General features: G+C 41.8%; 57 non-coding genes and 2 pseudogenes across 57 annotated transcripts; 27 read left to right on the top strand and 32 right to left on the bottom strand.

The window, feature by feature from the left end:
* The first annotated feature begins 18,106 nt into the window (after nucleotides 1–18,106).
* LOC135035223 (U1 spliceosomal RNA) lies at nucleotides 18,107–18,269 on the top strand. The gene has a single exon (XR_010230294.1). It is a non-coding gene; the product is annotated as a U1 spliceosomal RNA (small nuclear RNA).
* A 674-nt stretch (nucleotides 18,270–18,943) lies between these two features.
* On the top strand, nucleotides 18,944–19,107 carry LOC135035309 (U1 spliceosomal RNA). The gene has a single exon (XR_010230370.1). It is a non-coding gene; the product is annotated as a U1 spliceosomal RNA (small nuclear RNA).
* Nucleotides 19,108–24,177: 5,070 nt separating this feature from the next.
* Nucleotides 24,178–24,293, bottom strand: LOC135035279 (U5 spliceosomal RNA). Its single transcript, XR_010230341.1, has one exon. It is a non-coding gene; the product is annotated as a U5 spliceosomal RNA (small nuclear RNA).
* A 275-nt stretch (nucleotides 24,294–24,568) lies between these two features.
* LOC135035268 (U5 spliceosomal RNA) lies at nucleotides 24,569–24,684 on the bottom strand. The gene has a single exon (XR_010230331.1). It is a non-coding gene; the product is annotated as a U5 spliceosomal RNA (small nuclear RNA).
* Nucleotides 24,685–24,954: 270 nt separating this feature from the next.
* LOC135035274 (U5 spliceosomal RNA) lies at nucleotides 24,955–25,070 on the bottom strand. Its single transcript, XR_010230337.1, has one exon. It is a non-coding gene; the product is annotated as a U5 spliceosomal RNA (small nuclear RNA).
* A 286-nt stretch (nucleotides 25,071–25,356) lies between these two features.
* On the bottom strand, nucleotides 25,357–25,472 carry LOC135035276 (U5 spliceosomal RNA). The gene has a single exon (XR_010230338.1). It is a non-coding gene; the product is annotated as a U5 spliceosomal RNA (small nuclear RNA).
* A 270-nt stretch (nucleotides 25,473–25,742) lies between these two features.
* On the bottom strand, nucleotides 25,743–25,858 carry LOC135035273 (U5 spliceosomal RNA). The gene has a single exon (XR_010230336.1). It is a non-coding gene; the product is annotated as a U5 spliceosomal RNA (small nuclear RNA).
* Nucleotides 25,859–26,002: 144 nt separating this feature from the next.
* On the top strand, nucleotides 26,003–26,166 carry LOC135035250 (U1 spliceosomal RNA). Its single transcript, XR_010230318.1, has one exon. It is a non-coding gene; the product is annotated as a U1 spliceosomal RNA (small nuclear RNA).
* A 4,818-nt stretch (nucleotides 26,167–30,984) lies between these two features.
* On the bottom strand, nucleotides 30,985–31,097 carry LOC135035280 (U5 spliceosomal RNA). Its single transcript, XR_010230342.1, has one exon. It is a non-coding gene; the product is annotated as a U5 spliceosomal RNA (small nuclear RNA).
* Nucleotides 31,098–31,383: 286 nt separating this feature from the next.
* Nucleotides 31,384–31,500, bottom strand: LOC135035282 (U5 spliceosomal RNA). The gene has a single exon (XR_010230344.1). It is a non-coding gene; the product is annotated as a U5 spliceosomal RNA (small nuclear RNA).
* A 270-nt stretch (nucleotides 31,501–31,770) lies between these two features.
* LOC135035270 (U5 spliceosomal RNA) lies at nucleotides 31,771–31,886 on the bottom strand. Its single transcript, XR_010230333.1, has one exon. It is a non-coding gene; the product is annotated as a U5 spliceosomal RNA (small nuclear RNA).
* A 144-nt stretch (nucleotides 31,887–32,030) lies between these two features.
* LOC135035297 (U1 spliceosomal RNA) lies at nucleotides 32,031–32,194 on the top strand. Its single transcript, XR_010230359.1, has one exon. It is a non-coding gene; the product is annotated as a U1 spliceosomal RNA (small nuclear RNA).
* Nucleotides 32,195–32,346: 152 nt separating this feature from the next.
* LOC135035244 (U1 spliceosomal RNA) lies at nucleotides 32,347–32,509 on the top strand. The gene has a single exon (XR_010230313.1). It is a non-coding gene; the product is annotated as a U1 spliceosomal RNA (small nuclear RNA).
* Nucleotides 32,510–33,183: 674 nt separating this feature from the next.
* Nucleotides 33,184–33,347, top strand: LOC135035238 (U1 spliceosomal RNA). The gene has a single exon (XR_010230308.1). It is a non-coding gene; the product is annotated as a U1 spliceosomal RNA (small nuclear RNA).
* Nucleotides 33,348–33,499: 152 nt separating this feature from the next.
* LOC135035325 (U1 spliceosomal RNA) lies at nucleotides 33,500–33,662 on the top strand. The gene has a single exon (XR_010230386.1). It is a non-coding gene; the product is annotated as a U1 spliceosomal RNA (small nuclear RNA).
* A 671-nt stretch (nucleotides 33,663–34,333) lies between these two features.
* On the top strand, nucleotides 34,334–34,497 carry LOC135035290 (U1 spliceosomal RNA). The gene has a single exon (XR_010230352.1). It is a non-coding gene; the product is annotated as a U1 spliceosomal RNA (small nuclear RNA).
* A 152-nt stretch (nucleotides 34,498–34,649) lies between these two features.
* LOC135035251 (U1 spliceosomal RNA) lies at nucleotides 34,650–34,812 on the top strand. The gene has a single exon (XR_010230319.1). It is a non-coding gene; the product is annotated as a U1 spliceosomal RNA (small nuclear RNA).
* A 674-nt stretch (nucleotides 34,813–35,486) lies between these two features.
* On the top strand, nucleotides 35,487–35,649 carry LOC135035302 (U1 spliceosomal RNA). Its single transcript, XR_010230363.1, has one exon. It is a non-coding gene; the product is annotated as a U1 spliceosomal RNA (small nuclear RNA).
* Nucleotides 35,650–35,801: 152 nt separating this feature from the next.
* LOC135035324 (U1 spliceosomal RNA) lies at nucleotides 35,802–35,964 on the top strand. The gene has a single exon (XR_010230385.1). It is a non-coding gene; the product is annotated as a U1 spliceosomal RNA (small nuclear RNA).
* Nucleotides 35,965–36,634: 670 nt separating this feature from the next.
* On the top strand, nucleotides 36,635–36,799 carry LOC135035227 (U1 spliceosomal RNA). The gene has a single exon (XR_010230298.1). It is a non-coding gene; the product is annotated as a U1 spliceosomal RNA (small nuclear RNA).
* A 149-nt stretch (nucleotides 36,800–36,948) lies between these two features.
* Nucleotides 36,949–37,111, top strand: LOC135035222 (U1 spliceosomal RNA). The gene has a single exon (XR_010230293.1). It is a non-coding gene; the product is annotated as a U1 spliceosomal RNA (small nuclear RNA).
* A 673-nt stretch (nucleotides 37,112–37,784) lies between these two features.
* LOC135035308 (U1 spliceosomal RNA) lies at nucleotides 37,785–37,948 on the top strand. The gene has a single exon (XR_010230369.1). It is a non-coding gene; the product is annotated as a U1 spliceosomal RNA (small nuclear RNA).
* A 152-nt stretch (nucleotides 37,949–38,100) lies between these two features.
* Nucleotides 38,101–38,263, top strand: LOC135035224 (U1 spliceosomal RNA). The gene has a single exon (XR_010230295.1). It is a non-coding gene; the product is annotated as a U1 spliceosomal RNA (small nuclear RNA).
* Nucleotides 38,264–38,937: 674 nt separating this feature from the next.
* On the top strand, nucleotides 38,938–39,101 carry LOC135035307 (U1 spliceosomal RNA). The gene has a single exon (XR_010230368.1). It is a non-coding gene; the product is annotated as a U1 spliceosomal RNA (small nuclear RNA).
* A 152-nt stretch (nucleotides 39,102–39,253) lies between these two features.
* LOC135035209 (U1 spliceosomal RNA) lies at nucleotides 39,254–39,416 on the top strand. The gene has a single exon (XR_010230281.1). It is a non-coding gene; the product is annotated as a U1 spliceosomal RNA (small nuclear RNA).
* A 674-nt stretch (nucleotides 39,417–40,090) lies between these two features.
* Nucleotides 40,091–40,254, top strand: LOC135035321 (U1 spliceosomal RNA). Its single transcript, XR_010230382.1, has one exon. It is a non-coding gene; the product is annotated as a U1 spliceosomal RNA (small nuclear RNA).
* Nucleotides 40,255–40,406: 152 nt separating this feature from the next.
* On the top strand, nucleotides 40,407–40,569 carry LOC135035246 (U1 spliceosomal RNA). The gene has a single exon (XR_010230315.1). It is a non-coding gene; the product is annotated as a U1 spliceosomal RNA (small nuclear RNA).
* Nucleotides 40,570–88,422: 47,853 nt separating this feature from the next.
* LOC135035298 (U1 spliceosomal RNA) lies at nucleotides 88,423–88,586 on the top strand. The gene has a single exon (XR_010230360.1). It is a non-coding gene; the product is annotated as a U1 spliceosomal RNA (small nuclear RNA).
* A 152-nt stretch (nucleotides 88,587–88,738) lies between these two features.
* Nucleotides 88,739–88,901, top strand: LOC135035239 (U1 spliceosomal RNA). Its single transcript, XR_010230309.1, has one exon. It is a non-coding gene; the product is annotated as a U1 spliceosomal RNA (small nuclear RNA).
* A 655-nt stretch (nucleotides 88,902–89,556) lies between these two features.
* On the top strand, nucleotides 89,557–89,719 carry LOC135035312 (U1 spliceosomal RNA). The gene has a single exon (XR_010230373.1). It is a non-coding gene; the product is annotated as a U1 spliceosomal RNA (small nuclear RNA).
* A 9,473-nt stretch (nucleotides 89,720–99,192) lies between these two features.
* On the bottom strand, nucleotides 99,193–99,355 carry LOC135035220 (U1 spliceosomal RNA). The gene has a single exon (XR_010230291.1). It is a non-coding gene; the product is annotated as a U1 spliceosomal RNA (small nuclear RNA).
* Nucleotides 99,356–99,507: 152 nt separating this feature from the next.
* Nucleotides 99,508–99,671, bottom strand: LOC135035310 (U1 spliceosomal RNA). Its single transcript, XR_010230371.1, has one exon. It is a non-coding gene; the product is annotated as a U1 spliceosomal RNA (small nuclear RNA).
* A 674-nt stretch (nucleotides 99,672–100,345) lies between these two features.
* On the bottom strand, nucleotides 100,346–100,508 carry LOC135035219 (U1 spliceosomal RNA). Its single transcript, XR_010230290.1, has one exon. It is a non-coding gene; the product is annotated as a U1 spliceosomal RNA (small nuclear RNA).
* A 152-nt stretch (nucleotides 100,509–100,660) lies between these two features.
* Nucleotides 100,661–100,824, bottom strand: LOC135035306 (U1 spliceosomal RNA). Its single transcript, XR_010230367.1, has one exon. It is a non-coding gene; the product is annotated as a U1 spliceosomal RNA (small nuclear RNA).
* A 694-nt stretch (nucleotides 100,825–101,518) lies between these two features.
* Nucleotides 101,519–101,660, bottom strand: LOC135035252 (U1 spliceosomal RNA; annotated as a pseudogene).
* A 152-nt stretch (nucleotides 101,661–101,812) lies between these two features.
* On the bottom strand, nucleotides 101,813–101,976 carry LOC135035300 (U1 spliceosomal RNA). Its single transcript, XR_010230362.1, has one exon. It is a non-coding gene; the product is annotated as a U1 spliceosomal RNA (small nuclear RNA).
* Nucleotides 101,977–102,650: 674 nt separating this feature from the next.
* Nucleotides 102,651–102,813, bottom strand: LOC135035218 (U1 spliceosomal RNA). The gene has a single exon (XR_010230289.1). It is a non-coding gene; the product is annotated as a U1 spliceosomal RNA (small nuclear RNA).
* A 152-nt stretch (nucleotides 102,814–102,965) lies between these two features.
* On the bottom strand, nucleotides 102,966–103,129 carry LOC135035319 (U1 spliceosomal RNA). The gene has a single exon (XR_010230380.1). It is a non-coding gene; the product is annotated as a U1 spliceosomal RNA (small nuclear RNA).
* A 674-nt stretch (nucleotides 103,130–103,803) lies between these two features.
* Nucleotides 103,804–103,966, bottom strand: LOC135035216 (U1 spliceosomal RNA). Its single transcript, XR_010230288.1, has one exon. It is a non-coding gene; the product is annotated as a U1 spliceosomal RNA (small nuclear RNA).
* A 152-nt stretch (nucleotides 103,967–104,118) lies between these two features.
* On the bottom strand, nucleotides 104,119–104,282 carry LOC135035323 (U1 spliceosomal RNA). The gene has a single exon (XR_010230384.1). It is a non-coding gene; the product is annotated as a U1 spliceosomal RNA (small nuclear RNA).
* A 670-nt stretch (nucleotides 104,283–104,952) lies between these two features.
* Nucleotides 104,953–105,115, bottom strand: LOC135035260 (U1 spliceosomal RNA). Its single transcript, XR_010230323.1, has one exon. It is a non-coding gene; the product is annotated as a U1 spliceosomal RNA (small nuclear RNA).
* Nucleotides 105,116–105,267: 152 nt separating this feature from the next.
* On the bottom strand, nucleotides 105,268–105,431 carry LOC135035284 (U1 spliceosomal RNA). The gene has a single exon (XR_010230346.1). It is a non-coding gene; the product is annotated as a U1 spliceosomal RNA (small nuclear RNA).
* Nucleotides 105,432–106,102: 671 nt separating this feature from the next.
* On the bottom strand, nucleotides 106,103–106,266 carry LOC135035237 (U1 spliceosomal RNA). The gene has a single exon (XR_010230307.1). It is a non-coding gene; the product is annotated as a U1 spliceosomal RNA (small nuclear RNA).
* A 152-nt stretch (nucleotides 106,267–106,418) lies between these two features.
* LOC135035226 (U1 spliceosomal RNA) lies at nucleotides 106,419–106,582 on the bottom strand. Its single transcript, XR_010230297.1, has one exon. It is a non-coding gene; the product is annotated as a U1 spliceosomal RNA (small nuclear RNA).
* Nucleotides 106,583–107,276: 694 nt separating this feature from the next.
* LOC135035243 (U1 spliceosomal RNA) lies at nucleotides 107,277–107,418 on the bottom strand (annotated as a pseudogene).
* Nucleotides 107,419–107,570: 152 nt separating this feature from the next.
* Nucleotides 107,571–107,734, bottom strand: LOC135035261 (U1 spliceosomal RNA). The gene has a single exon (XR_010230324.1). It is a non-coding gene; the product is annotated as a U1 spliceosomal RNA (small nuclear RNA).
* A 671-nt stretch (nucleotides 107,735–108,405) lies between these two features.
* On the bottom strand, nucleotides 108,406–108,569 carry LOC135035236 (U1 spliceosomal RNA). The gene has a single exon (XR_010230306.1). It is a non-coding gene; the product is annotated as a U1 spliceosomal RNA (small nuclear RNA).
* Nucleotides 108,570–108,721: 152 nt separating this feature from the next.
* LOC135035214 (U1 spliceosomal RNA) lies at nucleotides 108,722–108,885 on the bottom strand. Its single transcript, XR_010230286.1, has one exon. It is a non-coding gene; the product is annotated as a U1 spliceosomal RNA (small nuclear RNA).
* Nucleotides 108,886–109,555: 670 nt separating this feature from the next.
* Nucleotides 109,556–109,718, bottom strand: LOC135035248 (U1 spliceosomal RNA). Its single transcript, XR_010230317.1, has one exon. It is a non-coding gene; the product is annotated as a U1 spliceosomal RNA (small nuclear RNA).
* A 152-nt stretch (nucleotides 109,719–109,870) lies between these two features.
* Nucleotides 109,871–110,034, bottom strand: LOC135035272 (U1 spliceosomal RNA). The gene has a single exon (XR_010230335.1). It is a non-coding gene; the product is annotated as a U1 spliceosomal RNA (small nuclear RNA).
* A 671-nt stretch (nucleotides 110,035–110,705) lies between these two features.
* Nucleotides 110,706–110,868, bottom strand: LOC135035242 (U1 spliceosomal RNA). Its single transcript, XR_010230312.1, has one exon. It is a non-coding gene; the product is annotated as a U1 spliceosomal RNA (small nuclear RNA).
* Nucleotides 110,869–111,020: 152 nt separating this feature from the next.
* Nucleotides 111,021–111,184, bottom strand: LOC135035296 (U1 spliceosomal RNA). Its single transcript, XR_010230358.1, has one exon. It is a non-coding gene; the product is annotated as a U1 spliceosomal RNA (small nuclear RNA).
* A 671-nt stretch (nucleotides 111,185–111,855) lies between these two features.
* Nucleotides 111,856–112,018, bottom strand: LOC135035247 (U1 spliceosomal RNA). The gene has a single exon (XR_010230316.1). It is a non-coding gene; the product is annotated as a U1 spliceosomal RNA (small nuclear RNA).
* Nucleotides 112,019–112,162: 144 nt separating this feature from the next.
* Nucleotides 112,163–112,278, top strand: LOC135035265 (U5 spliceosomal RNA). Its single transcript, XR_010230328.1, has one exon. It is a non-coding gene; the product is annotated as a U5 spliceosomal RNA (small nuclear RNA).
* A 270-nt stretch (nucleotides 112,279–112,548) lies between these two features.
* On the top strand, nucleotides 112,549–112,664 carry LOC135035264 (U5 spliceosomal RNA). The gene has a single exon (XR_010230327.1). It is a non-coding gene; the product is annotated as a U5 spliceosomal RNA (small nuclear RNA).
* A 286-nt stretch (nucleotides 112,665–112,950) lies between these two features.
* Nucleotides 112,951–113,066, top strand: LOC135035266 (U5 spliceosomal RNA). The gene has a single exon (XR_010230329.1). It is a non-coding gene; the product is annotated as a U5 spliceosomal RNA (small nuclear RNA).
* Nucleotides 113,067–113,344: 278 nt separating this feature from the next.
* On the top strand, nucleotides 113,345–113,460 carry LOC135035269 (U5 spliceosomal RNA). Its single transcript, XR_010230332.1, has one exon. It is a non-coding gene; the product is annotated as a U5 spliceosomal RNA (small nuclear RNA).
* Nucleotides 113,461–113,735: 275 nt separating this feature from the next.
* On the top strand, nucleotides 113,736–113,851 carry LOC135035278 (U5 spliceosomal RNA). Its single transcript, XR_010230340.1, has one exon. It is a non-coding gene; the product is annotated as a U5 spliceosomal RNA (small nuclear RNA).
* A 5,365-nt stretch (nucleotides 113,852–119,216) lies between these two features.
* On the bottom strand, nucleotides 119,217–119,290 carry TRNAN-AUU (transfer RNA asparagine (anticodon AUU)). The gene has a single exon. It is a non-coding gene; the product is annotated as a tRNA-Asn (tRNA).
* Between the last annotated feature and the right edge of the window lie 18,809 nt (nucleotides 119,291–138,099).

The raw sequence follows: 138,099 nt of genomic DNA, 5'->3' as shown, positions 1-138,099 counted from the left end.
AACAGGAGGCTTTAAAATTTTCTTTCTAGTGTCCTTCGTTTGGGAGAAAAATGCAAAGGTACAAGACAGCTTTTCCTTGCCAATATCTCTCTTTTGCAAAGAGCTACGCATTGGAAAATTCAGGGCTATGTCGTGTAGATGATGGCCTAACTGGAGGCTTTAAAATTTTCTTTCTAGTGTCCTTCGTTTGGGAGAAAAATGCAATGGTACAAGACAGCTTTTCCTTGCCAATATCTCTCTTTTGCAAAGAGCTGCGCATTGGAAAATTCAGGGCTATGTCGTGTAGATGATGGCCTAACAGGAGGCTTTAAAATTTTCTTTCTAGTGTCCTTCGTTTGGGAGAAAAATGCAAAGGTACAAGACAGCTTTTCCTTGCCAATATCTCTCTTTTGCAAAGAGCTACGCATTGGAAAATTCAGGGCTATGTCGTGTAGATGATGGCCTAACAGGAGGCTTTAAAATTTTCATTCTAGTGTCTTTCGTTTGGGAGAAAAATGCAAAGGTACAAGACAGCTTTTCCTTGCCAATATCTCTCTTTTGCAAAGAGCTAGGCATTGGAAAATGCAGGGCTATAACGTGTAGATGAAGCACTAACAGGAGGCTTTACAATTTTCATTCTAGTGTCTTTCGTTCGGGAGAAAAATGCCAAGATACAATGCTGCTTTTCCTTGCCGATATCTCTCTTTTGCAAAGAGATAGGCATTGGAAAATGCAGGGCTATAACGTGTAGATGAAGCACTAACAGGAGGCTTTAAAATTTTTATTCTAGTGTCTTTCGTTTGGGAGAAAAATGCAAAGGTACAATACAGCTTTTCCTTGCCGATATCTCTCTTTTGCAAAGAGATAGGCATTGGAAAATTCAGGGCTATAACGTGTAGATGAAGCACTAACAGGAGGCTTAAAAATTTTCATTCTAGTGTCCTTCGTTTGGGAGAAAAATGCAAAGGTACAATACAGCTTTTCCTTGCCAATATCTCTCTTTTGCAAAGAGATAGGCATTGAAAAATTCAGGGCTATAACGTGTAGATGAAGCACTAACAGGAGGCTTTAAAATTTTCATTCTAGTGTCTTTCGTTTGGGAGAAAAATGCAAAGGTACAATACAGCTTTTCCTTGCCGATATCTCTCTTTTGCAAAGAGATAGGCATTGGAAAATTCTGGGCTATAACGTGTAGATGAAGCACTAACAGGAGGCTTTAAAATTTTCATTCTAGTGTCCTTCGTTTGGGAGAAAAATGCAAAGGTACAATACAGCTTTTCCTTGCCGATATCTCTCTTTTGCAAAGAGATAGGCATTGGAAAATTCAGGGCTATAACGTGTAGATGAAGCACTAATAGGAGGCTTTAAAATTTTCTTTCTAGTGTCCTTCTTTTGGGAGAAAAATGCAAAGGTACAATACAGCTTTTCCTTGCCGATATCTCTCTTTTGCAAAGAGCTAGGCATTGGAAAATTTAGGGCATTAACGTGTAGATGAAGCACTAACAGTAGGCTTTAAAATTTTCATTCTAGTGTCTTTCGTTTGGGAGAAAAATGCAAAGGTACAATACAGCTTTTCCTTGCCAATATCTCTCTTTTGCAAAGAGCTAGGCATTGGAAAATTCAGGGCTATAACGTGTAGATGAAGCACTAACAGGAGGCTTTAAAATTTTCATTCTAGTGTCTTTCGTTTGGGAGAAAAATGCAAAGGTACAATACAGTTTTTCCTTGCCGATATCTCTCTTTTGCAAAGAGCTGCGCATTGGAAAATTTAGGGCTATGTCGTGTAGATGATGGCCTAACAGGAGGCTTTAAAATTTTCTTTCTAGTGTCCTTCGTTTGGGAGAAAAATGCAATGGTACAAGACAGCTTTTCCTTGCCAATATCTCTCTTTTGCAAAGAGCTGCGCATTGGAAAATTCAGGGCTATGTCGTGTAGATGATGGCCTAACAGGAGGCTTTAAAATTTTCTTTCTAGTGACCTTCGTTTGGGAGAAAAATGCAAAGGTACAAGACAGCTTTTCCTTGCCAATATCTCTCTTTTGCAAAGAGCTGCGCATTGGAAAATTCAGGGCTATGTCGTGTAGATGATGGCCTAACAGGAGGCTTTAAAATTTTCTTTCTAGTGACCTTCGTTTGGGAGAAAAATGCAAAGGTACAAGACAGCTTTTCCTTGCCAATATCTCTCTTTTGCAAAGAGCTGCGCATTGGAAAATTCAGGGCTATGTCGTGTAGATGATGGCCTAACAGGAGGCTTTAAAATTTTCTTTCTAGTGCCCTTCGTTTGGGAGAAAAATGCAATGGTACAAGACAGCTTTTCCTTGCCAATATCTCTCTTTTGCAAAGAGCTGCGCATTGGAAAATTCAGGGCTATGTCGTGTAGATGATGGCCTAACAGGAGGCTTTAAAATTTTCTTTCTAGTGTCCTTCGTTTGGGAGAAAAATGCAAAGGTACAAGACAGCTTTTCCTTGCCAATATCTCTCTTTTGCAAAGAGCTACGCATTGGAAAATTCAGGGCTATGTCGTGTAGATGATGGCCTAACAGGAGGCTTTAAAATTTTCTTTCTAGTGACCTTCGTTTGGTAGAAAAATGCAAAGGTACAAGACAGCTTTTCCTTGCCAATATCTCTCTTTTGCAAAGAGCTGCGCATTGGAAAATTCAGGGCTATGTCGTGTAGATGATGGCATAACAGGAGGCTTTAAAATTTTCTTTCTAGTGTCCTTCGTTTGGGAGAAAAATGCAATGGTACAAGACAGCTTTTCCTTGCCAATATCTCTCTTTTGCAAAGAGCTGCGCATTGGAAAATTCAGGGCTATGTCGTGTAGATGATGGCCTAACAGGAGGCTTTAAAATTTTCTTTCTAGTGACCTTCGTTTGGGAGAAAAATGCAAAGGTACAAGACAGCTTTTCCTTGCCAATATCTCTCTTTTGCAAAGAGCTGCGCATTGGAAAATTCAGGGCTATGTCGTGTAGATGATGGCCTAACAGGAGGCTTTAAAATTTTCGTTCTAGTGCCCTTCGTTTGGGAGAAAAATGCAATGGTACAAGACAGCTTTTCCTTGCCAATATCTCTCTTTTGCAAAGAGCTGCACATTGGAAAATTCAGGGCTATGTCGTGTAGATGATGGCCTAACAGGAGGCTTTAAAATTTTCTTTCTAGTGACCTTCGTTTGGGAGAAAAATGCAAAGGTACAAGACAGCTTTTCCTTGCCAATATCTCTCTTTTGCAAAGAGCTGCGCATTGGAAAATTCAGGGCTATGTCGTGTAGATGATGGCCTAACAGGAGGCTTTAAAATTTTCTTTCTAGTGCCCTTCGTTTGGGAGAAAAATGCAATGGTACAAGACAGCTTTTCCTTGCCAATATCTCTCTTTTGCAAAGAGCTGCGCATTGGAAAATTCAGGGCTATGTCGTGTAGATGATGGCCTAACAGGAGGCTTTAAAATTTTCTTTCTAGTGTCCTTCGTTTGGGAGAAAAATGCAAAGGTACAAGACAGCTTTTCCTTGCCAATATCTCTCTTTTGCAAAGAGCTACGCATTGGAAAATTCAGGGCTATGTCGTGTAGATGATGGCCTAACAGGAGGCTTTAAAATTTTCTTTCTAGTGACCTTCGTTTGGTAGAAAAATGCAAAGGTACAAGACAGCTTTTCCTTGCCAATATCTCTCTTTTGCAAAGAGCTGCGCATTGGAAAATTCAGGGCTATGTCGTGTAGATGATGGCCTAACAGGAGGCTTTAAAATTTTCTTTCTAGTGTCCTTCGTTTGGGAGAAAAATGCAATGGTACAAGACAGCTTTTCCTTGCCAATATCTCTCTTTTGCAAAGAGCTGCGCATTGGAAAATTCAGGGCTATGTCGTGTAGATGATGGCCTAACAGGAGGCTTTAAAATTTTCTTTCTAGTGACCTTCGTTTGGGAGAAAAATGCAATGGTACAAGACAGCTTTTCCTTGCCAATAGCTCTCTTTTGCAAAGAGCTGCGCATTGGAAAATTCAGGGCTATGTCGTGTAGATGATGGCCTAACAGGAGGCTTTAAAATGTTCTTTCTAGTGTCCTTCGTTTGGGAGAAAAATGCAATGGAACAAGACAGCTTTTCCTTGCCAATATCTCTCTTTTGCAAAGAGCTGCGCATTGGAAAATTCAGGGTTATGTCGTGTAGATGATGGCCTAACAGGAGGCTTTAAAATTTTCTTTCTAGTGTCCTTCGTTTGGGAGAAAAATGCAAAGGTACAAGACAGCTTTTCCTTGCCAATATCTCTCTTTTGCAAAGAGCTGCGCATTGGAAAATTCAGGGCTATGTCGTGTAGATGATGGCCTAACAGGAGGCTTTAAAATTTTCTTTCTAGTGACCTTCGTTTGGGAGAAAAATGCAAAGGTACAAGACAGCTTTTCCTTGCCAATATCTCTCTTTTGCAAAGAGCTGCGCATTGGAAAATTCAGGGCTATGTCGTGTAGATGATGGCCTAACAGGAGGCTTTAAAATGTTCTTTCTAGTGTACTTCGTTTGGGAGAAAAATGCAATGGTACAAGACAACTTTTCCTTGCCAATATCTCTCTTTTGCAAAGAGCTGCGCATTGGAAAATTCAGGGCTATGTCGTGTAGATGATGGCCTAACAGGAGGCTTTAAAATTTTCGTTCTAGTGCCCTTCGTTTGGGAGAAAAATGCAATGGTACAAGACAGCTTTTCCTTGCCAATATCTCTCTTTTGCAAAGAGCTGCGCATTGGAAAATTCAGGGCTATGTCGTGTAGATGATGGCCTAACAGGAGGCTTTAAAATTTTCTTTCTAGTGACCTTCGTTTGGGAGAAAAATGCAAAGGTACAAGACAGCTTTTCCTTGCCAATATCTCTCTTTTGCAAAGAGCTGCGCATTGGAAAATTCAGGGCTATGTCGTGTAGATGATGGCCTAACAGGAGGCTTTAACATTTTCTTTCTAGTGCCCTTCGTTTGGGAGAAAAATGCAATGGTACAAGACAGCTTTTCCTTGCCAATATCTCTCTTTTGCAAAGAGCTGCGCATTGGAAAATTCAGGGCTATGTCGTGTAGATGATGGCCTAACAGGAGGCTTTAAAATTTTCGTTCTAGTGCCCTTCGTTTGGGAGAAAAATGCAATGGTACAAGACAGCTTTTCCTTGCCAATATCTCTCTTTTGCAAAGAGCTGCACATTGGAAAATTCAGGGCTATGTCGTGTAGATGATGGCCTAACAGGAGGCTTTAAAATTTTCTTTCTAGTGACCTTCGTTTGGGAGAAAAATGCAAAGGTACAAGACAGCTTTTCCTTGCCAATATCTCTCTTTTGCAAAGAGCTGCGCATTGGAAAATTCAGGGCTATGTCGTGTAGATGATGGCCTAACAGGAGGCTTTAAAATTTTCTTTCTAGTGCCCTTCGTCTGGGAGAAAAATGCAATGGTACAAGACAGCTTTTCCTTGCCAATATCTCTCTTTTGCAAAGAGCTGCGCATTGGAAAATTCAGGGCTATGTCGTGTAGATGATGGCCTAACAGGAGGCTTTAAAATTTTCTTTCTAGTGTCCTTCGTTTGGGAGAAAAATGCAAAGGTACAAGACAGCTTTTCCTTGCCAATATCTCTCTTTTGCAAAGAGCTACGCATTGGAAAATTCAGGGCTATGTCGTGTAGATGATGGCCTAACAGGAGGCTTTAAAATTTTCTTTCTAGTGACCTTCGTTTGGTAGAAAAATGCAAAGGTACAAGACAGCTTTTCCTTGCCAATATCTCTCTTTTGCAAAGAGCTGCGCATTGGAAAATTCAGGGCTATGTCGTGTAGATGATGGCCTAACAGGAGGCTTTAAAATTTTCTTTCTAGTGTCCTTCGTTTGGGAGAAAAATGCAATGGTACAAGACAGCTTTTCCTTGCCAATATCTCTCTTTTGCAAAGAGCTGCGCATTGGAAAATTCAGGGCTATGTCGTGTAGATGATGGCCTAACAGGAGGCTTTAAAATTTTCTTTCTAGTGACCTTCGTTTGGGAGAAAAATGCAAAGGTACAAGACAGCTTTTCCTTGCCAATAGCTCTTTTTTGCAAAGAGCTGCGCATTGGAAAATTCAGGGCTATGTCGTGTAGATGATGGCCTAACAGGAGGCTTTAAAATGTTCTTTCTAGTGTCCTTCGTTTGGGAGAAAAATGCAATGGAACAAGACAGCTTTTCCTTGCCAATATCTCTCTTTTGCAAAGAGCTGCGCATTGGAAAATTCAGGGTTATGTCGTGTAGATGATGGCCTAACAGGAGGCTTTAAAATTTTCTTTCTAGTGTCCTTCGTTTGGGAGAAAAATGCAAAGGTACAAGACAGCTTTTCCTTGCCAATATCTCTCTTTTGCAAAGAGCTGCGCATTGGAAAATTCAGGGCTATGTCGTGTAGATGATGGCCTAACAGGAGGCTTTAAAATTTTCTTTCTAGTGACCTTCGTTTGGGAGAAAAATGCAAAGGTACAAGACAGCTTTTCCTTGCCAATATCTCTCTTTTGCAAAGAGCTGCGCATTGGAAAATTCAGGGCTATGTCGTGTAGATGATGGCCTAACAGGAGGCTTTAAAATGTTCTTTCTAGTGTCCTTCGTTTGGGAGAAAAATGCAATGGTACAAGACAGCTTTTCCTTGCCAATATCTCTCTTTTGCAAAGAGCTGCGCATTGGAAAATTCAGGGCTATGTCGTGTAGATGATGGCCTAACAGGAGGCTTTAAAATTTTCGTTCTAGTGCCCTTCGTTTGGGAGAAAAATGCAATGGTACAAGACAGCTTTTCCTTGCCAATATCTCTCTTTTGCAAAGAGCTGCGCATTGGAAAATTCAGGGCTATGTCGTGTAGATGATGGCCTAACAGGAGGCTTTAAAATTTTCTTTCTAGTGACCTTCGTTTGGGAGAAAAATGCAAAGGTACAAGACAGCTTTTCCTTGCCAATATCTCTCTTTTGCAAAGAGCTGCGCATTGGAAAATTCAGGGCTATGTCGTGTAGATGATGGCCTAACAGGAGGCTTTAAAATTTTCTTTCTAGTGCCCTTCGTTTGGGAGAAAAATGCAATGGTACAAGACAGCTTTTCCTTGCCAATATCTCTCTTTTGCAAAGAGCTGCGCATTGGAAAATTCAGGGCTATGTCGTGTAGATGATGGCCTAACAGGAGGCTTTAAAATTTTCTTTCTAGTGTCCTTCGTTTGGGAGAAAAATGCAAAGGTACAAGACAGCTTTTCCTTGCCAATATCTCTCTTTTGCAAAGAGCTACGCATTGGAAAATTCAGGGCTATGTCGTGTAGATGATGGCCTAACAGGAGGCTTTAAAATTTTCTTTCTAGTGACCTTCGTTTGGTAGAAAAATGCAAAGGTACAAGACAGCTTTTCCTTGCCAATATCTCTCTTTTGCAAAGAGCTGCGCATTGGAAAATTCAGGGCTATGTCGTGTAGATGATGGCCTAACAGGAGGCTTTAAAATTTTCTTTCTAGTGTCCTTCGTTTGGGAGAAAAATGCAATGGTACAAGACAGCTTTTCCTTGCCAATATCTCTCTTTTGCAAAGAGCTGCGCATTGGAAAATTCAGGGCTATGTCGTGTAGATGATGGCCTAACAGGAGGCTTTAAAATTTTCTTTCTAGTGACCTTCGTTTGGGAGAAAAATGCAAAGGTACAAGACAGCTTTTCCTTGCCAATATCTCTCTTTTGCAAAGAGCTGCGCATTGGAAAATTCAGGGCTATGTCGTGTAGATGATGGCCTAACAGGAGGCTTTAAAATGTTCTTTCTAGTGTCCTTCGTTTGGGAGAAAAATGCAATGGAACAAGACAGCTTTTCCTTGCCAATATCTCTCTTTTGCAAAGAGCTGCGCATTGGAAAATTCAGGGTTATGTCGTGTAGATGATGGCCTAACAGGAGGCTTTAAAATTTTCTTTCTAGTGTCCTTCGTTTGGGAGAAAAATGCAAAGGTACAAGACAGCTTTTCCTTGCCAATATCTCTCTTTTGCAAAGAGCTGCGCATTGGAAAATTCAGGGCTATGTCGTGTAGATGATGGCCTAACAGGAGGCTTTAAAATTTTCTTTCTAGTGACCTTCGTTTGGGAGAAAAATGCAATGGAACAAGACAGCTTTTCCTTGCCAATATCTCTCTTTTGCAAAGAGCTGCGCATTGGAAAATTCAGGGTTATGTCGTGTAGATGATGGCCTAACAGGAGGCTTTAAAATTTTCTTTCTAGTGTCCTTCGTTTGGGAGAAAAATGCAAAGGTACAAGACAGCTTTTCCTTGCCAATATCTCTCTTTTGCAAAGAGCTGCGCATTGGAAAATTCAGGGCTATGTCGTGTAGATGATGGCCTAACAGGAGGCTTTAAAATGTTCTTTCTAGTGTCCTTCGTTTGGGAGAAAAATGCAATGGTACAAGACAGCTTTTCCTTGCCAATATCTCTCTTTTGCAAAGAGCTGCGCATTGGAAAATTCAGGGCTATGTCGTGTAGATGATGGCCTAACAGGAGGCTTTAAAATTTTCTTTCTAGTGTCCTTCGTTTGGGAGAAAAATGCAAAGGTACAAGACAGCTTTTCCTTGCCAATATCTATCTTTTGCAAAGAGCTACGCATTGGAAAATTAAGGGCTATGTCGTGTAGATGATGGCCTAACAGGAGGCTTTAAAATTTTCTTTCTAGTGTCCTTCGTTTGGGAGAAAAATGCAATGGTACAAGACAGCTTTTCCTTGCCAAGAGCTGCGCATTGGAAAATTCAGGGCTATGTCGTGTAGATGATGGCCTAACAGGAGGCTTTAAAATTTTCTTTCTAGTGTCCTTCGTTTGGGAGAAAAATGCAAAGGTACAAGACAGCTTTTCCTTGCCAATATCTCTCTTTTGCAAAGAGCTACGGATTGGAAAATTCAGGGCTATGTCGTGCAGATGATGTCCTAACAGGAGGCTTTAAAATTTTCTTTCTAGTGTCCTTCGTTTGGGAGAAAAATGCAAAGGTACAAGACAGCTTTTCCTTGCCAATATCTCTCTTTTGCAAAGAGCTACGCATTGGAAAATTCAGGGCTATGTCGTGTAGATGATGGCCTAACTGGAGGCTTTAAAATTTTCTTTCTAGTGTCCTTCGTTTGGGAGAAAAATGCAATGGTACAAGACAGCTTTTCCTTGCCAATATCTCTCTTTTGCAAAGAGCTGCGCATTGGAAAATTCAGGGCTATGTCGTGTAGATGATGGCCTAACAGGAGGCTTTAAAATTTTCTTTCTAGTGTCCTTCGTTTGGGAGAAAAATGCAAAGGTACAAGACAGCTTTTCCTTGCCAATATCTCTCTTTTGCAAAGAGCTACGCATTGGAAAATTCAGGGCTATGTCGTGTAGATGATGGCCTAACAGGAGGCTTTAAAATTTTCATTCTAGTGTCTTTCGTTTGGGAGAAAAATGCAAAGGTACAAGACAGCTTTTCCTTGCCAATATCTCTCTTTTGCAAAGAGCTACGCATTGGAAAATTCAGGGCTATAACGTGTAGATGAAGCACTAACAGGAGGCTTTAAAATTTTCATTCTAGTGTCTTTCGTTTGGGAGAAAAATGCAAAGGTACAATACAGCTTTTCCTTGCCAATATCTCTCTTTTGCAAAGAGCTAGGCATTGGAAAATGCAGGGCTATAACGTGTAGATGAAGCACTAACAGGAGGCTTTACAATTTTCATTCTAGTGTCTTTCGTTCGGGAGAAAAATGCCAAGATACAATGCTGCTTTTCCTTGCCGATATCTCTCTTTTGCAAAGAGATAGGCATTGGAAAATGCAGGGCTATAACGTGTAGATGAAGCACTAACAGGAGGCTTTAAAATTTTTATTCTAGTGTCTTTCGTTTGGGAGAAAAATGCAAAGGTACAATACAGCTTTTCCTTGCCGATATCTCTCTTTTGCAAAGAGATAGGCATTGGAAAATTCAGGGCTATAACGTGTAGATGAAGCACTAACAGGAGGCTTAAAAATTTTCATTCTAGTGTCCTTCGTTTGGGAGAAAAATGCAAAGGTACAATACAGCTTTTCCTTGCCAATATCTCTCTTTTGCAAAGAGATAGGCATTGAAAAATTCAGGGCTATAACGTGTAGATGAAGCACTAACAGGAGGCTTTAAAATTTTCATTCTAGTGTCTTTCGTTTGGGAGAAAAATGCAAAGGTACAATACAGCTTTTCCTTGCCGATATCTCTCTTTTGCAAAGAGATAGGCATTGGAAAATTCTGGGCTATAACGTGTAGATGAAGCACTAACAGGAGGCTTTAAAATTGTCATTCTAGTGTCCTTCGTTTGGGAGAAAAATGCAAAGGTACAATACAGCTTTTCCTTGCCGATATCTCTCTTTTGCAAAGAGATAGGCATTGGAAAATTCAGGGCTATAACGTGTAGATGAAGCACTAATAGGAGGCTTTAAAATTTTCTTTCTAGTGTCCTTCTTTTGGGAGAAAAATGCAAAGGTACAATACAGCTTTTCCTTGCCGATATCTCTCTTTTGCAAAGAGCTAGGCATTGGAAAATTTAGGGCATTAACGTGTAGATGAAGCACTAACAGTAGGCTTTAAAATTTTCATTCTAGTGTCTTTCGTTTGGGAGAAAAATGCAAAGGTACAATACAGCTTTTCCTTGCCAATATCTCTCTTTTGCAAAGAGCTAGGCATTGGAAAATTCAGGGCTATAACGTGTAGATGAAGCACTAACAGGAGGCTTTAAAATTTTCATTCTAGTGTCTTTCGTTTGGGAGAAAAATGCAAAGGTACAATACAGTTTTTCCTTGCCGATATCTCTCTTTTGCAAAGAGATAGGCATTGGAAAATTCAGGGCTATAACGTGTAGATGAAGCACTAACAGGAGGCTTTAAAATTTTCATTCTAGTGTCCTTCGTTTGGGAGAAAAATGCAAAGGTACAATACAGCTTTTCCTTGCCAATATCTCTCTTTTGCAAAGAGCTAGGCATTGGAAAATGCAGGGCTATAACGTGTAGATGAAGCACTAACAGGAGGCTTTACAATTTTCATTCTAGTGTCTTTCGTTTGGGAGAAAAATGCAAAGGTACAATGCTGCTTTTCCTTGCCGATATCTCTCTTTTGCAAAGAGATAGGCATTGGAAAATGCAGGGCTATAACGTGTAGATGAAGCACTAACAGGAGGCTTTAAAATTTTCATTCTAGTGTCTTTCGTTTGGGAGAAAAATGCAAAGGTACAATACAGTTTTTCCTTGCCGATATCTCTCTTTTGCAAAGAGATAGGCATTGGAAAATTCAGGGCTATAACGTGTAGATGAAGCACTAACAGGAGGCTTTAAAATTTTCATTCTAGTGTCCTTCGTTTGGGAGAAAAATGCAAAGGTACAATACAGCTTTTCCTTGCCAATATCTCTCTTTTGCAAAGAGCTAGGCATTGGAAAATTCAGGGCTATACCGTGTAGATGAAGCACTAACAGGAGGCTTTTAAATTTTCATTCTAGTGTCCTTCGTTTGGTAGAAAAATGCAAAGGTACAATAATGCTTTTCCTTGCCGATATCTCTCTTTTGCAAAGAGATAGGCATTGGAAAATTCTGGGCTAAAACGTGTAGATGAAGCACTAACAGGAGGCTTTAAAATTTTCATTCTAGTGTCCTTCGTTTGGGAGAAAAATGCAAAGGTAAAATACAGCTTTTCCTTGCCGATATCTCTCTTTTGCAAAGAGATAGGCATTGGAAAATTCAGGGCTATAACGTGTAGATGAAGCACTAATAGGAGGCTTTAAAATTTTAATTCTAGTGTCCTTCATTTGGGAGAAAAATGCAAAGGTACAATAAAGCTTTTCCTTGCCGATATCTCTCTTTTGCAAAGAGATAGGCATTGGAAAATTCAGGGCTATAACGTGTAGATGAAGCACTAACAGGAGGCTTTAAAATTTTCATTCTAGTGTCTTTCGTTTGGGAGAAAAATGCAAAGGTACAATACAGCTTTTCCTTGCCGATATCTCTCTTTTGCAAAGAGCTAGGCATTGGAAAATTCAGGGCTATAACGTGTAGATGAAGCACTAACAGGAGGCTTTAAAATTTTCATTCTAGTGTCCTTCGTTTGGGAGAAAAATGCAAAGGTACAATACAGCTTTTCCTTGCCAATATCTCTCTTTTGCAAAGAGCTAGGCATTGGAAAATGCAGGGCTATAACGTGTAGATGAAGCACTAACAGGAGGCTTTACAATTTTCATTCTAGTGTCTTTCGTTTGGGAGAAAAATGCAAAGGTACAATGCTGCTTTTCCTTGCCGATATCTCTCTTTTGCAAAGAGATAGGCATTGGAAAATGCAGGGCTATAACGTGTAGATGAAGCACTAACAGGAGGCTTTAAAATTTTCATTCTAGTGTCTTTCGTTTGGGAGAAAAATGCAAAGGTACAATACAGTTTTTCCTTGCCGATATCTCTCTTTTGCAAAGAGATAGGCATTGGAAAATTCAGGGCTATAACGTGTAGATGAAGCACTAACAGGAGGCTTTAAAATTTTCATTCTAGTGTCCTTCGTTTGGGAGAAAAATGCAAAGGTACAATACAGCTTTTCCTTGCCAATATCTCTCTTTTGCAAAGAGCTAGGCATTGGAAAATTCAGGGCTATACCGTGTAGATGAAGCACTAACAGGAGGCTTTTAAATTTTCATTCTAGTGTCCTTCGTTTGGTAGAAAAATGCAAAGGTACAATACTGCTTTTCCTTGCCGATATCTCTCTTTTGCAAAGAGATAGGCATTGGAAAATTCTGGGCTATAACGTGTAGATGAAGCACTAACAGGAGGCTTTAAAATTTTCATTCTAGTGTCCTTCGTTTGGGAGAAAAATGCAAAGGTAAAATACAGCTTTTCCTTGCCGATATCTCTCTTTTGCAAAGAGATAGGCATTGGAAAATTCAGGGCTATAACGTGTAGATGAAGCACTAATAGGAGGCTTTAAAATTTTAATTCTAGTGTCCTTCATTTGGGAGAAAAATGCAAAGGTACAATAAAGCTTTTCCTTGCCGATATCTCTCTTTTGCAAAGAGATAGGCATTGGAAAATTCAGGGCTATAACGTGTAGATGAAGCACTAACAGGAGGCTTTAAAATTTTCATTCTAGTGTCTTTCGTTTGGGAGAAAAATGCAAAGGTACAATACAGCTTTTCCTTGCCGATATCTCTCTTTTGCAAAGAGCTAGGCATTGGAAAATTCAGGGCTATAACGTGTAGATGAAGCACTAACAGAAGGCTTTAAAATTTTCATTCTAGTGTCTTTAGTTTGGGAGAAAAATGCAAAGGTACAATACAGCTTTTCCTTGCCGATATCTCTCTTTTGCAAAGAGATAGGCATTGGAAAATTCAGGGCTATAACGTGTAGATGAAGCACTAACAGGAGGCTTTAAAATTTTCATTCTAGTGTCCTTCGTTTGGGAGAAAAATGCAAAGGTACAATACAGCTTTTCCTTGCCAATATCTCTCTTTTGCAAAGAGCTAGGCATTGGAAAATGCAGGGCTATAACGTGTAGATGAAGCACTGACAGGAGGCTTTACAATTTTCATTCTAGTGTCTTTCGTTTGGGAGAAAAATGCAAAGGTACAATGCTGCTTTTCCTTGCCGATATCTCTCTTTTGCAAAGAGATAGGCATTGGAAAATGCAGGGCTATAACGTGTAGATGAAGCACTAACAGGAGGCTTTAAAATTTTCATTCTAGTGTCTTTCGTTTGGGAGAAAAATGCAAAGGTACAATACAGTTTTTCCTTGCCGATATCTCTCTTTTGCAAAGAGATAGGCATTGGAAAATTCAGGGCTATAACGTGTAGATGAAGCACTAACAGGAGGCTTTAAAATTTTCATTCTAGTGTCCTTCGTTTGGGAGAAAAATGCAAAGGTACAATACAGCTTTTCCTTGCCAATATCTCTCTTTTGCAAAGAGCTAGGCATTGGAAAATTCAGGGCTATACCGTGTAGATGAAGCACTAACAGGAGGCTTTTAAATTTTCATTCTAGTGTCCTTCGTTTGGTAGAAAAATGCAAAGGTACAATACTGCTTTTCCTTGCCGATATCTCTCTTTTGCAAAGAGATAGGCATTGGAAAATTCTGGGCTATAACGTGTAGATGAAGCACTAACAGGAGGCTTTAAAATTTTCATTCTAGTGTCCTTCGTTTGGGAGAAAAATGCAAAGGTAAAATACAGCTTTTCCTTGCCGATATCTCTCTTTTGCAAAGAGATAGGCATTGGAAAATTCAGGGCTATAACGTGTAGATGAAGCACTAATAGGAGGCTTTAAAATTTTAATTCTAGTGTCCTTCATTTGGGAGAAAAATGCAAAGGTACAATAAAGCTTTTCCTTGCCGATATCTCTCTTTTGCAAAGAGATAGGCATTGGAAAATTCAGGGCTATAACGTGTAGATGAAGCACTAACAGTAGGCTTTAAAATTTTCATTCTAGTGTCTTTAGTTTGGGAGAAAAATGCAAAGGTACAATACAGCTTTTCCTTGCCGATATCTCTCTTTTGCAAAGAGATAGGCATTGGAAAATTCAGGGCTATAACGTGTAGATGAAGCACTAACAGGAGGCTTTAAAATTTTCATTCTAGTGTCTTCGTTTGGGAGAAAAATGCAAAGGTACAATACAGCTTTTCCTTGCCAATATCTCTCTTTTGCAAAGAGCTAGGCATTGGAAAATTCAGGGCTATAACGTGTAGATGAAGCACTAACAGGAGGCTTTAAAATTTTCATTCTAGTGTCTTTCGTTTGGGAGAAAAATGCAAAAGTACAATGCAGCTTTTCCTTGCCGATATCTCTCTTTTGCAAAGAGATAGGCATTGGAAAATGCAGGGCTATAACGTGTAGATGAAGCACTAACAGTAGGCTTTAAAATTTTCATTCTAGTGTCTTTCGTTTGGGAGAAAAATGCAAAGGTACAATACAGCATTTCCTTGCCGATATCTCTCTTTTGCAAAGAGATAGGCATTGGAAAATTCAGGGCTATTACGTGTAGATGAAGCACTAAAAGGAGGCTTTAAAATTTTCATTCTAGTGTCTTTCGTTTGGGAGAAAAATGCAAAAGTACAATGCAGCTTTTCCTTGCCGATATCTCTCTTTTGCAAAGAGATAGGCATTGGAAAATTCAGGGCTATAACGTGTAGATGAAGCACTAACAGTAGGCTTTAAAATTTTCATTCTAGTGTCTTTAGTTTGGGAGAAAAATACAAAGGTACAATACAGCTTTTCCTTGCCAATATCTCTCTTTTGCAAAGAGCTAGGCATTGGAAAATTCAGGGCTATAACGTGTAGATGAAGCACTAACAGGAGGCTTTAAAATTTTCATTCTAGTGTCTTTCGTTTGGGAGAAAAATGCAAAGGTACAATACAGTTTTTCCTTGCCGATATCTCTCTTTTGCAAAGAGATAGGCATTGGAAAATTCAGGGCTATAACGTGTAGATGAAGCACTAACAGGAGGCTTTAAAATTTTCATTCTAGTGTCTTTCGTTTGGGAGAAAAATGCAAAGGTACAATACAGCATTTCGTTGCCGATATCTCTCTTTTGCAAAGAGATAGGCATTGGAAAATTCAGGGCTATAACGTGTAGATGAAGCACTAACAGTAGGCTTTAAAATTTTCATTCTAGTGTCTTTAGTTTGGGAGAAAAATGCAAAGGTACAATACAGCTTTTCCTTGCCAATATCTCTCTTTTGCAAAGAGCTAGGCATTGGAAAATTCAGGGCTATAACGTGTAGATGAAGCACTAACAGGAGGCTTTAAAATTTTCATTCTAGTGTCTTTCGTTTGGGAGAAAAATGCAAAGGTACAATACAGTTTTTCCTTGCCGATATCTCTCTTTTGCAAAGAGATAGGCATTGGAAAATTCAGGGCTATAACGTGTAGATGAAGCACTAACAGGAGGCTTTAAAATTTTCATTCTAGTGTCCTTCGTTTGGGAGAAAAATGCAAAGGTACAATACAGTTTTTCCTTGCCAATATCTCTCTTTTGCAAAGAGCTAGGCATTGGAAAATTCAGGGCTATACCGTGTAGATGAAGCACTAAACAGGAGGCTTTTAAATTTTCATTCTAGTGTCCTTCGTTTGGGAGAAAAATGCAAAGGTACAATACAGCTTTTCCTTGCCGATATCTCTCTTTTGCAAAGAGATAGGCATTGGAAAATTCAGGGCTATAACGTGTAGTTGAAGCACTAACAGGAGGCTTTAAAATTTTCATTCTAGTGTCTTTCGTTTGGGAGAAAAATGCAAAGGTACAATACAGTTTTTCCTTGCCGATATCTCTCTTTTGCAAAGAGATAGGCATTGGAAAATTCAGGGCTATAACATGTAGATGAAGCACTAACAGGAGGCTTTAAAATTTTCATTCTAGTGTCTTTCGTTTGGGAGAAAAATGCAAAAGTACAATGCAGCTTTTCCTTGCCGATATCTCTCTTTTGCAAAGAGATAGGCATAGGAAAATTCAGGGCTATTACGTGTAGATGAAGCACTAAAAGGAGGCTTTAAAATTTTCATTCTAGTGTCTTTCATTTGGGAGAAAAATGCAAAAGTACAATGCAGCTTTTCCTTGCCGATATCTCTCCTTTGCAAAGAGCTACGCATTGGAAAATTCAGGGCTATGTCGTGTAGATGATGGCCTAACAGGAGGCTTTAAAATTTTCTTTCTAGTGTCCTTCGTTTGGGAGAAAAATGCAATGGTACAAGACAGCTTTTCCTTGCCAATATCTCTCTTTTGCAAAGAGCTGCGCATTGGAAAATTCAGGGCTATGTCGTGTAGATGATGGCCTAACAGGAGGCTTTAAAATTTTCTTTCTAGTGTCCTTCGTTTGGGAGAAAAATGCAAAGGTACAAGACAGCTTTTCCTTGCCAATATCTCTCTTTTGCAAAGAGCTACGCATTGGAAAATTCAGGGCTATGTCGTGTAGATGATGGCCTAACAGGAGGCTTTAAAATTTTCTTTCTAGTGTCCTTCGTTTGGGAGAAAAATGCAAAGGTACAAGACAGCTTTTCCTTGCCAATATCTCTCTTTTGCAAAGAGCTGCGCATTGGAAAATTCAGGGCTATGTCGTGTAGATGATGGCCTAACAGGAGGCTTTAAAATTTTCTTTCTAGTGTCCTTCGTTTGGGAGAAAAATGCAAAGGTACAAGACAGCTTTTCCTTGCCAATATCTCTATTTTGCAAAGAGCTACGCATTGGAAAATTCAGGGCTATGTCGTGTAGATGATGGCCTAACAGGAGGCTTTAAAATTTTCTTTCTAGTGACGTTCGTTTGGGAGAAAAATGCAAAGGTACAAGACAGCTTTTCCTTGCCAATATCTCTCTTTTGCAAAGAGCTGCGCATTGGAAAATGCAGGGCTATAACGTGTAGATGAAGCACTAACAGGAGGCTTTAAAATTTTCATTCTAGTGTCTTTCGTTTGGGAGAAAAATGCAAAGGTACAATACAGTTTTTCCTTGCCGATATCTCTCTTTTGCAAAGAGATAGGCATTGGAAAATTCAGGGCTATAACGTGTAGATGAAGCACTAACAGGAGGCTTTAAAATTTTCATTCTAGTGTCCTTCGTTTGGGAGAAAAATGCAAAGGTACAATACAGCTTTTCCTTGCCAATATCTCTCTTTTGCAAAGAGCTAGGCATTGGAAAATTCAGGGCTATACCGTGTAGATGAAGCACTAACAGGAGGCTTTTAAATTTTCATTCTAGTGTCCTTCGTTTGGTAGAAAAATGCAAAGGTACAATACAGCTTTTCCTTGCTGATATCTCTCTTTTGCAAAGAGATAGGCATTGGAAAATTCAGGGCTATAACGTGTAGATGAAGCACTAACAGGAGGCTTTAAAATTTTCATTCTAGTGTCTTTCGTTTGGGAGAAAAATGCAAAAGTACAATACAGCTTTTCCTTGCCGATATCTCTCTTTTGCAGGGTGAGGTTCATTCATTGCATTCTGGGTATGCTGACCCCTGTGATTTCCCCAAATGTGGGAAACGTGACTGCTTTATTTGTTGGTAGTGGGGGACTGTGTTTGTGTTTTCCTCTGATCTCTGGTAAAAGTCAGATTTCTTTGTTTCAGATCTTCCTCTAGCCTTGTTCTTCTTTCGAGAGTTTCCTTGTGCTGCCTCAGTTGGATCTCCTTCACTTGACAGGGGGGTGCCCGAGCAGCGACCCTCCCCAGCTCTAGCCCAACTCCTACTTACCTGCCAGGTGAGATACTATGATCATGAAGGTGCTTCTCCCAGGGCAAGGCTCACCCATTGCACTCTGGGTGTGCTGCCCCTGCGATTTCCCCAAATGTGGGAAACTTGACTGCATAATTTGTGTTTCCCCTGGTCAGGTCTCGTATAATTCAGATCTCTTTGTCTCAGGTCTCTCTCCTGCCTAGTTTGCTGTCTGTTTCCACTTCTCTTTTCTTGAGCCGCTCCCTTCTATGCCCTTGCGCACTATCCTGACTTCTCCTCCTTTCTGCTTACTTTGTGCCTTCCAACGCACAATGCGAACTACAGGTAGTGCTGCAGGGCCCACACCCTTTTACTTGCCTTACAGAGCAGCTCTGGGGCTGTTACAGTGCCCAGCTGCTGCAAGAAATCAGCTTGAATGCTTCAGGGGCTGGGGCATAGCCAACATGAGCCCCACACCGAAGGAGGGTGGAGGTGTTTAATGCAAACTAGGGGTCAGCCAAGTGCTGCAAAAGGCCACCATGCCCTGCACGCCCCTTTTCTCTTTTCATATGCAGACGAGGGTTGAAGCCAACTTTGACCCACTGCTTGGATGACATCACCATATGCAAATCTATCTGCAGCAGGCCTTCCCCCAGGAATGCTTGCACTAGTTGTTGCATTTGGTTTGTTGTTTGGGGGTGCTTCAGTATTAGGCAGCCTTCTGCCCTCCCATGTTCATCTGAAAATATGTGTTCTCCCTGCAGTTGTTGTCCCCAGATGAGAGTTCCCTTGTGCTGCCTCAGTTGAATCTCCTTTACTTGACAGAGATGTGCCTGAGCAGCGGCCCTCCGCAGCCATATCCCAAATCATACTTATTTTGCATAGGAGATACCATTGTTATGAAGATTGTTCTCCCAGGGTGCGGTTCATTCATTGCACTCTGGGTATGCTGACCCCTGTGATTTCCCCAAATGTGGGAAACTCGACTGCATTATTTGTGGTAGTGGTGGACTGTGTTTGTGCTTTCCTCTGGTCAGCTCTGGTAAAAGTCAGATTTCTTTGTCTCAGATCTTCCTCTAGCCTTGTTCTTCTTTCGAGAGTTCCTTTGTGCTGCCTCAGTTGGATCTCCTTCACTTGACAGGGGGGTGCCCGAGCAGCGACCCTCCCCAGCTCTAGCCCAACTCCTACTTACCTGCCAGGTGAGATACTATGATCATGAAGGTGCTTCTCCAAGGGCAAGGCTCACCCATTGCATTGTGATTGCATTCCAACCTGAATCAGGCCCTATTACCTATCACAATGCGCTGCGGGCAGTACAAAATTGGGTTAATATAGGAGTAAAACTCCCAGACCTGTGCTCCTTAACTGTACCTGGTGGCTAGTGGAGCGGCTGCCCAGTAATCAGTTTCCACGCCAGTGCGCACACGGTCCACCCCCTACGGCCACGCTCCCCTTCATCAGCGGCCTCGTGATCCGGAAGGGCGGTGTGTGTGTGACTGACCTTAGGAAGAAACTGGAGCCTCCGCTGCAGTGACCCAGCAACCAGGGCACGGGAGTATACAGCGCCGCTGGGAGTGATGAAGCTGCAGTAAAGATGTCTATTAGACCTAGCCTGCTGCAGCCCTTGTAGATTCTCATAAAACAAGTTCTTCTTTTCTTGTCAAAATTAATAGCTAAGAATAGGCTGCCTGAGGCAGGCCCCTGTTAAGTGGCCTGCTACTGAAGGCACCAACTACAAACTGAGCTCCCTGTTCATGGAAGCGGGGTTATAGAGGAGGATGCGCTGAGCATCTTGGGAACAGTCAAAAGCTTTGAGCCGGTTGGTGCCTCAGATCAAGATCCTACTCTACACCCCAATGTGAATCCTTGTGGAGTCCAGTGTACCCCACAGAAGAAATTAATGTGTCACACCCATTGGCAGCAACCTTAGAATAGCTGCTGACAGGCACAATTGAGAAAGGAAGGGGGGGGGGGACATTTGAATCCAGCACATAGATGCAATTCAAATATGTAATTTGTACCTTCCTATTTTAAAATATAATGGATGAACCTCACCCTGTGAGAACAATCTTCATGATCAAGAGATCTCATATGCAAAATAAGTATGAGTTGGGATAGGGCTGGGGAGGGTGGCTGCTCGGGCAGCCCCTCCCCCGTCAAGTTAAGGAGATTCAACTGAGGACGCACAAGGGAACTCTCGTCTGGGGACACCAACTGCAGGGAGACCACATCTGTTCAGATGAACATGGGAGGGTGGAAGGCTGCCTAATATTGAAGCACCATCAAATATCAAACCATATGCAACAACTAGTACAAGCATTCCTGGGGGAAGGTCTGCAGAAGACGGATTTGCATACGGTGATGTCATCCAAGATGTGGGCCAAAGTTGGCTGGAACCCTCATCTGCATATGAAAAGAGAAAAGGGGCATGCAGGGCATGGCGGCCTTTTGCGGTGCTTGGATGACCCCTAGTTCGCATTATACACCCCCACCCTCCTTTGGTGTGGGGCTCATGTTGGCCATGCCCCATCCCCTGAAGCATTCAAGCTGATTTCTTGCAGCAGCTGGGCACTGTAACAGCTCCAGAGCTGTTCTGTAAGGCAAGTAAAAGGGTGTGGGCCCTGCAGCACCACCTGTAGTTCGCATTGTGCGTTGGAAGGCACAAAGTAAGCAGACGGGAGGAGAAGTCAGGATAGTGCGCAAGGGCATCCTTTTCTCTTAGTCCGTAGAGGATGCTGGGGTCACATTAAGAACCATGGGGTATAGACGGGATCCGCAAGAGACATGGGCACTTTAAGACTTTCAAAGGGTGTGAACTGGCTCCTCCCTCTATGCCCCTCCTCCAGACTCCAGTTATAGGAACTGTGCCCAGGGAGACGGACATTTTGAGGAAAGGATTTATTGTTAAACTAAGGTGAGCATCTTACCAGCTCACACCTTAAGCATGCCGCAGAACGTGGCATTCAACAGAACACAAGCCAACGGCATGAACAATTGCAGCAAAAAGCTGACCAGAACCATAACATAACATGTGTATAACCACAAGTAATAACTGCAGACACAGTATGGACTGGGACGGGTGCCCAGCATCCTCTACGGACTAAGAGAAAAGGATTTACCAGTAGGTATTAAAATCCTATTTTCTCATACGACCTAGAGGATGCTGGGGTCACATTAAGAACCATGGGGTTATACCAAAGCTCTTGAACGGGTGGGAGAGTGCGTACGACTCTGCAGCACCGAATGACCCAACTTGAGGTTATCATCAGCCAAGGTATCAAACTTGTAAAACTTAGCAAAAGTGTTTACTAAATAGCTGCTCGGCAAAGTTGCAATGCCGAGACTCCCCGACCAGCTGCCCTTGATGAACCCACCTTTCTAGTAGAATGGGTCTTCACCTAATTCAGTAATGGCAATCCTGCCATGGAATGAGCATGCTGAATCTTACCACAGATCCAGCGCATAATGGTCTACATGGAAGCAGGACACCCAATCCTGTTGGGAGCATACAGGACAAACAGAGCCTCTGTTTTCCTAATCTGAACCGTTCTGGTGACATAAATTTTCAAAGTTCTGACCACAGCCAGAGACTTTGACTCAACGAAGGTGTCAGTGGCCAAAGGCACCATGTGGAAAGATGAACCACCTTCGGCAGAAATTGTTGACGTGTCCTCAATTCTGCTCTATCTTCATGAAAGATCAAATAAAGGCTCTTGTGATACTGCATGGTTTGTACTGTTTTCCATGTGCTCCCAGATCTTTCAAGCAAGTAGCATGGTCAAGAAAGTTCTGTTTGAAAAGAAACAACATTTACTGTCATTGTTATAGAATTTGGGAGAAAAAACAAGAAGAAATCTGCACTGTTGACGCACTGGACAGAATGAATGAATCATAAAATATAACCTTTATTAAGTATGTATTAAAATTGGATAAATATTAATATTATTATCCCAAACTGCAGTGAAACATAAATGTTAAAATCACAGAACTAACATACATGTGCATAAGAAGAATAAAGAGATGTGAAAAAAAGGTTTAAAAAGCGTGTCCGTGTGTGATTATTTTTGAAGGCACAACCCTGGCGGGGTTGTTTATATAGATATATATGTTGCTAATAATCACTTTCTAGCGTAATGTTATTAAATAGCTGTTAGTATCTATGTCGTCAGGTACCACTGGGTCGTATCCTATATACTCCCTTCACTCAATAGGGGTTACCTCCCGGGAAGCCATCCCCATTGGCGAATTTGTGGGGGTGATTGAGTATAACCGGTAAGCTAACCTCCAATTTGTGGGGTGCTTAGGTAGATGGGGATCACTTATTTCTCTGTGTCCCCTAAGACTATATTCCTAAATTCAATACCACAGGGGGATAGCTTTCTATATCGGATAAGGAATCACTTGATAGGGAAATCTCTATGGATCATGGAAAGATCATATTTATTAATATCCAAACTAAAAAAATGATGAATAGCTTTAATTTAGCTGTTTAGATATAGTTAATTGGCGAGATATACCAACAGGTGCGGTTGCCTTAAGGAATATGGCAATTCCAATATAAATAGCAGCCCTCCTTCATATAATCAGCCAGATCTTATTAAATCTGGTCCAGATATAGCCGTTCAGATATACTTAATTGACAACATATATCAATCGGTGGGGTTGCCTTAAGGAATATAGCAATTCCAATTCTCATATAAATAGCAACCTTCCTTCATATATTCAGCCAGATCTTATTTAATCTGATCTAGGCGTAGGCAATAATGCTTTCCTTAGAGGTATAGCCACCTCAATTCTTATTAAGAAGCAAAGTGTCTGTCATAATGGTTTATCCAATTCATCTAAGAAATAATATATTCCATGTGTCAGAGATTCATTACTCTCTATTTACACTGTTAAAGAGTTAATTCTTATTATGTTACAGTGTAATGAAATTATCATATAGGGAGATGTGGCAATTCCATGTGCTATATATATAATAACCCTTAGTGGTCCAGATTCCACAATGAGGAATTTTCTTATAAACCGCTGAAACACACAGCTGTTTGACTGACTTCCAAATATATCTATCTCACTTTGTAACAGTCTTATGATAGAGAAACTGTTACATATTCGGTCACTTAGTTATCTAAAGGTAAACAGACTCAGTGTGAGGGTAATATAATATATCAAATGCGCTGTCAATAATCGTGGTAACTGGTGTAATAATGTGGTATATTGAGTATGCTAGTAAGGCATATAACTGCTCTCCAGCCTTTAAGTGTTACCAATCAATTTGTTACACTGTAAAGGATTTATGGTGTCCTGTTAGGACATGCAGCTGCTAGGCTGACTCAAAGATTTATCCATTTGTAACAATTATGTAACAGTTATATACATGTTACTGGTATTACATAGAAATAGTATGACACAGGCCAGCAGTCCCATGTGTCTAGATTCCACAATAGGAGATTTTCTTTGTCTTATAAACTGCTGGAACACACAGCTGCTAGACTGACTTCAAATATATATATTACTTTGTAACAGTCTTATAGTAAAGAGACTGTTACACACTGTCATTTAGTTATCTCAAGGTTAGCAGATTCTGTGTGAGGATAGTGTTCTGTTAGAACATGCAGCTGCTAGGCTGACTCATAGAAAATGTATCCATTTGTAACAAATGACACATACAGCATTAAATTAATATCTATAGCAGCCCATGTGACATCTCTACTCTTATCATAATTGTCTGGTTATTGCCAATCTGGACAGCAGGAGTGATATATATTCACTAGTCCCAATATCCCATCATATAAATATACCCACACTGATATACTTTCTTATCAAGAGTTATTAGTAGCTATCTGTATGCACTTTAGACATTGTAATTGCTAAGTGACATCATATCTAGTGTATTCCTTTCTTATAGCTCAGCTTCTATTCCCTATTAGTGGAGACTAACAGCTAACATCATAATCATATATTTTTGTTTTATAACATTTCACATGAGTCAAATACACGCGGACACGCCGTGCCCTACACATGTGTTTCACTGCATCTATGGCAACTTACATTAAAGCTAACAAGAAAGCACACTCGTTCTGTCTTTAAACTGATAAAAGAAACCCCAATAATATGGGGCATGCAAAAATTGAGATAAAACTCAGTTTTGCTCCTCTCCACGGAAATCTTTAATAAAAGGCGAAATATTTGTTAGTTCTGAAGAGAAACCAGAGCATGACCAAGATTCCACCTGTCGCCTGAGTGCCATGCCAGCAGTTCTCATTGAGCTCAAAGTGAGCACCCAATTTGAAAGAAAGAAAGCAGATTTCTCACCAGGCTTCCCCTAGCTATAAACATGGTTTGTACTCTTTTCCATGTGTTCCCAGATCTTTCAAGCAATTAGTATAGTCAAGAAAGTTCTGTTTGAAAAGAAACAAACATTTACTGTCATTTCTATGCAAATGAGCTTACATTAAAGCACACTCGTTCTATCTTTAAACAGATAAAATAAAACCCCAATAAGATGGGGCATGCAAAATTTGAGATAAAACTCAGTTTTGCTCCTCTCCACGGAAATCTTTAGTAAAAGGCGAAAGATTTGTTCGTTCTGAAGAGAAACCAGAGCATGACCAAGATTCCACCTGTCGCCTGAGTGCCATGCCAGCAGTCCTCATTCAGATCAAAGTGAGCGCCCAATTTGAAAGAAAGCAGATTTCTCACCTGGCTTCTCCTTGCTATAAGCATGGTTTGTACTGTATTCCATGTGCTCCCAGATCTTTCAAGCAAGTAGCATGGTCAAGAAAGTTCTGTTTGAAAAGAAACAAACATTTACTGTAATTTCTATGCAAATGAGCTTTCATTAAAGCACACTCATTCTATCTTTAAACCGATAAAAGAAAATCCAAAAAGATGGGGCATGCAAAAATTGAGGTAAAACTCAGTTTTGCTCCTCTCCACGGAAATCTTTAGTAAAAGGCGAAAGATTTGTTCGTTCTGAAGAGAAACCAGAGCATGACCAAGATTCCACCTGTCGCCTGAGTGCCATGCCAGCAGTCCTCATTCAGCTCAAAGTAAGCACCCAATTTGAAAGAAAGAAAGCAGATTTCTCACCAGGCTTCCCCTTGCTATAAGCATGGTTTGTACTCTTTTCCATGTGCTCCCAGATCTTTCAAGCAAGTAGCATGGTCAAGAAAGTTCTGTTTGAAAAGAAACAGACATTTACTATCATTGTTATACAAATAAACTTACATTAAAGCCAACAAGAAAGCACACTCGTTCTGTCTTTAAACTGATAAAAGAAACCCCAATAATATGGGGCATGCAAAAATTGAGATAAAACTCAGTTTTGCTCCTCTCCACGGAAATCTTTAATAAAAGGCGAAAGATTTGTTCATTCTGAAGAGAAACCAGAGCATGACCAAGATTCCACCTGTCGCCTGAGTGCCATGCCAGCAGTCCTCATTCAGATCAAAGTGAGCGCCCAATTTGAAAGAAAGCAGATTTCTCACCTGGCTTCTCCTTGCTATAAGCATGGTTTGTACTGTATTCCATGTGCTCCCAGATCTTTCAAGCAAGTAGCATGGTCAAGAAAGTTCTGTTTGAAAAGAAACAAACATTTACTGTAATTTCTATGCAAATGAGCTTTCATTAAAGCACACTCATTCTATCTTTAAACCGATAAAAGAAAATCCAAAAAGATGGGGCATGCAAAAATTGAGGTAAAACTCAGTTTTGCTCCTCTCCACGGAAATCTTTAGTAAAAGGCGAAAGATTTGTTCGTTCTGAAGAGAAACCAGAGCATGACCAAGATTTTCATCTGAAAATATGTGTTCTCCCTGCAGTTGTTGTCCCCAGATGAGAGTTCCCTTGTGCTGCCTCAGTTGAATCTCCTTTACTTGACAGAGATGTGCCTGAGCAGCGGCCCTCCCCAGCCCTATCCCAAATCATACTTATTTTGCATAGGAGATACCATGGTCATGAAGATTGTTCTCCCAGGGTGAGGTTCATTCATTGCATTCTGGGTATGCTGACCCCTGTGATTTCCCCAAATGTGGGAAACTCGACTGCATTATTTGTGGTAGTGGGGGACTGTGTTTGTGCTTTCCTCTGGTCAGCTCTGGTAAAAGTCAGATTTCTTTGTCTCAGATCTTCCTCTAGCCTTGTTCTTCTTTCGAGAGTTCCCTTGTGCTGCCTCAGTTGGATCTCCTTCACTTGACAGGGGGTGCCCGAGCAGCAATCCTCCACAGCTCTAGCCCAACTCCTACTTACCTGCCAGGTGAGATACTATGATCTTCACTGTTAGGGCAATCAGGATGTGGAATTCCCTGCCAGGGAAGGTGGTAATGGCGGACTCTGTAATTGGATTTAAAAAAGGAATGGATACATTTCTGAATGAAAAAGCTATCTAAGGTTATAATACTTAAAATATCAACATGGTTAATCCGGGGGTAACATGAGTTATAGTAGCTAACTAGTCATAAAACATTATTCAGCAAGTATGTAGAATCATCACAACTTAAAACAGGTTGAACACGATGGGCAATTTGCCTCTATTCAACCTCAAAAACTATGTTACTATATGTTACTATATTACTATGTTACTGTAGTATACAGAAAACCAAAATGCAATGAACAGTGATAGTGAGCACTGATGAGGATACTAGAACTGACACTGAGCAGCAAGATGCAGCACTGGACTATTAGTAATGTACTGTAGTATGCTGAGCACCACAATGCAGCACAAGACAATGAGCAGTGATACTGAGCACTGATGAGGATACTACTGAGAACTGACACTGAGCAGGAGAGACACACTACTAGTATTACTGAGCAGCAATAAGTAACCACTGATACTGAGCACTGATATTGAGATTTCCACTGAGAGAACATAGCCACGTCCATTCCGCTCTCTCTTCAAAGCACGAGTAAAAATGGCGGCAACAAGCAGCTCTTTATATGGAATCCGAATCTCGAGAGAATCCGACAGCGGGATGATGACATTTTCCCTTGTTCAGGTTTTCCGAGTCAGGCGGGAACAACCGAGCCTGCCTCGGACCAGTGTAAACAACGTGGAGTTCATGGGGAATTCGGTTCTCGGAGAACCGAACCCGCTCCTCTCTACCTTATACCCATCAATTTTTTTATTTTCAATCTAAGCCCCTGCAGTTTTCTGTAAGCATCTGCTTCGCTATGATGATCAACAAGTCACAAGGGCAAACACTCAGGGCTTGAGGCGTAGATCTTAGGACCAGCTGCTACAAGCATGGCAGAGGTGTCACTATCACTGGTGACACCCAGAGAGGTGGCGAGGGAGATTGTAATGCAGTGCGCGCAGATAAGCAGCGCAATGGTAAAAAGGAGGCATGGTTTCATAGGTAGGGGCGTGGCCTGGTGGCCTGAATCTACATTTTGTTGCTCCGGGTGTCCCGGGGGTTGGGGGCTGCACCCGGGGACTAGTGTGTGAGCAGTGCTGGCTCCTGCACAGTGAAAGGGCATGGCCACCCAGCATGACGCCTCCCTTCTTGACCATGCTGTAATTGCAGTCGCACTGCAGTTCAGCATGATCATAAAAAATGGTGTAGCCTCCTGCTGGTGCAGACTGTATGTGCGCGCAGGAAGCCGCCACCATTTTTGTGATCACAGCGGCTGAATGTGATGTCATACAGCCGCTGTGACCACGCCCCCTGTGTCTCCTCCGTTGCAGACCCCATTTTGAAGCCTTGCCCCCGCACCGCTCCATCCCTGACTTGGAAATGGAGTGTTGCTGACCCACCTATCCCCCCCCCGCCCCGATTGACAGGCAGAGGCGATCGCATTCTCTGCGGGGTGCCGCAGAAAATGCAGGCACATGCGTATGCTCTTAGCAATTTTTGCAGTTGGATCGCTTATTGTGATTGCAATCCAACCTGAATCAGGCCCTATTACCTATCACAATGCGCTGCGGGCAGTACAAAATTGGGTTAATATAGGAGAAAAACCCCCAGACCTGTGCTCCTTAACTGTACCTGGTGGCTAGTGGAGCGGCTGCCCAGTAATCAGTGTCCACGCCAGTGCGCATACGGTCCACCCCCTACGGCCACGCTCCCCTTCATCAGCGGCCTCGTGATCCGGAAGGGTGGTGTGTGTGTGACTGACCTTAGGATGAAACCGGACCCTCCGCTGCAGTGACCCAGCAACCAGGGCACGGGAGTATACAGCGCCGCTGGGAGTGATGAAGCTGCAGTAAAGATGTCTATTAGACCTAGCCTGCTGCAGCCCTTGTAGATTCTCATAAAACAAGTTCTTCTTTTCTTGTCAAAATTTATAGCTAAGAATAGGCTGCCTGAGGCAGGCCCCTGTTAAGTGGCCTGCTACTGAAGGCACCAACTACAAACTGAGCTCCCTGTTCATGGAAGCGGGGTTATAGAGGAGAATGCACTGAGCATCTTGGGAACAGTCAAAAGCTTTGAGCCGGTTGGTGCCTCAGATCAAGATCCTACTCTACACCCCAATGTGAATCCTTGTGGAGTCCAGTGTACCCCACAGAAGAAATTAATGTGTCACACCCATTGGCAGCAACCTTAGAATAGCTGCTGACGGGCACAATTGAGAAAGGAAGGGGGGGGGGACATTTGAATCCAGCACATAAATGCAATTCAAATATGTAATTTGTACCTTCCTATTTTAAAATATAATGGATGAACCTCACCCTGTGATAACAATCTTCATGATCAAGAGATCTCATATGCAAAATAAGTATGAGTTGGGATAGGGCTGGGGAGGGTGGCTGCTCGGGCAGCCCCTCCCCCGTCAAGTTAAGGAGATTCAACTGAGGAAGCACAAGGGAACTCTCGTCTGGGGACAACAACTGCAGGGAGACCACATCTTTTCAGATGAACATGGGAGGGCGGAAGGCTGCCTAATACTGAAGCACCATCAAATATCAAACCATATGCAACATCTAGTACAAGCCTTCCTGGGGGAAGGTCTGCAGCAGACGGATTTGCATACAGTGATGTTATTCAAGCAGTGGGCCAAAGTTGGCTGGAACCCTCATCTGCATATGAAAAGAGAAAAGGGGTGTGCAGGGCATGGCGGCCTTTTGCAGTGCTTGGATGACCCCTAGTTCTCATTAAACACCCCCACCCTCCTTTGGTGTGGGGCTCATGTTGGCCATGCCCCATCCCCTGAAGCATTCAAGCTGATTTCTTGCAGCAGCTGGGCACTGTAACAGCTCCAGAGCTGTTCTGTAAGGCAAGTAAAAGGGTGTGGGCCCTGCAGCACCACCTGTAGTTTGCATTGTGCGTTGGAAGGCACAAAGTAAGCAGACGGGAGGAGAAGTCAGGATAGTGCGCAAGGGCATCCTTTTCTCTTAGTCCGTAGAGGATGCTGGGGTCACATTAAGAACCATGGGGTATAGACGGGATCCGCAAGAGACATGGGCACTTTAAGACTATCAAAGGGTGTGAACTGGCTCCTCCCTCTATGCCCCTCCTCCAGACTCCAGTTATAGGAACTGTGCCCATGGAGACGGACATTTCGAGGAAAGGATTTATTGTTAAACTAAGGTGAGCATCTTACCAGCTCACACCTTAAGCATGCCGCAGAACGTGGCATTCAACAGAACACAAGCCAACGGCATGAACAATTGCAGCAAAAAGCTGACCAGAACCATAACACAACATGTGTATAACCACAAGTAATAACTGCAGACACAGTATGGACTGGGACGGGTGCCCAGCATCCTCTACAGACTAAGAGAAAAGGATTTACCAGTAGGTATTAAAATCCTATTTTCTCATACGACCTAGAGGATGCTGGGGTCACATTAAGAACCATGGGGTTATACCAAAGCTCTTGAACGGGTGGAAGAGTGCGTACGACTCTGCAGCACCGAATGACCCAACTTGAAGTTATCATCGGCCAAGGTATCAAACTTGTAAAACTTAGCAAAAGTGTTTACTAAATAGCTGCTCGGCAAAGTTGCAATGCCGAGACTCCCCGACCAGCTGCCCAGGATGAACCCACCTTTCTAGTAGAATGGGTCTTCACCTAATTCAGTAACGGCAATCCTGCCATGGAATGAGCATGCTGAATCTTACCACAGATCCAGCGCATAATGGTCTACATGGAAGCAGGACACCCAATCCTGTTGGGAGCATACAGGACAAACAGAGCCTCTGTTTTCCTAATCTGAACCGTTCTGGTGACATAAATTTTCAAAGTTCTGACCACAGCCAGAGACTTTGACTCAACGAAGGTGTCAGTGGCCAAAGGCACCATGTGGAAAGATGAACCACCTTCGGCAGAAATTGTTGACGTGTCCTCAATTCTGCTCTATCTTCATGAAAGATCAAATAAAGGCTCTTGTGATACTGCATGGTTTGTACTGTTTTCCATGTGCTCCCAGATCTTTCAAGCAAGTAGCATGGTCAAGAAAGTTCTGTTTGAAAAGAAACAAACATTTACTGTCATTGTTATGCAAATAAACTTACATTAAAGCTAACAAGAAAGCAAACTCGTTCTGTCTTTAAACTGATAAAAGAAACCCCAATAATATGGGCATACCTCCCAACTTTGTCGGCTCGCAAAGAGGGACACACGCGCGGCGAAGTCGCGCGCGCTCCCAAAAAGGGTGTGGCCTAAGTAAAAGGGGGCGTGGCTTCGCGGGAGGACCCGCGATCGCGAGTCACGCCCCCGTTTTCGGCACTGAGCGGGCATGCCCAGCGCTCTGTGAGCCGCTGGCATACCACCTCTCCCTCTGACTTCAGTGAATAGACGCTGTGCGCATGCGCACAGCGTCTATTCACCGCTGCTCTGCTAAGCAGGGCAGCGACAGACAGAGCCTCCCAATTGTCCTCCCCACCGCGGGACACTGCGGCCCGCAGGTGGGACAGCGGGACAGTCCCCAAAAAACGGGACTGTCCCGCGAAAATCGGGACAGTTGGGAGGTATGATATGGGGCATGCAAAAATTGAGATAAAACTCAGTTTTGCTCCTCTCCACGGAAATCTTTAGTAAAAGGCGAAAGATTTGTTCGTTCTGAAGAGAAACCAGAGCATGACCAAGATTCCACCTGTCGCCTGAGTGCCATGCCAGCAGTCCTCATTCAGCTCAAAGTGAGCACCCAATTTGAAAGAAAGAAAGCAGATTTCTCACCAGGCTTCCCCTTGCTATAAACATGGTTTGTACTCTTTTCCATGTGCTCCCAGATCTTTCAAGCAATTAGTATGGTCAAGAAAGTTCTGCTTGAAAAGAAACAGACATTTATTGTCATTGTTATGCAAATAAACTTACATTAAAGCTAACAAGAAAGCACACTCGTTCTGTCTTTAAACTGATAAAAGAAACCCCAATAATATGGGGCATGCAAAAATTGAGATAAAATTCAGTTTTGCTCCTCTCCACGGATAATCTATAATAAAAGGCGAAAGATTTGTTCGTTCTGAAGAGAAACCAGAGCATGACCAAGATTCCACCTGTCGCCTGAGTGCTGTGCCAGCAGTCCTCATTCAGATCAAAGTGAGCGCCCAATTTGAAAGAAAGCAGATTTCTCACCTGGCTTCTCCTTGCTATAAGCATGGTTTGTACTGTATTCCATGTGCTCCCAGATCTTTAAAGCAAGTAGCATGGTCAAGAAAGTTCTGTTTGAACATAAATAAACATTTACTGTCATTTCTATGCAAATGAGCTTACATTAAAGCACACTCATTCTATCTTTAAACCGGTAAAAGAAACCCCAAAAAGATGGGGCATGCAAAAATTGAGATAAAACTCGGTTTTGCTCCTCTCCACGGAAATCTTTAGTAAGAGGCGAAAGATTTGTTCGTTCTGAAGAGAAACCAGAGCATGACCAAGATTTTTATATGAAAATATGTGTTCTCCCTGCAGTTGTTGTCCCCAGATGAGAGTTCCCTTGTGCTGCCTCAGCTGAATCTCCTTTACTTGACAGAGATGTGCCTGAGCAGCGGCCCTCCCCAGCCCTATCCCAAATCATACTTATTTTGCATAGGCGATACCATGGTCATGAAGATTGTTCTCCCAGGGTGAGGTTCATTCATTGCATTCTGGGTATGCTGACCCCTGTGATTTCCCCAAATGTGGGAAACTCGACTGCATTATTTGTGGTAGTGGGGGACTGTGTTTGTGCTTTCCTCTGGTCAGCTCTGGTAAAAGTCAGATTTATTTGTCTCAGATCTTCCTCTAGCCTTGTTCTTCTTTCGAGAGTTCCCTTGTGCTGCCTCAGTTGGATCTCTTTCACTTGACAGGGGGGTGCCCGAGTAGCGACCCTCCCCAGCTCTAGCCCAACTCCTACTTACCTGCCAGGTGAGATACTATGATCATGAAGGTGCTTCTCCCAGGGCAAGGCTCACCCATTGCACTCTGGGTGTGGTGCCCCTGCGATTTCCCCAAATGTGGGAAACTTGACTGCATAATTTGTGTTTCCCCTGGTCGGCTCTCGTATAATTCAGATCTCTTTGTCTCAGGTCTCTCTCCAGCCTAGTTTGCTGTCTGTTTCCACTTCTTTTTTCATGAGCCCCTCCCTTTTATACCCTTGTGCACTATCCTGACTTCTCCTCTTGTCTGCTTACTTTGTGCCTTCCAATGCACAATGCAAACTACTGGTAGTGCTGCAGGGCCCACACCCTTTTACTTGCCGTACAGAGCAGCTCTGGAGCTGTTACAGTGCCCAGCTGCTGCAAGAAATCAGCTTGAATGCTTCAGGGGCTGGGGCATAGCCAACATGAGCCCCACACCGAAGGAGGGTGGAGGTGTTTAATGCGAACTAGGGGTCATCCAAGCGCCGCAAAAGGCCGCTATGCCCTGCACGCCCCTTTTCTCTTTTCATATGCAGACGAGGGTTGAAGCCAACTTTGACCCACTGCTTGGATGACATCACCGTATGCAAATCCATCTGCTGCAGGCCTTCCCCCAGGAATGCTTGCACTAGTTGTTGCATTTGGTTTGTTGTTTGGGGGTGCTTCATTATTAGGCAGCCTTCTGCCCTCCCATGTTCATCTGAAAATATGTGTTCTCCCTGCAGTTGTTGTCCCCAGATGAGAGTTCCCTTGTGCTGCCTCAGTTGAATCTCCTTTACTTGACAGAGATGTGCCTGAGCAGCGGCCCTCCCCAGCCCTATCCCAAATCATACTTATTTTGCATAGGAGATACCATGGTCATGAAGATTGTTCTCCCAGGGTGAGGTTCATTCATTGCATTCTGGGTATGCTGACCCCTGTGATTTCCCCAAATGTGGGAAACTCGACTGCATTATTTGTGGTAGTGGGGGACTGTGTTTGTGCTTTCCTCTGGTCAGCTCTGGTAAAAGTCAGATTTATTTGTCTCAGATCTTCCTCTAGCCTTGTTCTTCTTTCGAGAGTTCCCTTGTGCTGCCTCAGTTGAATCTCCTTCACTTGACAGGGGGGTACCCGAGCAGCGACCCTCCCCAGCTCTAGCCCAACTTCTACTTACCTGGCAGGTGAGATACTATGATCATGTAGGTGCTTCTCCCAGGGCAAGGCTCACCCATTGCACTCTGGGTGTGCTGCTCCTGCGATTTCCCCAAATGTGGGAAACTTGACTGCATAATTTGTGTTTCCCCTGGTCGGCTCTCGTATAATTCAGATCTCTTTGTCTCAGGTCTCTCTCCAGCCTAGTTTGCTGTCTGTTTCAACTTCTCTTTTCTTGAGCCGCTCCCTTCTATGCCCTTGCGCACTATCCTGACTTCTCCCGTCTGCTTACTTTGTGCCTTCCAATGCACAATGCAAACTACAGGTAGTGCTGCAGGGCCCACACCCTTTTACTTGCCGTTCAGAGCAGCTCTGGAGCTGTTACAGTGCCCAGCTGCTGCAAGAAATCAGCTTGAATGCTTCAGGGGCTGGGGCATAGCCAACATGAGCCCCACACCGAAGGAGGGTGGAGGTGTTTAATGCGAACTAGGGGTCATCCAAGCGCCGCAAAAGGCCGCCATGCCCTGCACGCCCCTTTTCTCTTTTCATATGCAGACGAGGGTTGAAGCCAACTTTGACCCACTGCTTGGATGACATCACCATATGCAAATCCATCTGCTGCAGGCCTTCCCCCAGGAATGCTTGTACTAGTTGTTGCATTTGGTTTGTTGTTTGGGGGTGCTTCAGTATTAGGCTGCCTTCTGCCCTCCCATGTTTATCTGAAAATATGTGTTCTCCCTGCAGTTGTTGTCCCCAGATGAGAGTTCCCTTGTGCTGCCTCAGTTGAATCTCCTTTACTTGACAGAGATGTGCCTGAGCAGCGGCCCTCCCCAGCCCTATCCCAAATCATACTTATTTTGCATAGGCGATACCATGGTCATGAAGATTGTTCTCCCAGGGTGAGGTTCATTCATTGCATTCTGGGTATGCTGACCCCTGTGATTTCCCCAAATGTGGGAAACTCAACTGCATTATTTGTGGTAGTGGGGGACTGTGTTTGTGCTTTCCTCTGGACAGCTCTGGTAAAAGTCAGATTTATTTGTCTCAGATCTTCCTCTAGCCTTGTTCTTCTTTCGAGAGTTCCCTTGTGCTGCCTCAGTTGGATCTCTTTCACTTGACAGGGGGGTGCCCGAGCAGCGACCCTCCCCAGCTCTAGCCCAACTCCTACTTACTTGCCAGGTGAGATACTATGATCATGAAGGTGCTTCTCCCAGGGCAAGGCTCACCCATTGCACTCTGGGTGTGGTGCCCCTGCGATTTCCCCAAATGTGGGAAGCTTGACTGCATAATTTGTGTTTCCCCTGGTCGGCTCTCGTATAATTCAGATCTCTTTGTCTCAGGTCTCTCTCCAGCCTAGTTTGCTGTCTGTTTCCACTTCTTTTTTCATGAGCCCCTCCCTTTTATACCCTTGTGCACTATCCTGACTTCTCCTCCTGTCTGCTTACTTTGTGCCTTCCAATGCACAATGCAAACTACAGGTAGTGCTGTAGGGCCCACACCCTTTTACTTGCCGTACAGAGCAGCTCTGGAGCTGTTACAGTGCCCAGCTACTGCAAGAAATCAGCTCGAATGCTTTAGGGGCTGGGGCACAGCCAACATGAGCCCCACACCGAAGGAGGGTGGAGGTGTTTAATGTGAACTAGGGGTCATCCAAGCGCCGCAAAAGGCCGCCATGCCCTGCACGCCCCTTTTCTCTTTTCATATGCAGACGAGGGTTGAAGCCAACTTTGACCCACTGCTTGGATGACATCACCGTATGCAAATCCATCTGCTGCAGGCCTTCCCCCAGGAATGCTTGCACTAGTTGTTGCATTTGGTTTGTTGTTTGGGGGTGCTTCAGTATTAGGCAGCCTTCTGCCCTCCCATGTTCATCTGAAAATATGTGTTCTCCCTGCAGTTGTTGTCCCCAGATGAGAGTTCCCTTGTGCTGCCTCAGTTGAATCTCCTTTACTTGACAGAGATGTGCCTGAGCAGCGGCCCTCCCCAGCCCTATCCCAAATCATACTTATTTTGCATAGGAGATACCATGGTCATGAAGATTGTTCTCCCAGGGTGAGGTTCATTCATTGCATTCTGGGTATGCTGACCCCTGTGATTTCCAAAATGTGGGAAACTCGACTGCATTATTTGTGGTAGTGGGGGACTGTGTTTGTGCTTTCCTCTGGTCAGCTCTGGTAAAAGTCAGATTTATTTGTCTCAGATCTTCCTCTAGCCTTGTTCTTCTTTCGAGAGTTTCCTTGTGCTGCCTCAGTTGGATCTCCTTCACTTGACAGGGGGGTACCCGAGCAGCGACCCTCCCCAGCTCTAGCCCAACTTCTACTTACCTGGCAGGTGAGATACTATGATCATGTAGGTGCTTCTCCCAGGGCAAGGCTCACCCATTGCACTCTGGGTGTGCTGCTCCTGCGATTTCCCCAAATGTGGGAAACTTGACTGCATAATTTGTGTTTCCCCTGGTCGGCTCTCGTATAATTCAGATCTCTTTGTCTCAGGTCTCTCTCCAGCCTAGTTTGCTGTCTGTTTCAATTTCTCTTTTCTTGAGCCGCTCCCTTCTATGCCCTTGCGCACTATCCTGACTTCTCCCGTCTGCTTACTTTGTGCCTTCCAATGCACAATGCAAACTACAGGTAGTGCTGCAGGGCCCACACCCTTTTACTTGCCGTTCAGAGCAGCTCTGGAGCTGTTACAGTGCCCAGCTGCTGCAATAAATCAGCTTGAATGCTTCAGGGGATGGGGCATGGCCAACATGAGCCCCACACCAAAGGAGGGTGGGGTGTTTAATGCGAACTAGGGGTCATCCAAGCACCGCAAAAGGCCGCCATGCCCTGCACGCCCCTTTTCTCTTTTCATATGCAGATGAGGGTTGAAGCCAACTTTGACCCACTGCTTGGATGACATCACCGTATGCAAATCCGTCTTCTGCAGAACTTCCCCCAGGAATGCTTGCACTAGTTGTTGCATTTGGTTTGTTGTTTGGGGGTGCTTCAGTATTAGGCAGCCTTCTGCCCTCCCATGTTCATCTGAAAATATGTGTTCTCCCTGCAGTTGTTGTCCCCAGATGAGAGTTCCCTTGTGCTGCCTCAGTTGAATCTCCTTTACTTGACAGAGATGTGCATGAGCAGCGGCCCTCCCCAGCCCTATCCCAAATCATACTTATTTTGCATAGGAGATACCATGGTCATGAAGATTACTCTCCCAGGGTGAGGTTCATTCATTGCATTCTGGGTATGCTGACCCCTGTGATTTCCCCAAATGTGGGAAACGCGACTGCTTTATTTGTTGGTAGTGGGGGACTGTGTTTGTGTTTTCCTCTGATCTCTGGTAAAAGTCAGATTTCTTTGTTTCAGATCTTCCTCTAGCCTTGTTCTTCTTTCGAGAGTTTCCTTGTGCTGCCTCAGTTGGATCTCCTTCACTTGACAGGGGGGTGCCCGAGCAGCGACCCTCCCCAGCTCTAGCCCAACTCCTACTTACCTGCCAGGTGAGATACTATGATCATGAAGGTGCTTCTCCCAGGGCAAGGCTCACCCATTGCACTCTGGGTGTGCTGCCCCTGCGATTTCCCCAAATGTGGGAAACTTGACTGCATAATTTGTGTTTCCCCTGGTCAGGTCTCGTATAATTCAGATCTCTTTGTCTCAGGTCTCTCTCCAGCCTAGTTTGCTGTCTGTTTCCACTTCTCTTTTCTTGAGCCGCTCCCTTCTATGCACTTGCGCACTATCCTGACTTCTCCTCCTTTCTGCTTACTTTGTGCCTTCCAACGCACAATGCGAACTACAGGTAGTGCTGCAGGGCCCACACCCTTTTACTTGCCTTACAGAGCAGCTCTGGAGCTGTTACAGTGCCCAGCTGCTGCAAGAAATCAGCTTGAATGCTTCAGGGGCTGGGGCATAGCCAACATGAGCCCTACACCGAAGGAGGGTGGAGGTGTTTAATGCAAACTAGGGGTCAGCCAAGTGCCGCAAAAGGCCACCATGCCCTGCACGCCCCTTTTCTCTTTTCATATGCAGACGAGGGTTGAAGCCAACTTTGACCCACTGCTTGGATGACATCACCATATGCAAATCTATCTGCTGCAGGCCTTCCCCCAGGAATGCTTGCACTAGTTGTTGCATTTGGTTTGTTGTTTGGGGGTGCTTCAGTATTAGGCAGCCTTCTGCCCTCCCATGTTCATCTGAAAATATGTGTTCTCCCTGCAGTTGTTGTCCCCAGATGAGAGTTCCCTTGTGCTGCCTCAGTTGAATCTCCTTTACTTGACAGAGATGTGCTGAGCAGCGGCCCTCCCCAGCCATATCCCAAATCATACTTATTTTGCATAGGAGATACCATTGTTATGAAGATTGTTCTCCCAGGGTGCGGTTCATTCATTGCACTCTGGGTATGCTGACCCCTGTGATTTCCCCAAATGTGGGAAACTCGACTGCATTATTTGTGGTAGTGGTGGACTGTGTTTGTGCTTTCCTCTGGTCAGCTCTGGTAAAAGTCAGATTTCTTTGTCTCAGATCTTCCTCTAGCCTTGTTCTTCTTTCGAGAGTTCCTTTGTGCTGCCTCAGTTGGATCTCCTTCACTTGACAGGGGGGTGCCCGAGCAGCGACCCTCCCCAGCTCTAGCCCAACTCCTACTTACCTGCCAGGTGAGATACTATGATCATGAAGGTGCTTCTCCCAGGGCAAGGCTCACCCATTGCACTCTGGGTGTGCTGCTCCTGCGATTTCCCCAAATGTGGGAAACTTGACTGCATAATTTGTGTTTCCCCTGGTCAGGTCTCGTATAATTCAGATCTCTTTGTCTCAGGTCTCTCTCCAGCCTAGTTTGCTGTCTGTTTCCACTTCTCTTTTCTTCAGCAGCTCCCTTCTATGCCCTTGCGCACTATCCTGACTTCTCCTCCTTTCTGCTTACTTTGTGCCTTCCAACGCACAATGCGAACTACAGGTAGTGCTGCAGGGCCCACAACCTTTTACTTGCCTTACAGAGCAGCTCTGGAGCTGTTACAGTGCCCAGCTGCTGCAAGAAATCAGCTTGAATGCTTCAGGGGCTGGGGCATAGCCAACATGAGCCCCACACCGAAGGAGGGTGGAGGTGTTTAATGCAAAATAGGGGTCAGCCAAGTGCCGCAAAAGGCCACCATGCCCTGCACGCCCCTTTTCTCTTTTCATATGCAGACGAGGGTTGAAGCCAACTTTGACCCACTGCTTGGATGACATCACCATATGCAAATCTATCTGCTGCAGGCCTTCCCCCAGGAATGCTTGCACTAGTTGTTGCATTTGGTTTGTTGTTTGGGGGTGCTTCAGTATTAGGCAGCCTTCTGCCCTCCCATGTTCATCTGAAAATATGTGTTCTCCCTGCAGTTGTTGTCCCCAGATGAGAGTTCCCTTGTGCTGCCTCAGTTGAATCTCCTTTACTTGACAGAGATGTGCCTGAGCAGCGGCCCTCCCCAGCCATATCCCAAATCATACTTATTTTGCATAGGAGATACCATTGTTATGAAGATTGTTCTCCCAGGGTGCGGTTCATTCATTGCACTCTGGGTATGCTGACCCCTGTGATTTCCCCAAATGTGGGAAACTCGACTGCATTATTTGTGGTAGTGGTGGACTGTGTTTGTGCTTTCCTCTGGTCAGCTCTGGTAAAAGTCAGATTTCTTTGTCTCAGATCTTCCTCTAGCCTTGTTCTTCTTTCGAGAGTTCCTTTGTGCTGCCTCAGTTGGATCTCCTTCACTTGACAGGGGGGTGTCCGAGCAGCGACCCTCCCCAGCTCTAGCCCAACTCCTACTTACCTGCCAGGTGAGATACTATGATCATGAAGGTGCTTCTCCCAGGGCAAGGCTCACCCATTGCACTCTGGGTGTGCTGCCCCTTCAATTTCCCCAAATGTGGGAAACTTGACTGCATAATTTGTGTTTCCCCTGGTCGGCTCTCGTATAATTCAGATCTCTTTGTCTCAGGTCTCTCTCCAGCCTAGTTTGCTGTCTGTTTCCACTTCTCTTTTCTTGAGCCCCTCCCTTCTATACCCTTGTGCACTATCCTGACTTCTCCTCCCGTCTGCTTACTTTGTGCCTTCCAATGCACAATGCAAACTACAGGTAGTGCTGCAGGGCCCACACCCTTTTACTTGCCTTACAGAGCAGCTCTGGAGCTGTTACAGTGCCCAGCTGCTGCAAGAAATCAGCTTGAATGCTTCATGGGATGGGGCATGGCCAACATGAGCCCCACACCAAAGGAGGGTGGGGGTGTTTAATGCGATCTAGGGGTCATCCAAGCAGCGCAAAAGGCCGCCATGCCCTGCACGCCCCTTTTCTCTTTTCATATGCAGATGAGGGTTGAAGCCAACTTTGACCCACTGCTTGGATAACATCACCATATGCAAATCCATCTGCTGCAGGCCTTCCCCCAGGAATGCTTGCACTAGTTGTTGCATTTGGTTTGTTGTTTGGGGGTGCTTCAGTATTAGGCAGCCTTCTGCCCTCCCATGTTCATCTGAAAATATGTGTTCTCCCTGCAGTTGTTGTCCCCAGATGAGAGTTCCCTTGTGCTGCCTCAGTTGAATTAACTTTACTTGACAGAGATGTGCCTGAGCAGCGGCCCTCCCCAGCCCTATCCCAAATCATACTTATTTTGCATAGGAGACACCATGGTCATGAAGATTGTTCACCCAGGGTGAGGTTCATTCATTGCATTCTGGGTATGCTGACCCCTGTGATTTCCCCAAATGTGGGAAACTCGCCTGCATTATTTGTGGTAGTGGGGGACTGTGTTTGTGTTTTCCGCTGGTCAGCTCTGGTAAAAGTCAGATTTCTTTGTCTCAGATCTTCCTCTAGCCTTGTTCTTCTTTCGAGAGTTCCATTGTGCTGCCTCAGTTGGATCTCCTTCACTTGACAGGGGGGTGCCCGAGCAGCGACCCTCCCCAGCTCTAGCCCAACTCCTACTTACCTGCCAGGTGAGATACTATGATCTTGAAGGTGCTTCTCCCAGGGCAAGGCTCACCCATTGCACTCTGGCTGTGCTGCCCCTGCGATTTCCCCAAATGTGGGAAACTTGACTGCATAATTTGTGTTTCCCCTGGTCGGCTCTCGTATAATTCAGATCTCTTTGTCTCAGGTCTCTCTCCAGCCTAGTTTGCTGTCTGTTTCCACTTCTCTTTTCTTGAGCCGCTCCCTTCTATGCCCTTGCGCACTATCCTGACTTCTCCCGTCTGATTACTTTGTGCCTTCCAATGCACAATGCGAACTACAGGTAGTGCTGCAGGGCCCACACCCTTTTATTTGCCTTACAGAGCAGCTCTGGAGCTGTTACAGTGCCCAGCTGCTGCAAGAAATCAGCTTGAATGCTTCAGGGGCTGGGGCATAGTCAACATGAGCCCCACACCGAAGGAGGGTGGAGGTGTTTAATGCGAACTAGGGGTCATCCAAGCGCCGCAAAAGGCCGCCATGCCCTGCATAACCCTTTTCTCTTTTCATATGCAGATGAGGGTTCCAGCCAACTTTGGCCCACTGCTTGGATGACATCACCGTATGCAAATTCGTCTCCTGCAGACCTTCCCCCAGGAATGCTTGTACTAGTTATTGCATATGGTTTGATATTTGATGGTGCTTCAGTATTAGGCAGCCTTCCGCCCTCCCATGTTCATCTGAAAAGATGTGGTCTCCCTGCAGTTGTTGTCCCCAGACGAGAGTTCCCTTGTGCTTCCTCAGTTGAATCTCCTTAACTTGACGGGGGAGGGGCTGCCCGAGCAGCCACCCTCCCCAGCCCTATCCCAACTCATACTTATTTTGCATATGAGATCTCTATATCATGAAGATTGTTCTCACAGGGTGAGGTTCATCCATTATATTTTAAAATAGGAAGGTTCAAATTACATATTTGAATTGCATCTATGTGCTGGATTCAAATGTCCCCCCCCCCTTCCTTTCTCAATTGTGCCCGTCAGCAGCTATTCTAAGGTTGCTGCCAATGGGTGTGACACATTAATTTCTTCTGTGGGGTACACTGGACTCCACAAGGATTCACATTGGGGTGTAGAGTAGGATCTTGATCTGAGGCACCAACCGGCTCAAAGCTTTTGACTGTTCCCAAGATGCTCAGCGCATTCTCCTCTATAACCCCGCTTCCATGAACAGGGAGCTCAGTTTGTAGTTGTTGCCTTCAGTAGCAGGCCACTTAACAGGGGCCTGCCTCAAGCAGCCTATTCTTAGCTATTAATTTTGACAAGAAAAGAAGAACTTTTTTTATGAGAATCTACAAGGGCTGCAGCAGGCTAGGTCTAATAGACATCTTTACTGCAGCTTCATCACTCCCAGCGGCACTGTATACTCCCGTGCCCTGGTTGCTGGGTCACTGCAGCGGAGGCTCCGGTTTCTTCCTAAGGTCAGTCACACACAATGTAACACCCCGGTATAACAAGTGTGTAAACTATGTGGAACAGGTCAGGGATACCTTGATGGACTATTCCTCCTTCAGCAGCAGCTCTTCTCTATGGCAGAGAGGCAAGGTTTCCCCAGACACAAAGAAAGGCAGGCAGGGCTTTGTATGAAAGAATAAATGGTTTACCACATAACTCAGAAAAGGAACTGATTACAGTAGGGAAGGGAAAGATTTGATTCAAGCAACTTAAACACAGACACCATATACACTTTAAGTCATTACACAAATGGTAATATAACTAAATCTGAGATTAATACTATGTTGCTTAGTAATAGAAATCAACTTATGCAGACAATATTTAAGTCCCAGATAACATTGGTGTCACTGCAGGGAGTCTCTATGTGCACGTTGGGGCCCGGTTATGTTGTTACATAGTTATATGCAGCTATTGTCTCCTTTAGCTGTGAACAAAATATTGTAGCTCTGTGTAGTAAAGATGATTGTTTAAAACAAACTGGAGCTGCTTCCCATGTAAATCGCTGCATAGGTATAGTAAATATAGGATAATGTCCTTTGCAGTGGAGTAGGTTTCAGTATAAATATGGATTTATCTCACCCAGTCAATAGATGTTTCTGAGGCAGTTTCCCCTCAGATGTAGGCCAGTCAGCATTGGTATAAAGGCTTTATACTCTCCTGTCTCTGACACTTGCTGTGCACTCTCTTGGCTGAGAGTGTCATGGCGTTCTTACTTGTTAATTGCTGCACTTCCACTGCTGTATTTTGCACTACTGCTTACTCTCTCATGCAATTTTCAGCTTATTTGTCTCCCCTCTCTCAGCTGCTCATCTCTGCGTAATGGCGTCGCCAGCTCTTTCCTCACCATGGCTCCAACTGACTTCTCAAACTGCTGTTCAATTTTCTTTTAAATAAACTTTATTTAAAATGGCACAGGCAACTACACTGTTGTCAAAAATGTCCTTGTTGTTATGGGATATCACACGTGCCCCCCCCCCAAAACATGCGTGTCCTCACGCATTTTGGTTTTATCCCTATATAAACTTCTCACTATATCCAGTCACATTCATTAGTGAACACAGATTATGTCTGAAACATTAACATTTATCAACATTTTTAACATCAGTATCTGATAGGTATAATTCCTTTTGTGCTATAGTACATTAACACATGCTCCTGGAGCAATCGGTTGAAATCTGGACAGTATATGGTCTTGAAAAGTTTGTCTAGGAAACCTCAACCCCCCTGCCATGGATGAGTATTGAACTCTTTCTAAACTGTCTTTGGGACATGCTGTACAAAACTGCAGCTGACTATGGTGGTTTTCTGTTTTGCAAGCCCTAGTCTTCTTGCCTCCTTGTCGGTGACAAACCACCTTAGTCTGCTGTAAATACATTTTATGAGCCTCTTCCATTCCATCTTGGGATTCAGTATCACAGCTGGTTTGGGACAATGGATTCTGGAGAGAAAGAGGCAGCAAGGTTCTTCTTACAGAACAGGTTGGACAGTTTCGGCACCATCTCTTGATGTCTTCCCTCATTTCAACCCAAAAGAACTTTTTCCAGATGCTTGTTTCCATCCTTTTGCACCCAGGGTGACCTGACTTGTCGTGATATTCTTCAAGCACATAACAAGCACTTTGTCTTGGAATTACAAGTTGACTGATCCTATAATGAGTATTAGGATCCACACTACATCGAACCAACTGTCCTTTCTCTTCAAACAGCCTTTCTCGCTGTCTCAACAACTTCAGGAGTTCTGGCGAGGATTCTTGCCTTTGTCGCTTGGTCAGGTATTTCCCAATCTTCAGTAAGGCTTTGAGGTGTCTTATCATCTGACTTTTATCTTGCAGGTGGTCAAAACTGGTTCCTTGAATAGGTTGCTCACAGTTTCTAGAACTGGATGCTATATTATTCATGCCTAACATTGAAGCATTCTTTCGGATAATCTGGACACTGGAGATGGGCATTTCTATCATTATTTGGCTAGCCTTATTTTTTTCATGTTCCTCTCTTACAGATAATTCTGTTATCATTCTTCCCTTTTGTTTGGCTATCCCAGGTTGAAGGCCTTGTTTCTCCTGGAGCTTGTCAGTTTGAAACTCTCCTTGGAGTGCTGCTACGAGCTCCTCACAGCAGTTCCGCAACACATTCATGCCCACTATCACTGGAGGCAATCCATCATCTTGGGCAGTGGTGATGATGAAGCCTTGCTGTGGTAGCACTGTTCGTCCGATTTGAATTTCAGCTTCCGAGTATCCTTTGCAAGGGATGCAGTGCCCATTGCTTGCAATCGGGTTTATCAATGTGGAAGTTGACGGAAACATCTGTTCCTCAGTCCAATGCTGCTCAAACTGTGTTGCTTGTATTGTGGTCACTTGTGATCCAGTGTCTAAGAGAGCGGGCATTGAGACTCCATTGATGCAAACTTGAACCACCGGGCTTTGGCTAACATAACGGGTTAACCACATGAATTTGGAGTTTAAATGATCTGGCTGCTCAAATTCTCTCTTAATTTGTCCGCTTCCTTCACAGCTTTGAAAAATGGGTCGCCTTTGGGAGGCAAAGTGGTTGGAAAAAGGTGTCTCCCTGTTTCTATGTAGGTCCCATTGGGAACTGTTCAGTGGTCTCCTCTCCTGGCACCATTCCATTTCTTCATGGAGCAGTGCCTGCTGTCTCTTCAGAATCTGCAGGTCTCTGCGCATCTCTGTCACACCACGTGTCAGTTCAGCCAGCAGACTTCGTAACTCACTAGAAGAGTCAAATATGCATGTCTTTGAACATGGCACTGTCACTCCTTTTACTGTAGGTGGGTAAGTAGCTCCTTTAAAACTTGACTCCTGGGCATCAGAATTCTCTTGATACCGTGGCATCTCTGGAATAGACTCTTGTGGAACAGCCCCTGAAGTAAGACTGGAGCCTAGAACTTTAATCGCAGCCTCTTTACAATCCAGGAATGTGCTTCCAGGCTTCTGCAATCTCAATAGTCGCAGCTGAGTTTTACAAATTCGCCCCTTGCACCTTCAGTGAACTGGTCCAATAACATTTTCTCTTTGTCATGCACTTGCTCAGGGTCTGCTTGCTGAACATCTCTGAGTGCTTCCTGCAAGCTGAGGGCATAGCCCCGTAGTGACTCTCCTGGTTGTTGCTTTCGAGCAAAGAAGTGCATTTTAAGTTCTGACACTGTCCTTGTGTCAAATGTGGTAGCAAGCCTGTTCAGGATCTGGTCCACAGTCTTCTTCTCTTCAGTAGGCCAGGAAGTAACCTCTCTAAGTGCAAGCCCTTTCAACTGTCCCATCAAGATCTCCACCTTTTGCTGCTCTTTCAGCGGGTACAGACGAAACAAAGACTGCAGTAGTATCCTCATCAGTTTATTTTTGTCAATTACCATTTTAATAATCGGGTAAAGAAAATTAAGTGGATTTTTGAAAGAAAACAATACTGTCAATATACTATTAAAACAAATTAAAATGGTAAAAGTTATTGTACTTTAAGTAAAAATAAAAGAGCAAAAATACCAATCCCAGTTTTGGATTACTTTAATTAACAAAAAAAAAATGCATATAGCAGAGGATAGTTTCAATCTGCCTACCTCTGGGCTATGGACCCAGCATGCTTCCATTACAGTACTCTGCTGCACATGTAATTGCAAGAGATCCTGAAGCACTCACTCATCATGGGAAAGTACCAATGTGTTTCTTCATTGGTTGATGGAAGAAACATCTTACAAAAACTCTCCAGATTATTGACTATTTAAAGTTTTTCTTGGAAACGTTCTAGATGAATGCTTATCAGCCTTTGTCAGTATGTACTTTTGCAAAGTGTCGCTGTGGCGCAATCAGTTAGTGTGTACGGCTATTAACCAAAAGGTTGGTGGTTCAATCCCACCCAGGGACGTAATTGACCTTGTTATCAGATTTTGGTGATCTTTAAGTAGACAAGTCAAAATTTCAAAAACCCCTGTTATGGTGTAGGGTACCTGGCCTTCTCTGATGTAATCAGAGTTAGATTTGATTCAGTGATTTTATAAAAACAGCTAGGAAGCACAATTTAGCAGTGGTTTGCAGAGAAAAAGAAATATGCTGGCAAAAAAATCCAATTGAGTGATTAAACAGCTCTTCATTTTCTGGCTTTACTTTTATGCTAACAAATTTGTACTCTGAAAAGTGTCCACAAAGCCAAATATCTGATTAACATCTTTGTAGGAATGGTTTTTCACCTATTACTAAATTAAACTTGCTTCATTGGAAAGGCAGCAAGATGCATCCTCATTTCAATATCTACTGAAATAATACAGGTTGACACCAGGAAACATTAACGCCACTGCATCCTTGCTGCTTTCTCATGTGGAAGTCTGTTTAATGTGAAAACAAGGTGATATCTAATTAGCACACAGGTAAGGAATTAAGAAAATCTTTATTTAAGGGTGAAGATGTTTCTCACAAAATCGTTGCCCCAATGCATCATTGAAATTCAAGCTGGAAAGATGATTTTAATACATCACTTGTACATTTTGTATTGCTCTTCTGGTGACAATGTAGTTTGTTTTTGTCAATTACCATTTTAATAATCGGGTAAAGAAAATTAAGTGGATTTTTGAAAGAAAACAATACTGTCAATATACTATTAAAACAAATTAAAATGGTAAAAGTTATTGTACTTTAAGTAAAAATAAAAGCTAAAATATCAATCCCAGTTTTGGATTACTTTAATGAACAAAAAAAAATGCATATAGCAAAGGATAGTTTCAATCTGCCTACCTCTGGGTTATGGACCCAGCATGCTTCCATTACAGTACTCTGCTGCACATGTAAGTGCAAGAGATCCTGAAGCACTCACTCATCATGCGAAAGTACCAATGTGTTTCTTCATTGGTTGCTGGAAGAAACATCTTACAAAAACTCTCCAGATTATTGACTTTTTAAAGTTTTTCTAGGAAACGTTCTAGATGAATGCTTATTAGTCTTTGTCAGTATTTACTTTTTGCAAAGTGTCTCTGTGGCGCAATCGGTTAGTGTGTTCAGCTATTAATCAAAAGGTTGGTGGTTCAATCCCACCCAGGGACGTGATTGACCTTGTGATCAGATTTTGGTGATATTTAAGTAGACAAGTCAAAATTGCAAACCCCCTCTTATGGTGTAGGGTACCTGGCCTTCTCTGATGTAATCAGAGTTAGATTTAATTAAGTGATTTTATAAAAAAAAACAGCTAGGAAGCACAATTTAGCAGTGGGTTGCAGAGAAAAAGAAAAATGCTGGCAGAAAAATCCAATTGAGTGATTAAACAGCTCTTCATTTTCTGGCTTTATTTTTATGATAACAAATTTGTTCTCTGAAAAGTGTCCACAAAGCCAAGTATCTGATTAACATCTTTGTAGGGATGGTTTTTCACCTATTACTAAATTAAACTTGCTTCATTGGAAAGGCAGCAAGATGTATCCTCATTTCAATATCTACGGAAATAATACAGGTTGACACCATGAAACATTAACGCCACTGCATCTTTGCTGTTTTCTCATGTGGAAGTCTGTTTAATGTGAAAACAAGGTGATCTCTAATTAGCACACAGGTAAGGAATTAAGAAAATCTTTATTTAAGGGTGAAGATGTTTCTCACAAAATCGTTGCCCCAATGCATCATTGAAATCCAAGCTGGAAAGATGATTTTAATATATTACTTGAACATTTTATATTGCTCTTCTGGTGATAATGTAGTTTGTTTTTGTCAATTACCATTTTAATAATCGGGTAAAGAAAATTAAGTGGATTTTTGAAAGAAAACAATACTGTCAATATACTATTAAAACAAATTAAAATGGTAAAAGTTATTGTACTTTAAGTAAAAATAAAAGAGCAAAAATATCAATCCCAGTTTTGGATTACTTTAATTAACAAAAAAAAAATGCATATAGCAGAGGATAGTTTCAATCTGCCTACCTCTGGGTTATGGACCCAGCATGCTTCCATTACAGTACTCTGCTGCACATGTAAGTGCAAGAGATCCTGAAGCACTCACTCATCATGGGAAAGTACCAATGTGTTTCTTCATTGGTTGATGGAAGAAACATCTTACAAAAACTCTCCACATTATTGACTTTTTAAAATGTTTCTAGGAATCGTTCTAGATGAATGCTTATTAGCCTTTGTCAGTATGGACTTTTGCAAAGTGTTGCTGTGGTGCAATCAGTTACTGCGTAAGGCTATTAACCAAAAGGTTGGTGGTTCAATCCCACCCAGGGACGTAATTGACCTTGTTATCAGATTTTGGTGATCTTTATGTAGACAAGTCAAAATTTCGAAAACCCCTGTTATGGTGTAGGGTACCTGGCCTTCTCTGATGTAATCAGAGTTAGATTTGATTCAGTGATTTTATAAAAACAGCTAGGAAGCACAATTTAGCAGTGGGTTGCAGAGAAAAAGAAATATGCTGGCAAAAAAATCCATTGAGTGATTAAATAGCTCTTCATTTTCTGGCTTTATTTTTATGCTAACAAATTTGTTCTCTGAAAAGTGTCCACAAAGCCAAGTATCTGATTAACATCTTTGTAGGGATGGTTTTTCACCTATTACTAAATTAAACTTGCTTCATTGGAAAGGCAGCAAGGTGCATCCTCATTTCAATATCTACTGAAATAATACAGGTTGACACCAGGAAACATTAACGCCACTGCATCCTTGCTGCTTTCTCATGTGGAAGTCTGTTTAATGTGAAAACAAGGTGATATCTAATTAGCACACAGGTAAGGAATTAAGAAAATCTTTATTTAAGGGTGAAGATGTTTCTCACAAAATCGTTGCCCCAATGCATCATTGAAATTCAAGCTGGAAAGATGATTTTAATATATCATTTGTACATTTTGTATTGCTCTTCTGGTGACAATGTAGTTTGTTTTTGTCAATTACCATTTTAATAATCGGGTAAAGAAAATTAATTGGATTTTTGAAAGAAAACAATACTGTCAATATACTATTAAAACAAATTAAAATGGTAAAAGTTATTGTACTTTAAGTAAAAATAAAAGAGCAAAAATATCAATCCCAGTTTTGGATTACTTTAATTAACAAAAAAAAATGCATATAGCAGAGGATAGTTTCAATCTGCCTACCTCTGGGTTATGGACCCAGCATGCTTCCATTACAGTACTCTGCTGCACATGTAAGTGCAAGAGATCCTGAAGCACTCACTCATCATGGGAAAGTACCAATGTGTTTCTTCATTGGTTGATGGAAGAAACATCTTACAAAAACTCTCCACATTATTGACTTTTTAAAATGTTTCTAGGAATCGTTCTAGATGAATGCTTATTAGCCTTTGTCAGTATGGACTTTTGCAAAGTGTTGCTGTGGCGCAATCAGTTACTGTGTAAGGCTAATAACCAAAAGGTTGGTGGTTCAATCCCACCCAGGGACGTAATTGACCTTGTTATCAGATTTTGGTGATCTTTATGTAGACAAGTCAAAATTTCAAACCCCCTCTTATGGTGTAGGGTACCTGGCCTTCTCTGATGTAATCAGAGTTAGATTTGATTCAGTGATTTTATAAAAACAGCTAGGAAGCACAATTTAGCAGTGGGTTGCAGAGAAAAAGAAATATGCTGGCAAAAAAATCCAATTGAGTGATTAAACAGCTCTTCATTTTCTGGCTTTATTTTTATGCTAACAAATTTGTTCTCTGAAAAGTGTCCACAAAGCCAAGTATCGGATTAACATCTTTGTAGGGATGGTTTTTCACCTATTACTAAATTAAACTTGCTTCATTGGAAAGGCAGCAAGATGCATCCTCATTTCAATATCTACTGAAATAATACAGGTTGACACCAGGAAACATTAACGCCACTGCATCCTTGCTGCTTTCTCATGTGGAAGTCTGTTTAATGTGAAAACAAGGTGATATCTAATTAGCACACAGGTAAGGAATTAAGAAAATCTTTATTTAAGGGTAATATGTTTCTCACAAAATCGTTGCCCCAATGCATCATTGAAATTCAAGCTGGAAAGATGATTTTAATATATCATTTGTACATTTTGTATTGCTCTTCTGGTGACAATGTAGTTTGTTTTTGTCAATTACCATTTTAATAATCGGGTAAAGAAAATTAATTGGATTTTTGAAAGAAAACAATACTGTCAATATACTATTAAAACAAATTAAAATGGTAAAAGTTATTGTACTTTAAGTAAAAATAAAAGAGCAAAAATATCAATCCCAGTTTTGGATTACTTTAATTAACAAAAAAAAATGCATATAGCAGAGGATAGTTTCAATCTGCCTACCTCTGGGTTATGGACCCAGCATGCTTCCATTACAGTACTCTGCTGCACATGTAAGTGCAAGAGATCCTGAAGCACTCACTCATCATGGGAAAGTACCAATGTGTTTCTTCATTGGTTGATGGAAGAAACATCTTACAAAAACTCTCCACATTATTGACTTTTTAAAATGTTTCTAGGAATCATTCTAGATGAATGCTTATTAGCCTTTGTCAGTATGGACTTTTGCAAAGTGTTGCTGTGGCGCAATCAGTTACTGTGTAAGGCTATTAACCAAAAGGTTGGTGGTTCAATCCCACCCAGGGACGTAATTGACCTTGTTATCAGATTTTGGTGATCTTTATGTAGACAAGTCAAAATTTCAAACCCCCTCTTATGGTGTAGGGTACCTGGCCTTCTCTGATGTAATCAGAGTTAAATTTGATTCAGTGATTTTATAAAAACAGCTAGGAAGCACAATTTAGCAGTGGGTTGCAGAGAAAAAGAAATATGCTGGCAAAAAAATCCAATTGAGTGATTAAACAGCTCTTCATTTTCTGGCTTTATTTTTATGCTAACAAATTTGTTCTCTGAAAAGTGTCCACAAAGCCAAGTTTCTGATTAACACCTTTGTAGGGATGGTTTTTCACCTATTACTAAATTAAACTTGCTTCATTGGAAAGGCAGCAAGATGCATCCTCATTTGAATATCTACTGAAATAATACAGTTTGACACCAGGAAACATTAACGCCACTGCATCCTTGCTGCTTTCTCATGTGGAAGTCTGTTTAATGTGAAAACAAGGTGATATCTAATTAGCACACAGGTAAGGAATTAAGAAAATCTTTATTTAAGGGTGAAGATGTTTCTCACAAAATCGTTGCCCCAATGCATCATTGAAATTCAAGCTGGAAAGATGATTTTAATATATCACTTGTACATTTTGTATTGCTCTTCTGGTGACAATGTAGTTTGTTTTTGTCAATTACCATTTTAATAATCGGGTAAAGAAAATTAAGTGGATTTTTGAAAGAAAACAATACTGTCAATATACTATTAAAACAAATGAAAATGGTAAAAGTTATTGTACTTTAAGTAAAAATAAAAGAGCAAAAATATCAATCCCAGTTTTGGATTACTTTAATTAACAAAAAAAAACGCATATAGCAGAGGATAGTTTCAATCTGCCTACCTCTGGGCTATGGACCCAGCATGCTTCCATTACAGTACTCTGCTGCACATGTAATTGCAAGAGATCCTGAAGTACTCACTCATCATGGGAAAGTACCAATGTGTTTCTTCATTGGTTGATGGAAGAAACATCTTACAAAAACTCTCCAGATTATTGACTACTTAAAGTTTTTCTAGGAAACGTTCTAGATGAATGCTTATTAGCCTTTGTCAGTAAGTACTTTTGCAAAGTGTCGCTGTGGCGCAATCAGTTAGTGTGTACGGCTATTAACCAAAAGGTTGGTGGTTCAATCCCACCCAGGGATGTAATTGACCTTGTTATCAGATTTTGGTGATCTTTAAGTAGACAAGTCAAAATTTCAAAAACCCCTGTTATGGTGTAGGGTACCTGGCCTTCTCTGATGTAATCAGAGTTAGATTTGATTCATTGATTTTATAAAAACAGCTAGGAAGCACAATTTAGCAGTGGTTTGCAGAGAAAAAGAAATATGCTGGCAAAAAAATCCAATTGAGTGATTAAACAGCTCTTCATTTTCTGGCTTTATTTTTATGCTAACAAATTTGTTCTCTGAAAAGTGTCCACAAAGCCAAGTATCTGATTAACATCTTTGTAGGGATGGTTTTTCACCTATTACTAAATTAAACTTGCTTCATTGGAAAGGCAGCAAGATGCATCCTCATTTCAATATCTACTGAAATAATACAGGTTGACACCAGGAAACATTAACGCCACTGCATCCTTGCTGCTTTCTCATGTGGAAGTCTGTTTAATGTGAAAACAAGGTGATATCTAATTAGCACACAGGTAAGGAATTAAGAAAATCTTTATTTAAGGGTGAAGATGTTTCTCACAAAATCGTTGCCCCAATGCATCATTGAAATTCAAGCTGGAAAGATGATTTTAATATATCACTTGTACATTTTGTATTGCTCTTCTGGTGACAATGTAGTTTGTTTTTGTCAATTACCATTTTAATAATAGGGTAAAGAAAATTAAGTGGATTTTTGAAAGAAAACAATACTGTCAATATACTATTAAAACAAATTAAAATGGTAAAAGTTATTGTACTTTAAGTAAAAATAAAAGAGCAAAAATATCAATCCCAGTTTTGGATTACTTTAATTAACAAAAAAAAAATGCATATAGCAGAGGATAGTTTCAATCTGCCTACCTCTGGGTTAAGGGGCCCAGCATGCTTCCATTGCAGTACTCTGCTGCACATGTAAGTGCAAGAGATCCTGAAGCACTCACTCATCATGGGAAAGTACCAATGCGTTTCTTCATTGGTTGATGGAAGAAACATCTTACAAAAACTCTCCAGATTATTGACTTTTTAAAGTTTTCTAGGAAACGTTCTAGATGAATGCTTATTAGCCTTTGTCAGTATGTACTTTTGCAAAGTGTCTCTGTGGTGCAATCGGTTAGTGTGTTTGGTTATTAACCAAAGGGTTGGTGGTTCAATCCCACCCAGGGATGTTATTGACCTTGTCATCAGATTTTGGTGATCTTTAAGTAGACAAGTCAAAATTTCAAACCCCCTCTTATGGTGTAGGGTACCTGGCCTACTCTGATGTAATCAGAGTTAGATTTGATTAAGTGATTTTATCAAAAAACAGCTAGGAAGCACAATTTAGCAGTGGTTTGCAGAGAAAATGAAATATGCTGGCAGAAAAATCCAATTGAGTGATTAAACAGCTCTTCATTTTCTGGCTTTATTTTTATGCTAACTAATTTGTTCTCTAAAAAGTGTCCACAAAGCCAAGTATCGGATTAACATCTTTGTAGGGATGGTTTTTCACCTATTACTAAATTAAACTTGCTTCATTGGAAAGGCAGCAAGATGCATCCTCATTTCAATATCTACTGAAATAATACAGGTTGACACCAGGAAACATTAACGCCACTGCATCCTTGCTGCTTTCTCATGTGGAAGTCTGTTTAATGTGAAAACAAGGTGATATCTAATTAGCACACAGGTAAGGAATTAAGAAAATCTTTATTTAAGGGTGAAGATGTTTCTCACAAAATCGTTGCCCCAATGCATCATTGAAATTCAAGCTGGAAAGATGATTTTAATATATCACTTGTACATTTTGTATTGCTCTTCTGGTGACAATGTAGTTTGTTTTTGTCAATTACCATTTTAATAATCGGGTAAAGAAAATTAAGTGGATTTTTGAAAGAAAACAATACTGTCAATATACTATTAAAACAAATTAAAATGGTAAAAGTTATTGTACTTTAAGTAAAAATAAAAGAGCAAAAATATCAATACCAGTTATGGATTACTTTAATTAACAAAAAAAAATGCATATAGCAGAGGATAGTTTCAATCTGCCTACCTCTGGGTTATGGACCCAGCATGCTTCCATTACAGTCCTCTGCTGCACATGTAAGTGCAAGAGATCCTGAAGCACTCACTCATCATGGGAAAGTACCAATGTGTTTCTTCATTGGTTGATGGAAGAAACATCTTACAAAAACTCTCCACATTATTGACTTTTTAAAATGTTTCTAGGAATCGTTCTAGATGAATGCTTATTAGCCTTTGTCAGTATGGACTTTTGCAAAGTGTTGCTGTGGCGCAATCAGTTACTGTGTAAGGCTATTAACCAAAAGGTTGGTGGTTCAATCCCTCCCAGGGATGTAATTGACCTTGTTATCAGATTTTGGTGATCTTTATGTAGACAAGTCAAAATTTCGAAAACCCCTGTTATGGTGTAGGGTACCTGGCCTTCTCTGATGTAATCAGAGTTAGATTTGATTCAGTGATTTTATAAAAACAGCTAGGAAGCACAATTTAGCAGTGGGTTGCAGAGAAAAAGAAATATGCTGGCAAAAAAATCCAATTGAGTGATTAAATAGCTCTTCATTTTCTGGCTTTATTTTTATGCTAACAAATTTGTTCTCTGAAAAGTGTCCACAAAGCCAAGTATCTGATTAACATCTTTGTAGGGATGGTTTTTCACCTATTACTAAATTAAACTTGCTTCATTGGAAAGGCAGCAAGATGCATCCTCATTTCAATATCTACTGAAATAATACAGGTTGACACCAGGAAACATTAACGCCACTGCATCCTTGCTGCTTTCTCATGTGGAAGTCTGTTTAATGTGAAAACAAGGTGATATCTAATTAGCACACAGGTAAGGAATTAAGAAAATCTTTATTTAAGGGTGAAGATGTTTCTCACAAAATCGTTGCCCCAATGCATCATTGAAATTCAAGCTGGAAAGATGATTTTAATATATCACTTGTACATTTTGTATTGCTCTTCTGGTGACAATGTAGTTTGTTTTTGTCAATTACCATTTTAATAATCGGGTAAAGAAAATTAATTGGATTTTTGAAAGAAAACAATACTGTCAATATACTATTAAAACAAATTAAAATGGTAAAAGTTATTGTACTTTAAGTAAAAATAAAAGAGCAAAAATATCAATCCCAGTTTTGGATTACTTTAATTAACAAAAAAAATGCATATAGCAGAGGATAGTTTCAATCTGCCTACCTCGGGGTTATGGACCCAGCATGCTTCCATTACAGTACTCTGCTGCACATGTAAGTGCAAGAGATCCTGAAGCACTCACTCATCATGGGAAAGTACCAATGTGTTTCTTCATTGGTTGATGGAAGAAACATCTTACAAAAACTCTCCACATTATTGACTTTTTAAAATGTTTCTAGGAATCGTTCTAGATGAATGCTTATTAGCCTTTGTCAGTATGGACTTTCGCAAAGTGTTGCTGTGGCGCAATCAGTTACTGTGTAAGACTATTAACCAAAAGGTTGGTGGTTCAATCCCACCCAGGGACGTAATTGACCTTGTTATCAGATTTTGGTGATCTTTATGTAGACAAGTCAAAATTTCAAACCCCCTCTTATGGTGTAGGGTACCTGGCCTTCTCTGATGTAATCAGAGTTAGATTTGATTCAGTGATTTTATAAAAAAAACAGCTAGGAAGCACAATTTAGCAGTGGGTTGCAGAGAAAAAGAAAAATGCTGGCAGAAAAATCCAATTGAGTGATTAAACAGCTCTTCATTTTCTGGGTTTATTTTTATGATAACAAATTTGTTCTCTGAAAAGTGTCCACAAAGCCAAGTATCTGATTAACATCTTTGTAGGGATGTTTTTTCACCTATTACTAAATTAAACTTGCTTCATTGGAAAGGCAGCAAGATGCATCCTCATTTCAATATCTACGGAAATAATACAGGTTGACACCAGGAAACATTAACGCCACTGCATCTTTGCTGTTTTCTCATGTGGAAGTCTGTTTAATGTGAAAACAAGGTGATATCTAATTAGCACACAGGTAAGGAATTAAGAAAATCTTTATTTAAGGGTGAAGATGTTTCTCACAAAATCGTTGCCCCAATGCATCATTGAAATTCAAGCTGGAAAGATGATTTTAATATATCACTTGTACATTTTGTATTGCTCTTCTGGTGACAATGTAGTTTGTTTTTGTCAATTACCATTTTAATAATCGGGTAAAGAAAATTAATTGGATTTTTGAAAGAAAACAATACTGTCAATATACTATTAAAACAAATTAAAATGGTAAAAGTTATTGTACTTTAAGTAAAAATAAAAGAGCAAAAATATCAATCCCAGTTTTGGATTAATTTAATTAACAAAAAAAAATGCATATAGCAGAGGATAGTTTCAATCTGCCTACCTCTGGGTTATGGACCCAGCATGCTTCCATTACAGTACTCTGCTGCACATGTAAGTGCAAGAGATCCTGAAGCACTCACTCGTCATGGGAAAGTACCAATGTGTTTCTTCATTGGTTGATGGAAGAAACATCTTACAAAAACTCTCCACATTATTGACTTTTTAAAATGTTTCTAGGAATCGTTCTAGATGAATGCTTATTAGCCTTTGTCAGTATGTACTTTTGCAAAGTGTCGCTGTGGCGCAATCAGTTAGTGTGTAAGGCTATTAACCAAAAGGTTGGTGGTTCAATCCCACCCAGGGACTTAATTGACCTTGTTATCAGATTTTGGTGATCTTTAAGTAGACAAGTCAAAATTTCAAACCCCCTCTTATGGTGTAGGGTACCTGGCCTACTCTGATGTAATCAGAGTTAGATTTGATTCAGTGATTTTATAAAAACAGCTAGGAAGCACAATTTAGCAGTGGGTTGCAGAGAAAAAGAAATATGCTGGCAGAAAAATCCAATTGAGTGATTAAACAGCTCTTCATTTTCTGGCTTTATTTTTATGCTAACTAATTTGTTCTCTGAAAAGTGTCCACAAAGCCAAGTATCTGATTAACATATTTGTAGGGATGGTTTTTCACCTATTACTAAATTAAACTTGCTTCATTGGAAAGGCAGCAAGATGCATCCTCATTTCAATATCTACTGAAATAATACAGGTTGACACCAGGAAACATTAACGCCACTGCATCCTTGCTGCTTTCTCATGTGGAAGTCTGTTTAATGTGAAAACAAGGTGATATCTAATTAGCACACAGGTAAGGAATTAAGAAAATCTTTATTTAAGGGTGAAGATGTTTCTCACAAAATCGTTGCCCCAATGCATCATTGAAATTCAAGCTGGAAAGATGATTTTAATATATCACTTGTACATTTTGTATTGCTCTTCTGGTGACAATGTAGTTTGTTTTTGTCAATTACCATTTTAATAATAGGGTAAAGAAAATTAAGTGGATTTTTGAAAGAAAACAATACTGTCAATATACTATTAAAACAAATTAAAATGGTAAAAGTTATTGTACTTTAAGTAAAAATAAAAGCTAAAATATCAATCCCAGTTTTGGATTACTTTAATGAACAAAAAAAAATGCATATAGCAAAGGATAGTTTCAATCTGCCTACCTCTGGGTTATGGGCCCAGCATGCTTCCATTGCAGTACTCTGCTGCACATGTAAGTGCAAGAGATCCTGAAGCACTCACTCATCATGCGAAAGTACCAATGTGTTTCTTCATTGGTTGCTGGAAGAAACATCTTACAAAAACTCTCCAGATTATTGACTTTTTAAAGTTTTTCTAGGAAACGTTCTAGATGAATGCTTATTAGTCTTTGTCAGTATGGACTTTTTGCAAAGTGTCTCTGTGGCGCAATCGGTTAGTGTGTTCAGCTATTAGTCAAAAGGTTGGTGGCTCAATCCCACCCAGGGACGTAATTGACCTTGTGATCAGATTTTGGTGATATTTAAGTTTACAAGTCAAAATTGCAAACCCCCTCTTATGGTGTAGGGTACCTGGCCTTCTCTGATGTAATCAGAGTTAGATTTGATTAAGTGATTTTATAAAAAATCAGCTAGGAAGCACAATTTAGCAGTGGGTTGCAGAGAAAAAGAAAAATGCTGGCAGAAAAATCCAATTGAGTGATTAAACAGCTCTTCATTTTCTGGCTTTATTTTTATGATAACAAATTTGTTCTCTGAAAAGTGTCCACAAAGCCAAGTATCTGATTAACATCTTTGTAGGGATGGTTTTTCACCTATTACTAAATTAAACTTGCTTCATTGGAAAGGCAGCAAGATGCATCCTCATTTCAATATCTACGGAAATAATACAGGTTGACACCAGGAAACATTAACGCCACTGCATCTTTGCTGTTTTCTCATGTGGAAGTCTGTTTAATGTGAAAACAAGGTGATATCTAATTAGCACACAGGTAAGGAATTAAGAAAATCTTTATTTAAGGGTGAAGATGTTTCTCACAAAATCGTTGCCCCAATGCATCATTGAAATTCAAGCTGGAAAGATGATTTTAATATATCACTTGTACATTTTGTATTGCTCTTCTGGTGACAATGTAGTTTGTTTTTGTCAATTACCATTTTAATAATCGGGTAAAGAAAATTAATTGGATTTTTGAAAGAAAACAATACTGTCAATATACTATTAAAACAAATTAAAATGGTAAAAGTTATTGTACTTTAAGTAAAAATAAAAGAGCAAAAATATCAATCCCAGTTTTGGATTACTTTAATTAACAAAAAAAATGCATATAGCAGAGGATAGTTTCAATCTGCCTACCTCTGGGTTATGGACCCAGCATGCTTCCATTACAGTACTCTGCTGCACATGTAAGTGCAAGAGATCCTGAAGCACTCACTCATCATGGGAAAGTACCAATGTGTTTCTTCATTGGTTGATGGAAGAAACATCTTACAAAAACTCTCCACATTATTGACTTTTTAAAATGTTTCTAGGAATCGTTCTAGATGAATGCTTATTAGCCTTTGTCAGTATATAGTTTTGCAAAGTGTCGCTGTGGCGCAATCAGTTAGTGTGTAAGGCTATTAACCAAAAGGTTGGTGGTTCAATCCCACCCAGGGACTTAATTGACCTTGTGATCAGATTTTGGTGATCTTTAAGTAGACAAGTCAAAATTTCAAACCCCCTGTTATGGTGTAGGGTACCTGGCCTTCTCTGATGTAATCAGAGTTAGATTTGATTCAGTGATTTTATAAAAACTGCTAGGAAGCACAATTTAGCAGTGGGTTGCAGAGAAAAAGAAATATGCTGGCAGAAAAATCCAATTGAGTGATTAAACAGCTCTTCATTTTCTGGCTTTATTTTTATGCTAACTAATTTGTTCTCTGAAAAGTGTCCACAAAGCCAAGTATCTGATTAACATATTTGTAGTGATGGTTTTTCACCTATTACTAAATTAAACTTGCTTCATTGGAAAGGCAGCAAGATGCATCCTCATTTCAATATCTACTGAAATAATACAGGTTGACACCAGGAAACATTAACGCCACTGCATCCTTGCTGCTTTCTCATGTGGAAGTCTGTTTAATGTGAAAACAAGGTGATATCTAATTAGCACACAGGTAAGGAATTAAGAAAATCTTTATTTAAGGGTGAAGATGTTTCTCACAAAATCGTTGCCCCAATGCATCATTGAAATTCAAGCTGGAAAGATGATTTTAATATATCACTTGTACATTTTGTATTGCTCTTCTGGTGACAATGTAGTTTGTTTTTGTCAATTACCATTTTAATAATCGGGTAAAGAAAATTAATTGGATTTTTGAAAGAAAACAATACTGTCAATATACTATTAAAACAAATTAAAATGGTAAAAGTTATTGTACTTTAAGTAAAAATAAAAGCTAAAATATCAATCCCAGTTTTGGATTACTTTAATGAACAAAAAAAAATGCATATAGCAAAGGATAGTTTCAATCTGCCTACCTCTGGGTTATGGGCCCAGCATGCTTCCAGTGCAGTACTCTGCTGCACATGTAAGTGCAAGAGATCCTGAAGCACTCACTCATCATGCGAAAGTACCAATGTGTTTCTTCATTGGTTGCTGGAAGAAACATCTTACAAAAACTCTCCAGATTATTGACTTTTTAAAGTTTTTCTAGGAAACGTTCTAGATGAATGCTTATTAGTCTTTGTCAGTATGGACTTTTTGCAAAGTGTCTCTGTGGCGCAATCGGTTAGTGTGTTCAGCTATTAATCAAAAGGTTGGTGGTTCAATCCCACCCAGGGACGTAATTGACCTTGTGATCAGATTTTGGTGATATTTAAGTAGACAAGTCAAAATTTCGAAAACCCCTGTTATGGTGTAGGGTACCTGGCCTTCTCTGATGTAATCAGAGTTAGATTTGATTCAGTGATTTTATAAAAACAGCTAGGAAGCACAATTTAGCAATGGGTTGCAGAGAAAAAGAAATATGCTGGCAAAAAAATCCAATTGACTGATTAAACAGCTCTTCATTTTCTGGCTTTATTTTTATGCTAACAAATTTGTTCTCTGAAAAGTGTCCACAAAGCCAAGTATCTGATTAACATCTTTGTAGGGATGGTTTTTCACCTATTACTAAATTAAACTTGCTTCATTGGAAAGGCAGCAAGATGCATCCTCATTTCAATATCTACTGAAATAATACAGGTTGACACCAGGAAACATTAACGCCACTGCATCCTTGCTGCTTTCTCATGTGGAAGTCTGTTTAATGTGAAAACAAGGTGATATCTAATTAGCACACAGGTAAGGAATTAAGAAAATCTTTATTTAAGGGTGAAGATGTTTCTCACAAAATCGTTGCCCCAATGCATCATTGAAATTCAAGCTGGAAAGATGATTTTAATATATCACTTGTACATTTTGTATTGCTCTTCTGGTGACAATGTAGTTTGCTTTTGTCAATTACCATTTTAATAATCGGGTAAAGAAAATTAATTGGATTTTTGAAAGAAAACAATACTGTCAATATACTATTAAAACAAATTAAAATGGTAAAAGTTATTGTACTTTAAGTAAAAATAAAAGAGCAAAAATATCAATCCCAGTTTTGGATTACTTTAATTAACAAAAAAAAAATGCATATAGCAGAGGATAGTTTCAATCTGCCTACCTCTGGGTTATGGACCCAGCATGCTTCCATTACAGTACTCTGCTGCACATGTAAGTGCAAGAGATCCTGAAGCACTCACTCATCATGGGAAAGTACCAATGTGTTTCTTCATTGGTTGATGGAAGAAACATCATACAAAAACTCTCCACATTATTGACTTTTTAAAATGTTTCTAGGAATCGTTCTAGATGAATGCTTATTAGCCTTTGTCAGTATGTACTTTTGCAAAGTGTCGCGGTGGCGCAATCAGTTAGTGTGTAAGGCTATTAACCAAAAGGTTGGTGGTTCAATCCCACCCAGGGACTTAATTGACCTTGTTATCAGATTTTGGTGATCTTTAAGTAGACAAGTCAAAATTGCAAACCCCCTGTTATGGTGTAGGGTACCTGGCCTTCTCTGATGTAATCAGAGTTAGATTTGATTCAGTGATTTTATAAAAACAGCTAGGAAGCACAATTTAGCAGTGGGTTGCAGAGAAAAAGAAAAATGCTGGCAGAAAAATCCAATTGAGTGATTAAACAGCTCTTCATTTTCTGGCTTTATTTTTATGCTAACTAATTTGTTCTCTGAAAAGTGTCCACAAAGCCAAGTATCTGATTAACATATTTGTAGGGATGGTTTTTCACCTATTACTAAATTAAACTTGCTTCATTGGAAAGGCAGCAAGATGCATCCTCATTTCAATATCTACTGAAATAATACAGGTTGACACCAGGAAACATTAACGCCACTGCATCCTTGCTGCTTTCTCATGTGGAAGTCTGTTTAATGTGAAAACAAGGTGATATCTAATTAGCACACAGGTAAGGAATTAAGAAAATCTTTATTTAAGGGTGAAGATGTTTCTCACAAAATCGTTGCCCCAATGCATCATTGAAATTCAAGCTGGAAAGATGATTTTAATATATCACTTGTACATTTTGTATTGCTCTTCTGGTGACAATGTAGTTTGTTTTTGTCAATTACCATTTTAATAATAGGGTAAAGAAAATTAAGTGGATTTTTGAAAGAAAACAATACTGTCAATATACTATTAAAACAAATTAAAATGGTAAAAGTTATTGTACTTTAAGTAAAAATAAAAGCTAAAATATCAATCCCAGTTTTGGATTACTTTAATGAACAAAAAAAAATGCATATAGCAAAGGATAGTTTCAATCTGCCTACCTCTGGGTTATGGACCCAGCATGCTTCCATTGCAGTACTCTGCTGCACATGTAAGTGCAAGAGATCCTGAAGCACTCACTCATCATGCGAAAGTACCAATGTGTTTCTTCATTGGTTGCTGGAAGAAACATCTTACAAACACTCTCCAGATTATTGACTTTTTAAAGTTTTTCTAGGAAACGTTCTAGATGAATGCTTATTAGTCTTTGTCAGTATATACTTTTTGCAAAGTGTCTCTGTGGCGCAATCGGTTAGTGTGTTCAGCTATTAATCAAAAGGTTGGTGGTTCAATCCCACCCAGGGACGTAATTGACCTTGTGATCAGATTTTGGTGATATTTAAGTAGACAAGTCAAAATTGCAAACCCCCTCTTATGGTGTAGGGTACCTGGCCTTCTCTGATGTAATCAGAGTTAGATTTGATTCAGTGATTTTATAAAAACAGCTAGGAAGCACAATTTAGCAGTGGGTTGCAGAGAAAAAGAAATATGCTGGCAGAAAAATCCAATTGAGTGATTAAACAGCTCTTCATTTTCTGGCTTTATTTTTATGCTAACTAATTTGTTCTCTGAAAAGTGTCCACAAAGCCAAGTATCTGATTAACATATTTGTAGTGATGGTTTTTCACCTATTACTAAATTAAACTTGCTTCATTGGAAAGGCAGCAAGATGCATCCTCATTTCAATATCTACTGAAATAATACAGGTTGACACCAGGAAACATTAACGCCACTGCATCCTTGCTGCTTTCTCATGTGGAAGTCTGTTTAATGTGAAAACAAGGTGATATCTAATTAGCACACAGGTAAGGAATTAAGAAAATCTTTATTTAAGGGTGAAGATGTTTCTCACAAAATCGTTGCCCCAATGCATCATTGAAATTCAAGCTGGAAAGATGATTTTAATATATCACTTGTACATTTTGTATTGCTCTTCTGGTGACAATGTAGTTTGTTTTTGTCAATTACCATTTTAATAATCGGGTAAAGAAAATTAATTGGATTTTTGAAAGAAAACAATACTGTCAATATACTATTAAAAAAAATTAAAATGGTAAAAGTTATTGTACTTTAAGTAAAAATAAAAGCAAAAATATCAATCCCAGTTTTGGATTACTTTAATGAACAAAAAAAAATGCATATAGCAAAGGATAGTTTCAATCTGCCTACCTCTGGGTTATGGGCCCAGCATGCTTCCAGTGCAGTACTCTGCTGCACATGTAAGTGCAAGAGATCCTGAAGCACTCACTCATCATGCGAAAGTACCAATGTGTTTCTTCATTGGTTGCTGGAAGAAACATCTTACAAAAACTCTCCAGATTATTGACTTTTTAAAGTTTTTCTAGGAAACGTTCTAGATGAATGCTTATTAGTCTTTGTCAGTATGTACTTTTTGCAAAGTGTCTCTGTGGCGCAATCGGTTAGTGTGTTCAGCTATTAATCAAAAGGTTGGTGGTTCAATCCCACCCAGGGACGTAATTGACCTTGTGATCAGATTTTGGTGATATTTAAGTAGACAAGTCAAAATTTCGAAAACCCCTGTTATGGTGTAGGGTACCTGGCCTTCTCTGATGTAATCAGAGTTAGATTTGATTCAGTGATTTTATAAAAACAGCTAGGAAGCACAATTTAGCAGTGGGTTGCAGAGAAAAAGAAATATGCTGGCAAAAAAATCCAATTGACTGATTAAACAGCTCTTCATTTTCTGGCTTTATTTTTATGCTAACAAATTTGTTCTCTGAAAAGTGTCCACAAAGCCAAGTATCTGATTAACATCTTTGTAGGGATGGTTTCTCACCTATTACTAAATTAAACTTGCTTCATTGGAAAGGCAGCAAGATGCATCCTCATTTCAATATCTACTGAAATAATACAGGTTGACACCAGGAAACATTAACGCCACTGCATCCTTGCTGCTTTCTCATGTGGAAGTCTGTTTAATGTGAAAACAAGGTGATATCTAATTAGCACACAGGTAAGGAATTAAGAAAATCTTTATTTAAGGGTGAAGATGTTTCTCACAAAATCGTTGCCCCAATGCATCATTGAAATTCAAGCTGGAAAGATGATTTTAATATATCACTTGTACATTTTGTATTGCTCTTCTGGTGACAATGTAGTTTGCTTTTGTCAATTACCATTTTAATAATCGGGTAAAGAAAATTAATTGGATTTTTGAAAGAAAACAATACTGTCAATATACTATTAAAACAAATTAAAATGGTAAAAGTTATTGTACTTTAAGTAAAAATAAAAGAGCAAAAATATCAATCCCAGTTTTGGATTACTTTAATTAACAAAAAAAAATGCATATAGCAGAGGATAGTTTCAATCTGCCTACCTCTGGGTTATGGACCCAGCATGCTTCCATTACAGTACTCTGCTGCACATGTAAGTGCAAGAGATCCTGAAGCACTCACTCATCATGGGAAAGTACCAATGTGTTTCTTCATTGGTTGCTGGAAGAAACATCTTACAAAAACTCTCCAGATTATTGACTTTTTAAAGTTTTTCTAGGAAACGTTCTAGATGAATGCATATTAGTCTTTGTCAGTATGGACTTTTTGCAAAGTGTCTCTGTGGCGCAATCGGTTAGTGTGTTCAGCTATTAGTCAAAAGGTTGGTGGTTCAATCCCACCCAGGGACGTAATTGACCTTGTGATCAGATTTTGGTGATATTTAAGTAGACAAGTCAAAATTGCAAACCCCCTCTTATGGTGTAGGGTACCTGGCCTTCTCTGATGTAATCAGAGTTAGATTTGATTAAGTGATTTTATAAAAAATCAGCTAGGAAGCACAATTTAGCAGTGGGTTGCAGAGAAAAAGAAAAATGCTGGCAGAAAAATCCAATTGAGTGATTAAACAGCTCTTCATTTTCTGGCTTTATTTTTATGATAACAAATTTGTTCTCTGAAAAGTGTCCACAAAGCCAAGTATCTGATTAACATCTTTGTAGGGATGGTTTTTCACCTATTACTAAATTAAACTTGCTTCATTGGAAAGGCAGCAAGATGCATCCTCATTTCAATATCTATGGAAATAATACAGGTTGACACCAGGAAACATTAATGCCACTGCATCTTTGCTGTTTTCTCATGTGGAAGTCTGTTTAATGTGAAAACAAGGTGATATCTAATTAGCACACAGGTAAGGAATTAAGAAAATCTTTATTTAAGGGTGAAGATGTTTCTCACAAAATCGTTGCCCCAATGCATCATTGAAATTCAAGCTGGAAAGATGATTTTAATATATCACTTGTACATTTTGTATTGCTCTTCTGGTGACAATGTAGTTTGTTTTTGTCAATTACCATTTTAATAATCGGGTAAAGAAAATTAATTGGATTTTTGAAAGAAAACAATACTGTCAATATACTATTAAAACAAATTAAAATGGTAAAAGTTATTGTACTTTAAGTAAAAATAAAAGAGCAAAAATATCAATCCCAGTTTTGGATTACTTTAATTAACAAAAAAAATGCATATAGCAGAGGATAGTTTCAATCTGCCTACCTCTGGGTTATGGACCCAGCATGCTTCCATTACAGTACTCTGCTGCACATGTAAGTGCAAGAGATCCTGAAGCACTCACTCATCATGGGAAAGTACCAATGTGTTTCTTCATTGGTTGATGGAAGAAACATCTTACAAAAACTCTCCACATTATTGACTTTTTAAAATGTTTCTAGGAATCGTTCTAGATGAATGCTTATTAGCCTTTGTCAGTATATAGTTTTGCCAAGTGTCGCTGTGGCGCAATCAGTTAGTGTGTAAGGCTATTAACCAAAAGGTTGGTGGTTCAATCCCACCCAGGGACTTAATTGACCTTGTTATCAGATTTTGGTGATCTTTAAGTAGACAAGTCAAAATTTCAAACCCCCTGTTATGGTGTAGGGTACCTGGCCTTCTCTGATGTAATCAGAGTTAGATTTGATTCAGTGATTTTATAAAAACAGCTAGGAAGCACAATTTAGCAGTGGGTTGCAGAGAAAAAGAAATATGCTGGCAGAAAAATCCAATTGAGTGATTAAACAGCTCTTCATTTTCTGGCTTTATTTTTATGCTAACTAATTTGTTCTCTGAAAAGTGTCCACAAAGCCAAGTATCTGATTAACATATTTGTAGTGATGGTTTTTCACCTATTACTAAATTAAACTTGCTTCATTGGAAAGGCAGCAAGATGCATCCTCATTTCAATATCTACTGAAATAATACAGGTTGACACCAGGAAACATTAACGCCACTGCATCCTTGCTGCTTTCTCATGTGGAAGTCTGTTTAATGTGAAAACAAGGTGATATCTAATTAGCACACAGGTAAGGAATTAAGAAAATCTTTATTTAAGGGTGAAGATGTTTCTCACAAAATCGTTGCCCCAATGCATCATTGAAATTCAAGCTGGAAAGATTATTTTAATATATCACTTGTACATTTTGTATTGCTCTTCTGGTGACAATGTAGTTTGTTTTTGTCAATTACCATTTTAATAATCGGGTAAAGAAAATTAATTGGATTTTTGAAAGAAAACAATACTGTCAATATACTATTAAAACAAATTAAAATGGTAAAAGTTATTGTACTTTAAGTAAAAATAAAAGCTAAAATATCAATCCCAGTTTTGGATTACTTTAATGAACAAAAAAAAATGCATATAGCAAAGGATAGTTTCAATCTGCCTACCTCTGGGTTATGGGCCCAGCATGCTTCCAGTGCAGTACTCTGCTGCACATGTAAGTGCAAGAGATCCTGAAGCACTCACTCATCATGCGAAAGTACCAATGTGTTTCTTCATTGGTTGCTGGAAGAAACATCTTACAAAAACTCTCCAGATTATTGACTTTTTAAAGTTTTTCTAGGAAACGTTCTAGATGAATGCTTATTAGTCTTTGTCAGTATGTACTTTTTGCAAAGTGTCTCTGTGGCGCAATCGGTTAGTGTGTTCAGCTATTAATCAAAAGGTTGGTGGTTCAATCCCACCCAGGGACGTAATTGACCTTGTGATCAGATTTTGGTGATATTTAAGTAGACAAGTCAAAATTTCGAAAACCCCTGTTATGGTGTAGGGTACCTGGCCTTCTCTGATGTAATCAGAGTTAGATTTGATTCAGTGATTTTATAAAAACAGCTAGGAAGCACAATTTAGCAGTGGGTTGCAGAGAAAAAGAAATATGCTGGCAAAAAAATCCAATTGACTGATTAAACAGCTCTTCATTTTCTGGCTTTATTTTTATGCTAACAAATTTGTTCTCTGAAAAGTGTCCACAAAGCCAAGTATCTGATTAACATCTTTGTAGGGATGGTTTTTCACCTATTACTAAATTAAACTTGCTTCATTGGAAAGGCAGCAAGATGCATCCTCATTTCAATATCTACTGAAATAATACAGGTTGACACCAGGAAACATTAACGCCACTGCATCCTTGCTGCTTTCTCATGTGGAAGTCTGTTTAATGTGAAAACAAGGTGATATCTAATTAGCACACAGGTAAGGAATTAAGAAAATCTTTATTTAAGGGTGAAGATGTTTCTCACAAAATCGTTGCCCCAATGCATCATTGAAATTCAAGCTGGAAAGATGATTTTAATATATCACTTGTACATTTTGTATTGCTCTTCTGGTGACAATGTAGTTTGTTTTTGTCAATTACCATTTTAATAATCGGGTAAAGAAAATTAATTGGATTTTTGAAAGAAAACAATACTGTCAATATACTATTAAAACAAATTAAAATGGTAAAAGTTATTGTACTTTAAGTAAAAATAAAAGAGCAAAAATATCAATCCCAGTTTTGGATTACTTTAATTAACAAAAAAAAAATGCATATAGCAGAGGATAGTTTCAATCTGCCTACCTCTGGGTTATGGACCCAGCATGCTTCCATTACAGTACTCTGCTGCACATGTAAGTGCAAGAGATCCTGAAGCACTCACTCATCATGGGAAAGTACCAATGTGTTTCTTCATTGGTTGATGGAAGAAACATCATACAAAAACTCTCCACATTATTGACTTTTTAAAATGTTTCTAGGAATCGTTCTAGATGAATGCTTATTAGCCTTTGTCAGTATGTACTTTTGCAAAGTGTCGCGGTGGCGCAATCAGTTAGTGTGTAAGGCTATTAACCAAAAGGTTGGTGGTTCAATCCCACCCAGGGACTTAATTGACCTTGTTATCAGATTTTGGTGATCTTTAAGTAGACAAGTCAAAATTTCAAACCCCCTGTTATGGTGTAGGGTACCTGGCCTTCTCTGATGTAATCAGAGTTAGATTTGATTCAGTGATTTTATAAAAACAGCTAGGAAGCACAATTTAGCAGTGGGTTGCAGAGAAAAAGAAAAATGCTGGCAGAAAAATCCAATTGAGTGATTAAACAGCTCTTCATTTTCTGGCTTTATTTTTATGCTAACTAATTTGTTCTCTGAAAAGTGTCCACAAAGCCAAGTATCTGATTAACATCTTTGTAGGGATGGTTTTTCACCTATTACTAAATTAAACTTGCTTCATTGGAAAGGCAGCAAGATGCATCCTCATTTCAATATCTACTGAAATAATACAGGTTGACACCAGGAAACATTAACGCCACTGCATCCTTGCTGCTTTCTCATGTGGAAGTCTGTTTAATGTGAAAACAAGGTGATATCTAATTAGCACACAGGTAAGGAATTAAGAAAATCTTTATTTAAGGGTGAAGATGTTTCTCACAAAATCGTTGCCCCAATGCATCATTGAAATTCAAGCTGGAAAGATGATTTTAATATATCACTTGTACATTTTGTATTGCTCTTCTGGTGACAATGTAGTTTGTTTTTGTCAATTACCATTTTAATAATAGGGTAAAGAAAATTAAGTGGATTTTTGAAAGAAAACAATACTGTCAATATACTATTAAAACAAATTAAAATGGTAAAAGTTATTGTACTTTAAGTAAAAATAAAAGCTAAAATATCAATCCCAGTTTTGGATTACTTTAATGAACAAAAAAAAATGCATATAGCAAAGGATAGTTTCAATCTGCCTACCTCTGGGTTATGGACCCAGCATGCTTCCATTGCAGTACTCTGCTGCACATGTAAGTGCAAGAGATCCTGAAGCACTCACTCATCATGCGAAAGTACCAATGTGTTTCTTCATTGGTTGCTGGAAGAAACATCTTACAAACACTCTCCAGATTATTGACTTTTTAAAGTTTTTCTAGGAAACGTTCTAGATGAATGCTTATTAGTCTTTGTCAGTATATACTTTTTGCAAAGTGTCTCTGTGGCGCAATCGGTTAGTGTGTTCAGCTATTAATCAAAAGGTTGGTGGTTCAATCCCACCCAGGGACGTAATTGACCTTGTGATCAGATTTTGGTGATATTTAAGTAGACAAGTCAAAATTGCAAACCCCCTCTTATGGTGTAGGGTACCTGGCCTTCTCTGATGTAATCAGAGTTAGATTTGATTCAGTGATTTTATAAAAACAGCTAGGAAGCACAATTTAGCAGTGGGTTGCAGAGAAAAAGAAATATGCTGGCAGAAAAATCCAATTGAGTGATTAAACAGCTCTTCATTTTCTGGCTTTATTTTTATGCTAACTAATTTGTTCTCTGAAAAGTGTCCACAAAGCCAAGTATCTGATTAACATATTTGTAGTGATGGTTTTTCACCTATTACTAAATTAAACTTGCTTCATTGGAAAGGCAGCAAGATGCATCCTCATTTCAATATCTACTGAAATAATACAGGTTGACACCAGGAAACATTAACGCCACTGCATCCTTGCTGCTTTCTCATGTGGAAGTCTGTTTAATGTGAAAACAAGGTGATATCTAATTAGCACACAGGTAAGGAATTAAGAAAATCTTTATTTAAGGGTGAAGATGTTTCTCACAAAATCGTTGCCCCAATGCATCATTGAAATTCAAGCTGGAAAGATGATTTTAATATATCACTTGTACATTTTGTATTGCTCTTCTGGTGACAATGTAGTTTGTTTTTGTCAATTACCATTTTAATAATTGGGTAAAGAAAATTAATTGGATTTTTGAAAGAAAACAATACTGTCAATATACTATTAAAAAAAATTAAAATGGTAAAAGTTATTGTACTTTAAGTAAAAATAAAAGCTAAAATATCAATCCCAGTTTTGGATTACTTTAATGAACAAAAAAAAATGCATATAGCAAAGGATAGTTTCAATCTGCCTACCTCTGGGTTATGGGCCCAGCATGCTTCCAGTGCAGTACTCTGCTGCACATGTAAGTGCAAGAGATCCTGAAGCACTCACTCATCATGCGAAAGTACCAATGTGTTTCTTCATTGGTTGCTGGAAGAAACATCTTACAAAAACTCTCCAGATTATTGACTTTTTAAAGTTTTTCTAGGAAACGTTCTAGATGAATGCTTATTAGTCTTTGTCAGTATGTACTTTTTGCAAAGTGTCTCTGTGGCGCAATCGGTTAGTGTGTTCAGCTATTAATCAAAAGGTTGGTGGTTCAATCCCACCCAGGGACCTAATTGACCTTGTGATCAGATTTTGGTGATATTTAAGTAGACAAGTCAAAATTTCGAAAACCCCTGTTATGGTGTAGGGTACCTGGCCTTCTCTGATGTAATCAGAGTTAGATTTGATTCAGTGATTTTATAAAAACAGCTAGGAAGCACAATTTAGCAGTGGGTTGCAGAGAAAAAGAAATATGCTGGCAAAAAAATCCAATTGACTGATTAAACAGCTCTTCATTTTCTGGCTTTATTTTTATGCTAACAAATTTGTTCTCTGAAAAGTGTCCACAAAGCCAAGTATCTGATTAACATCTTTGTAGGGATGGTTTTTCACCTATTACTAAATTAAACTTGCTTCATTGGAAAGGCAGCAAGATGCATCCTCATTTCAATATCTACTGAAATAATACAGGTTGACACCAGGAAACATTAACGCCACTGCATCCTTGCTGCTTTCTCATGTGGAAGTCTGTTTAATGTGAAAACAAGGTGATATCTAATTAGCACACAGGTAAGGAATTAAGAAAATCTTTATTTAAGGGTGAAGATGTTTCTCACAAAATCGTTGCCCCAATGCATCATTGAAATTCAAGCTGGAAAGATGATTTTAATATATCACTTGTACATTTTGTATTGCTCTTCTGGTGACAATGTAGTTTGCTTTTGTCAATTACCATTTTAATAATCGGGTAAAGAAAATTAATTGGATTTTTGAAAGAAAACAATACTGTCAATATACTATTAAAACAAATTAAAATGGTAAAAGTTATTGTACTTTAAGTAAAAATAAAAGAGCAAAAATATCAATCCCAGTTTTGGATTACTTTAATTAACAAAAAAAAATGCATATAGCAGAGGATAGTTTCAATCTGCCTACCTCTGGGTTATGGACCCAGCATGCTTCCATTACAGTACTCTGCTGCACATGTAAGTGCAAGAGATCCTGAAGCACTCACTCATCATGGGAAAGTACCAATGTGTTTCTTCATTGGTTGCTGGAAGAAACATCTTACAAAAACTCTCCAGATTATTGACTTTTTAAAGTTTTTCTAGGAAACGTTCTAGATGAATGCTTATTAGTCTTTGTCAGTATGGACTTTTTGAAAAGTGTCTCTGTGGCGCAATCGGTTAGTGTGTTCAGCTATTAGTCAAAAGGTTGGTGGTTCAATCCCACCCAGGGACGTAATTGACCTTGTGATCAGATTTTGGTGATATTTAAGTAGACAAGTCAAAATTGCAAACCCCCTCTTATGGTGTAGGGTACCTGGCCTTCTCTGATGTAATCAGAGTTAGATTTGATTAAGTGATTTTATAAAAAATCAGCTAGGAAGCACAATTTAGCAGTGGGTTGCAGAGAAAAAGAAAAATGCTGGCAGAAAAATCCAATTGAGTGATTAAACAGCTCTTCATTTTCTGGCTTTATTTTTATGATAACAAATTTGTTCTCTGAAAAGTGTCCACAAAGCCAAGTATCTGATTAACATCTTTGTAGGGATGGTTTTTCACCTATTACTAAATTAAACTTGCTTCATTGGAAAGGCAGCAAGATGCATCCTCATTTCAATATCTACGGAAATAATACAGGTTGACACCAGGAAACATTAACGCCACTGCATCTTTGCTGTTTTCTCATGTGGAAGTCTGTTTAATGTGAAAACAAGGTGATATCTAATTAGCACACAGGTAAGGAATTAAGAAAATCTTTATTTAAGGGTGAAGATGTTTCTCACAAAATCGTTGCCCCAATGCATCATTGAAATTCAAGCTGGAAAGATGATTTTAATATATCACTTGTACATTTTGTATTGCTCTTCTGGTGACAATGTAGTTTGTTTTTGTCAATTACCATTTTAATAATCGGGTAAAGAAAATTAATTGGATTTTTGAAAGAAAACAATACTGTCAATATACTATTAAAACAAATTAAAATGGTAAAAGTTATTGTACTTTAAGTAAAAATAAAAGAGCAAAAATATCAATCCCAGTTTTGGATTACTTTAATTAACAAAAAAAATGCATATAGCAGAGGATAGTTTCAATCTGCCTACCTCTGGGTTATGGACCCAGCATGCTTCCATTACAGTACTCTGCTGCACATGTAAGTGCAAGAGATCCTGAAGCACTCACTCATCATGGGAAAGTACCAATGTGTTTCTTCATTGGTTGATGGAAGAAACATCTTACAAAAACTCTCCACATTATTGACTTTTTAAAATGTTTCTAGGAATCGTTCTAGATGAATGCTTATTAGCCTTTGTCAGTATATAGTTTTGCAAAGTGTCGCTGTGGCGCAATCAGTTAGTGTGTAAGGCTATTAACCAAAAGGTTGGTGGTTCAATCCCACCCAGGGACTTAATTGACCTTGTTATCAGATTTTGGTGATCTTTAAGTAGACAAGTCAAAATTTCAAACCCCCTGTTATGGTGTAGGGTACCTGGCCTTCTCTGATGTAATCAGAGTTAGATTTGATTCAGTGATTTTATAAAAACAGCTAGGAAGCACAATTTAGCAGTGGGTTGCAGAGAAAAAGAAATATGCTGGCAGAAAAATCCAATTGAGTGATTAAACAGCTCTTCATTTTCTGGCTTTATTTTTATGCTAACTAATTTGTTCTCTGAAAAGTGTCCACAAAGCCAAGTATCTGATTAACATATTTGTAGTGATGGTTTTTTACCTATTACTAAATTAAACTTGCTTCATTGGAAAGGCAGCAAGATGCATCCTCATTTCAATATCTACTGAAATAATACAGGTTGACACCAGGAAACATTAACGCCACTGCATCCTTGCTGCTTTCTCATGTGGAAGTCTGTTTAATGTGAAAACAAGGTGATATCTAATTAGCACACAGGTAAGGAATTAAGAAAATCTTTATTTAAGGGTGAAGATGTTTCTCACAAAATCGTTGCCCCAATGCATCATTGAAATTCAAGCTGGAAAGATGATTTTAATATATCACTTGTACATTTTGTATTGCTCTTCTGGTGACAATGTAGTTTGTTTTTGTCAATTACCATTTTAATAATCGGGTAAAGAAAATTAATTGGATTTTTGAAAGAAAACAATACTGTCAATATACTATTAAAAAAAATTAAAATGGTAAAAGTTATTGTACTTTAAGTAAAAATAAAAGCTAAAATATCAATCCCAGTTTTGGATTACTTTAATGAACAAAAAAAAAATGCATATAGCAAAGGATAGTTTCAATCTGCCTACCTCTGGGTTATGGGCCCAGCATGCTTCCAGTGCAGTACTCTGCTGCACATGTAAGTGCAAGAGATCCTGAAGCACTCACTCATCATGCGAAAGTACCAATGTGTTTCTTCATTGGTTGCTGGAAGAAACATCTTACAAAAACTCTCCAGATTATTGACTTTTTAAAGTTTTTCTAGGAAACGTTCTAGATGAATGCTTATTAGTCTTTGTCAGTATGTACTTTTTGCAAAGTGTCTCTGTGGCGCAATCGGTTAGTGTGTTCAGCTATTAATCAAAAGGTTGGTGGTTCAATCCCACCCAGGGACGTAATTGACCTTGTGATCAGATTTTGGTGATATTTAAGTAGACAAGTCAAAATTTCGAAAACCCCTGTTATGGTGTAGGGTACCTGGCCTTCTCTGATGTAATCAGAGTTAGATTTGATTCAGTGATTTTATAAAAACAGCTAGGAAGCACAATTTAGCAGTGGGTTGCAGAGAAAAAGAAATATGCTGGCAAAAAAATCCAATTGACTGATTAAACAGCTCTTCATTTTCTGGCTTTATTTTTATGCTAACAAATTTGTTCTCTGAAAAGTGTCCACAAAGCCAAGTATCTGATTAACATCTTTGTAGGGATGGTTTTTCACCTATTACTAAATTAAACTTGCTTCATTGGAAAGGCAGCAAGATGCATCCTCATTTCAATATCTACTGAAATAATACAGGTTGACACCAGGAAACAATAACGCCACTGCATCCTTGCTGCTTTCTCATGTGGAAGTCTGTTTAATGTGAAAACAAGGTGATATCTAATTAGCACACAGGTAAGGAATTAAGAAAATCTTTATTTAAGGGTGAAGATGTTTCTCACAAAATCGTTGCCCCAATGCATCATTGAAATTCAAGCTGGAAAGATGATTTTAATATATCACTTGTACATTTTGTATTGCTCTTCTGGTGACAATGTAGTTTGCTTTTGTCAATAACCATTTTAATAATCGGGTAAAGAAAATTAATTGGATTTTTGAAAGAAAACAATACTGTCAATATACTATTAAAACAAATTAAAATGGTAAAAGTTATTGTACTTTAAGTAAAAATAAAAGAGCAAAAATATCAATCCCAGTTTTGGATTACTTTAATTAACAAAAAAAAAAATGCATATAGCAGAGGATAGTTTCAATCTGCCTACCTCTGGGTTATGGACCCAGCATGCTTCCATTACAGTACTCTGCTGCACATGTAAGTGCAAGAGATCCTGAAGCACTCACTCATCATGGGAAAGTACCAATGTGTTTCTTCATTGGTTGATGGAAGAAACATCATACAAAAACTCTCCACATTATTGACTTTTTAAAATGTTTCTAGGAATCGTTCTAGATGAATGCTTATTAGCCTTTGTCAGTATGTACTTTTGCAAAGTGTCGCGGTGGCGCAATCAGTTAGTGTGTAAGGCTATTAACCAAAAGGTTGGTGGTTCAATCCCACCCAGGGACTTAATTGACCTTGTTATCAGATTTTGGTGATCTTTAAGTAGACAAGTCAAAATTTCAAACCCCCTGTTATGGTGTAGGGTACCTGGCCTTCTCTGATGTAATCAGAGTTAGATTTGATTCAGTGATTTTATAAAAACAGCTAGGAAGCACAATTTAGCAGTGGGTTGCAGAGAAAAAGAAAAATGCTGGCAGAAAAATCCAATTGAGTGATTAAACAGCTCTTCATTTTCTGGCTTTATTTTTATGCTAACTAATTTGTTCTCTGAAAAGTGTCCACAAAGCCAAGTATCTGATTAACATATTTGTAGGGATGGTTTTTCACCTATTACTAAATTAAACTTGCTTCATTGGAAAGGCAGCAAGATGCATCCTCATTTCAATATTTACTGAAATAATACAGGTTGACACCAGGAAACATTAACGCCACTGCATCCTTGCTGCTTTCTCATGTGGAAGTCTGTTTAATGTGAAAACAAGGTGATATCTAATTAGCACACAGGTAAGGAATTAAGAAAATCTTTATTTAAGGGTGAAGATGTTTCTCACAAAATCGTTGCCCCAATGCATCATTGAAATTCAAGCTGGAAAGATGATTTTAATATATCACTTGTACATTTTGTATTGCTCTTCTGGTGACAATGTAGTTTGTTTTTGTCAATTACCATTTTAATAATAGGGTAAAGAAAATTAAGTGGATTTTTGAAAGAAAACAATACTGTCAATATACTATTAAAACAAATTAAAATGGTAAAAGTTATTGTACTTTAAGTAAAAATAAAAGCTAAAATATCAATCCTAGTTTTGGATTACTTTAATGAACAAAAAAAAATGCATATAGCAAAGGATAGTTTCAATCTGCCTACCTCTGGGTTATGGACCCAGCATGCTTCCATTGCAGTACTCTGCTGCACATGTAAGTGCAAGAGATCCTGAAGCACTCACTCATCATGCGAAAGTACCAATGTGTTTCTTCATTGGTTGCTGGAAGAAACATCTTACAAACACTCTCCAGATTATTGACTTTTTAAAGTTTTTCTAGGAAACGTTCTAGATGAATGCTTATTAGTCTTTGTCAGTATATACTTTTTGCAAAGTGTCTCTGTGGCGCAATCGGTTAGTGTGTTCAGCTATTAATCAAAAGGTTGGTGGTTCAATCCCACCCAGGGACGTAATTGACCTTGTGATCAGATTTTGGTGATATTTAAGTAGACAAGTCAAAATTGCAAACCCCCTCTTATGGTGTAGGGTACCTGGCCTTCTCTGATGTAATCAGAGTTAGATTTGATTCAGTGATTTTATAAAAACAGCTAGGAAGCACAATTTAGCAGTGGGTTGCAGAGAAAAAGAAATATGCTGGCAGAAAAATCCAATTGAATGATTAAACAGCTCTTCATTTTCTGGCTTTATTTTTATGCTAACTAATTTGTTCTCTGAAAAGTGTCCACAAAGCCAAGTGTCTGATTAACATATTTGTAGTGATGGTTTTTCACCTATTACTAAATTAAACTTGCTTCATTGGAAAGGCAGCAAGATGCATCCTCATTTCAATATCTACTGAAATAATACAGGTTGACACCAGGAAACATTAACGCCACTGCATCCTTGCTGCTTTCTCATGTGGAAGTCTGTTTAATGTGAAAACAAGGTGATATCTAATTAGCACACAGGTAAGGAATTAAGAAAATCTTTATTTAAGGGTGAAGATGTTTCTCACAAAATCGTTGCCCCAATGCATCATTGAAATTCAAGCTGAAAAGATGATTTTAATATATCACTTGTACATTTTGTATTGCTCTTCTGGTGACAATGTAGTTTGTTTTTGTCAATTACCATTTTAATAATCGGGTAAAGAAAATTAATTGGATATTTGAAAGAAAACAATACTGTCAATATACTATTAAAAAAAATTAAAATGGTAAAAGTTATTGTACTTTAAGTAAAAATAAAAGCTAAAATATCAATCCCAGTTTTGGATTACTTTAATGAACAAAAAAAAAATGCATATAGCAAAGGATAGTTTCAATCTGCCTACCTCTGGGTTATGGGCCCAGCATGCTTCCAGTGCAGTACTCTGCTGCACATGTAAGTGCAAGAGATCCTGAAGCACTCACTCATCATGCGAAAGTACCAATGTGTTTCTTCATTGGTTGCTGGAAGAAACATCTTACAAAAACTCTCCAGATTATTGACTTTTTAAAGTTTTTCTAGGAAACGTTCTAGATGAATGCTTATTAGTCTTTGTCAGTATGTACTTTTTGCAAAGTGTCTCTGTGGCGCAATCGGTTAGTGTGTTCAGCTATTAATCAAAAGGTTGGTGGTTCAATCCCACCCAGGGACGTAATTGACCTTGTGATCAGATTTTGGTGATATTTAAGTAGACAAGTCAAAATTTCGAAAACCCCTGTTATGGTGTAGGGTACCTGGCCTTCTCTGATGTAATCAGAGTTAGATTTGATTCAGTGATTTTATAAAAACAGCTAGGAAGCACAATTTAGCAGTGGGTTGCAGAGAAAAAGAAATATGCTGGCAAAAAAATCCAATTGACTGATTAAACAGCTCTTCATTTTCTGGCTTTATTTTTATGCTAACAAATTTGTTCTCTGAAAAGTGTCCACAAAGCCAAGTATCTGATTAACATCTTTGTAGGGATGGTTTTTCACCTATTACTAAATTAAACTTGCTTCATTGGAAAGGCAGCAAGATGCATCCTCATTTCAATATCTACTGAAATAATACAGGTTGACACCAGGAAACATTAACGCCACTGCATCCTTGCTGCTTTCTCATGTGGAAGTCTGTTTAATGTGAAAACAAGGTGATATCTAATTAGCACACAGGTAAGGAATTAAGAAAATCTTTATTTAAGGGTGAAGATGTTTCTCACAAAATCGTTGCCCCAATGCATCATTGAAATTCAAGCTGGAAAGATGATTTTAATATATCACTTGTACATTTTGTATTGCTCTTCTGGTGACAATGTAGTTTGCTTTTGTCAATTACCATTTTAATAATCGGGTAAAGAAAATTAATTGGATTTTTGAAAGAAAACAATACTGTCAATATACTATTAAAACAAATTAAAATGGTAAAAGTTATTGTACTTTAAGTAAAAATAAAAGAGCAAAAATATCAATCCCAGTTTTGGATTACTTTAATTAACAAAAAAAAAATGCATATAGCAGAGGATAGTTTCAATCTGCCTACCTCTGGGTTATGGACCCAGCATGCTTCCATTACAGTACTCTGCTGCACATGTAAGTGCAAGAGATCCTGAAGCACTCACTCATCATGGGAAAGTACCAATGTGTTTCTTCATTGGTTGATGGAAGAAACATCATACAAAAACTCTCCACATTATTGACTTTTTAAAATGTTTCTAGGAATCGTTCTAGATGAATGCTTATTAGCCTTTGTCAGTATGTACTTTTGCAAAGTGTCGCGGTGGCGCAATCAGTTAGTGTGTAAGGCTATTAACCAAAAGATTGGAGGTTCAATCCCACCCAGGGACTTAATTGACCTTGTTATCAGATTTTGGTGATCTTTAAGTAGACAAGTCAAAATTTCAAACCCCCTGTTATGGTGTAGGGTACCTGGCCTTCTCTGATGTAATCAGAGTTAGATTTGATTCAGTGATTTTATAAAAACAGCTAGGAAGCACAATTTAGCAGTGGGTTGCAGAGAAAAAGAAAAATGCTGGCAGAAAAATCCAATTGAGTGATTAAACAGCTCTTCATTTTCTGGCTTTATTTTTATGCTAACTAATTTGTTCTCTGAAAAGTGTCCACAAAGCCAAGTATCTGATTAACATATTTGTAGGGATGGTTTTTCACCTATTACTAAATTAAACTTGCTTCATTGGAAAGGCAGCAAGATGCATCCTCATTTCAATATCTACTGAAATAATACAGGTTGACACCAGGAAACATTAACGCCACTGCATCCTTGCTGCTTTCTCATGTGGAAGTCTGTTTAATGTGAAAACAAGGTGATATCTAATTAGCACACAGGTAAGGAATTAAGAAAATCTTTATTTAAGGGTGAAGATGTTTCTCACAAAATCGTTGCCCCAATGCATCATTGAAATTCAAGCTGGAAAGATGATTTTAATATATCACTTGTACATTTTGTATTGCTCTTCTGGTGACAATGTAGTTTGTTTTTGTCAATTACCATTTTAATAATCGGGTAAAGAAAATTAATTGGATTTTTGAAAGAAAACAATACTGTCAATATACTATTAAAAAAAATTAAAATGGTAAAAGTTATTGTACTTTAAGTAAAAATAAAAGCTAAAATATCAATCCCAGTTTTGGATTACTTTAATGAACAAAAAAAAATGCATATAGCAAAGGATAGTTTCAATCTGCCTACCTCTGGGTTATGGGCCCAGCATGCTTCCAGTGCAGTACTCTGCTGCACATGTAAGTGCAAGAGATCCTGAAGCACTCACTCATCATGCGAAAGTACCAATGTGTTTCTTCATTGGTTGCTGGAAGAAACATCTTACAAAAACTCTCCAGATTATTGACTTTTTAAAGTTTTTCTAGGAAACGTTCTAGATGAATGCTTATTAGTCTTTGTCAGTATGTACTTTTTGCAAAGTGTCTCTGTGGCGCAATCGGTTAGTGTGTTCAGCTATTAATCAAAAGGTTGGTGGTTCAATCCCACCCAGGGATGTAATTGACCTTGTGATCAGATTTTGGTGATATTTAAGTAGACAAGTCAAAATTTCGAAAACCCCTGTTATGGTGTAGGGTACCTGGCCTTCTCTGATGTAATCAGAGTTAGATTTGATTCAGTGATTTTATAAAAACAGCTAGGAAGCACAATTTAGCAGTGGGTTGCAGAGAAAAAGAAATATGCTGGCAAAAAAATCCAATTGACTGATTAAACAGCTCTTCATTTTCTGGCTTTATTTTTATGCTAACAAATTTGTTCTCTGAAAAGTGTCCACAAAGCCAAGTATCTGATTAACATCTTTGTAGGGATGGTTTTTCACCTATTACTAAATTAAACTTGCTTCATTGGAAAGGCAGCAAGATGCATCCTCATTTCAATATCTACTGAAATAATACAGGTTGACACCAGGAAACATTAACGCCACTGCATCCTTGCTGCTTTCTCATGTGGAAGTCTGTTTAATGTGAAAACAAGGTGATATCTAATTAGCACACAGGTAAGGAATTAAGAAAATCTTTATTTAAGGCTGAAGATGTTTCTCACAAAATCGTTGCCCCAATGCATCATTGAAATTCAAGCTGGAAAGATGATTTTAATATATCACTTGTACATTTTGTATTGCTCTTCTGGTGACAATGTAGTTTGCTTTTGTCAATTACCATTTTAATAATCGGGTAAAGAAAATTAATTGGATTTTTGAAAGAAAACAATACTGTCAATATACTATTAAAACAAAATAAAATGGTAAAAGTTATTGTACTTTAAGTAAAAATAAAAGAGCAAAAATATCAATCCCAGTTTTGGATTACTTTAATTAACAAAAAAAAAATGCATATAGCAGAGGATAGTTTCAATTTGCCTACCTCTGGGTTATGGACCCAGCATGCTTCCATTACAGTACTCTGCTGCACATGTAAGTGCAAGAGATCCTGAAGCACTCACTCATCATGGGAAAGTACCAATGTGTTTCTTCATTGGTTGATGGAAGAAACATCATACAAAAACTCTCCACATTATTGACTTTTTAAAATGTTTCTAGGAATCGTTCTAGATGAATGCTTATTAGCCTTTGTCAGTATGTACTTTTGCAATGTGTCGCGGTGGCGCAATCAGTTAGTGTGTAAGGCTATTAACCAAAAGGTTGGTGGTTCAATCCCACCCAGGGACTTAATTGACCTTGTTATCAGATTTTGGTGATCTTTAAGTAGACAAGTCAAAATTTCGAAAACCCCTGTTATGGTGTAGGGTACCTGGCCTTCTCTGATGTAATCAGAGTTAGATTTGATTCAGTGATTTTATAAAAACAGCTAGGAAGCACAATTTAGCAGTGGGTTGCAGAGAAAAAGAAAAATGCTGGCAGAAAAATCCAATTGAGTGATTAAACAGCTCTTCATTTTCTGGCTTTATTTTTATGCTAACTAATTTGTTCTCTGAAAAGTGTCCACAAAGCCAAGTATCTGATTAACATATTTGTAGGGATGGTTTTTCACCTATTACTAAATTAAACTTGCTTCATTGGAAAGGCAGCAAGATGCATCCTCATTTCAATATCTACTGAAATAATACAGGTTGACACCAGGAAACATTAACGCCACTGCATCCTTGCTGCTTTCTCATGTGGAAGTCTGTTTAATGTGAAAACAAGGTGATATCTAATTAGCACACAGGTAAGGAATTAAGAAAATCTTTATTTAAGGGTGAAGATGTTTCTCACAAAATCGTTGCCCCAATGCATCATTGAAATTCAAGCTGGAAAGATGATTTTAATATATCACTTGTACATTTTGTATTGCTCTTCTGGTGACAATGTAGTTTGTTTTTGTCAATTACCATTTTAATAATAGGGTAAAGAAAATTAAGTGGATTTTTGAAAGAAAACAATACTGTCAATATACTATTAAAACAAATTAAAATGGTAAAAGTTATTGTACTTTAAGTAAAAATAAAAGCTAAAATATCAATCCTAGTTTTGGATTACTTTAATGAACAAAAAAAAATGCATATAGCAAAGGATAGTTTCAATCTGCCTACCTCTGGGTTATGGACCCAGCATGCTTCCATTGCAGTACTCTGCTGCACATGTAAGTGCAAGAGATCCTGAAGCACTCACTCATCATGCGAAAGTACCAATGTGTTTCTTCATTGGTTGCTGGAAGAAACATCTTACAAACACTCTCCAGATTATTGACTTTTTAAAGTTTTTCTAGGAAACGTTCTAGATGAATGCTTATTAGTCTTTGTCAGTATATACTTTTTGCAAAGTGTCTCTGTGGCGCAATCGGTTAGTGTGTTCAGCTATTAATCAAAAGGTTGGTGGTTCAATCCCACCCAGGGACGTAATTGACCTTGTGATCAGATTTTGGTGATATTTAAGTAGACAAGTCAAAATTGCAAACCCCCTCTTATGGTGTAGGGTACCTGGCCTTCTCTGATGTAATCAGAGTTAGATTTGATTCAGTGATTTTATAAAAACAGCTAGGAAGCACAATTTAGCAGTGGGTTGCAGAGAAAAAGAAATATGCTGGCAGAAAAATCCAATTGAATGATTAAACAGCTCTTCATTTTCTGGCTTTATTTTTATGCTAACTAATTTGTTCTCTGAAAAGTGTCCACAAAGCCAAGTGTCTGATTAACATATTTGTAGTGATGGTTTTTCACCTATTACTAAATTAAACTTGCTTCATTGGAAAGGCAGCAAGATGCATCCTCATTTCAATATCTACTGAAATAATACAGGTTGACACCAGGAAACATTAACGCCACTGCATCCTTGCTGCTTTCTCATGTGGAAGTCTGTTTAATGTGAAAACAAGGTGATATCTAATTAGCACACAGGTAAGGAATTAAGAAAATCTTTATTTAAGGGTGAAGATGTTTCTCACAAAATCGTTGCCCCAATGCATCATTGAAATTCAAGCTGAAAAGATGATTTTAATATATCACTTGTACATTTTGTATTGCTCTTCTGGTGACAATGTAGTTTGTTTTTGTCAATTACCATTTTAATAATCGGGTAAAGAAAATTAATTGGATATTTGAAAGAAAACAATACTGTCAATATACTATTAAAAAAAATTAAAATGGTAAAAGTTATTGTACTTTAAGTAAAAATAAAAGCTAAAATATCAATCCCAGTTTTGGATTACTTTAATGAACAAAAAAAAAATGCATATAGCAAAGGATAGTTTCAATCTGCCTACCTCTGGGTTATGGGCCCAGCATGCTTCCAGTGCAGTACTCTGCTGCACATGTAAGTGCAAGAGATCCTGAAGCACTCACTCATCATGCGAAAGTACCAATGTGTTTCTTCATTGGTTGCTGGAAGAAACATCTTACAAAAACTCTCCAGATTATTGACTTTTTAAAGTTTTTCTAGGAAACGTTCTAGATGAATGCTTATTAGTCTTTGTCAGTATGTACTTTTTGCAAAGTGTCTCTGTGGCGCAATCGGTTAGTGTGTTCAGCTATTAATCAAAAGGTTGGTGGTTCAATCCCACCCAGGGACGTAATTGACCTTGTGATCAGATTTTGGTGATATTTAAGTAGACAAGTCAAAATTTCGAAAACCCCTGTTATGGTGTAGGGTACCTGGCCTTCTCTGATGTAATCAGAGTTAGATTTGATTCAGTGATTTTATAAAAACAGCTAGGAAGCACAATTTAGCAGTGGGTTGCAGAGAAAAAGAAATATGCTGGCAAAAAAATCCAATTGACTGATTAAACAGCTCTTCATTTTCTGGCTTTATTTTTATGCTAACAAATTTGTTCTCTGAAAAGTGTCCACAAAGCCAAGTATCTGATTAACATCTTTGTAGGGATGGTTTTTCACCTATTACTAAATTAAACTTGCTTCATTGGAAAGGCAGCAAGATGCATCCTCATTTCAATATCTACTGAAATAATACAGGTTGACACCAGGAAACATTAACGCCACTGCATCCTTGCTGCTTTCTCATGTGGAAGTCTGTTTAATGTGAAAACAAGGTGATATCTAATTAGCACACAGGTAAGGAATTAAGAAAATCTTTATTTAAGGGTGAAGATGTTTCTCACAAAATCGTTGCCCCAATGCATCATTGAAATTCAAGCTGGAAAGATGATTTTAATATATCACTTGTACATTTTGTATTGCTCTTCTGGTGACAATGTAGTTTGCTTTTGTCAATTACCATTTTAATAATCGGGTAAAGAAAATTAATTGGATTTTTGAAAGAAAACAATACTGTCAATATACTATTAAAACAAATTAAAATGGTAAAAGTTATTGTACTTTAAGTAAAAATAAAAGAGCAAAAATATCAATCCCAGTTTTGGATTACTTTAATTAACAAAAAAAAAATGCATATAGCAGAGGATAGTTTCAATCTGCCTACCTCTGGGTTATGGACCCAGCATGCTTCCATTACAGTACTCTGCTGCACATGTAAGTGCAAGAGATCCTGAAGCACTCACTCATCATGGGAAAGTACCAATGTGTTTCTTCATTGGTTGATGGAAGAAACATCATACAAAAACTCTCCACATTATTGACTTTTTAAAATGTTTCTAGGAATCGTTCTAGATGAATGCTTATTAGCCTTTGTCAGTATGTACTTTTGCAAAGTGTCGCGGTGGCGCAATCAGTTAGTGTGTAAGGCTATTAACCAAAAGATTGGAGGTTCAATCCCACCCAGGGACTTAATTGACCTTGTTATCAGATTTTGGTGATCTTTAAGTAGACAAGTCAAAATTTCAAACCCCCTGTTATGGTGTAGGGTACCTGGCCTTCTCTGATGTAATCAGAGTTAGATTTGATTCAGTGATTTTATAAAAACAGCTAGGAAGCACAATTTAGCAGTGGGTTGCAGAGAAAAAGAAAAATGCTGGCAGAAAAATCCAATTGAGTGATTAAACAGCTCTTCATTTTCTGGCTTTATTTTTATGCTAACTAATTTGTTCTCTGAAAAGTGTCCACAAAGCCAAGTATCTGATTAACATATTTGTAGGGATGGTTTTTCACCTATTACTAAATTAAACTTGCTTCATTGGAAAGGCAGCAAGATGCATCCTCATTTCAATATCTACTGAAATAATACAGGTTGACACCAGGAAACATTAACGCCACTGCATCCTTGCTGCTTTCTCATGTGGAAGTCTGTTTAATGTGAAAACAAGGTGATATCTAATTAGCACACAGGTAAGGAATTAAGAAAATCTTTATTTAAGGGTGAAGATGTTTCTCACAAAATCGTTGCCCCAATGCATCATTGAAATTCAAGCTGGAAAGATGATTTTAATATATCACTTGTACATTTTGTATTGCTCTTCTGGTGACAATGTAGTTTGTTTTTGTCAATTACCATTTTAATAATCGGGTAAAGAAAATTAATTGGATTTTTGAAAGAAAACAATACTGTCAATATACTATTAAAAAAAATTAAAATGGTAAAAGTTATTGTACTTTAAGTAAAAATAAAAGCTAAAATATCAATCCCAGTTTTGGATTACTTTAATGAACAAAAAAAAATGCATATAGCAAAGGATAGTTTCAATCTGCCTACCTCTGGGTTATGGGCCCAGCATGCTTCCAGTGCAGTACTCTGCTGCACATGTAAGTGCAAGAGATCCTGAAGCACTCACTCATCATGCGAAAGTACCAATGTGTTTCTTCATTGGTTGCTGGAAGAAACATCTTACAAAAACTCTCCAGATTATTGACTTTTTAAAGTTTTTCTAGGAAACGTTCTAGATGAATGCTTATTAGTCTTTGTCAGTATGTACTTTTTGCAAAGTGTCTCTGTGGCGCAATCGGTTAGTGTGTTCAGCTATTAATCAAAAGGTTGGTGGTTCAATCCCACCCAGGGATGTAATTGACCTTGTGATCAGATTTTGGTGATATTTAAGTAGACAAGTCAAAATTTCGAAAACCCCTGTTATGGTGTAGGGTACCTGGCCTTCTCTGATGTAATCAGAGTTAGATTTGATTCAGTGATTTTATAAAAACAGCTAGGAAGCACAATTTAGCAGTGGGTTGCAGAGAAAAAGAAATATGCTGGCAAAAAAATCCAATTGACTGATTAAACAGCTCTTCATTTTCTGGCTTTATTTTTATGCTAACAAATTTGTTCTCTGAAAAGTGTCCACAAAGCCAAGTATCTGATTAACATCTTTGTAGGGATGGTTTTTCACCTATTACTAAATTAAACTTGCTTCATTGGAAAGGCAGCAAGATGCATCCTCATTTCAATATCTACTGAAATAATACAGGTTGACACCAGGAAACATTAACGCCACTGCATCCTTGCTGCTTTCTCATGTGGAAGTCTGTTTAATGTGAAAACAAGGTGATATCTAATTAGCACACAGGTAAGGAATTAAGAAAATCTTTATTTAAGGCTGAAGATGTTTCTCACAAAATCGTTGCCCCAATGCATCATTGAAATTCAAGCTGGAAAGATGATTTTAATATATCACTTGTACATTTTGTATTGCTCTTCTGGTGACAATGTAGTTTGCTTTTGTCAATTACCATTTTAATAATCGGGTAAAGAAAATTAATTGGATTTTTGAAAGAAAACAATACTGTCAATATACTATTAAAACAAAATAAAATGGTAAAAGTTATTGTACTTTAAGTAAAAATAAAAGAGCAAAAATATCAATCCCAGTTTTGGATTACTTTAATTAACAAAAAAAAAATGCATATAGCAGAGGATAGTTTCAATTTGCCTACCTCTGGGTTATGGACCCAGCATGCTTCCATTACAGTACTCTGCTGCACATGTAAGTGCAAGAGATCCTGAAGCACTCACTCATCATGGGAAAGTACCAATGTGTTTCTTCATTGGTTGATGGAAGAAACATCATACAAAAACTCTCCACATTATTGACTTTTTAAAATGTTTCTAGGAATCGTTCTAGATGAATGCTTATTAGCCTTTGTCAGTATGTACTTTTGCAATGTGTCGCGGTGGCGCAATCAGTTAGTGTGTAAGGCTATTAACCAAAAGGTTGGTGGTTCAATCCCACCCAGGGACTTAATTGACCTTGTTATCAGATTTTGGTGATCTTTAAGTAGACAAGTCAAAATTTCGAAAACCCCTGTTATGGTGTAGGGTACCTGGCCTTCTCTGATGTAATCAGAGTTAGATTTGATTCAGTGATTTTATAAAAACAGCTAGGAAGCACAATTTAGCAGTGGGTTGCAGAGAAAAAGAAAAATGCTGGCAGAAAAATCCAATTGAGTGATTAAACAGCTCTTCATTTTCTGGCTTTATTTTTATGCTAACTAATTTGTTCTCTGAAAAGTGTCCACAAAGCCAAGTATCTGATTAACATATTTGTAGGGATGGTTTTTCACCTATTACTAAATTAAACTTGCTTCATTGGAAAGGCAGCAAGATGCATCCTCATTTCAATATCTACTGAAATAATACAGGTTGACACCAGGAAACATTAACGCCACTGCATCCTTGCTGCTTTCTCATGTGGAAGTCTGTTTAATGTGAAAACAAGGTGATATCTAATTAGCACACAGGTAAGGAATTAAGAAAATCTTTATTTAAGGGTGAAGATGTTTCTCACAAAATCGTTGCCCCAATGCATCATTGAAATTCAAGCTGGAAAGATGATTTTAATATATCACTTGTACATTTTGTATTGCCCTTCTGGTGACAATGTAGTTTGTTTTTGTCAATTACCATTTTAATAATAGGGTAAAGAAAATTAAGTGGATTTTTGAAAGAAAACAATACTGTCAATATACTATTAAAACAAATTAAAATGGTAAAAGTTATTGTACTTTAAGTAAAAATAAAAGCTAAAATATCAATCCCAGTTTTGGATTACTTTAATGAACAACAAAAAAATGCATATAGCAAAGGATAGTTTCAATCTGCCTACCGCTGGGTTATGGACCCAGCATGCTTCCATTGCAGTACTCTGCTGCACATGTAAGTGCAAGAGATCCTGAAGCACTCACTCATCATGCGAAAGTACCAATGTGTTTCTTCATTGGTTGCTGGAAGAAACATCTTACAAACACTCTCCAGATTATTGACTTTTTAAAGTTTTTCTAGGAAACGTTCTAGATGAATGCTTATTAGTCTTTGTCAGTATATACTTTTTGCAAAGTGTCTCTGTGGCGCAATCGGTTAGTGTGTTCAGCTAACCCTTGTGCACTATCCTGACTTCTCCTCCTGTCTGCTTACTTTGTGCCTTCCAATGCACAATGCAAACTACAGGTAGTGCTGCAGGGCCCACACCCTTTTACTTGCCTTACGGAGCAGCTCTGGAGCTGTTTCAGTGCCAAGCTGCTGTAAGAAATAAGCTTGAATGCTTCAGAGGCTGGGGCATTGTCAACATGAGCCCCACACCAAAGGAGGGTGGAGGTGTTTAATGCGAACTAGGGGTCATCCAAGCGCCGCAAAAGGCCGCCATACCCTGCACGCCCCTTTTCTCTTTTCATATGCAGATGAGGATTGAAGCCAACTTTGACCCACTGATGGATGACATCACCATATGCAAATCCATCTGCTGCAGGCCTTCCCCCCGGAATGCTTGCACTAGTTGTTGCATTTGGTTTGTTGTTTGGGGGTGCTTCAGTATTAGGCAGCCTTCTGCCCTCCCATGTTCATCTGAAAATATGTGTTCTCCCTGCAGTTGTTGTCCCCAGATGAGAGTTCCCTTGTGCTGCCTCAGTTGAATCTCCTTTACTTGACAGAGATGTGCCTGAGCAGCGGCCCTCCCCAGCCCTATCCCAAATCATACTTATTTTGCATAGGAGATACCATGGTCATGAAGATTGTTCTCCCAGGGTGAGGTTCATTCATTGCATTTTGGGTATGCTGACCCCTGTGATTTCCCCAAATGTGGGTAACTCGACTGCATTATTTGTGGTAGTGGGGGACTGTGTTTGTGTTTTCCTCTGGTCAGCTCTGGTAAAAGTCAGATTTCTTTGTTTCAGATCTTCCTCTAGCCTTGTTCTTCTTTCGAGAGTTCCCTTGTGCTTCCTCAGTTGGATCTCCTTCAGTTGACAGGGCGGTGCCCGAGCAGCGACCCTCCCCAGCTCAAGCCCAACTCCTACTTACCTGCCAGGTGAGATACTATGATCATGAAGGTGCTTCTTCCAGGGCAAGGCTTACCCATTGCACTCTGGGTGTGCTGCCCCTGCGATTTCCCCAAATGTGGGAAACTTGACTGCATAATTTGTGTTTCCCCTGGTCGGCTCTCGTATAATTCAGATCTCTTTGTCTCAGGTCTCTCTCCAGCCTAGTTTGCTGTCTGTTTCCACTTCTTTTTTCTTGAGCTCCTCCCTTTTATACCCTTGTGCACTATCCTGACTTCTCCTCCTATCTGCTTACTTTGTGCCTTCCAATGCACAATGCAAACTACACACCCTTTTACTTGCCTTACAGAGCAGCTCTGGAGCTGTTACAGTGCCAAGCTGCTGTAAGAAATCAGCTTGAATGCTTCAGGGGCTGGGGCATTGTCAACATGAGCCCCACACCGAAGGAGGGTGAGGGTGTTTAATGCGAACTAAGGGTCATCCAAGCGCCGCAAAAGGCCGCCATGCCCTGCATGCCCCTTTTCTCTTTTCATATGCAGATGAGGGTTCCAGCCAACTTTGGCCCACTGCTTGGATGACATCACCGTATGCAAATCCGTCTTCTGCAGAACTTCCCCCAGGAATGCTTGTACTAGTTGTTGCATTTGGTTTGTTGTTTGGGGGTGCTTCAGTATTAGGCAGCCTTCTGCCCTCCCATGTTCATCTGAAAATATGTGTTCTCCCTGCAGTTGTTGTCCCCAGATGAGAGTTCCCTTGTGCTGCCTCAGTTGAATCTCCTATACTTGACAGAGATGTGCCTGAGCAGCGGCCCTCCCCAGCCCTATCCCAAATCATACTTATTTTGCATAGGCGATACCATGGTCATGAAGATTGTTCTCCCAGGGTGAGGTTCATTCATTGCATTCTGGGTATGCTGACCCCTGTGATTTCCAAAATGTGGGAAACTCGACTGCATTATTTGTGGTAGTGGGGGACTGTGTTTGTGCTTTCCTCTGGTCAGCTCTGGTAAAAGTCAGATTTCTTTGTCTCAGATCTTCCTCTAGCCTTGTTCTTCTTTCGAGAGTTCCCTTGTGCTGCCTCAGTTGGATCTCCTTCACTTCACAGGGTGTGCCCGAGCAGCAATCCTCCACAGCTCTGGCCCAACTCCTACTTACCTGCCAGGTGAGATACTATGATCTTCACTGTTAGGGCAATCAGGATGTGGAATTCCCTGCCAGGGAAGGTGGTAATGGCGGACTCTGTAATTGGATTTAAAAAAGGAATGGATACATTTCTGAATGAAAAAGCTATCCAAGTTTATAATACTTAAAATATCAACATGGTTAATCCGGGGGTAACATGAGTTGTAGTAGCTAACTAGTCATAATACATTATTAAGCAAGTATGTAGAATCATCACAACTTAAAACAGGTTGAACACGATGGGCAATTTGCCTCTATTCAACCTCAAAAACTATGTTACTATATGTTACTATATTACTATGTTACTGTAGTATACAGAACACCACAATGCAATGAGCAGTGATAGTGAGCACTGATGAGGATACTAGAACTGACACTGAGCAGCAAGATGCAGCACTGGACTATTAGTAATGTACTGTAGTATGCTGAGCACAACAATGCAGCACAAGACAATGAGCAGTGATACTGAGCACTGATGAGGATACTACTGAGAACTGACACTGAGCAGGAGAGACACACTACTAGTATTACTGAGCAGCAATAAGTATCCACTGATACTGAGCACTGATATTGAGATTTCCACTGAGAGAACATAGCCACGTCCTCTCCGCTCTCTCTTCAATGCACGAGTAAAAATGGCGGCAACGCGCAGCTCTTTATATGGAATCCGAATCTCGCGAGAATCCGACAGCGGGATGATGACATTTTCCCTTGTTCATAGAATTTGGGAGTCATTTTGATCCCAAAGTATTATTAACCTCAATAACCATAATTTCCACTCATTTTCAGTCTATTCTTAACACCTTACACCTCACAATATTATTTTTAGTCCTAAAATTTGCACCGAGGTCGCTGGATGACTAAGCTCAGCGACCCAAGTGGCCGACACAAACACCTGGCCCATCTAGGAGTGGCACTGCAGTGTCACGCAGGATAGCCCTTCCAAAAAACACTCCCCAAACAGCACATGACGCAAAGAAAAAAAGAGGCGCAATGAGGTAGCTGTGTGACTAAGCTCAGCGACCCAAGTGGCCGACACAAACACCTGGCCCATCTAGGAGTGGCACTGCAGTGTCACGCAGGATGGCCCTTCCAAAAAACACTCCCCAAACAGCACATGACGCAAAGAAAAAAAGAGGCGCAATGAGGTAGCTGTGTGACTAAGCTCAGCGACCCAAGTGGCCGACACAAACACCTGGCCCATCTAGGAGTGGCACTGCAGTGTCACGCAGGATGGCCCTTCCAAAAACACTCCCCAAACAGCACATGACGCAAAGAAAAAAAGAGGCGCAATGAGGTAGCTGTGTGACTAAGCTCAGCGACTCAAGTGGCCGACACAAACACCTGGCCCATCTAGGAGTGGCAATGCAGTGTCACGCAGGATGGCCCTTCCAAAAAACACTCCCCAAACAGCACATGACGCAAAGAAAAAAAGAGGCGCAATGAGGTAGCTGTGTGACTAAGCTCAGCGACCCAAGTGGCCGACACAAACACCTGGCCCATCTAGGAGTGTCACTGCAGTGTCACGCAGGATGGCCCTTCCAAAAAACACTCCCCAAACAGCACATGACGCAAAGAAAAAAAGAGGCGCAATGAGGTAGCTGTGTGACTAAGCTCAGCGACCCAAGTGGCCGACACAAACACCTGGCCCATCTAGGAGTGGCACTGCAGTGTCACGCAGGATGGCCCTTCCAAAAAACACTCCCCAAACAGCACATGACGCAAAGAAAAATGAAAGAAAAAAGAGGTGCAAGATGGAATTGTCCTTGGGCACTCCCACCCACCCTTATGTTGTATAAACAGGACATGCACACTTTAACCAACCCATCATTTCAGTGACAGGGTCTGCCACACGACTGTGACTGAAATGACGGGTTGGTTTGGACCCCCACCAAAAAAGAAGCAATTAATCTCTCCTTGCACAAACTGGCTCTACAGAGGCAAGATGTCCACCTCATCATCATCCTCCGATTCATCACCGTGTACATCCCCCTCCTCACAGATTATCAATTCGTCCCCACTGGAATCTACCATCTCAGCTCCCTGTGTACTTTGTGGAGGCAATTGCTGCTGGTCAATGTCTCCACGGAGCAATTGATTATAATTCATTTTAATGAACATCATCTTCTCCACATTTTCTGGAAGTAACCTCGTACGCCGATTGCTGACAAGGTGAGCGGCGGCACTAAACACTCTTTCGGAGTACTACTTGTGGGAGGGCAACTTAGGTAGAATAAAGCCAGTTTGTGCAAGGGCCTCCAAATTGCCTCTTTTTCCTGCCAGTATACGTACGGACTGTCTGACGTGCCTACTTGGATGCGGTCACTCATATAATCCTCCACCATTCTTTCAATGGTGAGAGAATCATATGCAGTGACAGTAGACGTCATGTCCGTAATCGTTGGCAGGTCCTTCAGTCCGGACCAGATGTCAGCATCAGCAGTCGCTCCAGACTGCCCTGCATCACCGCCAGCGGGTGGGCTCGGAATTCTGAGCCTTTTCCTCGCACCCCCAATTGCGGGAGAATGTGAAGGAGGAGCTGTTGACCGATCAAGTTCCACTTGACTTGATAATTTTCTCACCAGCAGGTCTTTGAACCCCTGCAGACTTGTGTCTGCCGGAAAGAGAGATACAACGTAGGTTTTAAATCTAGGATCGAGCACGGTGGCCAAAATGTAGTGCTCTGATTTCAACAGATTGACCACCCGTGAATCCTGGTTAAGCGAATGAAGGGCTCCATCCACAAGTCCCACATGCCTAGCGGAATCGCTCTGTCTTAGCTCCTCCTTCAATGTCTCCAGCTTCTTCTGCAAAAGCCTGATGACGGGAATGACCTGACTCAGGCTGGCAGTGTCTGAACTGACTTCACGTGTGGCAAGTTCAAAAGGTTGCAGAACCTTGCACAACGTTGAAATCATTCTCCACTGCGCTTGAGACAGGTGCATTCCACCTCCTATATCGTGGTCAGATGTATAGGCTTGAATGGCCTTTTGCTGCTCCTCCATCCTCTGAAGCATATAGAGGGTTGAATTCCACCTCGTTACCACTTCTTGCTTCAGATGATGGCAGGGCAGGTTCAGGCGTTTTTGGTGTTGCTCCAGTCTTCTGTACGTGGTGCCTGTACGCCGAAAGTGTCCCGCAATTCTTCTGGCCACCGACAGCATCTCTTGCACACCCCTGTCGTTTTTTAAATAATTCTGCACCACCAAATTCAAGGTATGTGCAAAACATGGGACGTGCTGGAATTTGCCCAGATATAATGCACGCACAATATTGCTGGCGTTGTCCGATGCCACAAATCCACAGGAGAGTCCAATTGGGGTAAGCCATTCTGCGATGATCTTCCTCAGTTGCCGTAAGAGGTTTTCAGCTGTGTGCGTATTCTGGAAAGCGGTGATACAAAGCGTAGCCTGCCTAGGAAAGAGTTGGCGTTTGCGAGATGCTGCTACTGGTGCCGCCGCTGCTGTTCTTGCGGCGGGAGTCAATACATCTACCCAGTGGGCTGTCACAGTCATATAGTCCTGAGTCTGCCCTGCCCCATTTGTCCACATGTCCGTGGTAAAGTGGACATTGGGTACAACTGCATTTTTTAGGACACTGGTGAGTCTTTTTCTGAGGTCTGTGTACATTTTCGGTATCGCCTGCCTAGAGAAATGGAACCTAGATGGTATTTGGTACCGGGGACACAGTACCTCAATCAAGTCTATAGTTGGCTCTGAAGTAATGATGGATACCGGAACCACGTTTCTCACCGCCCAGGATGCCAAGGCCTCAGTTATCCGCTTTGCAGCAGGATGACTGCTGTGATATTTCATCTTCCTTGCAAAGGACTGTTGGACAGTCAATTGCTTGGTGGAAGTAGTAAAAGTGGTCTTACGACTTCCCCTCTGGGATGACCATCGACTCCCAGCAGCAACAACAGCAGCGCCAGCAGCAGTAGGCGTTACACTCAAGGATGCATCGGAGGAATCCCAGGCAGGAGAGAACTCGTCAGAATTGCCAGTGACATGGCCTGCAGGACTATTGGCATTCCTGGGGAAGGAGGAAATTGACACTGAGGGAGTTGGTGGGGTGGTTTGCGTGAGCTTGGTTACAAGAGGAAGGGATTTACTGGTCAGTGGACTGCTTCCGCTGTCGCCCAAAGTTTTTGAACTTGTCACTGACTTATGATGAATGCGCTGCAGGTGACGTATAAGGGAGGATGTTCCGAGGTGGTTAACGTCCTTACCCCTACTTATTACAGCTTGACAAAGGCAACACACGGCTTGACACCTGTTGTTCGCATTTCTGTTGAAATACTTCCACACCGAAGAGCAGTTTTTTTTGGTATTTTCACCAGGCATGTCAATGGCCATATTCCTCCCACGGACAACAGGTGTCTCCCCGGGTGCCTGACTTAAACAAACCACCTCACCTCCCCAGCGCCAGCAACACCCATATCCTCCTCATCCTGGTGTACTTCAACACTGACATCTTCAATCTGACTATCAGGAACTGGACTGCGGGTGCTCCTTCCAGCACTTGCAGGGGGTGTGCAAATGGTGGAAGGTGCATGCTCTTCACGTCCAGTGTTGGGAAGGTCAGGCATCGCAACCGACACAATTGGACTCTCCTTGTGGATTTGTGATTTTGAAGAACGCACAGTTCTTTGCTGTGCTTTTGCCAGCTTAAGTCTTTTCATTTTTCTAGCGAGAGGCTGAGTGCTTCCATCCTCATGTGAAGCTGAACCACTAGCCATGAACATAGGCCAGGGCCTCAGCCGTTCCTTGCCACTCCGTGTGGTAAATGGCATATTGGCAAGTTTACGCTTCTCCTCCGACGATTTTTATTTAGATTTTTGAGTCCTTTTTTTTACTGATCTTTTGTGTTTTGAATTTTACATGCTCTGTACTATGACATTGGGCATCGGCCTCGGCAGACGACGTTGATGGAATTTCATCGTCTCGGCCATGACTAGTGGCAGCAGCTTCAGCACGAGGTGGAAGTGGATCTTGATCTTTCCCTATTTTTGGAACCTCAACATTTTTGTTCTCCATATTTTAATAGGCACAACTAAAAGGCACCTCAGGTAAACAATGGAGATGGATGGATACTAGTATACTTATGGATGACGAGTGACTGACGACACAGAGGTAGCTACAGCCGTGGACTACCGTACTGCGTCTGCTAGTATAGAGATGATAATTAATGATATAAAAAAAATATATATATAACTACTGTAGGTATATATTATATAATGACGGACCTGGTGGACACTGTCAGCAGACTGCTAAACTACTAGTATGATGAAGATAGAAAAAAAAACCCCACCACAGGTAGGTAGGTATACAATTATGGACGAGCACTGACGACACAGAGATAGCCACAGCCGTGGCCTACCGTACTGCGTCTGCTAGTATAGAGATGATAATTAATGATATAAAAAAAAATATATATAACTACTGTAGGTATATATAATGTAATGACGGACCTGGTGGACACTGTCAGCAGACTGCTAAACTACTAGTATGAAGAAGATAGAAAAAAAACTTCACCACAGGTAGGTATACAATTATGGACGAGTGACGACACAGAGGTAGGTACAGCCGTGGACTACCGTACTGCGTCTGCTAGTATAGATAATATACTAAATATATTACTACTGTAGGTATATAATATAATGACGGACCTGGTGGACACTGTCAGCAGACTCCTAAACTACTAGTATGAAGAAGATAGAAAAAAAAACCCACCACAGGTAGGTAGGTATACAATTATGGACGAGCACTGACGACACAGAGATAGCCACAGCCGTGGCCTACCGTACTGCGTCTGCTAGCATAGATAATATACTAAATATATTACTACTGTAGGTATATAATATAATGACGGACCTGGTGGACACTGTCAGCAGACTGCTAAACTACTAGTATGAAGAAGATAGAAAAAAAAACCCCACCACAGGTAGGTATACAATTATGGACGAGTGACGACACAGAGGTAGGTACAGCCGTGGACTACAGTACTGCGTCTGCTAGTATAGATAATATACTAAATATATTACTACTGTAGGTATATAATATAATGACGGACCTGGTGGACACTGTCAGCAGACTCCTAAACTACTAGTATGAAGAAGATAGAAAAAAAACCCCCACCACAGTTAGGTATACAATTATGGACGAGTGACGACACAGAGGTAGGTACAGCCGTGGACTACCGTACTGCGTCTGCTAGTATAGATAATATACTAAATATATTACTACTGTAGGTATATAATATAATGACGGACCTGGTGGACACTGTCAGCAGACTCCTAAACTACTAGTATGAAGAAGATAGAAAAAAAACACCCCACCACAGGTAGGTATACAATTATGGACGAGCACTGACGACACAGAGATAGCCACAGCCGTGGACTACCGTACTGCGTCTGCTAGTATAGATAATATAATAAATATATTACTACTGTAGGTATATAATATAATGATGGACCTGGTGGACACTGTCAGCAGACTCCTAAACTACTAGTATGAAGAAGATAGAAAAAAAAAACCCACCACAGGTAGGTAGGTATACAATTATGGACGAGCACTGACGACACAGAGATAGCCACAGCCGTGGACTACCGTACTGCGTCTGCTAATATAGAGATGATAAAGATGATAGAGATGAAAAAAAAATATAACACTACTGCAGGTAAATATTTATATAATATAATGTATGACCGACCTGCTGGACACTGTCAGCAGAATGCGTTTATAGAATAAAAAAAAAAAAACACCACAGGAGTGTTTAACTTTTTCAGGCAGACAATATACTGGTGGTCACACTGGCAGCAAAAGTGTGCACTGTACTCCTGCTATAACTGCTCCCCAGTCTCCCCCACAATTAAGCTGTGTGAGCAGTGAGCACTCAGCACAGTCAGATATACATAGATGATATATCATGCAGCACACTGAGGCTGAGCACATATATGGTATGTGTATCGTTTTTTTTCAGGCAGAGAACGGATTATAAATAATAAAACTGGTGGTCACTATCAGCAAAACTCTGCACTACTGAGTACTCCTGACAAGTTTAACTGCTCCCCAAATTAGTAGTAAATCAAATGTCACTCGTCTCTATCTTCTAATCTAAACGGAGAGGACGCCAGCCACGTCCTCTCCCTATCAATCTCAATGCACGTGTGAAAATGGCGGCGACGCGCGGCTCCTTATATAGAATCCGAGTCTCGTGAGAATCCGACAGCGGGATGATGACGTTCGGGCGCGCTCGGGATAACCGAGCAAGGCGGGAGGATCCGAGTCTGCTCGGACCCGTGCAAAAAAGGGTGAAGTTCGGGCGGGTTCGGATTCCGAGGAACCGAACCCGCTCATCTCTAATGGCCACCCAGCATGACGCCTCCCTTCTTGACCATGCTGTAATTGCAGTCGCACTGCAGTTCAGCGTGATCATAAAAAATGGTGTAGCCTCCTGCTGGTGCAGACTGTATGTGCGCGCAGGAAGCCGCCACCATTTTTGTGATCACAGCGGCTGAATGTGATGTAATACAGCCGCTGTGACCACGCCCCCTGTGTCTCCTCCATTGCAGACCCCATTTTGAAGCCTTGCCCCCGCACCGCTCCATCCCTGACTTGGAAATGGAGTGTTGCTGACCCCCCTCTCCCCCCCTGCCCCGATTGACAGGCATAGGCGATCGCATTCTCTGCGGGGTGCCGCAGAAAATGCAGGCACATGCGTATGCTCTTAGCAATTTTTGCAGTTGGATCGCTTATTGTGATTGCAATCCAACCTGAATCAGGCCCTATTACCTATCACAATGCGCTGCGGGCAGTACAAAATTGGTTTAATATAGGAGAAAAACCCCCAGACCTGTGCTCCTTAACTGTACCTGGTGGCTAGTGGAGCGGCTGCCCAGTAATCAGTGTCCACGCCAGTGCGCACACGGTCCACCCCCTACGGCCACGCTCCCCTTCATCAGCGGCCTCGTGATCCGGAAGGGCGGTGTGTGTGTGACTGACCTTAGGAAGAAACCGGAGCCTCCGCTGCAGTGACCCAGCAACCAGGGCACGGGAGTATACAGCGCCGCTGGGAGTGATGAAGCTGCAGTAAAGATGTCTATTAGACCTAGCCTGCTGCAGCCCTTGTAGATTCTCATAAAACAAGTTCTTCTTTTCTTGTCAAAATTAATAGCTAAGAATAGGCTGCCTGAGGCAGGCCCCTGTTAAGTGGCCTGCTACTGAAGGCACCAACTACAAACTGAGCTCCCTGTTCATGGAAGCGGGGTTATAGAGGAGAATGCACTGAGCTTCTTGGGAACAGTCAAAAGCTTTGAGCCGGTTGGTGCCTCAGATCAAGATCCTACTCTACACCCCAATGTGAATCCTTGTGGAGTCCAGTGTACCCCACAGAAGAAATTAATGTGTCACACCCATTGGCAGCAACCTTAGAATAGCTGCTGACGGGCACAATTGAGAAAGGAAGGGGGGGGGGGGACATTTGAATCCAACACATAGATGCAATTCAAATATGTAATTTGTACCTTCCTATTTTAAAATATAATGGATGAACCTCACCCTGTGAGAACAATCTTCATGATCAAGAGATCTCATATGCAAAATAAGTATGAGTTGGGATAGGGCTGGGGAGGGTGGCTGCTCGGGCAGCCCCTCCCCCGTCAAGTTAAGGAGATTCAACTGAGGAAGCACAAGGGAACTTTCGTCTGGGGACAACAACTGCAGGGAGACCACATCTTTTCAGATGAACATGGGAGGGCGGAAGGCTGCCTAATACTGAAGCACCATCAAATATCAAACCATATGCAACAACTAGTACAAGCATTCCTGGGGGAAGGTCTGCAGAAGACGGATTTGCATACGGTGATGTCATCCAAGCAGTGGGCCAAAGTTGGCTGGAACCCTCATCTGCATATGAAAAGAGAAAAGGGGCATGCAGGGCATGGCGGCCTTTTGCGGTGCTTGGATGACCCTTAGTTCGCATTAAACACCCCCACCCTCCTTTTGTGTGGGGCTCATGTTGGCTCTGCCCCAGCCCCTGAAGCATTCAAGCTGATTTCTTGCAGCAGCTGGGCACTGTAACAGCTCCAGAGCTGCTCTGTAAGGCAACTAAAAGGGTGTGGGCCCTGCAGCACTACCTGTAGTTCGCATTGTGCGTTTGAAGGCACAAAGTAAGCAGACAGGAGGATAAGTCAGGATAGTGCGCAAGGGCATAGAAGGGAGCGGCTCAAGAAAAGAGAAGTGGAAACAGACAGCAAACTAGGCTGGAGAGAGACCTGAGACAAAGAGATCTGAATTATACGAGAGCCGACCAGGGGAAACACAAATTATGCAGTCAAGTTTCCCACATTTGGGGAAATCGCAGGGGCAGCACACCCAGAGTGCAATGGGTGAGCCTTGCCCTGGGAGAAGCACCTTCATGATCATAGTATCTCACCTGGCAGGTAAGTAGGAGTTGGGCTAGAGCTGGGGAGGGTCGCTGCTCGGGTACCCCCCTGTAAAGTGAAGGAGATCCAACTGAGGCAGCACAAGGGAACTCTCGAAAGAAGAACAAGGCTAGAGGAAAATCTGAGACAAAGAAATCTGACTTTTACCAGAGCTGACCAGAGGAAAGCACAAACACAGTCCCCCACTACCAAAAATAATGCAGTCAAGTTTCCCACATTTGGGGAAATCACAGGGGTCAGCATACCCAAAATGCAATGAATGAACCTCACCCTGGGAGAACAATCTTCATGACGATGGTATCTCCTATGCATAATAAGTATGATTTGGAATAGGGCTGGGGAGGGCCGCTGCTCAGGCACATCTCTGTCAAGTAAAGGAGATTCAACTGAGGCAGCACAAGGGAACTCTCATCTGGGGACAACAACTGCAGGGAGAACACATATTTTCAGATGAACATGGGAGGGCAGAAGGCTGCCTAATACTGAAGCACCCCCAAACAACAAACCAAATGCAACAACTAGTGCAAGCATTCCTGGGGGAAGTTCTGCAGAAGACGGATTTGCATACGGTGATGTCATCCAAGCAGTGGGTCAAAGTTGGCTTCAACCCTCATCTGCATATGAAAAGAGAAAAGGGGCGTGCAGGGCTTGGCGGCCTTTTGCGGTGCTTGGATGACCCCTAGTTCGCATTAAACTCCTCCACCCTCCTTTGGTGTGGGGCTCATGTTGGCCATGCCCCATCCCCTGAAGCATTCAAGCTGATTTCTTGCAGCAGCTGGGCACTGTAACAGCTCCAGAGCTGCTCTGTAAGGCAAGTAAAAGGGTGTGGGCCCTGCAGCACTACCTGTAGTTTGCATTGTGCATTGGAAGGCACAAAGTAAGCAGACGGGAGGAGAAGTCAGGATAGTGCACAAGGGTATAGAAGGGAGCGGCTAAAGAAAAGAGAAGTGGAAACAGACAGCAAACTAGGCTGGAGAGAGACCTGAGACAAAGAGATCTGAATTATACGAGAGCCGACCAGGGGAAACACAAATTATGCAGTCAAGTTTCCCACATTTGGGGAAATCGCAGGGGCAGCACACCCAGAGTGCAATGGGTGAGCCTTGCCCTGGGAGAAGCACCTTCATGATCATAGTATCTCACCTGGCAGGTAAGTAGGAGTTGGGCTAGAGCTGGGGAGGGTCGCTGCTCGGGCACCCCCCTGTCAAGTGAAGGAGATCCAACTGAGGCAGCACAAGGGAACTCTCGAAAGAAGAACAAGGCTAGAGGAAGATCTGAAACAAAGAAATCTGACTTTTACCAGAGCTGACCAGAGGAAAACACAAACACAGTCCCCCACTACCACAAATAAAGCAGTCGAGTTTCCCACATTTGGGGAAATCACAGGGGTCAGCATACCCAGAATGCAATGAATGAACCTCACCCTGGGAGAATAATCTTCATGACCATGGTATCTCCTATGCAAAATAAGTATGATTTGGGATAGAGCTGGGGAGGGCCGCTGCTCAGGCACATCTCTGTCAAGTAAAGGAGATTCAACTGAGGCAGCACAAGGGAACTCTCATCTGGGGATAACAACTGCAGGGAGAACACATATTTTCAGATGAACATGGAGGGCAGAAGGCTGCCTAATACTGAAGCACCCCCAAACAACAAACCAAATGCAACAACTAGTGCAAGCATTCCTGGGGGAAGGCCTGCCGCAGATGGATTTGCATATGGTGATGTCATCCAAGCAGTGGGTCAAAGTTGGCTTCAACCCTCGTCTGCATATGAAAAGAGAAAAGGGGCGTGCAGGGCATGGCGGCCTTTTGCGGCGCTTGGATGACCCCTAGTTTGCATTAAACACCTCCACCCTCCTTCGGTGTGGGGCTCATGTTGGCTATGCCCCAGCCCCTGAAGCATTCAAGCTGATTTCTTGCAGCAGCTGGGCACTGTAACAGCTCCAGAGCTGCTCTGTAAGGCAAGTAAAAGGGTGTGGGCCCTGCAGCACTACCTGTAGTTCGCATTGTGCGTTGGAAGGCACAAAGTAAGCAGAGAGGAGGAGAAGTCAGGATAGTGCGCAAGGGCATAGAAGGGAGCGGCTCAAGAAAAGAGAAGTGGAAACAGACAGCAAACTAGGCTGGAGAGAGACCTGAGACAAAGAGATCTGAATTAATACAGAGCCGACCAGGGGAAACACAAATTATGCAGTCAAGTTTCCCACATTTGGGGAAATCGCAGGAGCAGCACACCCAGAGTGCAATGGGTGAGTCTTGCACTGGGAGAAGCACCTTCATGATCATAGTATCTCACCTGGCAGGTAAGTAGGATTTGGGCTAGAGCTGGGGAGGGTCGCTGCTCGGGTACCCCCCTGTCAAGTGAAGGAGATCCAACTGAGGCAGCACAAGGGAACTCTCGAAAGAAGAACAAGGCTAGAGTAAAATATGAGACAAAGAAATCTGACTTTTACCAGAGCTGACCAGAGGAAAGCACAAACACAGTCCCCCACTACCACAAATAATGCAGTCAAGTTTCCCACATTTGGGGAAATCACAGGGGTCAGCATACCCAAAATGCAATGAATGAACCTCACCCTGAGAGAACAATCTTCATGACCATGGTATCTCCTATGCAAAATAAGTATGATTTGGAATAGGGCTGGGGAGGGCCGCTGCTCATGCACATCTCTGTCAAGTAAAGGAGATTCAACTGAGGCAGCACAAGGGAACTCTCATCTGGGGACAACAACTGCAGGGAGAACACATATTTTTAGATGAACATGGGAGGGCAGAAGGCTGCCTAATACTGAAGCACCCCCAAACAACAAACCAAATGCAACAACTAGTGCAAGCATTCCTGGGGGAAGTTCTGCAGAAGACGGATTTGCATACGGTGATGTCATCCAAGCAGTTGGTCAAAGTTGGCTTCAACCCTCATCTGCATATGAAAAGAGAAAAGGGGCGTGCAGGGCATGGCGGCCTTTTGCGGTGCTTGGATGACCCCTAGTTCGCATTAAACACCTCCACCCTCCTTTGGTGTGGGGCTCATGTTGGCCATGCCCCATCCCCTGAAGCATTCAAGCAGATTTCTTGCAGCAGCTGGGCACTGTAACAGCTCCAGAGCTGCTCTGTAAGGCAAGTAAAAGGGTGTGGGCCCTGCAGCACTACCTGTAGTTTGCATTGTACATTGGAAGGCACAAAGTAAGCAGACGGGAGGAGAAGTCAGGATAGTGCACAAGGGTATAGAAGGGAGCGGCTGAAGAAAAGAGAAGTGGAAACAGACAGCAAACTAGGCTGTAGAGAGATCTGAGACAAAGAGATCTGAATTATACGAGAGCCGACCAGGGGAAACACAAATTATGCAGTCAAGTTTCCCACATTTGGGGAAATCGCAGGGGCAGCACACCCAGAGTGCAATGGGTGAGCCTTGCCCTGGGAGAAGCACCTTCATGATCATAGTATCTCACCTGGCAGGTAAGTAGGAGTTGGGCTAGAGCTGGGGAGGGTCGCTGCTCGGGCACCCCCCTGTTAAGAGAAGGAGATCCAACTGAGGCAGCACAAGGGAACTCTCAAAAGAAGAACAAGGCTAGAGGAAGATCTGAAACAAAGAAATCTGACTTTTACCAGAGCTGACCAGAAGAAAACACAAACACAGTCCCCCACCACCACAAATAAAGCAGTCGAGTTTCCCACATTTGGGGAAATCACAGGGGTCAGCATACCCAGAATGCAATGAATGAACCTCACCCTGGGAGAATAATCTTCATGACCATGGTATCTCCTATGCAAAATAAGTATGATTTGGGATAGAGCTGGGGAGGGCCGCTGCTCAGGCACATCTCTGTCAAGTTAAGGAGATTCAACTGAGGCAGCACAAGGGAACTCTCATCTGGGGACAACAACTGCAGGGAGAACACATATTTTCAGATGAACATGGGAGGGCAGAAGGCTGCCTAATACTGAAGCACCCCCAAACAACAAACCAAATGCAACAACTAGTGCAAGCATTCCTGGGGGAAGGCCTGCCGCAGATGGATTTGCATATGGTGATGTCATCCAAGCAGTGGGTCAAAGTTGGCTTCAACCCTCGTCTGCATATGAAAACAGAAAAGGGGCGTGCAGGGCATGGTGGCCTTTTGCGGCGCTTGACTGACCCCTAGTTTGCATTAAACACCTCCACCCTCCTTCGGTGTGGGGCTCATGTTGGCTATGCCCCAGCCCCTGAAGCATTCAAGCTGATTTCTTGCAGCAGCTGGGCACTGTAACAGCTCCAGAGCTGCTCTGTAAGGCAAGTAAAAGGGTGTGGGCCCTGCAGCACTACCTGTAGTTTGCATTGTGCATTGGAAGGCACAAAGTAAGCAGACGGGAGGAGAAGTCAGGATAGTGCACAAGGGTATAGAAGGAAGCGGCTGAAGAAAAGAGAAGTGGAAACAGACAGCAAACTAGGCTGGAGAGAGACCTGAGACAAAGAGATCTGAATTATACGAGAGCCGACCAGGGGAAACACAAATTATGCAGTCAAGTTTCCCACATTTGGGGAAATCGCAGGGGCAGCACACCCAGAGTGCAATGGGTGAGCCTTGCCCTGGGAGAAGCACCTTCATGATCATAGTATCTCACCTGGCAGGTAAGTAGGAGTTGGGCTAGAGCTGGGGAGGGTCTCTGCTCGGGCACCCCCCTGTCAAGTGAAGGAGATCCAACTGAGGCAGCACAAGGGAACTCTCGAAAGAAGAACAAGGCTAAAGGAAAATCTGAGACAAAGAAATCTGACTTTTACCAGAGCTGACCAGAGGAAAGCACAAACACAGTCTCCCACTACCACAAATAATGCAGTCAAGTTTCCCACATTTGGGGAAATCACAGCGGTCAGCATACCCAAAATGCAATGAATGAACCTCACCCTGGGAGAAAAATCTTCATGACCATGGTATCTCCTATGCAAAATAAGTATGATTTGGAATAGGGCTGGGGAGGGCCGCTGCTCATGCACATCTCTGTCAAGTAAAGGAGATTCAACTGAGGCAGCACAAGGGAACTCTCATCTTGGGACAACAACTGCAGGGAGAACATATATTTTCAGATGAACATGGGAGGGCAGAAGGCTGCCTAATACTGAAGCACCCCCAAACAACAAACCAAATGCAACAACTAGTGCAAGCATTCCTGGGGGAAGGCCTGCCACAGATGGATTTGCATATGGTGATGTCATCCAAGCAGTGGGTCAAAGTTGGCTTCAACCCTCGTCTGCATATGAAAATAAAAAAGGGGTGTGCAGGGCATGGCGGCCTTTTGTGGCGCTTGGATGACCCCTAGTTCGCATTAAACACCTCCACCCTCCTTCGGTGTGGGGCTCATGTTGGCTATGCCCCAGCCCCTGAAGCATTCAAGCTGATTTCTTGCAGCAGCTGGGCACTGTAACAGCTCCAGAGCTGCTCTGTAAAGCAAGTAAAAGGGTGTGGGCCCTGCAGCACTACCTGTAGTTTGCATTGTGCGTTGGAAGGCACAAAGTAAGCAGACGGGGAAGTCAGGATAGTGCACAAGGGCATAGAAGGGAGCGGCTCAAGAAAAGAGAAGTGGAAACAGACAGCAAACTAGGCTGGAGAGAGACCTGAGACAAAGAGATCTGAATTATACGAGAGCCGACCAGAGGAAACACAAATTATGTAATCAAGTGTCCCACATTTGGGGAAATCTTAGGAGCAGCACACCCAGAGTGCATTGGGTGAGCCTTGCCCTGGGAGAAGCACCTTCCTGATCATAGTATCTCACCTGGCAGGTAAGTAGGAGTTGGGCTAGAGCTGGGGAGGGTCGCTGTTCGGGCACCCCCCTGCCAAGTGAAGGAGATCCATCTGAGGCAGCACAAGGAAACTCTCGAAAAAAGAACAAGGCTAGAGGAAGATCTGAGACAAAGAAATCTGACTTTTACCAGAGCTGACCAGAGGAAAGCACAAACACAGTCCCCCACTACCACAAATAATGCAGTCGAGTTTCCCACATTTGGGGAAATCACAGGGGTCAGCATACCCAGAATGCAATGAATGAACCTCACCCTGGGAGAACAATCTTCATGATAATGGTATCTCCTATGCAAAATAAGTATGATTTGGGATAGGGCTGGGGAGGGCCGCTGCTCAGGCACATCTCTGTCAAGTAAAGGAGATTCAACTGAGGCAGCACAAGGGAACTCTCATCTGGGGACAACAACAGCAGGGAGAACACATATTTTCAGATGAAAATGGGAGAGCAGAAGGCTGCCTAATACTGAAGCACCCCCAAACAACAAACCAAATGCAACAACTAGTACAAGCATTCCTGGGAAAAGGTCTGCAGAAGACGGATTTGCATACGGTGATGTCATCCAAGCAGTGGGCCAAGGTTGGCTGGAACCCTCATCTGCATATGAAAAGAGAAAAGGGTTATGCAGGGCATGGCGGCCTTTTGCGGTGCTTGGATGACCCTTAGTTCGCATTAAACACCTCCACCCTCCGTCGGTGTGGGGCTCATGTTGGCTATGCCCCAGCCCCTGAAGCATTCAAGCTGATTTCTTGCAGCAGCTGGGCACTGTAACAGCTCCAGAGCTGCTCTGTAAGGCAAGTAAAAGGGTGTTGGCCCTGCAGCACTACCTGTAGTTTGCATTGTGCGTTGGAAGGCACAAAGTAAGCAGACAGGAGAAGTCAGGAGAGTGCACAAGGGCATAGAAGGCATGGGCTCAAGAAAAGAGAAGTGGAAACAGACAGCAAACTAGGCTAAAGAGAGACCTGAGACAAAGAGATCTGAATTATACGAGTAGCCGACCAGAGGAAACACAAATTATGCAATCAAGTGTCCCACATTTGGGGAAATCGTAGGAGCAGCACACCCAGAGTGCAATGGGTGAGCCTTGCCCTGGGAGAAGCACCTTCCTGATCATAGTATCTCACCTGGCAGGTAAGTAGGAGTTGGGCTTGAGCTGGGGAGGGTCGCTGCTCGGGCACCCCCCTGTCAAGTGAAGGAGATCCAACTGAGGCAGCACAAGGAAACTCTCAAAAAGAGAACAAGGCTAGAGGAAGATCTGAGACAAAGAAATCTGACTTTTACCAGAGCTGACCAGAGGAAAGCACAAACACAGTCCCCCACTACCACAAATAATGCAGTCGAGTTTCCCACATTTGGGGAAATCACAGGGGTCAGCATACCCAGAATGCAATGAATGAACCTCACCCTGGGAGAACAATCTTCATGACCATGGTATCTCCTATGCAAAATAAGTATGATTTGGGATAGGGCTGGGGAGGGCCGCTGCTCAGGCACATCTCTGTCAAGTAAAGGAGATTCAACTGAGGCAGCACAAGGGAACTCTCATCTGGGGACAACAACTGCAGGGAGAACACATATTTTCAGATGAACATGGGAGAGCAGAAGGCTGCCTAATACTGAAGCACCCCAAACAACAAACCAAATGCAACAAATAGTACAAGCATTCCTGGGGGAAGGTCTGCAGAAGACGGATTTGCATACGGTGATGTCATCCAAGCAGTGGGCCAAAGTTGGCTGGAACCCTCATCTGCATATGAAAAGAGAAAAGGGGTATGCAGGGCATGGCGGCCTTTTGCGGCGCTTGGATGACCCTTAGTTCGCATTAAACACCTCCACCCTCCGTCGGTGTGGGGCTCATGTTGGCTATGCCCCAGCCCCTGAAGCATTCAAGCTGATTTCTTGCAGCAGCTGGGCACTGTAACAGCTCCAGAGCTGCTCTGAAAGGCAAGTAAAAGGGTGTGGGCCCTGCAGCACTACCTGTAGTTTGCATTGTGCGTTGGAAGGCACAAAGTAAGCAGACAGGAGGAGAAGTCAAGAGAGTCCACAAGGGTATAGAAGGGAGGGGCTCAAGAAAAAAGAAGTGGAAACAGACAGCAAACTAGGCTGGAGAGAGACCTGAGACAAAGAGATCTGAATTATATGAGAGCCGACCAGGGGAAACACAAATTATGCAGTCAAGTTTCCCACATTTGGGGAAATCGCAGGGGCAGCACACCCAGAGTGCAATGGGTGAGCCTTGCCCTGGGAGAAGCACCTACATGATCATAGTATCTCACCTGGCAGGTAAGTAGGAGTTGGGCTAGAGCTGGGGAGGGTCGCTGCTCGGGCACCCCCCTGTCAAGTGAAGGAGATCCAACTGAGGCAACACAAGGGAACTCTCGAAAGAAGAACAAGGCTAGAGGAAGATCTGAGACAAAGAAATCTGACTTTTACCAGAGCTGACCAGAGGAAAGCACAAACACAGTCCCCCACTACCACAAATAATGCAGTTGAGTTTTCCACATTTGGGGAAATCACAGGGGTCAGCATACCCAGAATGCAATGAATGAACCTAACCCTGGGAGAACAATCTTCATGACCATGGTATCTCCTATGCAAAATAAGTATGATTTGGGATAGGGCTGGGGAGGGCCGCTGCTCAGGCACATCTCTGTCAAGTAAAGGAGATTCAACTGAGGCAGCACAAGGGAACTCTCATCTGGGGACAACAACTGCAGGGAGAACACATATTTTCAGATGAACATGGGAGGGCAGAAGGCTGCCTAATACTGAAGCACCCCCAAACAACAAACCAAATGCAACAACTAGTAAAAGCATTCCTGGGAGAAGGTCTGCAGAAGACGGATTTGCATACGGTGATGTCATCCAAGCAGTGGGCCAAAGTTGGCTGGAACCCTCATCTGCATATGCAAAGAAAAAAGGGTTATGCAGGGCATGGCGGCCTTTTGCGGTGCTTGGATGACCCCTAGTTCGCATTAAACACCTCCATTCTCCTTCGGTGTGGGGCTCATGTTGGCTATGCCCCAGCCCCTGAAGTATTCAAGCTGATTTCTTGCAGCAGCTGGGCACTGTAACAGCTCCAGAGCTGCTCTGTAAGGCAAGTAAAAGGGTGTGGGCCCTGCAGCACTACCTGTAGTTCGCATTGTGCGTTGGAAGGCACAAAGTAAGCAGACAGGAGAAGTCAGGAAAGTGCACAAGGGCATAGAAGGCAGGGGCTCAAGAAAAGAGAAGTGGAAACAGACAGCAAACTAGGCTAAAGAGAGACCTGAGACAAAGAGATCTGAATTATACGAGTAGCCGACCAGAGGAAACACAAATTATGCAATCAAGTGTCCCACATTTGGGGAAATCGTAGGAGCAGCACACCCAGAGTGCAATGGGTGAGCCTTGCCCTGGGAGAAGCACCTTCCTGATCATAGTATCTCACCTGGCAGGTAAGTAGGAGTTGGGCTTGAGCTGGGGAGGGTCGCTGCTCGGGCACCCCCCTGTCAAGTGAAGGAGATCCAACTGAGGCAGCACAAGGAAACTCTCAAAAAGAGAACAAGGCTAGAGGAAGATCTGAGACAAAGAAATCTGACTTTTACCAGAGCTGACCAGAGGAAAGCACAAACACAGTCCCCCACTACCACAAATAATGCAGTCGAGTTTCCCACATTTGGGGAAATCACAGGGGTCAGCATACCCAGAATGCAATGAATGAACCTCACCCTGGGAGAACAATCTTCATGACCATGGTATCTCCTATGCAAAATAAGTATGATTTGGGATAGGGCTGGGGAGGGCCGCTGCTCAGGCACATCTCTGTCAAGTAAAGGAGATTCAACTGAGGCAGCACAAGGGAACTCTCATCTGGGGACAACAACTGCAGGGAGAACACATATTTTCAGATGAACATGGGAGAGCAGAAGGCTGCCTAATACTGAAGCACCCCAAACAACAAACCAAATGCAACAAATAGTACAAGCATTCCTGGGGGAAGGTCTGCAGAAGACGGATTTGCATACGGTGATGTCATCCAAGCAGTGGGCCAAAGTTGGCTGGAACCCTCATCTGCATATGAAAAGAGAAAAGGGGTATGCAGGGCATGGCGGCCTTTTGCGGCGCTTGGATGACCCTTAGTTCGCATTAAACACCTCCACCCTCCGTCGGTGTGGGGCTCATGTTGGCTATGCCCCAGCCCCTGAAGCATTCAAGCTGATTTCTTGCAGCAGCTGGGCACTGTAACTGCTCCAGAGCTGCTCTGTAAGGCAAGTAAAAGGGTGTGGGCCCTGCAGCACTACCTGTAGTTTGCATTGTGCGTTGGAAGGCACGAAGTAAGCAGACGGGAGAAGTCAGGATAGTGCGCAAGGGCATAGAAGGGAGCGGCTCAAGAAAAGAGAAGTGGAAACAGACAGCAAACTAGGCTGGAGAGAGACCTGAGACAAAGAGATCTGAATTATACGAGAGATGACCAAGGGAAACACAAATTATGCAGTCAAGTTTCCCACATTTGGGGAAATCGCAGGGGCAGCACAACCAGAGTGCAATGGGTGAGCCTTGCCCTGGGAGAAGCACCTTCATGATTATAGTATCTCACCTGGCAGGTAAGTAGAAGTTGGGCTAGAGCTGGGGAGGGTCGCTGCTCGGGCACCCCCCTGTCAAGTGAAGGAGATCCAACTGAGGCAACACAAGGGAACTCTCGAAAGAAGAACAAGGCTAGAGGAAGATCTGAGACAAAGAAATCTGACTTTTACCAGAGCTGACCAGAGGAAAGCACAAACACAGTCCCCCACTACCACAAATAATGCAGTTGAGTTTCCCACATTTGGGGAAATCACAGGGGTCAGCATACCCAGAATGCAATGAATGAACCTAACCCTGGGAGAACAATCTTCATGACCATGGTATCTCCTATGCAAAATAAGTATGATTTGGGATAGGGCTGGGGAGGGCCGCTGCTCAGGCACATCTCTTTCAAGTAAAGGAGATTCAACTGAGGCAGCACAAGGGAACTCTCATCTGGGGACAACAACTGCAGGGAGAACACATATTTTCAGATGAACATGGGAGGGCAGAAGGCTGCCTAATACTGAAGCACCCCCAAACAACAAACCAAATGCAACAACCAGTGCAAGCATTCCTGGGGGAAGGCCTGCAGCAGATGGATTTGCATATGGTGATGCCATCCAAGCAGTGGGTCAAAGTTGGCTTCAACCCTCGTCTGCATATGAAAAGAGAAAAGGGGCGTGCAGGGCATGGCGGCCTTTTGCGGCGCTTGGATGACCCCTAGTTCGCATTACACACCTCCACCCTCCTTCGGTGTGGGGCTCATGTTGGCTATGCCCCAGCCCCTGAAGCATTCAAGCTGATTTCTTGCAGCAGCTGGGCACTGTAACTGCTCCAGAGCTGCTCTGTAAGGCAAGTAAAAGGGTGTGGGCCCTGCAGCACTACCTGTAGTTTGCATTGTGCGTTGGAAGGCACGAAGTAAGCAGACGGGAGAAGTCAGGATAGTGCGCAAGGGCATAGAAGGGAGCGGCTCAAGAAAAGAGAAGTGGAAACAGACAGCAAACTAGGCTGGAGAGAGACCTGAGACAAAGAGATCTGAATTATACGAGAGATGACCAAGGGAAACACAAATTATGCAGTCAAGTTTCCCACATTTGGGGAAATCGCAGGGGCAGCACAACCAGAGTGCAATGGGTGAGCCTTGCCCTGGGAGAAGCACCTTCATGATCATAGTATCTCACCTGGCAGGTAAGTAGGAGTTGGGCTAGAGCTGGGGAGGGTCGCTGCTCGGGCACCCCCCTCTCAAGTGAAAGAGATCCAACTGAGGCAGCACAAGGGAACTCTCGAAAGAAGAACAAGGCTAGAGGAAGATCTGATATAAAGAAATCTGATTTTTACCAGAGCTGACCAGAGGAAAGCACAAACACAGTCCCCCACTACCACAAATAATGCAGTCGAGTTTCCCACATTTGGGGAAATCACAGGGGTCAGCATACCCAGAATGCAATGAATGAACCTCACCCTGGGAGAACAATCTTCATGACCATGGTATCGCCTATGCAAAATAAGTATGATTTGGGATAGGGCTGGGGAGGGCCGCTGCTCAGGCACATCTCTGTCAAGTAAAGGAGATTCAACTGAGGCAGCACAAGGGAACTCTCATCTGGGGACAACAACTGCAGGGAGAACACATATTTTCAGATGAACATGGGAGGGCAGAAGGCTGCCTAATACTGAAGCACCCCCAAACAACAAACCAAATGCAACAACTAGTGCAAGCATTCCTGGGGGAAGGCCTGCAGCAGATGGATTTGCATATGGTGATGTCATCCAAACAGTGGGTCAAAGTTGGCTTCAACCCTCGTCTGCATATGAAAAGAGACAAGGGGCGTGCAGGGCATGGCGGCCTTTTGCGGCGCTTGGATGACCCCTAGTTCGCATTACACACCTCCACCCTCCTTCGGTGTGGGGCTCATGTTGGCTATGCCCCAGCCCCTGAAGCATTCAAGCTGATTTCTTGCAGCAGCTGGGCACTGTAACTGCTCCAGAGACGCTCTGTAAGGCAAGTAAAAGGGTGTGGGCCCTGCAGCACTACCTGTAGTTTGCATTGTGCGTTGGAAGGCACGAAGTAAGCAGACGGTAGAAGTCAGGATAGTGCGCAAGGGCATAGAAGGGAGCGGCTCAAGAAAAGAGAAGTGGAAACAGACAGCAAACTAGGCTGGAGAGAGACCTGAGACAAAGAGATCTGAATTATACGAGAGCCGACCAGGGGAAACACAAATTATGCAGTCAAGTTTCCCACATTTGGGGAAAACGCAGAAGCAGCACACCCAGAGTGCAATGGGTGAGCCTTGCCCTGGGAGAAGCACCTTCATGATCATAGTATCTCACCTGGCAGGTAAGTAGGAGTTGGGCTAGAGCTGGGGAGGGTCGCTGCTCGAGCATCCCCCTGTCAAGTAAAGGAGATTCAACTGAGGCAGCACAAGGGAACTCTCATCTGGGGACAACAACTGCAGGGAGAACACATATTTTCAGATAAAAATCTTGGTCATGCTCTGGTTTCTCTTCAGAACGAACAAATCTTTCGCCTTTTACTAAAGATTTCCGTGGAGAGGAGCAAAACCGAGTTTTATCTCAATTTTTGCATGCCCCATCTTTTTGGGGTTTCTTTTATCGGTTTAAAGATAGAATGAGTGTGCTTTAATGTAAGCTCATTTGCATAGAAATGACAGTAAATGTTTGTTTCTTTTCAAACAGAACTTTCTTGACCATGCTACTTGCTTGAAAGATCTGGGAGCACATGGAATACAGTACAAACCATGCTTATAGCAAGGAGAAGACAGGTGAGAAATCTGCTTTCTTTCAAATTGGGCGCTCACTTTGATCTGAATGAGGACTGCTGGCACGGCACTCAGGCGACAGGTGGAATCTTGGTCATGCTCTGGTTTCTCTTCAGAACGAACAAATCTTTCGCCTTTTACTAAAGATTTCCGTGGAGAGGAGCAAAACTGAGTTTTATCTCAATTTTTGCATGCCCCATATTATTGGGGTTTCTTTTATCGGATTAAAGACAGAACGAGTGTGCTTTCTTGTTAGCTTTAATGTAAGTTTATTTGCATAACAATGACAATAAATGTCTGTTTCTTTTCAAGCAGAACTTTCTTGACCATACTAATTGCTTGAAAGATCTGGGAGCACATGGAAAAGAGTACAAACCATGCTTATAGCAAGGGGAAGCCTGGTGAGAAATCTGCTTTCTTTCTTTCAAATTGGGTGCTCACTTTGAGCTGAATGAGGACTGCTGGCATGGCACTCAGGCGACAGGTGGAATCTTGGTCATGCTCTGGTTTCTCTTCAGAACGAACAAATCTTTCGCCTTTTACTAAAGATTTCCGTGGAGAGGAGCAAAACTGAGTTTTATCTCAATTTTTGCATGCCCCGTCTTATTGGGGTTTCTTTTATCAGTTTAAAGATAGAACGAGTGTGCTTTAATGTAAGCACATTTGCATAGAAATGACAGTAAATGTTTGTTTCTTTTCAAACAGAACTTTCTTGACTATACTAATTGCTTGAAAGATGTGGGAGCACATGGAAAAGAGTACAAACCATGTTTATAGCAAGGGGAAGCCTGGTGAGAAATCTGCTTTCTTTCTTTCTTTCAAATTGGGTGCTCACTTTGAGCTGAATGAGGACTGCTGGCATGGCACTCAGGCGACAGGTAGAATCTTGGTCATGCTGTGGTTTCTCTTCAGAACGAACAAATCTTTCGCCTTTTACTAAAGATTTCCGTGAAGAGGAGCAAAACTGAGTTTTATCTCAATTTTTGCATGCCCCATCTTATTGGGGTTTTATTTTATCGGTTTAAAGATAGAACGAGTGTGCTTTAATGTAAGCTCATTTGCATAGAAATGACAGTCAATGTTTGTTTCTTTTCAAACAGAACTTTCTTGACCACACTAATTGTTTGAAAGATCTGGGAGCACATGGAAAAGAGTACAAACCATGTTTATAGCAAGGGGAAGCCTGGTGAGAAATCTGCTTTCTTTCATTCAAATTGGGTGCTCACTTTGAGCTGAATGAGAACTGCTGGCATGGCACTCAGGCGACAGGTGGAATCTTGGTCATGCTCTGGTTTCTCTTCAGAACTAACAAATATTTCGCCTTTTATTAAAGATTTCCGTGGAGAGGAGCAAAACTGAGTTTTATCTCAATTTTTGCATGCCCCATATTATTGGGGTTTCTTTTATCAGTTTAAAGACAGAACGAGTGTGCTTTCTTGTTAGCTTTAATGTAAGTTTATTTGCATAACAATGACAGTAAATGTTTGTTTCTTTTCAAACAGAACTTTCTTGACCATGCTACTTGCTTGAAAGATCTGGGAGCACATGGAAAACAGTACAAACCATGCAGTATCACAAGAGCCTTTATTTGATCTTTCATGAAGATAGAGCAGAATTGAGGACACGTCAACAATTTCTGCCAAAGGTGGTTCATCTTTCCACATGGTGCCTTTGGCCACTGACACCTTCGTTGAGTCAAAGTCTCTGGCTGTGGTCAGAACTTTGAAAATTTATGTCACCAGAACGGTTCAGATTAGGAAAACAGAGGCTCTGTTTGTCCTGTATGCTCCCAACAGGATTGGGTGTCCTGCTTCCATGCAGACCATTATGCGCTGAATCTGTGGTAAGATTCAGCATGCTCATTCCACGGCAGGATTGCCGTTACTGAATTAGGTGAAGACCCATTCTACTAGAAAGGTGGGTTCATCCTGGGCAGCTGGTCGGGGAGTCTCAGCATTGCAACTTTGCCGAGCAGCTATTTAGTAAACACTTTTGCTAAGTTTTACAAGTTTGATACCTTGGCTGATGATAACCTCAAGTTGGGTCATTCGGTGCTGCAGAGTCGTACGCACTCTCCCACCCGTTCAAGAGCTTTGGTATAACCCCATGGTTCTTAATGTGACCCCAGCATCCTCTAGGTCGTATGAGAAAATAGGATTTTAATACCTACCGGTAAATCCTTTTCTCTTAGTACGTAGAGGATGCTGGGCACCCGTCCCAGTTTATACTGTGTCTGCAGTTATTACTTGTGGTTATACACATGTTGTGTTACGGTTCTGGTCAGCTTTTTGCTGCAATTGTTCATGCCGTTGGCTAGTGTTCTGTTGAATGCCACGTTCTGCGGCATGCTTAAGGTGTGAGCTGGTAAGATGCTCACCTTAGTTTAACAATAAATCCTTTCCTCGAAATGTCCGTCTCCCTGGGCACAGTTCCTATAACTGGAGTCTGGAGGAGGGGCATAGAGGGAGGAGCCAGTTCACACCCTTTGAAAGTCTTAAAGTGCCCATGTCTCTTGCGGATCCCGTCTATACCCCATGGTTCTTAATGTGACCCCAGCATCCTTTACGGACTAAGAGAAAAGGATGCCCTTGTGTACTATCCTGACTTCTCCTCCCGTCTGCTTACTTTGTGCCTTCCAACGCACAATGCGAACTACAGGTGGTGCTGCAGGGCCCACACCCTTTTACTTGCCTTACAGAGCAGCTCTGGAGCTGTTACAGTGCCCAGCTGCTGCAAGAAATCAGCATGAATGCTTCAGGGGATGGGGCATGGCCAACATGAGCCCCACACCAAAGGAGGGTGGGGGTGTTTAATGCAAACTAGGGGTCATCCAAGCACTGCAAAAGGCCGCCATGCCCTGCATGCCCCTTTTCTCTTTTTATATGCAGATGAGGGTTCCAGCCAACTTTGGCCCACTGCTTGGATGACATCACCGTATGCAAATCCGTCTGCTGCAGACCTTCCCCCAGGAATGCTTGTACTAGTTGTTGGATATGGTTTGATATTTGATGGTGCTTCAGTATTAGGCAGCCTTCCGCCCTCCCATGTTCATCTGAAAAGATGTGGTCTCCCTGCAGTTGTTGTCCCCAGACGAGAGTTCCCTTGTGCTTCCTCAGTTGAATCTCCTTAACTTGACGGGGGAGGGGCTGCCCGAGCTGCCACCCTCCCCAGCCCTATCCCAACTCATACTTATTTTACATATTAGATCTCTTGATCATGAAGATTGTTCTCACAGGGTGAGGTTCATCCATTATATTTTAAAATAGGAAGGTACAAATTACATAATTGAATTGCATCTATGTGCTGGATTCAAATGCCCCCCCCCCCCCTTCCTTTCTCAATTGTGCCCGTCAGCAGCTATTCTAAGGTTGCTGCCAATGGGTGTGACACATTAATTTCTTCTGTGGGGTACACTGGACTCCACAAGGATTCACATTGGGGTGTAGAGTAGGATCTTGATCTGAGGCACCAACCGGCTCAAAGCTTTTGACTGTTCCCAAGATGCTCAGCGCATCCTCCTCTATAACCCCGCTTCCATGAACAGGGAGCTCAGTTTGTAGTTGGTGCCTTCAGTAGCAGGCCACTTAACAGGGGCCTGCCTCAGGCAGCCTATTCTTAGCTATTAATTTTGACAAGAAAAGAAGAACTTGTTTTATGAGAATCTACAAGGGCTGCAGCAGGCTAGGTCTAATAGACATCTTTACTGCAGCTTCATCACTCCCAGCGGCGCTGTATACTCCCGTGCCCTGGTTGCTGGGTCACTGCAGCGGAGGCTCCGGTTTCTTCCTAAGGTCAGTCACACACACACACCGCCCTTCCGGATCACGAGGCCGCTGATTAAGGGGAGCGTGGCCGTAGGGGGTGGGCCGTGTGCGCACTGGGGTGGACACTGATTACTGGGCAGCCGCTCCACTAGCCACCAGGTACAGTTAAGGAGCACAGGTCTGGGGGTTTTTCTCCTATATTAACCCAATTTTGTACTGCCCGCAGCGCATTGTGATAGGTAATAGGGCCTGATTCAGGTTGGATTGCAATCACAATAAGCGATCCAACTGCAAAAATTGCTAAGAGCATACGCATGTGCCTGCATGCGATCGCCTCTGCCTGTCAATCGGGGCAGGGGGGGAGAGTGGGGTCAGCAACACTCCATTTCCAAGTCAGGGATGGAGCAGTGCGGGGGCAAGGCTTCAAAATGGGGTCTGCAATGGAGGAGACACAGGGGGCGTGGTCACAGCGGCTGTATGACATCACATTCAGCCGCTGTGATCACAAAAATGGTGGCGGCTTCCTGCGCGCACATACAGTCTGCACCAGCAGGAGGCTACACCATTGTTTATGATCACGCTGAACTGCAGTGCGACTGCAATTACAGCATGGTCAAGAAGGGAGGTGTCATACTGGGTGGCCATGCCCTGTCACTGTGCAGGAGCCAGCACCGCTTACACACTAGTCCCCGGGTGCAGCACCCAACCCCCGGGACACCCGGAGCAACAAAATGTAGATTCAGGCCACCAGGCCACGCCCCTACCTATGAAATCATGCCTCCTTTTTACCATTGCGCTGCTTATTTGCACGCACTGCATTACAATCTCCCTCGACACCTCTCTGGGTGTCACCAGTGATAGTGACACCTCTGCCATGCTTGTAGCAGCTAGTCCAAAGATCTATGCCTCAAGCCCTGAGTGTTTGCCCTTGTGACTTGTTGATCATCATAGCGAAGCAGATGCTTACAGAAAACTGCAGGGGCTTAGATTGAAAATAAAAAAAATTGATGGGTATAAGGTAGAGAGGAGCGGGTTCGGTTCTCCGAGAACCGAATTCCCCACGAACTCCACGTGGTTTACACTGGTCTGAGGCAGGCTCGGTTGTTCCCGCCTGACTCGGAAAACCTGAACAAGGGAAAATGTCATCATCCCGCTGTCGGATTCTCGCGAGATTCGGATATTATATATAGAGCTGCGCGTTGCCGCCATTTTTACTCGTGCATTGAAGAGAGAGCGGAGAGGACGTGGCTATGTTCTCTCAGTGGAAATCTCAATATCAGTGCTCAGTATCAGTGGTTACTTATTGCTGCTCAGTAATACTAGTAGTGTGTCTCTCCTGCTCAGTGTCAGTTCTCAGTAGTATCCTCATCAGTGCTCAGTATCACTGCTCATTGTCTTGTGCTGCATTGTGGTGCTCAGCATACTACAGTACATTACTAATAGTCCAGTGCTGCATCTTGCTGCTCAGTGTCAGTTCTAGTATCCTCATCAGTGCTCACTATCACTGCTCATTGCATTGTGGTGTTCTGTATACTACAGTAATATAGTAACATATAGTAACATAGTTTTTGAGGTTGAATAGAGGCAAATTGCCCATCGTGTTCAACCTGTTTTAAGTTGTGATGATTCTACATACTTGCTGAATAATGTTTTATGACTAGTTAGCTACTATAACTCATGTTACCCCCGGATTAACCATGTTGATATTTTAAGTATTATAACCTTGGATAGCTTTTTCATTCAGAAATGTATCCATTCCTTTTTTAAATCCAATTACAGAGTCCGCCATTACCACCTTCCCTGGCAGGGAATTCCACATCCTGATTGCCCTAACAGTGAAGAAACCTTTCCTCCATTGCGTTCTGAACTTTCCTCCAGTCGCAGCGAGTGACCACGTGTTCTTTTAATAAATAATTCCTCTGATAACTCTTTGTTATGTATCTTTACATATTTGAAGATATTAATAATATCTCCTCTTAGGCACCTCTTTTCTAGTGTATACATATTCAGCCTAGTAAGTCTTTCCTTATAGTCCAGTACTTTTAGGCCTTTAATCAATTTAGTCTTCAGGATCTCTCGGACTTCCATGAGCAGCAGAGTAGTGCAATGGAAGGATGCTGGGCGCATAACCCAGAGGTCGATTAATCGAAACTATCCTCTGCTATGTGCATTTTTTTTTATAATTAAAGTAATCAAAAACTGGGATTGATATTTTGGCTCTTTTATTTTTACTTAAAGTACAATAACTTTTATCATTTTAATTTGTTTTAATAGTATATTGACAGCATTGTTTTCTTTAAAAAATCCACTTAATTTTCTTTACCCTATTACTGAAATGGTAATTGACAAAAACAAACTACATTGTCACCAGAAGAGCAATGCAAAATGTACAAGTGATATATTAAAATCATCTTCCATCTTGAATTTCAATGATGCATTGGGACAACAATTTTGTGAGAAACATCTTCACCCATAAAGAAAGATTTTCTTAATTCCTTATCTGTGTGCTGATTAGATATTACCTTGTTTTCACATTAAACAGACTTCCACATGAGAAAGCAGCAAGGATGCAGTAACGTTTATGTTTCCTGGTGTCAACCTGTATTATTTCAGTAGACATTGAAATGAGGATGCATCTTGCTGCCTTTCCAATGTAGCAAGTTTAATTCAGTAATAGGTGAAAAAACATTCCTACAAAGGTGTTAATCAGAGACTTGGCTTTGTGGACACTTTTCAGAGAGCAAATTTGTTAGCATAAAAATAAAGTCAGAAAATGAAGAGCTGTTTAATCACTCAATTGGACTTTTCTGCCAGCATAATTTTTTTTTCTCTGCAACCCACTGCTAAATTGTGCTTCCTAGCTGTTTTTTATAAAATCACTTAATCAAATCTAACTCTGATTACATCAGAGAAGGCCAGGTACCCTACACCATAAGAGGGGGTTTGAAATTTTGACTTGTCTACTTAAAGATCACCAAAATCTGATCACAAGGTCAATTACATCCCTGGGTGGGATTGAACCACCAACCTTTTGGTTAATAACCAAACATGCTAACCGATTGCACCACAGAGACACCTCGTAAAAGTCCATTCTGACAAAGGCTAATAAGCATTCATCTAGAACGTTTCCTAGAAAAACTTTAAAAAGTCAATAATCTGGAGAGTTTTTGTAAGAAACACATTGCTACTTTCCCATGATGAGTGAGTGCTTCAGGATCTCTTGCACTTACATGAGCAGCAGAGTACTGCAACGGAAGCATGCTGGGCCCATAACCCAGATGTAGGCAGATTGAAACTATCTTCTGCTATAAGCATTGTTTTTTGTTAATTAAAGTAATCCAAAACTGGGATTGATATTTTGGCTCTTTTATTTTTACTTAAAGTACAATAACTTTTACCATTTTAATTTGTTTTAATAGTAAATTGACAGTATTGTTTTCTTTCAAAAATCCACTTAATTTTCTTTACCCTATTATTAAAATGGTAATTGACAAAAACAAACTACATTGTCACCAGAAGAGCAGTATAAAATGTACAAGTGATATATTAAAATCATCATTCCAGCTTGAATTTCAATGATGCTTTGGTGCAACAATTTTGTGAGAAACATCTTCACCCATAAAGAAAGATTTTCTTAATTCCTTACCTGTGTGCTGATTAGATATCACCTTGTTTTCACATTAAACAGACTTCCCCATGAGGAAGCAGCAAGGATGCAGTGACATTTATGTTTCCTGGTGTCAACCTGTATTATTTCAGTAGACATTGAAATGAGGATGCATCTTGCTGCCTTTCCAATGAAGCAAGTTTAATTCAGTAATAGGTGAAAAACCATTCCTACAAAGGTGTTAATCAGAGACTTTACTTTGTGGACACTTTTCAGAGAGCAAATTTGTTAGCATAAACATAAAATCAGAAAATGAAGAGCTGTTTAATCACTCAATTGGACTTTTCTGCCAGCATAGTTTTTTTTCTCTGCAACCCACTGCTAAATTGTGCTTCCTAGCTGTTTTTTATAAAATCACTTAATCAAATCTAACTCTGATTACATCAGAGAAGGCCAGGTACCCTACACCATAAGAGGGAGTTTGACATTTTGACTTGTCTACTTAAAGATTACCAAAATCTAATCACAAGGTCAATTACATCCATGGGTGGGATTGAACCACCAACCTTTTGGTTAATAGCCAAACATGCTAACCGATTGCACCACAGAGACACCTCGTAAAAGTATATACTGACAAAGGCTAATAAGCATTCATCTAGAACGTTTCCTAGAAAAACTTTAAAAAGTCAATAATCTGGAGAGTTTTTGTAAGAAACACATTGGTACTTTCCCATGATGAGTGAGTCCTTCAGGATCTCTTGCACTTACATGAGCAGCAGAGTACTGCAACGGAAGCATGCTGGGCCCATAACCCAGAGGTAGGCAGATTGAAACTATCCTCTGCTATATGCATTGTTTTTTGTTAATTAAAGTAATCCAAAACTGGGATTGATATTTTGGCTCTTTTATTTTTACTTAAAGTACAATAACTTTTACCATTTTAATTTGTTTTAATAGTATATTGACAGTATTGTTTTCTTTCAAAAATCCACTTAATTTTCTTTACCCTATTATTAAAATGGTAATTGACAAAAACAAACTACATTGTCACCAGAAGAGCAGTACAAAATGTACAAGTGATATATTAAAATCATCTTTCCAGCTTGAATTTCAATGATGCTTTGGTGCAACAATTTTGTGAGAAACATCTTCACCCATAAAGAAAGATTTTCTTAATTCCTTACCTGTGTGCTGATTAGATATCACCTTGTTTTCACATTAAACAGACTTCCCCATGAGGAAGCAGCAAGGATGCAGTGACGTTTATGTTTCCTGGTGTCAACCTGTATTATTTCAGTAGACATTGAAATGAGGATGCATCTTGCTGCCTTTCCAATGAAGCAAGTTTAATTCAGTAATAGGTGAAAAACCATCCCTACAAAGGTGTTAATCAGAGACTTGGCTTTGTGGACACTTTTCAGAGAGCAAATTTGTTAGCATAAACATAAAATCAGAAAATGAAGAGCTGTTTCGTCACTAAATTGGACTTTTCTGCCAGCATAATTTTTTTTCTCTGCAACCCACTGCTAAATTGTGCTTCCTAGCTGTTTTTTTTATAAAATCACTTAATCAAATCTAACTCTGATTACATCAGAGAAGGCCAGGTACCCTACACCATAAGAGGGGGTTTGAAATTTTGACTTGTCTATTTAAAGATCACCAAAATCTGATTACAAGGTTATTTACATCCCTGGGTGGGATTGAACCACCAACCTTTTGGTTAATAGCCAAACATGCTAACCGATTGCGCCACATAGACACCTTGCAAAAGTAGATACTGACAAAGGCTAATAAGCATTTATCTAGAACGTTTCCTAGAAAAACTTTAAAAAGTCAATAATCTGGAGAATTTTTGTAAGAAACACATTGGTACTTTCCCATGATGAGTGAGTGCTTCAGGATCTCTTTCACTTACATGGGCTATTATCCAAAAGGTTGGTGGTTCAATCCCACCCAGGGATGTAATTGACCTTGTGATCAGATTTTGGTGATCTTTAAGTAGACAAGTCAAAATGTCAAACCCCCTCTTATGGTGTAGGGTACCTGGCCTTCTCTGACGTAATCAGAGTTAGATTTAATTAAGTGATTTTATAAAAAACAGCTAGGAAGCACAATTTAGCAGTGGGTTGCAGAGAAAAAAATAACATTTTAAACCTACCGGTAAATTTTTTTTCTCGTAGTCCGTAGAGGATGATGGGGACTCCGTAAGGACCATGGGGGATAGACGGGCTCCGCAGCAGACATGGGCACTTTAAGAAAGACTTTAGATCTGGGTGTGCACTGGCTCCTCCCTCTATGCCCCTCCTCCATACCTCAGTTAGAGAAACTGTGCCCAGAGGAGACGGACAGTACGAGGAAAGGATTTTTGTTAATCCAAGGTCAAGATTCATACCAGCCACACCAATCACACCGTATAACTTGTGATATACTACCCAGTTAACAGTATGAAAACAACATAGCATCAGTCCAAGACAGATGAAAACTAACATATAACCCTTATGTAAGCAATAACTATATACAAGTCTTGCAGAAGTAGTCCGCACTTGGGACGGGCACCCAGCATCCTCTACGGACTACGAGAAAAAGATTTACCGGTAGGTTTAAAATCTTATTTTCTCTTACGTCCTAAAAGATGCTGGGGACTCCGTAAGGACCATGGGGATTATACCAAAGCTCCCAAACGGGCTCCTGCGGATGACTCTGCAGCACCGATTGAGCAAACAGGAGGTCCTCCTCAGCCAGGGTATCAAACTTATAGAACTTTGCAAAGGTGTTTGAACCCGACCAAGTAGCAGCTCGGCACAGCTGTAGTGCCGAGACCCCCGGGCAGCTGCCCAAGAAGAGCCCACCTTCCTAGTGGAATGAGCCTTGACTGAATTAGGCAACGGCAATCCCGCCATAGAATGCGCCTGCTGAATCGTGTTACAGATCCAGAGAGCAATAGTCTGATTTGAAGCAGGGGTGCCAATCTTGTTGGCTGCATACAGGACAAACAGTGCTTCTGTTTTTCTGACTCTAGCCGTTCTGGCCACGTAAATTTTCAAAGCCCTGACCACATCAAGGGACTCGGAATCCTCCAAGTCACGCGTAGCCACAGGCACCACAATAGGTTGGTTCATATGAAAGGATGAGTCCACTTTTAGCAGGAATTGAGGACGGGTCTGCAATTCCGCTCTATCCATATGGAAAACCAGATAGGGGATTTTATGTGATAAAGCTGCTAATTCCGACACTCGCCTAGCGGAAGCCAAGGCTAATAACATGACCACCTTCCAAGTGAGATATTTAAACTCCACCATTTTAAGTGGTTCAAACCATAACCTTAACACCACGTTAAGGTCCCAAGGGACCACCGGAGGTACAAAAGGAGGCTGAATATGCAGTACTCCCTTCACAAAAGTTTGTACTTACTTCAGGAAGAGAGGCCAATTCCTTTTGAAAGAAAATGGATAAGGCCAAAATCTGAACCTTAATAGAGCCTAATTTTAGGCCCAAATTCACTCCAGTTTGTAGGAAGTGAAGGAAGTGGCCCAGGTGGAATTCTTACGTATGAGCATTCCTGGCCTCACACAAAGAAACATATTTTCGCCATATACAGTGATAATGTTTAGATGTCACGTCCTTCCTAGCCTTTATTAGCGTAGGAATGACCTCATCTGGAATACCCTTTTCCGCTAGGATCCGGCGTTCAACCGCCATGCCGTCAAACGCAGCCGCGGTAAGTCTTGGAACAGACAGGGCCCCTGTTGCAACAGGTCCTGTCTTAGAGGAAGTGGCCACGGATCTTCTGTGAGCATTTCCTGCAGATCTGGATACCAGTTCCTTCGCGGCCAATCTGGAACAATGAGAATTGTTCTTACTCCTCTTTTTCTTACTATTATCAACACCTTGGGTATGAGAGGTAGAGGAGGAAATACATAGACCGACCGGAACACCCACGGTGTCACTAGGGCGTCTACAGCTACTGCCCGAGGGTCTCTTGACCTGTTGCAATACCTCTGTAGCTTTTTGTTGAGGCGGGACGCCATCATGTCTATCTGGAACAGTCCCCACCGACTTGCAATCTGTGCGAAGACTTCCTGATGGAGTCCCCACTCTCCTGGATGTAGGTCGTGTCTGCTGAGGAAGTCTGCATCCCAGTTGTCCACTCCCGGAATGAACACTGCTGACAGTGCGCTTTGATAAAGCTAAATATTTATCTTATTTAAAACCCTTTGTGAGGTCTAAGAACACTGTACGCTATTTGCGTATGGAGTACCGTAAGGGTACGCTCGTTGCGTAACAATCGCTTAGCCGTGGTCGAGACGCTCAAGCGTCACGTTCGCTCACGGCCAAGAGATCACAGGCAGGCACGCTATTGGCTGCTGACTAACGTAATGGTTCGCTATAGCGTAACGGACGCTGTATCGGGAGCGGGCTGCTCGAGCGATACAGACGCTCACGAGAATACGCTGTTGGTATCGGGCACACTTATAGGTGAGCGACTACCGTAATGCTACGCTATCAGCGTAGCGGACGCTCGAGACCACGAGGAGATCACGAGCGGTGCCGACGCTCACAATGTTAAACCTTTATGTCTAAACCACAAACAATGTAATTTGCTGTAAAACCTTAGTGTAGAGATAGGGTGTAAATGCAACACTGTATAACCTTATTAACTCAAAAGCTGTTCGAGCGTCACCGACGCTCTGAGAATACTTAACACTATAAGAAATACACAAATACCGTGCTTAGGGTCCAACGCCTAATATATATATTATGAATGTTATACTTGCAAAAGAATTAATACAATACAAGTCATACACTACAATATAACATAGACTAACTAACCAGGTAACTACACAGTAAATACAATACAAGTACGTTTAAGAGAAAATGAGAGAAAGAGAAGAGAGAGAGAGAAAGATATGGCCCATAATAATAAGAAAAGACAATATGATTACGGAGAAAACTTACGCACAAAGGAAACGATCGCATGCGCCTCTGGACATCCAGCTCCCGATTTTCAGCAATGATAACCGATGAAGAGTGAGTGCTGGATGTGATCGGCCTGTCTATTTATGCCCAACACACAATACAATTCAATGGTTCCTACAATCTCATTGTTCATTGGACACAGGAATTCGTCTTCGCATTATAACAAAAGGTCATAGGTTGATTCATACAGGTGGGCTGTGACTATTTCCAACAGCTCAGGTGGGAGGGAAACTGGGTTTCCCGCCGCATGGATAAGTAAGTGCAAATACAGTAAATGTTCATAAACTTCTTATGTCCATAACTATTCGCACGAGCGATTGATCCGCTTCAAACCAACACCGGAATATTGCTAATTAAATACTCTTCCGATGGATACTAAACACCACTGTATTACTCCTGTCTGACCCTTCGTATCAAACAATGAGGGATCTCTCTGTCCAGGAACATACTACATTAACTAAACTTTCAGAATCTATCAAAGGGACCATAATCTACAAAATGCATTATATGGTGAAAATATGTAACGAAAGAGTCGCCCGCTAGACGCACACAATCTCTACCGTAAATGTGCATACCGTGCGCCTGCGGGTGCCCGCAACAGCGAGTATGCGCACGCACGGTAGAGCGCACGCATGCGCAGCAGGGACACATATGAGGTGCAAATATGGCAGTGTGCATCGTGATATTTTTCTGACTTTGACAGTCCACCCTTTGGCAGTCAACAATAACTGCCACTTCCTAAAACATTTCAAAAAGAGAAAAATATATGTCAGGGGTTAATACATTTACATGGTTGGGTAGGGGAGGAGAGGAGAAGGTAGGAAAAGGGTATGACCTAGTGAGATAGCAGAAGCATGTGTGTATGAATCCATGTTTGGGGGGTCATGTATCATCGTGCCGTACGTGTTTTAAATCAAGCTTTGAGGTATTGCGAAGTATACATTTGAATTCCTTCTTATCCCGTGGTACGGGTCTGTGGATGGGCTGTCAAACTTTACCGAGCTTTTTTCGGATTTTGGTTGTAACAAAAATGGGGAGCACATTTTAGTTGATGATACATGAATGGGGGAATATGTGATTGCTGATATCTGTGCCTGTATTCCCTATACTATGTGTGTAATTACCTGAAGGTTGTAGAGATGAAGAAAATACATAGTTACGGTAAATGCAGTGGTATTCTATGTCAGGTTAATGAACATTCGTCGATTGAGGTCTTGTTTGGTGTCTGTTGAATGCAGTCTTCTTTGTGCTTTTGCCCATAAGGTGCGAGCAAAAAGCTTTGTCAATGTCCATAGATTTACAAAAGTGTTGGGCTAGAGTAATTTTAAAATTTCTAGGGAAACTGGGGATCTATGGCATAGTTCATCAAAAATCTGTGTATAAGGTTGTCAAAACTTCTTCTTTAATCCATCTGTTGTCTGTATATCGGCTCATCAAATTCCTCGTCCAAGTGGGTCTTTTTACCTCAGAGGAAAACGGAAAAACAGGTGAAAGAAACGGACCGTAGAAATCGCATTACAATTTCCTCACTCCTTAAACTCATCACCCTGGTACTTCGTTTGCACTTCGTTAAAGCCTGACCGCATCTAAATATCAAGCCAATCGTTATGATAACACCTAAGATACATAGGAGAAACTTCCCTACATCCATTATAACTCCTTGAGCCCATTCTCCTAAACCGGAGAACCAATTTCGCGGGTTCAACCATGACACCCAACTAGTCAGCTCATTACTCACAGCAGCAAGGGTGAGATTGTGTCTCCTGCGAAATTCCCACTTCAATTGGAGAATATCGTCCATCTTTTGGTCTATGACCTCGACCGGGTCCTCGGTACTATTCGTTATATATGTGCAGCATTTCACGCCGTACTGCGTTGCCAGTGTGACACAATATCCACCTGTTACTGCTGTGAGATAATTGAGAATCATTCTATGCTGAACTAGTTCTGTTTTATAAGCTTGAAGTTCTCTTCCAGTATACCTAAACGTGTCATCATACATTTCTGTGATATTGTCTAACAAATTTGCGAGCGCAGATATGTATTTATAATTCAACACTCCTCTGGCGGTGCGAGTGAGGTCTAACGCAAGTAGAAACTGAATCCCGGTGGATTCATGGATCATGTCAGAGGCCGGGTGCTCTGTTCTTTCTATCAGGTGCCGTTTAACTACGTGCTCGTAATGGGTGTGAGTATAAGGAGTTTGGGCAACACGGTGTATGTCTTTCATTTTGGCATGTGATACAGTCATTACCTCAGGCAATACTTTTCCAATATAACACAATCCTTCAGAGTTTGGGGCAAGCCACTTATACGCCTTCCTCCCGCATATGAAATATGCATCATCGGGAGAACATATGGGACGGAGTAGGACATAACCATATTACACATTTTCCATGTGAAATCTCCTAACCCCAATTCTCCCATCTGTCTAGTACACGTATCAGCTTGTACGATATGTGCACAGTATCCTGGTGATACCTCTCCAACTCTCGTAATCCTACTTCCTAGGGTATACCTATACCGGAAAGATTTTTCTCTACTGGCTATGTGGCGTATAAGCTCTGTATCTGTCGGCATTCTATCTGCTCTATATGAAAAGGTCATGGTTTGGTTACTCCATGACACTTCCCAATTTCCCGGCTTTCGGGGATTGGAAATGTTAAAACATATGAGGGATCTATCCACATGATATTGGTGGAGCTTCAAACTAGGAGGACTGGAGATATTAAACCTCCTGTCCACCGGTCTCCCACCACTTAGCTCAAGTACCTCCCCTATCGTTAAAGGAAATGGTACTAGTCCTGATTTGCTATGACCTTGAGGTACTTGAGAGCATACCCAACAATCTGTTTGATTTAACACGCTACCCACTAAGGAGTGATAGTCACTCAAGGGATGCCGGTCCATGTGGATATTAAAACTGGATTGGCATTTCTTAATGCACCCATCCTCGACTACGTTGTCACAGAGCCTACAGATACAGTTTTCTTCAGCTAACAATCCTTCACAATTCCTTCTATTGTCAATGCTATCGGATCGTTTTCTGATACTCGCCTTTGCTTGTTGATTATGTTGTTCTCGGAAAACTACGCCTCCATCTCTGTCATCAGAACCCATTCCAGAACCTCTCTCGACCTCCATGGTACTCTCGCCGGAACAGACTGCTCTGGTCAACATCATGGTCAACAGGAAAATCCGGATCACAGTCTCTTGGGGCAAGTCCATCTTATAGGAGGAAACGAAGAAGAATGAGAAGGGGGGGAAAATAATTTGAGGGAGAGGGGATGGGAAGTTGGAGAAAAACAATAAAAGGGAACAGGGAATCGACAACTGCTTTTGATCTTGTGATTTTCAATGCTCAGGTGCCGCCTCAGTCCTCCTGGAACAGACACTCCAGTGATACAACGTCCTCTACCGTCTGTTCCTTATCACGGGACCTCTCTGGATCAGCAACCTTCTTACAATGGGACGAATGAACCCAAGTCTCTCTCTCGGCAACTTTCAATGCTGTAGTGCTAGTCAATAAGACTTGGTATGGTCCTTCCCATCTGTCAATAAGGCAACCTGAGCGTAGAAAATTTTGTATCATTACATACTCCCCAGGTTCAATGTCATGACAATTACTATCTGGTAAATCAGGAATCACCAACTTCAAATTATTATTTTGATTCCTTAGCTGTTTACTCATATTAACCAGGTACTTTACAGTCACTTCATTGTTACACTTCAAATCATCCTGAGGGTTAATCATAACATGCGGTTGTCGACCAAACAAGATTTCAAAAGGGGACAGATTAAGAGGGGACCTGGGAGTGGTTCTGATGCTGTACAGTACAATGGGTAAAGCTTCTGGCCATGTCAATCCTGTTTCTGCCATAACTTTGCTCAAATTATTTTTAATAGTGCTATTCACTCTTTCCACCTTCGCACTCGCCTGTGGACGGTATGGAGTGTGCAGCTTGCTATCAATTCCCATCAACTTACACATTCCTTGAAAGACATCACCTGTAAAATGGGTACCCCTATCACTTTCGATAATTCTAGGGATACCATATCTACATACAAATTCCTGCACAATTTTCTTAGCAGTAAACATAGCGGTATTTGTGGCCGCCGGGAATGCTTCAACCCAATTTGAGAACACATCTATACAAACAAGTACATATTTCAAATTTCGACAAGGGGGTAATTGAATGAAGTCAATCTGTATTGCCTGGAAAGGACCGCCTGCAGGTGGGATATGAGATGGTTCTGTTGGTATTGCCTTTCCGATATTCTTTCTCAAACAGGTAAGGCATGACATTGCTCTCTTACTTGCATGAGATGAAAATCCTGGGGCGCACCAATATGCTCTTACCAACTTGCACATTCCTTCCTTGCCCAGATGAGTCAGCCCGTGAGCTGCCTCAGCTAAACATGGAAGATATGCTCTGGGGGCCACCGGTTTACCTTGTCCATCCGTCCAGAGTCCTGAGGACTCCTGGCCATATCCCTTCGCCTTCCAGACTGCCTTTTCCTGTGTGGAACACAAATTTTGCATTTCACACAACTTCTGTGTGTTGATGGTATTAAATACCATCAGTTGTGTGGTGTCTGTCTGTCTGGGGGTACCAGCTGCTAACTTAGCTGCTTCGTCTGCTCGGCTGTTACCAAGTGATACTGGGTCCTGGCTATATGTGTGTGCTTTACACTTGATAACAGCCACTCTGTCGGGTTCCTGTATCGCTGTTAGAAGCCTTTTGATGTGAGCTGCATGCGCTACCGGTGTACCAGCTGCCGTCATGAAATTTCTGAGGCGCCATAGGGCTCCGAAATCATGGACTACCCCGAATGCGTATCTAGAGTCGGTGTAGATATTGGCTGATTTGCCCTTAGCCAATTCACATGCTCTGGTTAGGGCGACCAGTTCAGCAACCTGGGCTGAGTGAGGTGGGCCTAGCGGTTCCGCTTCTATGGTGCCTTGGTCATCTACGACTGCGTATCCAGTACACAAGTCTCCCGAGTCTGACTGTCTGTGACAACTACCGTCCGTGTAGAAAGTTAGATCTACATTTTCCAGCGGGTTGTCACTGATGTCAGGCCTTGCGGTAAAATTTTGGGTCAAATATTCCATACAATCATGTGTGTCCTCCTGTGTGTTAAATTCTCCTTCCCCACCACTCTCATCCTCCACCCTTTGTGCCTGTCCAGGCACACCTGGGAGATATGTTGCAGGATTTAATGCACTGCATCTCCTTATGGTGATGTTTACGGGGGCCATTAGTGCCAATTCCCATCTTGTAAACCGCGCTGATGAGACGTGCCTGGTTTGGGCAGAATTTAGCAAGGCTGACACTGCATGTGGTGTATGAATTGTGAGGTTGTGACCTAGCACTACATCTTCGCTTTTCGTTACTAGCAATGCTATCGCAGCGACGCTTCGCAAGCATGTGGGGAGGGATCGCGCTACCGTGTCTAGCTGAGCGCTGTAGTATGCTACTGGCCTGCTGGCATCACCGTGCTTTTGGGTTAAGACGCCTGCCGCGCAACCAGCACTTTCTGTTCCGTACAGCTCAAAGGGTTTCCCATAGTCTGGCATACCTAATGCTGGTGCCTGCGTTAGGCACTGTTTAAGTCTCTCAAATGCCATCTCGGACTCGTCTGTATGCGAAATCCGATCAGGTTTGTTTGAGGAGACCATCTCCTGCAGAGGTAACGCTAGAATGGAAAACCCTGGGATCCAGTTACGGCAATACCCACACATTCCTAAAAATGTTCTGATCTGTTGCTGGGTTTTTGGCAGAGTCATGTCTCTAATTGCTTGAATTCTATCAGTGGTCAGGTGTCTCAGTCCTTGTGTTAGACAGTGTCCCAAATATTTTACCTTAGTTTGGCATAATTGCAACTTGTCTTTGGAAACCTTGTGTCCTGTGTCTGAAAGATGAAACAGGAGCTGTTTCGTATCCTTCAGGGATGCTTCCAATAAATCAGAACACAGTAGTAGATCATCCACGTACTGTATTAATACTGATCCACTCTCTGGTTGGAAAGACTGTAAACAATCATGCAAAGCCTGGGAAAATATACTTGGACTGTCTATGAAACCTTGTGGTAATCGAGTCCATGTGTATTGGACTCCTCTGTATGTGAATGCAAACAAATATTGGCTGTCAGGGTGCAGAGGTACCGAAAAGAAAGCGGAGCAGAGGTCAATAACAGTGAAAAATTTCGCAGTGGGAGGGATTTGCATAAGGATGACAGCTGGATTTGGCACTACGGGGAACTGACTCTCAACTATTTTGTTGATCCCCCTTAGATCCTGCACTAGCCGGTAACCCCTCCCCCCACTCTTTTTCACAGGGAAGATGGGACTATTGGCAGTGCTGGACGTTCTTACCAGAATACCCTGTTGTAGCAAGCGCTCTATTACGGGATACACTCCTAACTCCACCTCTGGCTTCAGAGGGTACTGTGGGATTTTTGGAGCTATCCTACCATCTTTTACTTGTACAACTACTGGAGCTACGTTTGCCATTAATCCAGTGTCCTGTCCATCTTTAGTCCAAAGTGACTCTGGTATCTGGGATGTCATTTCTTCTACTTTGGATGGAGTCCTATTTGTCATAATGGTATGTGACATTAATTTTGATGGGGAGTCTAACATGTCTCGCACTTCCTGAGCGTGATTCTCAGGTATGTCCAAGAATACACCTTCAGGAGTACAATAAATGACGCACCCCATTTTACACAATAAGTCTCTTCCCAGGAGATTAGTCGGTGCCGATGCAGCCAGCAAAAAGGAATGCTTGGTATGTAAAGGCCCTACTGTAATCTCGGCTGGTTTGCTAACAGGGTAGTGCTGGACTACTCCCGTTACCCCTATGGCTGGAATTGTCTTACCAGTGGTTCTCATGCCCACTGTCGAATTTATCACTGATTTGGCCGCCCCTGTGTCTACAAGAAAGTTTAATGATTTACCAGCTACATTGATTGCAATTTCAGGTTCACTCCCAAGGCTTGCAATCAATTTTACTGGCTGCAGATTACAGGTATGGCTACACCCCTATTGGGTATGGTGACCTCCCTGAATCCCGCTGGCAGCAACTACTTGTGAAGGGGTTAAATGGGAACTGCCAGGAGTTTGCCAGTCTCTGTTCGGGGGGTATCTTTTTGTTTCTCCTGCATGTGGCTCATAACTCCGTCTCTGCGGACCTTGCTCCCAATGTCGTGTGTCGTGTCATTGTCTAGGGGGTTGGTAAGATCTTTGCGAATTTTTCGCTCTACAGTCTCGTGCTATGTGTCCCTGTTTATGACAAAAATAACATGTTACCACATTTGACTTACCCACAGGGTTTGGTGATATAAACACAGGCTGTTTTGTGGTCAGGGCCTGTATACTTACTGACATTAACTTATCACCTTGCGACTCCCTGTGTCTGGTGATATTCCGGTCGTGATCAATAGCAGCCTCTCTCAAAGTAGCCACTGACAGACCTCGCCAACATGGTTGCGTGGTCTGTACCCTTGTCTTTAATGCTTCTTTTAAACCATCCATTAGCACAGATACTGCTACTTCTTGATGGTTTGCATTGGTCCTAATGTCCTCTATGCCAGTGTACTTTGCCATTTCTAATAATGCCCGGTGAAAATAATCAGCAGCTGTTTCTGTCTCTTTTTGTTTAATGGAAAAAATTCTATTCCATTTGGCTACAGCTGGGAAATACTCCTTTAACTGTAAATTTATTCTTTTTACGTTATCTTTGTTGTACACATCTGTAAGAGGTACATCCAGATCCAATCCACAGTCAGCTAAAAATTGAGCTGAGTCGACATTGGAGGGTAAACATGCCCTCAGCAATATCTGCCAGTCTTTGTTATTGGGCTCTAAAGTGTTTCCTAGGTCTCTGATGTATTTTTGGCTAGCAACTAAGTATTTTCTGGGGTCAGGGAATTCAGACACTATGGTCCTTAATTCCATTCTGGAAAATGGGATATACATGGCAATGTTCCTGATAGGAGTGACTCCTGATGTGTCAGTTTTCCCATTTGGAACAGCTATTACCCTAACAGGATTAAGTCTACTAACATCATTCTGTGTAGATTCTACAGCCTGTGGTGAAATGGTTTCAGCATAGTGTAAGGTGCCGTACTTACCCGTTGATACGACCTCACCTGTCCCTCCGCTAGGGGGCTTTGTTACTAATCTTATGGGTTGGGCCGTGCCTACTGTCGTTTCTGATATAGTGGCTGCTAGAGAGAGCGCCGATATTGTTGCCGATTCGTCCTCTTGATCACACTCCTGGGGAAAGTTCAAAACAGGGTACAACTTGCACGGGTTAATGCTTGCATTGGTTAACTTATTAACATTATCCTTAACATTTATACAGTTGCTAAGTGCCTGTTTGTTACCCCCTGATGCGTCATTCTCCGCAACCAATTTCTCTCCTGATATGTATGGTGGCGGCGGGGCCGTGGCTATCAGTTTCCTGATAGGGCCAGATCCCGCCGCCAGAGCCAATCCTCTCTGTATTTCACCCTCCTGTTGCCATAGCTGCAAATAATCATAATGTTGGATTCGTCTCTTTGTTGATTTAATGAGACATATCCTCCTCCTTAAATTCATTAACACTTCTGGGCTGAAGCTACCTACTCTTGGGAATTTCTCCCCGTCATGTACTGTCATTCTCTCCCATTCATCACATAAAATTTCTGTATGTAAACCATATTTTTCACACATTACATACCTTGCCGACCCGACTGGTCGGTTTACTGAATCAACCCGAACCGAGGTTGATCGCCCCCTTCCTGAACAACTGGCCCCCATAATTTGCAGGTGTTGCTTGCTCTACCTCTGACCTTTATCTCAGGGTCTTCAGCGAACCCTTACAAAAAACCAAAATATTAAAAGATAGGTTGACGGTGAAGTTTACCGAGCACCTCACTCACTCGCCCACGCCGACCAATACGCCCACACACTGATATAGCGCTGGCGTACTCGACCCAGGGCCCCTATGAACCTCTATTTACTGGAACATGCGAGAGATATCCGAAGAACACTTACTCTTTCCAGTAACTATTGGTTGTTGGACAATTCCTGAGTGACCAGCGAACTTCCCTTCAGAAAATAAAAAATTACACAAATAACGTCAGAATGTACAAATAGTTTTATGACCGGGTTTGTACACAAATGGTACTGGTCAGACTAACTTAATGCACACAATTACGTGCGGTACAATCGTTCAGCACATAAGCAACTAATCTTATGTACGGAGCGACCAGTGGAATCGACATTCAGCAGCTGCGAATTCCTTCAGCCTGAGCTTTTTATGGCCTATATGGGTGTCGCACCAACCCTTCTTGGTGTTGTGCCTTGTCTCTATAGCGGACTTCCTTGTCTGCTGTACTTGGACCTCCTGGTCTGTTATGCGACCTCCTGGTCTGACCTCCTGGTCTGTTACAGTATGACCTCCTGGTCTGCTACACTCTAATGCTCAAATTTTATGTTTAACCAGAGATGCCTCCCTAGCCACCACGTATGTCACTTACACGTATGTACTTCATGAGAACTCGATGATTTCTGTGGTTCAATCCCCAAAATTGTAAAAACAAACACTCACTCACCACATACACACTTTTGTTTCTATTTCTATTTCTGCGCAGAAATTTTTCTTTAGACCAGATGTGTTGTAAATTTGGAGAAGGATCTGTTAATTTAAATTTCGGATTTAAAATAGATTTGCGCTATTTATCGCCTGTTGCGCTATTTATCGCTTGTTGCGCTATTTATCGCCTGTTGCGATATTTATCGCTTATTGCGCTATTTATCGCTTATTGTGCTATTTAAAAATCAACACTATCGTGTGATTTGAGTTACGTGGGCGTACCCAGACGCTCCGTTGCATAATTTACGCTGCGTGCGTCGGCCTTTGCGTACGCGAGTCTCAGCCTTTTGTTAGAGACACGTGTATACAAAACCAATGTCCACCGTAACACAACTAACATGTTTTATCAATGTTGATGATCCTCAGTCGTCTACCGTGCAACACACCAATCTCTCCTTTTACCTTTAGGTAGAGCTGCGTGTGTGCTTTACACTTTATCCCTTAACGCATTACTTTTACACTTTAACTATGAAATAGCGACAAATCTCTCTTAGCACGTTTTATCAATTATAAAATGGCAAACAGGAGAGTGATATATGAAAATACACGAATGAAAAAGAAATGCAGATATGCGTGTGTGCGTACGCAAGATAGAAATAAACAGTTTTAAAAGACACTAGTGTGTTGTTCTTACCTCCGGTTCCCGGATTCCTTCAGCACCCTTTACTAAGCGAAACAGACGCTTATCCCGTCAACACTGCGAAGAATATGATCTCCCGCCCTTTGCTGATGGATAATGTCTGCTGAAATTACCTAGCAGAGATATGTGAAGGACAGGACGAGCCGCCAATTGATAAAGCTAAATATTTATCTTATTTAAAACCCTTTGTGAGGTCTAAGAACACTGTACGCTATTTGCGTATGGAGTACCGTAAGGGTACGCTCGTTGCGTAACAATCGCTTAGCCGTGGTCGAGACGCTCAAGCGTCACGTTCGCTCACGGCCAAGAGATCACAGGCAGGCACGCTATTGGCTGCTGACTAACGTAATGGTTCGCTATAGCGTAACGGACGCTGTATCGGGAGCGGGCTGCTCAAGCGATACAGACGCTCACGAGAATACGCTGTTGGTATCGGGCACACTTATAGGTGAGCGACTACCGTAATGCTACGCTATCAGCGTAGCGGACGCTCGAGACCACGAGGAGATCACGAGCGGCGCCGACGCTCACAATGTTAAACCTTTATGTCTAAACCACAAACAATGTAATTTGCTGTAAAACCTTAGTGTAGAGATAGGGTGTAAATGCAACACTGTATAACCTTATTAACTCAAAAGCTGTTCGAGCGTCACCGACGCTCTGAGAATACTTAACACTATAAGAAATACACAAATACCGTGCTTAGGGTCCAACGCCTAATATATATATTATGAATGTTATACTTGCAAAAGAATTAATACAATACAAGTCATACACTACAATATAACATAGACTAACTAACCAGGTAACTACACAGTAAATACAATACAAGTACGTTTAAGAGAAAATGAGAGAAAGAGAAGAGAGAGAGAGAAAGATATGGCCCATAATAACAAGAAAAGACAATATGATTACGGAGAAAACTTACGCACAAAGGAAACGATCGCATGCGCCTCTGGACATCCAGCTCCCGATTTTCAGCAATGATAACCGATGAAGAGTGAGTGCTGGATGTGATCGGCCTGTCTATTTATGCCCCACACACAATACAATTCAATGGTCCCTACAATCTCATTGTTCATTGGACACAGGAATTCGTCTTCGCATTATAACAAAAGGTCATAGGTTGATTCATACAGGTGGGCTGTGACTATTTCCAACAGCTCAGGTGGGAGGGAAACTGGGTTTCCCGCCGCATGGATAAGTAAGTGCAAATACAGTAAATGTTCATAAACTTCTTATGTCCATAACTATTCGCACGAGCGATTGATCCGCTTCAAACCAACACCGGAATATTGCTAATTAAATACTCTTCCGATGGATACTAAACACCACTGTATTACTCCTGTCTGACCCTTCGTATCAAACAATGAGGGATCTCTCTGTCCAGGAACATACTATATTAACTAAACTTTCAGACTCTATCAAAGGGACCATAATCTACAAAATGCATTATATGGTGAAAATATGTAACGAAAGAGTCGCCCGCTAGACGCACACAATCTCTACCGTAAATGCGCATACCGTGCGCCTGCGGGTGCCCGCAACAGCGAGTATGTGCACGCACGGGAGAGCGCACGCATGCGCAGCAGGGACACATATGAGGTGCAAATATGGCAGTGTGCATCGTGATATTTTTCTGACTTTGACAGCTTACATGATTCTCCGCCCAGCGAAGAATTCTGGTGGCTTCCGCCATCGCCACTCTGCTCCTTGTGCCGCCTTGGCGGTTTACATGAACTAGTGCGGTGACGTTGTCTGACTGGATCAGAACTGGTTGGTCGCGAAGTAAGGTCTCCGCTTGACATAGGGCGTTGTATATGGCCCTTAGCTCCAGGATGTTGATGTGAAGACAAGTCTCCTGACTTGACCAAAGACCTTGGAAATTTCTTCCCTGTGTGGCTGCTCCCCAACCTCGGAGGCTCGCGTTCGTGGTCACCAGGATCCAGTCCTGAATGCCGAACCTGCGGCCCTCTAGAAGGTGAGCACTCTGCAGCCACCACAGGAGAGATACCCTGGCCCTGGGGGACAGGGTGATCAACTGATGAATCTGTAGATGTGACCCGGACCACTTGTCCAGTAGGTCCCATTGCAAGATCCTCGCATGGAACCTGCCGAAGGGAATGGCCTCGTATGATGCCACCATCATTCCCAGGACTCGAGTGCAGTGATGCACTGACACCTGTTTTGGTTTCAATAGGTTCCTGACCAGAGTCATGAGTTCCTGGGCCTTTTCTATCGGAAGATAAACCCTTTTCTGGTCCGTATCCAGAATAATGCCCAAGCAAAGTCAGACGAGTCGTAGGAACCAACTGCGACTTCGGGATATTGAGAATCCAGCCGTGTTGCTGTAACACCTTCAGTGAAAGTTATACGCTGTTCAGCAACTGCTCTCTTGATCTCGCTTTTATGAGGAGATCGTTCAAGTACGGGATAATTGTGACACCTTGCTTTCGCAGGAGCACCATAATTTCCGTCATTACCTTGGTGAAAATTCTCGGAGAAAATTCTGGAGAGACCAAACGGCAACGTCTGAAATTGGTAATGACAATACTGTACCGCAAATCTTAGGTACGCCTGATGAGGTGGATAAATGAGTACATGAAGGTATGCATCCTTTATGTCCAGAGATATCATAAAATCCCCCCCTTCTAGGCTGGCGATGACCGCTCTTAGCGATTCCATCTTGAACTTGAACCTTTTCAAGTATAGGTTCAGGGATTTTAAATTTAATATGGGTCTGACCAAACCGTCCGGTTTTGGGACTACAAACAGGGTCGAATAATTTCCATTTCCTTGTTGAAGCAGGGGAACCTTGACCACCACCTGTTGAAGATACAATTTGTGAATTGCATTTAACACTATCTCCCTTTCCTGGGGAGAAGATGGTAGGGCCGATTTGAAAAACCGGCGAGGAGGCACCTCTTCGAATTTCAGCTTGTAACCCTGAGAAACAATTTCTATTGCCTAGGGATCCACCTGCGAATGAACCCAGATGTGGCTGAAAACTCGAAG

Source organism: Pseudophryne corroboree, unplaced genomic scaffold (genome assembly GCF_028390025.1).
Source record: "Pseudophryne corroboree isolate aPseCor3 unplaced genomic scaffold, aPseCor3.hap2 scaffold_596, whole genome shotgun sequence".
Lineage (NCBI taxonomy): Eukaryota > Metazoa > Chordata > Amphibia > Anura > Myobatrachidae > Pseudophryne > Pseudophryne corroboree.
This window is presented reverse-complemented; position numbering and strand designations above follow the sequence as displayed.